The 132,033-nt window shown below is 36.1% G+C and overlaps 4 protein-coding genes and 1 long non-coding RNA gene across 7 annotated transcripts; 3 read left to right on the top strand and 2 right to left on the bottom strand.

Moving 5' to 3' along the window:
* Positions 1-35,727: 35,727 nt before the first annotated feature.
* Positions 35,728-51,267, top strand: LOC149847380 (succinate dehydrogenase subunit 7A, mitochondrial-like). The gene is made up of 4 exons (XM_089998401.1): positions 35,728-35,815; positions 35,925-35,999; positions 49,176-49,278; positions 50,903-51,267. Exons 1-4 carry the CDS (start codon positions 35,759-35,761, stop codon positions 50,977-50,979), a joined length of 312 nt encoding a protein of 103 aa, XP_089854527.1. The 5' UTR covers positions 35,728-35,758; the 3' UTR covers positions 50,980-51,267.
* An 11,851-nt stretch (positions 51,268-63,118) lies between these two features.
* LOC149847379 (uncharacterized) lies at positions 63,119-66,487 on the bottom strand. The gene is made up of 5 exons (XR_016430610.1): positions 66,140-66,487; positions 64,149-64,311; positions 63,984-64,062; positions 63,492-63,642; positions 63,119-63,409 (listed from the first exon to the last, which is right to left on the bottom strand). It is a non-coding gene; the product is annotated as an uncharacterized LOC149847379 (long non-coding RNA).
* A 2,613-nt stretch (positions 66,488-69,100) lies between these two features.
* On the top strand, positions 69,101-103,693 carry LOC149847378 (uncharacterized). Of its 3 annotated transcripts, none has more exons than XM_089996974.1 (18): positions 69,101-69,228; positions 69,505-73,165; positions 73,287-73,536; positions 76,532-76,698; positions 76,792-76,871; positions 77,201-77,332; positions 77,423-77,539; positions 77,810-77,902; positions 85,452-85,529; positions 86,910-86,966; positions 94,927-95,536; positions 95,615-95,670; positions 96,231-96,310; positions 96,469-96,551; positions 96,627-96,706; positions 98,717-98,796; positions 100,461-100,506; positions 101,864-103,693. In XM_089996974.1, the coding sequence occupies exons 2-18, from the start codon at positions 69,535-69,537 to the stop codon at positions 103,331-103,333; spliced, it is 7,110 nt and encodes a 2,369-aa protein (XP_089853100.1). In that variant the 5' UTR covers positions 69,101-69,228; positions 69,505-69,534; the 3' UTR covers positions 103,334-103,693. The 3 variants fall into 3 exon arrangements, with proteins under 3 accessions (XP_089853100.1, XP_089853102.1, XP_089853101.1); XM_089996976.1 differs by lacking the exon at positions 101,864-103,693 and adding an exon at positions 101,336-101,386; XM_089996975.1 differs by having other exon boundaries at positions 69,137-69,228; positions 69,553-73,165.
* On the bottom strand, positions 103,385-113,979 carry LOC149847377 (putative pentatricopeptide repeat-containing protein At5g37570). Its single transcript, XM_089994016.1, is given in 3 exon segments — positions 103,385-103,520; positions 112,948-113,633; positions 113,635-113,979. Coding segments are annotated over 3 exon segments (1,167 nt in total).
* Positions 113,980-117,376: 3,397 nt separating this feature from the next.
* Positions 117,377-119,783, top strand: LOC149847376 (agamous-like MADS-box protein MADS9). The gene is made up of 8 exons (XM_089998400.1): positions 117,377-117,736; positions 118,489-118,555; positions 118,655-118,716; positions 118,796-118,895; positions 118,986-119,027; positions 119,159-119,203; positions 119,295-119,451; positions 119,543-119,783. The coding sequence occupies exons 1-7, from the start codon at positions 117,549-117,551 to the stop codon at positions 119,442-119,444; spliced, it is 654 nt and encodes a 217-aa protein (XP_089854526.1). The 5' UTR covers positions 117,377-117,548; the 3' UTR covers positions 119,445-119,451; positions 119,543-119,783.
* The last annotated feature ends 12,250 nt before the right edge of the window (positions 119,784-132,033 follow it).

The following is a 132,033-nucleotide window of genomic DNA, read 5'->3' as shown; positions in this document are numbered from 1 at the left end:
TATCTGTACATCATTCGTATCTCGGGATTTGCTCAAGAATTTTTAGGTGACCCTTAGGGGTTGAAAATAATGCCCACTAGACATATGTAAGATTTAGCATGAACCACAAACATTGGGGTCATGTATAGATCTTTGTGCACCTTGGGGGTAGGTATACCCTCTCGAGCTCTTCAGCTATCTACTGACAAGCATTTTGTGGCTTACATCATGCAACTGCAGAAATTTAGAGTTTATAGTTTGGGCCGGTTTGGACTATATTGTTTTGAGTGGTTTATATGTCTGACTAACATTATAGACTATGACTTGTCTACATGGGTTGCTACACCCAAGGAGGCTATTTCTGAAATAGCCGATTAAAGTAGAATATGAATATCTACTCTGAGAATGACGATAACGAAACAATAAAAATGGTAAATTTCATAAATAACATGTGTACTTAGTTAGTAAACTAAACTAAGATTAAGAGCTTAGAGCTCACTACAGTTGTAATGATTGTGTCTTATTTGTAAATGTAAACTTATTGAGTTGTAGACTCATCCCCTCTCTTTATTACAATTGCAAGTTCAGGGATTGCTGCCAGCCGAAGGTTTTGATCATGGACTTAGACTCAGCTACTACCAGACTTCTTAACATTTGAAGTATTTTTCATCTTGCATTTTTCTTTCATTCTAAACATGTAATTTGAAAACTTTTATTTGAGATAGTAATTATTGTTGTTGACGGATGCATGGACCTTATAATCATTATAAAAAAAATAACATGATTTTGAGGTTATTTTGATAATTTCTCTTTGGAAACTAACGTCCACAAACTCGGGCTCAAGAGACCCCAGATTGAGTAATTACAATTGGTATCAAAGCCAGGCTTTAAAAAATAAATATTGGATTGAGAATTATCAAGATTATACCAATTGAATCAATAGCATTGAGTTGTAAGAAAGTCCACATAGTTGGCTAGATCTCAAGCTTATTAAGTGTTTCATGTTAGTCGGTATGGATGTTAACAACAACAATGAAAACGGTCGTAGGAATAATAGGGATGCAGAAATACGGGGGCATTCAAAAATCATTTACATTGACCAAATGGTTGTCGCCATATCATTCTTCATGACTGTTTTGATGAATGTATCTAGGGAAATCAGGAACATGACACCTCTCACTCATTTTTCGACATCAGTTATCATAATAATCAATGACCAATGTCAAGAATATATAGTTGAAGTGATAGAACCACCCCAACCACCCGTTGGGGGAACGCTAGTATCACGAGAATGTTCTTTTTATAGTCATGTCAGAAAAGGAGGACCAATGAAGAACCATGGATGTAGGATTGTAGAAGCTTATAGTGAAGGTTGTAATAAACCCTGCTATGACCACCACGGGGCAGGGTCAAGCAACGCTACACTTGCCAGTAGTAATAGAAGGAATCAGGAGCAGCAAAAAACATTATCTTGTGAGGATGCTAGGTGGACAATAGTGCAACAATACGAGAGCACTGTCATGTTGGAAGAAGTGCAAGTAAGAAGACCGACATAGCCTTTTTGGGGCATGTCTCTACTTAGGAGAGGTAGATGACACATGAACATGCACTTATACCTTTGTGTCTTTCGTAACACCACAACACCACTACCAATGAGGTTCCTTTAGACTTCGAGGATGAAGAGAAACCCACATACACCCCAACTACCCCTTAGTGGGTTTTATGATGTTCATAAAGTAGTGTTTTGTTATGTTAGTTAAGTAATAAAGGCATGTTGTGGCCTAGTTGTTATTGGGGATTCATGAGTTATATTAGGAAAGAACTCATGATAACTTTATAAAGATGTCATTTAATAAGATAATAATTTATGTGTGATGGATGCATCTGCTTGCATAAATGTTGAATGATTAACATACGCATGTGTATTCTTTTAGTAGCTTATTCTACTCTCAATTGCAGTATGAGGACTCGCCAAGGTACAACGCACCAATCCAGGGTTCCTAAGCAAGCAGGAGACGAGATGTACCTTCTCAAGCAAGTCATGCAGATGAGGATTCTGCAAGAAGGGGTACTGCAAGTCTGAGTGGTCATCTATCTCCACAAGCATTAAGGAGTCTACCTCCTCATAGTATGGGAGCAGAAGGTGGAGGAGCATCACCAACTTCGCTCAGGCAAGAACATGCTACTGTAGGGAGTAGTGTGCCTCTCAGCTATAAAGTAGAAAGAATTTTGTATGAGTTATTACAAAATTTACTATAATAAAGCCAGAATCAAGTGGCATCTTAAAGCAGTTCTTAGGCTGAAAAGCTTAAGAATATGAGAGTACCTACCTTTAATGAAACTTTTGGGAGAGATGCAGTAGAGAAATGGATGAAGCAAGCAAAAAAGGCATTTGATACTACACAGTGCCCCGAGGTCCAGAAGGTTTGGGTTGCAGCATCCAACCTAGTTGGTGATGCAAAGTACTGGTGGAGATCCACCAGAGATGTCCTGAGTAATGGAGAGTTTGTTTCATAAACCACTTTGAAAAACAAGTTCTACAAATAGTTTTTCCTTATGATCGAGAGAATAAAAAAAAAAGAGTTTAGGAAATTGAAGCAAGAAAGCACGAATGTAACGACCTACATTGCCAAGTTTAATTCGTTGTCCAGATTTGCAAAGGCTTTAGTTTCTATCTGAAAGTGAAGTAGGATCGAGGCAACGAGCACTAGAGGGGGGGTGAATAGTGCTTTTAAAAAATTATCTGCAGAATTTTGACAGATTTTGCAATTCGCAAAGCAAATGCACAAAGAACACAATAATTTATCCTGGTTCGGTCTTTCTTTACCTACATCCAATCCCCAAGCAAAACCAGCTTGAGATTTTCACTATCAACCTTGTGTAACTACAAGATCATACACAGACCAAATCTGGTCCCACTTTTAGTAACACACCTACTGAAAGCAAACAACTCCTTTAAACCAAGGAGTCCTTCCTTTTACAGAAAATCGAAATAAGTAACAACTTACAAAAACAACCTATGAGCCCTTCTTATGAATGTAAATGAGATGCAATTGGCTTTTGAGGTTGTTGGAATACTCAACTCACGAATTCACTATCTCTCAAAGGAATTTGAGTGAAAAACTGAAGTGAAAAATATCAAGTAAATGAGAAACTGAATATGAGTGAAAAGCAAAGAGTAATTCAATGTAAATTGATTTGATTTCTATATTTTTGAGTGTGAAATGCACTCATATTTATAGTTGAAAGATTTCATATGTTGAAGGTATGAAAGGGTGTCAAAACAGTTCATTTTGAACGATCAAAATGTTTGAAAAATGAAAAGACACGCCTTTTAAAAGTTTCAGGAAAAATGACAAAATTAGTCGACTAGAACAGTAGTTAGTCGACTGATAATTAACTATTAGTAGATTGACAATTATCGTCGGTCGACTGATGTGTTTATCGAGCCGTTTGAAAATCTGAAGTTTGAAACTTAGTCGACTAGATAAAAAATTAGTCGACTGATAATATCATCAGTAGACTGAAAAACCTTTCAGTCGAAAGAATTAGTCGACTGGTGAGTCTATTGGTCGACTAATAAACAAGAAAATTTAAGAAAAGAGTTTTCTAAAAAGATTTTCATGAAGGGTTCTTTTAGAAAAGTTTTTCAAAAGACTTTTTAGGTGAAATGCAACCGAAATATGCACTCTAAGTAAGGCTCTTACAAGAATCTAAGACTTTTAATGAATTTAGCATTTGCACACTAGTCTTCAAAGATTCTTTATTGAATTCTTCAATGCTTGTCATCTTTCTTCATTGCCTTAGCTGAAATGCAGCTGATTCACTTGTTCATCATCAAAACCTTGTACTTGAAGTATCATGTATGGCTTCATTGTCGTAACAATCTCCCCCTTTTTGATGATGACAAACTAATCAAAGATGGAGCATTTAGATGCATAGATAGAGATTTTACTCCCCCTATCAATATGCTGCAAAACATTAAAAGTTAGTACATTCAAAGCACATATATCACATATTGATTGGTTTGCATTTCCATCATTACTTCATGCATTTCTAAAACTTTTTCAATAATGCAATTTTCAATGCTTTCACATGAAATGCTATTTTCATGTCATGATGCAATTTTTATGCATGTGTCTTTGTCTCTTAACTTCTCATGCAAGTTCTTTCTCATGAAAAGTTCTATCTTATTTTTTTCTCTCCATTTGTCATAATAAAAAAGAGTAAGGGCAGCCATAGCATAAGCAAAATGTAAATTCAAGTTCAAAATATTACAACTCCTTGAGTGCAGTAATATCTTTCTGAATCGAAGAAAGTTGTTGAGTCACATCTTCACGAAAAGTGTGTTGATGCATCTCCAAAGCTTCCAGTCGCTGCAAAACTTCATCATTGTCTTGACTAGTAGAAAAATTCTTTCATTTTGCTTGAGATGAAGGTGTCACAGAAGATGGTGAGGGTTCAGATATTGATGGTTCAATTTGATCAAAGTTTAAAGGAGGCAGATATTTGATTTTCATATGTTTAAAAATAGTTTGATCAAAGAACTCATTTTGCTCAATATATTTTTCATTGGTTAAGGGTACTTTAAAATATCTGAAAATACGAGTAAGAAGACATCCATACGGAAGAAAAGGTTTTTGTTTCCACAAATTAGTAAAATACACGTTGACCCAATTTACAGAAATGTTTCCAAATAAGACATAAAGAGCCATAGAAAGATTTATGAAATAGTAATAAAAAAGATCCAGTTTTAGGTAGAACATTATGAGCAAGAATTCGTCCAGCAATGCGTGCGCGAGTTTGAAGATTGATATTTTTGAAAGGAGCACAATGAGGTGCACCAGGAAGAAGAATTTGTTCAAAAATTCTTTCATCATTAAGTTCAATAGAATTGAAAAGGGTTTCTGAAGGTGAAATATCTACGATTTGTCCAAGTATTTTAGAATCAAACTCAATTTCAACATCGCGAACAAGAGAAAAAAGAATTTCAGTTTCATGATCAATTTGTAAATTTGTGTAAAACAAGTGGATCAGAAAAGGATAATGAAGGGGGTCTGCACTGACGTCAAAAAAGGTGGGGGATTCCTGGAAATAACTCTTTGATTTTGTAACGAGAAAATAGGTGAAAGAGAACATTTCGGCCTGGTAAAATAGAAAGTGCAGAAATCGATCCAAAAGTATCATATAAAAGAGGATTTCTGAGTAGTCTGAGAGAAAATCCATGACGTGCTGGAGGTGTAGTAGGAGGAAAACCTTGTGCAGATGCAGTCTTCTGACGAGGCATGGTTGATAAGGAATGAAACAGATTCACCTGTCAAAGAAGAATCGCAGTTGATGTCGGCTTTCAAATGACGTCTGGTGGGAGTGATTGATCAACAAGTAGAGACGCTGTAGAGGAGTTGGCTGCTATAGAAAATGACGAGTCTCAGAGAAGAGCAGGCTGAGACACAATAGATGTCGTTTGGCTTTTCAACACTGCCATGGATGTCATTAGGCGTTGCAGTAGAAACTCTTTACTTGCAACAAAAGGGTTTCGTTGAAGAGGAGTTTGTCTGCTACAGAAACAGAGGATGACACGGTGGTTGACGACAAGTGTGAGGAGGCTGCCACATGAGGATTCCGGCGAGAACTGAAGAGGCACCGGTTACGGCCAGAGGATTCCGGTGAGGAGGGGTTCGAACGGCACTCCGAGGGTTTTTTGGAAGAGAGAGAGGAGAGAGAGAGAGGGTTTCGTTTAAGAAAAGGGAAAACGAATGGGCATAAAAATGAAACGGTGCCCTTTTTTAAAAAAATCGGGTGTTAGAAAAAAATCCAAGGGGCATCGGGTCCCTTCAGTTGAAATTTAAAAAAAATATCAGTCAACTAAAATTTTATCGGTCGACTAATAAGGTGTGATTCCTTCAGTAAAAAATTTCAAATCCATCAGTCAACTAGAAGTTTATCGGTCGACTAATATGGTGCGATTTTGAGATTTTGTTCAAAAATCAGCATTTTATAAATCCAAAAACGAGAAAATGCCTAGTTCTCTCCTAATTCTCATAAAATCTTTATTTTTAAGTGGTTTAGTGAAGATATCGGCATGTTTTTTATTAGTGGAAATAAAATTTAATGAAATATCTCCTTTTAACACATGATCTCTTAAGAAATGATGTCTAACTTCAATATGCTTAGTTCTTGAGTGCTGAACAAGATTTTTTGAAAGATTTGTAGCACTAGTGTTATCACAATAAATAGTTGTTGTGGAGTAATTCAAGCCAAAATCTTTTAAGGTTTGTTTCATCCATAGTATTTGTGAACACGCTAAACTAGACGCTATATATTCTGCTTCAGTTGTTGAGAGTGACACTGAATTTTGCTTTTTACTAAACCAAGAGACTAAGGAAATTCCTAAGAAATGACAAGTTCCGCTAATACTCTTGCGATCAAATTTACTTCATGCAAAATCAGTATTACTATATGAAACTAAATCAAATTAAGATGATTTTGGGTAAAACAAACCAAAATCTGAAGTATCTTTCAAGTAACGAAGAATTTGTTTTACTGCAGTTAAATGAGATTCCTTTGGATTAGCTTGAAATCTAGCACACATACAAACACTAAACATTATATCAGGTCGACTAGCAGTTTAGTATAATAGAGATCCGATCATACCTCTGTAGAGCTTAGTATCTACATTTTTACCATTTTCATCTTTATCAAGAGAAGTAGTTGTGCTCATAGGATTTCTTATTGATTTTGATGAGTCCATCCCAAATCTCTTGAGAAGTTCTTCTGTATACTTAGCCTGGTTGATGAAGATTCCTTCTTCAGTTTGCTTTATTTGAAGTCCAAGGAAATAGTTTAATTCGCCCATCAAGCTCATTTCAAACTCTTTCTGCATAGCTTTAGCAAATTATTTATAAAGAGAATCATTAGTAGAACCAAATATTATGTCATCAACATAAATTTGCATAATAAGAATATTTGAATTAAGATTTTTAATAAATAAAGTGGAGTCTACCCGACCAATGGAAAAACCAGATTGTTTTAGAAAATTTCATAGTCTTTCATACCACGCTCTTGGTGCTTGTTTAAGTCCGTACAAAGCTCTTTTTTATTTGTAGACATTTTCTAGATATTTCTCATTTTCAAAGCCTGGAGGTTGCTCTACATAAACTTCTTCATTGATGTATTCATTTAAGAATGCACTCTTAACATCAATTTGATATAACTTAAAATTCATGTAATTGGCAAAAGCAAGCATCATTCGAATTGACTCCAATCGAGCCACTGGTGCATAGGTTTCATCAAAATCTATGCCTTCCTCTTGATTATAGCCTTGTGCTACTAGTCTTGCTTTGTTTCGAATGACTTCACCATTTTCGTCCAGCTTATTTCGGAGGACCCATCTTGTTTCAATTACTAGATGATCCTTTGGTCTATCAACTAGATCCCATACATCATTCATAGTAAATTGGTTAAGTTCTTCAAACATAGTCAAAAGCCAAAATTCATCATCACAAGCCTCATTGATATTCTTTGATTCTATTTTAGATATGAAAGCAATATTTGCAATATGTTGCAATTGCCTTCTAGTTTGGACACCACTCTTTATTTCTCCAATAACTTGTTCATGTGGATGATTGAGAACTTCTTTTCAAACCGGTTGAAGAGGAACATTTTCTTGAGAAGTACTCTCTATCAAAGGTTCTTCTTGAAGTATTACTTCTTCTCCTTCGCTTAGAGGAATAACCTGCTCACAATTCTCATCAAATGCAACATGTAAAGATTCTTCAATGCAAGATGTTCTTTTATTAAAAACACGATAAGCTTTACGTCTAGAAGAATATCCAAGAAATATTGATTCATCTGATTTTGAATCAAACTTATCAAGATTATCTTTGGTATTTAATAAGAAGCATTTACTACCAAAAATTTTGAAATATGAGATCTTGGGTATACGATTATAATACAATTTAAAACATGGTTTATGTAAGATTGGTCGAATAAGAACACGGTTTAAAACATAACGTGCTGTATTTATTGCTTTAGCCCAAAAGTATTTTGATAAATTTTTATCTTGAAGCATGGTTCTAGCACATTGTTGCAAAGTTCTATTCTTTCTTTCAACAATTCCATTTTGTGGAGCCGCTCTAGAAAAAACAAAGTTGTGAGATATACCATGTAAATCACAATACTTTAGAAAAGATTCATTTTCAAATTCACCACCATGATCACTACGAATCTTAATAATAGATGTAGATTTTTCATTTGTAATTCTTCTACAACGTTTGGAAAATTCAGAAAAAAACATCATTTTTGCTTTTTAGAAAAATCACCTATGTAAATCGAGAATAATCATCTACTATAACAAAAGCATACTTGCTACCATTCAAACTTTGAATTCTAGATGATCCAAATAGATCTAAATGTACAAGTTCAAGAGGACGTTTTGTTGAAACTGTATCTTTTGCTTTAAAAGAACTCTTGATTTGTTTACCCATTTGGCAAGCATCACATAAGTGATCCTTCTTATATGGTATTCTAGGTAGGCCTCTAACAAGATCATTCTTGGATAGCTTGGAAATAATTTTAAAGTTAACATGTCCAAGTCTCTTGTGCCATAACCATTGAATTTCATTTGAAACAATAAGACATTTTTCATTAAAAGTGGGTAACCATTGAAGTTCATACACATTGTTATTTCTTTTACCTTTAAAAATGATCTTTTTAAATTGAAAACCAGAAACTAAGCATAAATCATATTCAAAAGAAACAAGAAAACCTTTATCACATAATTGACTAATAGATAATAAATTATGCATTAAGCCATCTACTAATAGAACATTTTCTATCAAGGGAAATTTTGGATTACCAATACCTATTACTTTTCTCTTGTTATTGTCACCAAAGGTGACGGTTCCTCCATCCTTACTTTGAAGGGTGGAAAATAACTCTGGCCTTTCAGTCATATGTTTGGAACAACCGCTGTCCAATATCCATTTGCTCCTTATTTTTTGAACCTACAACAAAATTAGAAGACAAAGCATTTGACCCCTTTCTATTTTTGGGTCCATGAGAGTTAGTCTTAGGAACCCATATCCATTTGAATTTTGATTTCCTTTGATAATTAATATTCTTTCTATAAAAAGATTTAGCATTTCTAGAGTAATCATGTCTAGGCTTATAAGCATTATAAGTTCCATGATTAGATGCATTTCTATTATAACTAAAAAATTTAGTTCTTTGAACAAATGGTTGAGAATATTGTCTTTGATTCTTCACCACATAGTTTGGTCTATTTTGAGTATCAAATAAGCTATATCCCAATCCGGTTTTATTAACCGAGCATCTTTGAGAACCAAGAAGTCTTTCTAGATTCTCTTGTCCATTTGTGAATTTGGTCACTATAGAAAGAAGATCATTTGGTTTTTCTTTTAGACTAGATATTTCTTTTTGTAAGAGATTGGTTCTAATTCCAATTTCTTTTATCCTAAATGCTTGACAAGAGTTTTCCGTCTTGAAATCTTCTATCTCTTGAAGTAACACTTTGTTTTGAGAGTCAAAAGTTGAATTTTCAGATTTTAACTCTTTGTTTTTAAAACTTAGACTCTTAAATTTAGTATATAAATCATTGAATGCTTCTAATAAATCATCATACTCAAATTAACTTACCGAGTCTTCTTGTGCTACAAAACACATGTTGGCAACTTCTTCATTTGATTCTTCATTGGAAGATGAGTCACTATCATCCCAACATGCTTGAAATGCCTTTTTCTTCTTGAATTGGTACTTGGGCTTGATTTTGAGAAGACAATCTTTCTTGATGTGTAATGCCTTTTTGCAGTTAAAGCACTTGACTTCATTTGGATTGGAAGAATCCGCTTTCTTTACCTTTCTTTGAAATCTTTCCCTTTTGATGAATCTTTTGAATTGCCTTGTGATGAGGGCAATATCTTCATCTTCATCTTCTTCTGAATTTTCAGAGTCAGAAGTAGCCTTAAAAGCAAGAGATTTTTTCTTGGGTTCTTCTTCTTGTTTGTCTTGAAGTTGGACTTCATATGCCATTAAATTACCAACCAAATCTTCAAGAGTGAGAGTGTTTAAATCATTTGCTTTGTCAATAGCTGTAGTTTTTCTCTCCCATCCAGGAGTTATACACCTTAGAATTTTTCTGACTAAATCCACTTGTGAATATTCTTTTCCAAGGGATTTCAGAGTGTTAGTGATATCGATCATTCTTGTTACCATGTCCGATACAGATTCATTTTGCTTCATTTTAAACAATTCAAATTTATGAACTAAAGAAGCAATTTTAGATCCTTTTACCTTTGACGTACCTTCGTGAGTCACAAGAAGAGTATGTCAGATTTCATTTATTGTAGAACGTCAAGAGATGCGATTGAACTCTACCTTGTCAATGGCACAATACAATGCATTCATAGCCTTGGCATTAAGTGAAGCAGTCTTCTTTTCTTCATCGGTCCATTGGCTGAAATCAGTTGATGGCATTTGATACTTTCTGAAACAACTCTCTAAATTTTGAGATCCATGGATTGTAAGAATATTGTCATTCTCACTTTCCAGTATCCATAGTTTGTTCTGTCAAAGAGAGGAGGACGAACAGAGAAGCAACCTTCTTTGTGCTGAGATGTTGTTGTTGTCATGCTAGATGATGGTCAAATCAAAATAATAGCAAACTTGCTCTTATACCAAATGAAAGTGCAGTAGGATCGAGGCAACAAGCACTAGAGGGGGGTGAATAGTGCTTTTAAAAAATTATCTGCGGAATTTTGACGGATTTTGTAATTCACAAAACAAACACACAAAGAATACAATAATTTATTCTAGTTCGATCTTTCCCAACCTACATCCAGTCCCCAAGCAAAACCAACTTGAGATTTCCACAATCAACCTTGTGTAACTACAAGATCATACACAAACCAAATCCGGTCTCACTTCTAGTAACACACCTACTGAAAGCAAACAACTCCTTTAAACCAAGGAGTCCTTCCTTTTACAGAAAATTGAAATAAGTAACAACTCATAAAAATAACCTATGAGACCTTCTTATGAATGCAAATGAGATGTAATTGGCTTTTGAGGTTGTTGGAATACTGAACTCACGAATTCACTATCTCTCAAAGCAATTTGAGTGAAAAAATGAAGTAAAAAATATCAAGCGAGTGAGAAATTGAATATGAGTGAAAAGCAAAGAGTAATTCAATGTAAATCGATTTGATTTCTATATTTTTTAGTGTGGAATGCACTCATATTTATAGTTGAAAGATTCTATACATTGAAGGTATGAAAGGGTATCAAAACAGTCCATTTTGAACGATCAAAACGTTTGAAAAATGAAAAGACACACCTTTTAAAAGTTTTAAGAAAAACGGCAAAAGTAGTCGACTGGAACAGTAGTTAGTCCACTGATAATTAACTATTAGTAGACTAACAGTTATCATCGGTCGACTGGTGTGTTTATCGAGCCGTTTGAAAATCTGAAGTTCTGAAACTTAGTCGACTAGAGAAAAAATTAGTCGACTGATAATATCATCAGTAGACTGAAAAACCTTTCAGTCGACTGTTGCTAAATTTTTCTGAAAATACATGTTCTATCCGGTTGACTGATAAAATCATTAGTCAACTGCTGCTAATTTTCCAAAAAACAGACATTCTATCCGGTCGACTGATAAAACTTTTAGTCGACTAATTTGACAAAAATGATATTTTGTTTAAAAAATTTGGCGCGAAAGAATTAGTCGACTGGTGAGTCTATTGGTCGACTAATAAACACGAAAATTTAAGAAAAGAGTTTTCTAAAAAGATTTTCATGAAGGGTTCTTTTAGAAAAGTTTTTCAAAAGACTTTTTAGGTGAAATGCAACCGAAATATGCACTCTAAGTAAGGCTCTTAAAAGAATCTAAGACTTTTAATGAATTTAACATTTGCACACTAGTCTTCAAAGATTCTTTATCGAATTGTTTAATGCTTGTCATCTTTCTTCATTGCCTTAGCTGAAATACAGTTGATTCACTTGTTCATCATCAAAACCTTGTACTTGAAGTATCATGTATGGCTTCATTGTCGTAACACTATCGAAACACAAAAGTGCAAGCTCTATGAATGCAGACTAAAGCCCTATATTTTGAGAATGGTGGGACCACTACAAATTTGAAAGTTTGTCAGATTTATGAAAATGACATCTCGTTATGAGTTTTGGTTTGCCCAAACATCAAAGCCAAAGATATAGGAGAAGCCAAAGCAAGTACAACAAGGACAATTTAGTTTGACACCCTGAGGTTTCTTCGAGAAGCAAAAAAAAAAAACAATAGATTTTTGAAGGCACAAGAAGGAAGTAATGGGAGAAGTAACAATAAGTAGCAGAGAAAGAAGTTTTAACAACAAGAAGCAAAGAAGTCGCGATACCGAGGGCCACCTTCTAAGAACAATGATAATTATAGAACTTGCGGCCTCAAGCATGAAGGTTATTGTAATGAGAATAATATCAAGTGCTATAATTATGGACAGACTGGATACATCTTCAAAAAGTGTCCCAACCAGTGCGAGGAGATGGAGAAAAACCCAAAGACAAACCAGTCGCTCCAGACCGAGTATATACAACAACTCTACAAGAAGCTTTGGCTAGTTCAAATATTATGCAAGGTACACTTTTTATTTCTGGTGTTTATGCTCATGTTCTTTTTTACTTGAGAGCAACACATAGCTTTACTAGTCCTACTTTTGCTACATTATTACCTATTGCACCTACACCTCTAGACATAAATTATCAAGTAGAAACACCAATGAATAAGACTGTTTGTGTGGATAATGTTACCAAATGATGCATGGTATAAATCGAAGAACGTCTAATGTCAATAGACCTCCTGATATTGGAATTTAAGAGAGTAGATGCTATCTTGGATATGGATTAGTTATCTAACCATCATGCAACTATCAATTGTCACAGAAAAATGTCAGTTTTCAACACCCTAAGACCCAGATACTCACCTTTCAGGGTATAAGAAAACTAGTGAAACTGATAATTATTTCATGTTTTCAGACCAATCGTTGCCTACAGAAGGGTTGCCTTGGGCATTTGGTTTATATAAAGATAAAAGTTAGTGACAACTCTATGATCACACAAATGAATATTGTATAAAAAATTGTAGATATTTTCTCTAAAGAGCTACTAGGACTTCCATCAGATAGGGAAGTCAAGTTCCAGATCAACCTAGTTTCTGACATGACACATATCTCTATTGCACCATATAGGATGAGACTTGCAGAACTTAAAGAACTCAAAGACCAGTTGCAGGAGTTGTTCGATGTTGGATTTATTCGACCTTCGGTGTCACCATGAGCCGCACCAATTTTGTTTGTGAAAAAGAAGGATGGGTCAATGTGGATGTGCATCGACTACTAAAAATTGAATGCAGTGACAATAAGGAATAAATACCCAGTGTCAATGATAGATAATTTATTCGATCAACTCCAAAAGGCAACATGTTTTTTAAGTTGGATCTAAGCTCTAAATATCACCAATTAAAATTTTGGAAGGAGGACATGACCAAGACAATTTTTTGCTCAAGATATGAGCATTATAAATTCCTGATCATGCCCTTCGGTCTAACAAATGTCCCAGTTGCATTCATGGATTTAATGAATTAGGTGTTTAAATTTTTTTTTGAACAAGTTTGTGGTGGTATTAGTGGATAATATTATCATCTATTCAGTTAATAAATAACAACATGCAAACCACTGGAAAATAGTTTTTCAAACACTTAAGGAACATATGTTATACACTAAGTTTTCTATATGTGCATTCTGGCTAGATCAAGTCATATTTTTTGGACATATCACAAGTAAAAAAAGGGTGTGATGGTGGACCCAACAAAAGTTGAAACGGTGATCAATTGGTATAGACCCATGAATGCTACAAAGATTCAGAGTTTCTTGGGTTTAGCAAGATATCATTGACACTTTGTTGAAGGATTTTCAATATTGGCAACCCCAATGACCAAGCTTACAAAGAAGGATGCAAAGTTTGAATAAAACAAGAAATGCGAGTAAAGTTTTTAAGAAATAAAGAAGAGATTAACCATTGCAATAGGGTTATTTCTACCTTCTTGCACTGGCAGTTTTACCATTTATAGTGATGCATCAATGTCTCTACACGTTAAAAGTAGTTAGTAGACATATATTGATTATTGTATAATGCATTAATGCCAAGAAATAAAAGCTGAAAGAATAATGTGCATAAAATAATAATACGGGGTATGATAAGGAACTCTACTATGAGAGACATGGTCTAGGACATTGTTTGGGGGGGGGGGTGTATACCTTGTTCGTACATCAGGATTTGCTCAAGAATTCTTAAGTGACCCTAAGGGGTTGAAAACAATGCTCACTAGACACATGTAGGATATAGCATGAACCACCAACCATGAGTGGCATGTATAGCTCTTCAAACACCTTGGGGGTAGGTATAACTTTTCATGTACCTTGAGGGCAGGTATAGCCTCTCGAGCTCTTTGGCTAGCTACCAACGAGCATTTTGTGGCTCCCAGCTTGCAACCGATGAGCAACTATAGCAATTGTGAGTCTATAGTCTTGGCTAGTTTAGACTATATTGTTGTGAGTAGTTCCTGGCTACCATCATAGACTATGAGTTATCTACATGGACTGCTACGCCTAAGGAGGCTATTTTTGGAATATCTATAGAGAAACAATAAAAATAGATAAAATTCATAAATAACATGTGTACTTAGTTAGCAAATTAAACTAAGATTAAGAGCTTAGAGTTCACTACAGTTGTAACGGTTGTGTCTCATTTGTAAATGTAAACTTATTGATTTGTAGACTCCCTCCCTTCGTTACAACTGTAGGTTCAGGGATTGCTGCCAACCGAAAGATTTGACCGTGGACTTAGACTCAGCTAGTACCAGACTTCTCAACATTTGAAGTATTTTTCATCTTGCATTTTTCTTTTATTCTGAATATGTATTTTGGATACTTTTATTTGAAATGGTAGTCATTGTTGTTGACGGATGTATGGACCTTATAATCATTATAAGAAAAAAAAATTGCATGATTTTGAGGTTTTTTTTGGTAATTTTTCTCTGGAAACTAACATCCACAAACCTGAGCTCGAGAGGCCCCAGTTTGAGTTGTTACAAATGTCCTCTTGTTATTTTGCATAAACACAATGGCGTAAATTGCATTTTCACACGCAACCCAATCACACCTGTTTTATGTTGCTTGTGTTGTACAGTCAAAGATGATATTTCTTGGTTAGGATCCTCTTTTTTGGGCTCCTTTTATAAGGTAGTTTGTGTCACTACCATCACTACGTAAATTCTTTGTATCCTTGACGATTTCTCTTAATCATTTCTGAATCTTATTAATAATATTTTTTCAGTTCTCTCTCTAAAAAAAATCAATATCCAATTTCTCCATGTTTTGCTTTCTTATTGAAAAAAACTGTGTGCATGATTGTAGTTGGCAAGTAAATCATGAGATTGCCTTGTTCATGATCACAATATAGTAACTGAAAGATTTTCAAAACCGATGCAATCTTGCAAAAAAAGTGATGATTTAAAAAATATTGCCTATTTTAAAAATATCACATTTTATCGTAATATTATGGTGTTAGCAATGAGACTGCCATATTATAATATGTTTTTCTTATGCTAGTGTTTTATATATTTTTATAGTACTTATATATTTCTGAATTTTAAATATGTCAATGTTTTCCTGGAAATTTCCTAGAAAAAAAACGTGTTTAAATTTTTTCATCAAATTATCTTGTTTTAAGAAACTCCCAATAATGAGATTTGTGACCATGCTTGTGTTGACAACATCATCTTGAGCAATAAAATTGTTCAACAAATAAAATCCTTGTGTTGCTGTAGTAATCCTCAGTGCCTTAAAATTAATATATTTTTAAGATCCATTTGCATGTCATAGAAAATTCTCTCTTTTCGTGGTAAGGAAGCCTTTTCTGTGATACCTACGTCAGAAAGATGTGAAACATGCAAATAGAGGAAGTTTCTTCTATGCAAAAAACTCCTTACTCACCATCATGTTTTCATGCTTCACCCTCATTTTTAGCAGAAACAAAGTCTTTGTGCAATTTGATGCACAGAGTGTGTTGTCTTGGCACACAAACAGTGGGGTTTAGAATTGGGTTGTGCGTAGGGTGGGGGAGAAGAGATAACTAGAGTGAGGAGGGAAAGGAGTTTTGATTGGTGAGGGCCTACTTCAGGGGGGATCACCTCGATATAGATATTGATCTCTCTGTAGAATGCAGAAACTGGATATATTTTGCTTCGCTCTGGTAGCCGGTTCTCGGTCTAGTCTTTTATAACAGTTCTCCCACACGATGTAGGAATCTCATGAATTATGGGCCCACCACTATTTTAGTGACTCAAATATCCCAACCGTATTTTGAATCCAATGAGTTATAGGCCCGCCACTCTTTGAATGGTTCACAATTCAAGGGCCCCACTACTCTTGGGTCATTGGATTCTCTTGTGAGATCCAATGACTAACTCTGGATCCAATACATGGATTCATACTTTGAATCCAATACCTGGATCCAATATACATATAAGTTATAGATTTCATATGTGAGACCCATTTGATCCAATATACATATAAGTTATGGATTTCATAGGTGAGACCCTATGGCTACACTGGATTCAATACCAGGAACCAACACAAATGCCCCTTAAAATGTAGACATTTAAATTATATTGACCCTGAAAAAAAAGTTACTGATACATATTTACATGGGTAATATGGCAAATTTGACTTCATAATCAACAATTAACCCTAGTTTAAACCAAACACGATAGATGGGGGTAAGTTTTGGATACTTAAAGAATGAAAATACTTGAGTGGATATATTCATTGGGAGTAAGGGGTAGCTGCCAACTCTAATATGTACCGCCAGTCCATTGGGCTTCTAAAGTTTTTTTTCATGTTTTTTCAAACTTGACCATACGCATGTATTCTACATGCTTGTTATATGAATGGACTCTTGGATCGTCTAATTTAGGCATGTATGTTTTTTATTAAATTTGAGAATTGACAGTCTTTTCTTTATATTCAGGCTTTAAAAAAACATAATTTTTTATAAAAAACATGATCCAAGTGTTGTTTTCTAGCAAACCGACTATGCCGAATGCATATGCAGAGTCACAGTTGTTACACTCTGAAAATCCCACAGTTGTTACACTCTGAAAATCCCCTTCTACTTAAGGTAGGCTCAACTTTGGTAAGCACCTACTCCCCACTCTATACATTTGGACAAAAAGTTTGTTGGGTATTTGTAAATTACTCTCCATTTTGTTTGTATTTGCATTTGCAGCTTGCCTTATTGTGCCTCCGAGCAAATACTTCTGAAGTGTTAGCATGGAAACCAACCTGATTGAAGGGATTGCTAATGGGGTGCTTGATTACCTCACATCTCATGTGGGCTCCACCTCAAAACTTTCAATAAAATGTAATTATCACAAATCCCCTCAAAACTAAGGAATTGAGATCCACAAAAAGACTTGAGTCCCTAGGTTTTAAGCCCTTCATTGTGTTTAACGTCCAAGGATCTATCATTTTAGAATACAAAATCCTAATATGGAGATCTGAGATCTAAAGTAGTTAAAGAGGAGGATCTTTAACGCCCAAATATTTAACTAAAAAAATTTAGAATAATATTTTTTTTAAATCAAAACAAAATATTTTGTTAACCCTTTGGTTAAATGAGTTGGGCGAGTTACAGGTAATAACAAAGAATTTCATGTCATTTCTATATTAAATAATTATCTGACATTATTAAATAAATAATTAAAAGTCATGTGGCATAAAGTTCATCAGAGATCTGCATGACTAGAAAAGATTTGATATCATGGCTTCGCTCACAACGATGCCCACAATATGCTCAATGCAAGTCATTTGCTTAATAGAAAAATGAGAAAGATAGAAGGGTCAGACTACAACCAGTCTAAGTAAGCAACATCATATTGATATATATGTGTATAGTGTCATGTATACCAATAAACATACAACTATAAAAATCTTAATATACAAAATTGCATAATTCATATGAATCAATTTAAGCGTTCTCAACATTCAATTGAAATAATTGAACCACAATTTCAACTCTAGTAGACATGCATTACTACAAATTAAAAGCAAAGATTTAGGTTTGGATTATTAACTCGCTCTGTGGGTACGCACAGGCTTGACATCATAGCGGATCGAGACTACTCGGAAGCTTGTTATAAATCTCGTTCTTTAGCTTTCCGAAAAGCTAAAACATTTTCCTACAACTTTGTAGTTGAGGCCATTTCGTTAATCCGTCTGAGTCCATGAAAATTGTTGTCAAAGTCTTGGACTGACAGGAATCCACTGTCACTTGTTTGTTTCAGAACACTCCTAGTGGTGTTTGGTATTTTTCAATTATCTGAAAATTCTCTGCATGAAAATTCATTTTTTTTTCTATGGAAATTTAGAACCTAGATATATAATGTTCATGTTTTGAGTTTTAATTGATTCTTTGTTTAAGTTCCTTAAAAATATCAATCTTTTTTGTTGTCGAATAGTGAAAATTTTAGTTGTTTATTCAATAACTCATACATTTTCCCGAATTCAAAAATTCGTAGAGCCTTATAAAAAACTCAGAAAATTCTGAATTTTAGTTTGTTGAAAAGGTCTGGATCTGACCTTCGATTTCTTAGTTGGAAGTTTTTGCAAACTCTACTGTTTGCAGGGGCAAAAACCCCGTCGAATAGACTGTCTGCAGAATTCAGAAGTTTGTCATAACCTTGTTCATTAGTCCCAGTTTCGAGTCCGTAGAACAAACATTGCTGATCCGAATCTAATGATTTTAGATTCGTTGGAAAGATGTGCAAGTAATGCACAACTTTTATTTGGACTTCATCTGTCGAAAGAGAGTGTTTGGGTTCCAAAATTCTGTTTTGTTAGAGTCCTATTCAGACTGATTATCGAATAAGCTTCTGCGCGTGTCAAGATCTGATTGGATCTTGGATCATGGATCGGTGTGTACAGAGTCCACATCGTGTTATTGCATCACAACACCTCTAAGACGAGTGGTTGCATGGCAAGAAAGGAGGAAGAAGAGAAGAGAAGAGAAAGATAAGAGAGAGGAAGATTGAGAACAAAAAATAATCGTGTAATGTATATTTCGACAACCGCAAGAATTTTTTCCTTTTTTTTTCTTTTGATTAATTACCAAAATCAATTCTCTTTGCCCCCCCCCCCCTCCCGCTTTTCTCCATTCATTCATATGAGAGGTTGGCCCTCTCATACCATTCAGTTTCCTTGAATTTTTTTTTTCTCATTCAATACTTAGCTCTTTCTTCCAGCCATGCCTTCAAGGCAGCCGCTTGAATCAACCAACAAAAATCGTGAGATGTGAAAAAGAATGAATAGCTTTCCAAAATGAATTTTCAAAACTTCAATTTCCTTTTAAATTCTATCTTAACCAATAACAAAAGAAACATGTGTTATATGAGGAATTTCTTCATATTTTAAACTAAAATTTGAATTACAATCTAATAGTCGTGCATTCCAATTTGGATGTTTGACTTACCTTTCTTGTTTTTGTTTTTTTTTTAGTTTATCTCTATTAATTAAAAAATTATATTTTTTTTAAATAGTTAAAGTTGGTCAAAAATAAAATATAGCACATCCACTGTATAAATTGCGTGTGTGGTGGGATTTGAACTCACGTCATCTTCCAAATGGGCAACAAATCTCTCCATAACACTTCTTTTTTTTTAAATTAGTGTCTATATTAATTTAATTGTATGCATACAGGAGTTCGAAGTTTTGTCAAGAAGAAAATATAACACATACCTAAAAAAATCGTGTGTGGTGGGACTTGAACTCAAGTCATCTCTTAAAGAGGCAACGAACCTCTCCACAACACGGCTTCTCTTTTCGTTGTAATTTGTGTCTGCATTAATTTATTTGTATGTATATAAGTTTTCTAATGGATCTTGGATTTGGGTTTGATTACATAATGCTTTGGATCGTCTAAAACTCTCAAACTGGATTTTGGATCTTGGTTTGGTCACACAATATTTTGGATCTATTAAAAATCCAATCAAACTTGGATTTTGGGTCCAACTGAGGTTCATATTCACTTGCCATATCTAAATCCAATTACTGAATCCATATATCCTTGTTTGGATCCAAGATCCATTTGGTTCAAATTCATTCGAATAATATCATATTATCATATCTATTATGAATAAAATTCACTTTTATTTATTTAAATAACTCTCAAAATTTTACAGGTTTTACATCCTTGGCCCCTTAAAAGAAATTTTGTCCCCAAAATTCGTTATACATACTACTCAAATAAATGAGGGTACTTATCTCATATTGTTGCCTCAGGTTTTAAAGTAAATTCTTCAAGGTCATGATGTTGCTATCTCACCTTGGCCAATGGAATTGTCTTGTTTCTCATCACTCATTCTCTATGATTCATAATTTCAACTGGTCTCTCTTCCACTGTCAGATGTTCTTGCACATTTATGTCTTCAAACTGAATCACATGAGAGGAGTCATGTGTGTATTTCCTCAACATCGACACATGAAAAACATTATGAATCTTTACAAACTAAGGAGGCAACTCTACTGAGTAAGCCGTTTCACCGATCCGCTACAATATGACAAATGATCTCAATATAGGACTTAATTTTTGTGAGTCCGAACAATATTATTACAAAATTGTAATGTTCGTACCTCGTCTGAAATGCCGACTTTGGACTGTTTTCATCCTTGATTCTCAACTGATGGTAATTGGACCTCAGGTCAATCTTCGAAAGGACCTTGGCCTTCTGCAGCTGATCGAACAAATCTTTTATGCATGGCAAGGGATATTTGATCTTCACTGTTGTTTGGTTAAGCATTTTGTAATTAATGCATAGCCTCATGGACCAATCTTTATTCTTAACGAAAAGAATCGGTGCTCCCTAAGGTGATATACTTGGTCACACGAATCCATGGTCAATTAACTATTATAACTGCTTTTTTAGTTCTTCTAATTCTATTGGTGCCATCTGATAGGCTGCTCTAGAAATCAGCTTTGTTTCTTGCACCAACTTGATTTCCGAATTTCACTTCCCATTATGGAGGTAATGTTGAGAAACTATATTTTGATGACACACAATATGATATACTGTCATATATGATTTAATATGATATGATAATATGCCTTCATGAATAATGTTATATTATGACTGAATATGATTTGTCATGTATCTAACGAGTATTTGATGCAAGGATATTTCACCCAAAAAGGATGGAGACATCCTGATCAAGTACAACCTTTGGTGCAATCATTCTCTCTGAAGAAAAAGCTTGATGGGTCATTCATTCTTAAAGATCATCTAAAAAGATCGGCTACTTCAAGATGAAGATTTTTCTTCTTCTTTAGAGTCATATGTAACAGAACCTTTAGAAGCATGCATATTGCATATTACATGCTTTATCATACAAGCCACTCATTCACAAAAGCTATGTTTCATAAAAGCATACGATATTTCAAAAAGCACCTTTTTGAAAACTAATCATTGTACCTTCTTACAAACTTTTATGAAAAAGGTATTTTGACAAGATATAATAGCTCATGATTTCAAAAGCATTAATTGTACCTTCTAACATGCATTTATGAATAAGACAACTTGAAAAGAAATAAAAAGTAATGATTTCAAGTATGTAAGGAAAAGACAAACATAAAAAATTGTCTAGTTGAACTAACAAAGAAAACTAATATTACTAGAATATGTTTAGAAAAGACTTTAGTTACTTTATACAACTCAAGAATGTCGACCTACTTAAAGTCATCATTCTTTTTGTAAAACATTAAATACCACCTCAAAACTTTTTAGAAATGACTATTTAAACCCCACTTAAGAATGTCGACTTGCTTAAAGTCTCTATTCTTTCTGTAGACATTAAATAACACATCATGAAATATTTTGAGATATGACCATTTACAAATAAAGAACTAAACAAAACATTTATTGTACTTACATACATTTAAGTCAAGAAGTGATAATTTCTAATAAAAATACTAATGTACTACAAATCATTAAATTGAATAAAGACAAAATTGCATGATGATTTACAAACCAACGTTCAATGTACTACAAATCATTTATTATAAAGAATAGACTTTTTACAAAATTTATCACACCTAAAACACTGCAACGAATAGTCTACTCCAAAGTATTACACTTATAGAAAGAAGACCTTTTCGAAAAAGCACTATAGTACACAAAGGTGTTTTTGAAATGACTTGACATCTCAAAAGGACAATCATTCCAAAAAGCAACGACTATTTTTCTAAAGCTATATATACACTAACAAAATTATATTTCACAAGGACATGTGAGCATACAACGAGAAAAATTCCTATTCGATATTTTTGAAAGAGAGCCTAGAAAAAGAAAGAGAAAAAGAAGGAGAAAAAGAAAGAGAAAAAGTCAAGAATAGCTCTTTGACAAAGAGTATCTTCTGAGTGAAAAGAACAGAACATTCTGAGAATCCTTCATTCGTGCATTCATATCATTCTGAAGGTTCTATAGGAAGTATTGTAACTTTTTGTTATTCACGGTATCCCTTCTTTGTTGAAAGAAGAAGACCTCTGTGAAAGAGGGTGTTGTCCTTCTTTGTTGAAAGAAGAAGACTTCTGTGAAAGAGGGTGTTGTCCTTCTTTGTTGAAAGAAGAAGACCTTTGTGAAAGAGGGTGTGTTCTTTCTCTGTTGAGAGAAGAAGACCTTTGAGGAAGAGGGTGTTGTACTATTTATCCGGTAACTCGGATGTTATAGTGGAAGGCTCAAGTGTTTTGCTTGGGGACTAGATGTAGGTCAGTGACTTGACCGAACCAGTATAAATCCTGTGTTTTATGTGTTGTGCCTTATTACATTTAATTTTTAAATTTTCGATCTATTTCATAATTCACTATTCACCCCCCCTCTAGTGGAATTTCAGGTAGTCTTGAAAGTTCTTTCGAAAACACATCAGGATAATCATGAACAACCTCTAGCTCCTCGATCGATATGTGTTTGGCTTCCATTTTTGTTACACTAACTAGGAATATAACATCTCCTCTTCATAAATACTTTTGAGCTTTAAGGGCAGAGATTACCCTTTGTTTTAACACTGGTCTCGAAAGTCAGAATTCGATTTACAGTATACCAAGTCGAGATAGTATGACTTTTTCTTATCTACAAAGGACCCTGGTATAATATTCAAAAAGCCAATTCATACCCAATATGACATTATATTTTGTCATATTGAGTAGGATTAGATTTGAAGGCAAATTTTGTTCTCCTCATATGACTTCTGCATTCTGCATGTAGTTTATATAAATTTCATTAAAGCCTATTGGGTTATACACTACCAACTCTTGATTTAATGACTCTGTGGGTACTCTTAGTTGTTTAGCAAAGTTTACAACTATGAAAAAATACGTCGCACCACAATCAAATAATAAAAAAGGCTGCTTGGCTAGAGATTATCATTGTACTTTATACTAAGTCCCCCTTTTGTAGCTGCTCCACAGAGGTACTTCGCTTCATCAGCTTGCTTCTAGCGACACTCCTTGATGTAGTATCTCATTTGCCCATAATAGAGACAAGCATCAGTCTCTCGGAGACATTGATGTCTGGGGTGAAAGCGATTGCACTTTTGGCACTTTTGGTTCTGCACTTGTTTCAGCATGGTTCCTCCATTATGCTTATGTTTCTTTGTCGACGGAGTAAACTTCTTTCTTCTGAATTTCTGATTGAACTTGGGTTTTTATACTCTGGTTTGATTCTTTTGGGACTTTTGTCCCTCCTTTCAGTCGTCATCCAGTAGGGTAACAACCTGCTCAAAATACCATTAGACTCGAGGGTTAGATTTACAAACTCTCATCGAACAATTTGGAATGAACAAACTAAAATATACGCCTTTATTACCTATATGGCCTCATCCAAAGATTTTGTTCCTCTGATATATAGACAGTTACTCAGACCTGCCTTGAGTCCATAAGCAAATTTTATTGCCCTGTCCTCGTCGGACTTATACACATTCGGACAATATCATTTCAAGCTATGAAACTTAGTGATATAATCCACCAATGACAACTCCTCTTGTTGTAGGTCCATGAATTCCTGCATCTTCTTGGTTCGCTCGTGCTTCAAAAAATATGTGGCATTAAATGGTTTCCCACCACTTCTCTGCATGCTCCTTCAGGCAGTACATTCCAAAATTGACCTGGCGGTCCTCTGGAACTTTAAGCACTTAAAAAATATGTTTAATTTCTCTCAACCAGTTCTCTACCGCTTTTAAATTAGTCTTTCTTAGAAAGGAAAGTGGGCCCATATTCATGAACTTTTTATAGGACATACCCCCTCCTACAATCATATTCTATTGCACCACTTATTGTAGATTGGCGTCCATCAGTTACATGGTTGTAGCCTGCTGCCCAACCACCTAGGCTATGTTGTTTAATGTGTCCATGATATTGTTGCACATGTTTTCCCACACCATCTAATTTTCAACAAAGAGAGAAAACAAAAATTCTAAGTGTGTATTTCATGTTCGTTCATACATAGTGTTTTATTTCTTATAATTTACTTTACACTATGAGTTTGACTATACTTACAGAGCTATTGCAGGTCGCTAGTTGAGCCATGAGTCTAAACTTTGTCCTGCTCTGATACCAAAACTGTAACACCCTAAATATTTAACTTAAAATTTTTGGAATATTTTTTTTTAAATCACAATGCAATATTTTGTTAACCCTTCATTTAAATAAGTTTGGTGAGTTACAAGTAATAACAAAGAATTCCATGTCATTTTATTATCATTCTATATTAAATAATTGTCTGACATTATTACATGAATAATTAAAAGTCATGTGACATAAAGCTCATTAGAGATCTGCAAGACTATAAAAGGTTTGATCTCATGGCTCTGCTCAAAATGATGCCCACAATATGCTTTGTGTAATTCATTCACTTCCTAAAAAATGAGAAAGATAGAAGGGCCGGACTACAACCAGTCTGAGTAAGCAATATTTTATCGATATATATGCCATGTGTACAAGTAAATATACAACTATCAGAATATGGATGTACAAAATTGCAAAATTCATAAGAATCAATTTAAGTGTTCTCAACATTCAATCGAAATAATTGAACCATAGTTTCAATTCTAGTAGACATATATCACTATAAATTAAAAGCAAATATTTAGGTTTATCTTATTAACTCGCTCTGTGGGTATGCACAAGCTTGCATCATAGAGAACCAAGACCACTTGGGGTTTGTTATAGTTATGTTAAGTAACCCGAGTGACTAGCGATACAGATACCCAAAGGGGATGGACCATGACCAAGAGAGTACTCTCTAATGGCAAAAACTAAAAATAAGATGCATCCTAAAACTTCTGCAGAAGACATACATCTACCACCAAGGATATATTGGTAGTATTGACCCCCTAACTCCGAAGACTGGGGACCGAGTGAGATGCCTAGCTCTTACAAACATAAAGAGTGTCCCACAGAGTTTGTACCATCTACCCTCTCCAAGTAGACCACGAGTCCAATAACATACATCATCTTTCAGGTGTACCCAGAACCCAGTAGCATATATTGTCTTTTAGGTATACTCAGAATCCTGAATCTTAATTAAGAGTGCTTATATTAGTTTGTATGTTACTTGATGCATGTCACAACACCCAATAGGAATGTCAAAATTCCAACCAGCACTCAGGTGAAACCAAGTGTAAACATGTTCAATTCAGTGCAATAAGACACTCAAACAATTATCCACAAACCACAGGTTCATGTTCACCCAAATACTCTTTCATTAATTGTCAAGTCATCTTGATAATCCAAATGTACATGAGCATGTTATGTCTATAAATTTTGCCAAAGCTCATGTGGCACCATACGGTTTCGACGAAACCATAATTTCATTTTTTAGCTTTAGAAAGGTTGAATTCCCTTTCAGGATACCATTGATTTTATTATTGACATTTTTTAGCTTCTGTGAACACCTCATGTGCATTCTCACAACTTGAGATGCGATACGAGAGTCTATTCAAATTTTCTCCTTCAACTTACATGTCTCGACATATATAAATTTATACATGTTGTCCTCACACATTATTGGGTGACTTACATGGACTGGGCTATACATACCTCTTTTAGTCTATTCCCGTACCTATCTCAAATGGGAGTTAGGTTGTCCAGCGTAGTAAATTGATCTATTTGTTGTCTTATTTATTATTTTCTAATTATAACTTTACCACAATAAATCCATGATGAACTGCAGCCCAATTAGGTACACCAGTCGATCACTCATTTACCCACGGTGAGTATATGCAATGGCAACGACATTCAAAACCATTGCATATATATATATATATATGTGTGTGTGTGTGTGTGTGTGTGTGTGTGTGTGTGTGTGTGTGTGTTTTCAAAATCAAGTTGGGGCTGCGGCAGACCCCATTGAGACAATATATGGTGTTGTTTGGGTCTGCAACGCTCAACCAACATAATATATATATATATATATATATATATATATATATATATATATATATATATATATATATATATATATTACAACATTTCAAACATGCATGTTGTTTGATAGTCAAGTTGGGGCCACGACAGACCCTATTTAGACATCATGTTGTTTGGGTCAGCAACACCCAACCAACACAATATATATATATATATATATATGTGTGTGTGGGTTGCGACAGAACCCATTGAGAAAACCTATTGCTCAGGTCTGCAACACCCAACATAACACAATGTTTATCTTTGAAAGGCAAGTTGGGTTGTGACAGAATCCATTGAGACAACATGTTGTTCGGGTCTGCAGTGCCCAACACAACACAATATTTATTTTAGGCAAGCTGGGTTGCAAGAGAACCCATTGAGACAACATGTTGTTTGGGTCTACAACGCCCAACCAGCATAATACTTTTTGTTTTGTTTTGATAGTTACAAAAATGTATGAATAGAGATACGTTGGAACATCAAATTCACAATTCACATAAACGAGAAAATACTATACTACGATATCTAACAATAACTAAAATAATCGTCATATTTCTATACACGGTTTCAGATCATGTTATGACAAAAATCAATGTACACAATCATGAACGATACATCCTACACTATCATCACGTATGCATAGTCATAGAGTAACTCGATGTACATGACATGATTGGTTTATTAAACATGAAATCAAAATTCCAAAATTAAGTCAAGAATGGCACTTAGATCTACAACATTTCAATGTTATTGAAACAGATTTATTTTTCTATGTAGCAAACAAAGTCTCTCATCTATAGCTACAACACATGAATATTTCATGACAATATAATGCCAATATGTTATGCATATAATATCTCTTTTTTTTTTTAACATATCAAGCATGTTTGTTCATGGCTATATGTTTTTTATTTTATTCATAACCAATACAACCTACTGCTCAGTAATACATGATGATATATTTAAATCTAAGTATATATATATATATATCCTAAAGAAATCGCAATATATGATTCCCATTCCAAACATAAGATATGCATCTCCGATTATTTTTTTTTCAGCTTAACCATTAATGCTCTATACATGGTTTGAACAAAAGCAATCCTTAATCTATCGTAAGGTACCCGTATATTTGAAAGAATCAAACATATGATTTATTTCATCGATTCCACTGTTTAGAGGATGTCTTCCAACATCATTCATATGATGCACGTCATTTACCTCCTAAGATTGGTTGGATCTTTGATCGGCCATGTTTAACCCACAGTTGAGTATATGTATTTTCATACATATATTTGGATAGTAGGATGAATATAAGCATCACATGTCCCTAAGCACACACATAGGGATAGAATTCCTCTACCTTTTGCCAAAAATTGAGTCACTAAACAACTCTTGGGGTATGGCCGAATCAAGGGTTCATAGTCCTTTCTCCAATCAGTCTGTCGTCCAACACTTCAAGGATGAGTGGTTTCATGGTAAGTAAGGAGGAAGAAGAGAAGAGAGTAAGAAAGTAGAAGAGAGAGATCAAAGAGAGGAGAAGGGTTTGAGTGAGAGGAAGATTGAGAACAAAAAAAAATTGTGTAATGTATATTTTGGCAACCTCAAGAGTTTTTCCCTTTTTAGTTCTTTTGATTAATTGCCAAAATCAATTCTCTTTGAAACCATCCCCCCTCCTTTCTCCATTCACCCATATGTGAGGTTGGTCCTTTCATACCATTCGGTTTCTTTAATTTTTTTTTCTCATTCAATACTTACCTCTTTCTTCCCGCCATGCCTGCAAGGCAGCCATCTTGAACCAACCAACAAAAATCGTGACATGGGAAAGAGAATGAATAGCTTTCTAAAATGATTTTTCAAAACTTTTATTTTCACTTAAATTCTATCTTAACCAATAACAAAATAAACTTGATCTATATGAGAAATTTTCTCATGTTTTAAGCAAAATTTTGAATTACATTCCAATAGTCATGCATTTCAATTTGGATGTTTGACTTACCTTTTTTTTTTTTTACTTTATCTCTATTATTGAAAAACATAGTTTTTTAATAGTTAAAGTTCGTCAAAAATGAAATGTAGCACATCCACTGAATAAATCATGTGTGTGGTGAGATTTGAACTCACTTTCTCTCCCAAAGGAGCAACGAACCTCTCCACAACACTACTTTTCTTTTCGTTATAATTAGTGTCTACAATGATTTATTTGTATGCATATAGGAGTGCAAAGTTTTGTCAAAAAGAAAATGTAGCACATACATATAAAAAACATGTGTGGTGGGATTTGAACTCACGTTATCTCCTAAAGAGGCAATGAACCTTTCCAAAACACTACCTATCTTTTCATTATAATTTATGTGTACATTAATTTATTTGTATGCATATAGGTTTTCTAACGAATCTCATATTTGGGTTGGATCACGTAATACTTTGGATCTTCTAAATCTCTCAAACTGGATTTTAGGTCTTGGTTGGGTTATACAATATTTTAGATCTATTAAAAATTCAATCAAATCCCCAATTGAATTTCGGATCCAACCGAAGTCCAAATCTACTTGCCATATCCAAATATAATTATTGGATCCATATGTCATTGTTCGGATCCAATATCCATTTGGACCATATTCATTTGAATAATATCATATTATCATATCTATTCTGAAGAAAATTCACTTTTATTTATTTTAATAACTGATTTCTATGAACTACATGATGCTCATTGATTGACTTAGATTTTTGTGAACCTTCATTATTGAGGACTCTTTTTCCTTACCAATTTCCTTAATTTACAAATGCACCTTGAATTCTTGATCTTAAACATCAAATAGATGTTTTAGGTTCTACAAAGTTTAAAATTTCAAGCTCTAAACTATTTGTTCTAGAGTTTGAAGCCAAGAGCTTGGCCATTTCTATATAGCAAATTCTAGATATAAAGGCTCTCTCATATGGTAAGTGTAATAATCATAATTTTTTATAGTTATTAAATAAATAAATGAAACAAATAAAACTTTAAAAACTTTCTTAATAAATAACCTTAGTTAAATTTTGAGGGCAAAATTTCTTTAAGGAGGGAAGGATGTAAAACCTATAAATTTTTTATATTTTACGTGAAATAACATTGAATTAAGGGTAAAATATTATATGAGATTAAGATAATAATTAACTTATAATTCAAACATTTATTAGAATTCAGAATAAATTTTTAGTGAAAATTTTATTCTGAATCAGGGTTTTGATTTTTAATCAGATTTGAATTTAAATTTGGATTTAATAAATATGTCTTGAATATTATAACTAGATTTGAGTTTGATTCGAATCTAAATTATGACTTAAGTGAACTTAATTTAAGTTTGAAATATATAATAATTTACATTGAAATTGAAACTTTTGATTGAATCTAGAAATAATACCTATAATTTTTAGGGTATTTTTATAAAATAAAATAATAATAATGATAAATTTTACAAGAAAAAAGTGTACAAATATAAATTACTCTAAAATTAAATATAAAAAACATCCTATAAAGAATTAAATTTGATTCAAGTTGATTTAAGTGAAATTCACATTTAGAACTGAAATTCTGAAAAAGATAAAATTTAATAAAATAACTGATAAATTTCATCAAAATAAAGTCGAACAAGATTTCACACGAATTTAGGACAACTTGATATGTATGTAATGTGAATTCAATAAATTTGAATTTAGTTTGAAATCTAATCTACAAAAAAAAAAAATCAAAAAGACAATGGGTCCTGCCGTCCCTAGGAGAAATCATTTTCGAAATGCATTTTTGGGAAAATGATATTTTTAGAAAAAAGATTAAATAATTTAGATAAATTAATATTATTAATATATATTAAGTAATATACTATATACTACTTAAACTTTAGAAAAAAATGAATGTACGAAATGCACCCACACGCCCCAAGGGTTTCATTAACCTTATTGAATTCCTTTTCTTCAAAAAATATTTATGAAGAATGTGAATTATCCTTAGGAAGAATACGTAAAATAAATAATTTAAATACATGAAAATTTGAATTACAATAGATGAATTTCATTTACATTTAAGCCTAATTTAATTTTACTTAGAGTCATTTCATTAAACCCACATTTTAATCAAATTTGAATTTAAAGTAAATTAATTTAGAATTTTATTTAGTAAAATGGAACTCAAAACTAAGCTAAAATTTAAAATCTTGTAGGAGTTCATAGGTGGGCCATCCCATCCTATGTGGCACTCCATTTTAACTTTTAAAAAATTAGCATAAAAATAGAGCATTAAAATCAAGTTATATTAAAACTTTTTGAAAAACGAGACAAGTTTTGAAAAGTCAAAACTTGCCTTTTTTTTATACGAGAGAGAGAGAGAGAGAGAGAGAGAGAGAGAGAGAGAGAGAGAGAGAGATCTATGTGAGGGGCATCCCCTCTTAGAGGGTTCTAGGAGGGGTTGGGCTGGACTAAGGAAGAAAGAAGGAAGGAAAGGAAAAAAGAAAGAAAAAAATAAAATAAAATGAACAAAAAGGAAAATAGGGTTTGAAAAAAATATATAATGCCCTAGTTCTAGATCAAGGGTTAGGATTTACTCAATTCATTAACCTCCCTTACTCCTTACTTAAGCAAGAGAGGGGCTCACACACCCATATTTGCTCCCCCTTGGATTTTTTTCTAAGTCATTTTCCTCTCTCCCAAATTCCCCTCTTCTCTCTTCATTTCCCTATACCAAATCCTTGGTGTTTTTCCCCTTGACTCAGCAATGAAGGCATTCATGTTTGTGTAAGAAGTGTAAGAAGGTCATGGGTGAGGTCGTTGTTCGAGTGAGATGTCCGGTTTGTGCTAAAAGAGCAATTTATGCATATAGGACCAATTTTTTGCCAATTAGGTAGGGGGTTCTATGCTCTACTTGTAGAATAGAATTCATAGGCATGAATACCATCATTTTTTCAAAAGTATAGACCCTAAACCATGCCTCCCACATGTGGGTTTGGGTTAAGGCTATCAAAGTATGCGATTGAAAGGGGTTTTCAAAGGAAAACCCTTCTAAAAATCATATTTTTCTTAAAAACCAATTTCTTAAAAAATAAAACCATAAAATTTTAAAATACTTAGGTTGTCTAATTATTTTTATAGAAATTTTGATTTGGGTTAGTAGATCATGTTAATATAGATGCTCTATAAAAATTAGAATAATTTCCATGGTCAAATTCCTTAGAAATTACGTATTTGGTGTTATCGGGTTTCTGAGAAAAAAAATAGTAATTTTAATAAAAACCAAGATATGTCTTAAAAAAATTATGCAAAATTTAGTTAAAATTTGTAGTGTTAATGCATTGAATAGTCTGAAATTGTTACATAATTTTATGATTTCTATTTGTATGCCAATTATGTGATTTATTTTGTTTATTGTAAAATTTACCAAAATTATTTCTTAAAAGATAAGCTTTATTTGAGATGGGTTTGTTTTCTGACCAAACAGCTGTGAAAATAAGATTTGTCTAGTGTAGTATGTTTTAGTATAGTGTAATTAAAGATTCATGAATTTTTTTGTTTAGTCTATATAAAAAAATTTGAAAATATAGATTCGGGTGGCTCGTTTTGGCCCCACCCGAATGCATATACCCGATATTTCTGGCCTGACACCCAACTGGTAAATTGCTTATCTCGGAGGAGTTTTGATGAGTATTGCGTTAGAAAGCTAACAAAATTTCATATCTAATGTAAAAGTTTGAGCTTTGTTCATGAACTGAGCACTGCTCTGTGACAGTCAAAATAGAAAAATATAGGTCTGTACCAAAATATTTGTAACTTTCTCATATGGATAAATTTTTATAAAGAGTTTATAGCATTGGAAAGTTGATAAAAATTTTTATAAACTGTGCAAATTTCAACTTTATCCACCGAATGAAAACTTTTATATAGCTTTTATAACAGTTTGATAGAGTTAGACTTTTCGCAAGTTTAAAACTGATTTATAAACCGATTTATGAATACTTGCGTAAATCATCCCTCAATATGCATACCTTTACGAATACATTTCAATCTATGTATGCTCTGTAAAGGTCTGATTTTTTGCAGGGAATGATGTGCCCAACTATTGAGGCATGATTGAATGCTTAATGAATATGGCCATGCGCTAAGTAAGGGACAGTAAGGTCTGAGATGCATTATTAATGACAACATTATGATGTTATCCCTGATGTATGACTGTGCATATTTTTTATGATGATGATGATGATGATAATGTGAATATATGGATATATGCAAAACTATGATAATTTGTCATATTGCTTATCTATATGTGTGCATGTTTGCAAAGCAAGAAATATAACATGTATTAAATGCAATGCTCTAATATACACATCCATTGCTCGAAGTGGTTGAATCCTATTTGAGGGATTCAATCATGGTGTTGCATATAAGACATTTAATTTAAAAGCAAAACATGTGACACTAAAGAAAATGGCTTGCAAAGAGAGGGCAAGTGATACATTTGGTTTCATGGAAATATGTTTTCAATACAAAAGGTTGCTCTTCCTTACCTACGAAGTTAGGAGAAACACTCTGCAATAGATTATAGTGTAGGGAGAAGAAACTCACGAGTGAAAGTCTGATGCATTGGGTTGGTGGTATTAAGAGTCTCTCTTGCTTTTGTTGTCCCTCACCCGGACTTGTAAAAGATGCTCGACCAGGCTAAAGATACATCTGTATGAAAACATTGCCTGCATCATATCCTTGATCCAGGTATCTATCTGTATTTGTACCCACAGGGCTATGAAGTAAAACCTAAATGTAAGTGCATTAGATATGCATCATATAAGAAAGAAAAGATAATTAAAGATAAGAATCGATTCATGCATAGAAAGGGCTTCTGTATTGGTAAGTACATGTATTTTTAATTATTCATGCATTTTACTTGTTTAAGTTTGAATTAATAATGAATATTTGTCATTCTTGTAATAGTATGCCTACTTGAGATGATTGAAATGCATATTGAATTCTTCTATATTTAATTTGATTAATTGCATGAAAAGTTGATAAAATTTCTATTTATGTATTATGTTCTACTTATTTAATATAGTTCTACCCTACTAAGACATTGTATGTCTGACCCTTTGATTTTAATATTTTTCAAGAAGTGAGTAGGATCACATGCAATGGCAGGAGGTTGCGATGAAGACTGAGCCATACATTTTCCAAATCTCCGATGTTTTGGATTGCGAGCAATTCAAATTGCTCTAGACTCTGATATTTTAATTTACTTGATAATTTTATATTTATAATTAATTTTGGATAATTATAGACTTTTAAATTCAATTTATGAATGCTTTATTTTTTATTTGAATGTTGTATGGTTATGAATATATACGAGAAGTAGCACACCAAGTTTTAGTCCCGATAAATTTTTTTCGTTGTTATTTTGCTAAAGTGATTTAAAAATATTTTTCAAAAAATCTATAATTTTCAAGATTTAAAAATTACGGTGTTACAGTAAGAGTGACTTGTGAACATCACCGAGTTGACAAATTATGAGTTTGAATACAAGGTGTGTCTCTTGCTTCAAGGTTGAAGCTGAGTGCGCTCATCGGTAGGTATGGAGGGATTGATGTGTGGTCAGTGATTGGGGGAGAGGAGTTTTGGATCAAACTCATCATTGATGGTGATTTTCAATTGATTCACACGAGATACTAAATCTCACAAAATTCTTTTGAATAGGGATTTGGCATCTAGCCCTTAATCCACCAAGATCGGTGGTTATGGTGATTTTAAATATCACCTCATCACATCTTGAGAGGGGGGAAATTTCCCTTGGCCTAACCCTAAGAGAGAAAGTAACAACGTTATAATTCATGCTAGACTTCAAGCTCTATAATCTAAAATGTGGATAATTCAAAACATTTTCCCTAAATGCAGTCCCGATTTATAAGTTGAGCATTCTTAATTGCCACCATTCGAGTTCGTTTTTTTCTCCCTATTCAAGTATTACACTTGAAGATTACTTTGACATTTTCTGGAATATCACTTGCTTTGGATTTTTTATGACAATATAATTACTTTGACATTTTCTGGTGTAACTTGCTAGCACATGTTAGTTGGATTTGGTACAACTCGGGCTCACTCAAATTGGACATTCAAGGCTTTATTTTGTCTCCCACCGAGTGTGCAGGTGCTTTTTGACCCATGTCACAAAGACACGTTAACAAGAGGAGATGTGACACGGACTTGACAAGAGAGTTTTTTTTTTTTTGAAAATAGGACATGATTACATGTTTATTTTATTTTTAATCAATAATTTATTTTGGTATTTTAACAATAATAATGAACTTTTATTGAAATAAAATTAAAAACCATTAAAAATATTTAAACAATAGTAGAATATTCACCGTGAGTGTCAGTGTCCGAGCATCTCGTGTCACTAAAATGGTGTGTCCCTGTTACATAGCTTTTGAAGAGCTTGGGTATTAGTGACCCCAGCGGGGTTCACCTTGCAGAGAGGCAGGCTTAAGTGACACGGTTCTTGGAGGGTTGCTCACCCAAGTGTGTCAGCATAAAGCTGCAGGTCCCCTTTGCTCACCAAGTAGGGCCGGTAAACGATCGGAGCTTGAAGTGTTCAAGCTTGGCTCATTCCGGTGGCAAGCTAAGCTGAGTTCGAGCTAACAATGAGCCCGAGTTAAACAAGGTGAGTTAGAACCGTCTTGTTTATAAAAAAAATAGTTGAAAGAAAATAAGATTAGAAAAAATAATGTAAATTATATTTAAAACACATTTTTTACTACTTAACAAGCTTACACAAGTACCAAGTATTCATATTGAGTTTGCCGAGCCTATTTTAGGTGTTTAAACGAGCTCTTTACAAGCCGAACATGAGTAGAGTCACGGGCCATTTAACTTGTTTTCCAGTCCAATCACAAGGAGTACACTCAGCTTTAGCCTCGAGGCAAAAGCATACCCACGGCTTTCGAGCTCATGATGTTCAATCAACTTGGTAACATTCATCAGCTACCCTACCAGATGATCGAAACCTTCCTGTGCCAAGGCCTGTCCTTGGTCATACTTAAAATGTAGTTTGGTTCTGGTCCATTCACTTGAAGATCCAGATCCAACTACGTGCAGTCTGACTCAGACCTTCTACTACAAATAGGCCAGACTCACAGGAGTCAGGACACATGCCAACACACACACTCTCTCTCTGTCTCTGCAGGAATGGCAATGATGTCCTTTTTCTCAAGGAGCAAGCTGCTCACCCACTTTCATCCACAGGTCTCTCTCTCTCTCTCTCTCTCTCTATATATATATATATATATATATATATATATATATATCTTTCTGTGGATTTTACTCAAATGGGTCTCTTTTCATGGTGGATCAGGGGAATACGGGGAGCCCATCACCATCTTTCCAATCGCGTGGCCTTCACATCGAGGCCGGCGCTCGAGAGAAAGCCGTAAGTCACATCCCCAACAAACCCATCTCTCTCTCTCGTCGGATCCTTATTTGATTTATCATCCTCTATAATTCCTTGCCCAAATGATGGATTCTTGAGGCTACCCATTTTCTGTTTACATCGATTTTTATTCGCGTTGGTTATCTCAGTTGATGACATATTTTCTTTCATTGACTATTAGATGTTTATCTATTACATATGATTTTTGTTTTTTAAGTTGGTGTTATTTGATGATCCGATATCGGCTTCTTCTTTGCTTTTTAATATGGAAAGAATCTTGTGATATGTGGTTTATCAAGAAAGGAATTGTTGGAGGGCAGGGAAGAGTTGTCTAGCTATACTGTTGGCCGGGGATGAATGTCTGCTTGTTTATTTTATAAATTGACTGGCTATTCGAAATGGGTGATGGTTAGGTTCTTCGATCTGTGGTTCAGGATCACTACAATTAGTGATGGAAAGCGACTATGTTTCTATCACTTTCTGAATACATCTCGATAAAACTGTGATTTTCAAAATGTCGCTGATATTTGTGACTATGGGCTGTGCAAAGAAATGTGGGAATTCTTGAAGGAAAATAGTCAAATACTCCCTTATTAACCTTCATCGAATGCACTTGTGAAGTATTGGAGGCTGGGTTGCAAACTTTATTAATTATTTGAAAGGAATTCTGGGGTGATCCTTTTGCATTCAGGTTATTCTTGCTAGGTGTGCAGGATAGAGTGACCATAGTCATCAAGTTGTGGGTTACGTGTTGCAGGTCAACAGCTACATAGATATTGCATAACATTGGTCTGTTTGAGTTATGCACCCCTTATGCTGTGGTATGTTGACTCATTGGTTGCAGCAGGTGGCATCGCAAAATAGAAAAATTGATGGTAGCTATGGGAGTGGTTGGCTTAATAGGAAAGAATCAGAAGTTTTCTTCTTCTTGAAACAAGTGAGGCTTGAAGCCTGGGCAGTTTATCTATTGCCTTCTTTCAGGAACTCTGAGATGCGCTATAAGATCTAGTGGGAGTGTTTTGTGTGTGCTATCCTATTAAAATGTCTAGTGTGAACGCAATAAATCAGTAAATAAAGCAACACAATTAGGAGATGCTATGTTTGATAATTTTAGACAATCAATGACTGGTTAGTAGGTTGTACCAATGTTTTAAAACCCGGTGACTCGTCACTCAGCTCGTCCTTGAGTGACTCGTGACTCGGCCGGGTCAACTCGGTGACTAGGCCGGGTAATGTTAACTTTTATTTTATATAAAATATATAAATATATGTATATATTATCTATATTTTATAGTATTTTACCAATAAATTATATATAATATACATTGTATGATATTTTTTATAATACATTTAATGTAGAATTGTATTAATACATGTATATTCATATTTTTATATATAATATACATAATATTTATATTATATTTCATATAATATATGTAATTATATATAAAATATATTATATACTTATATATATGCATGACTCGCCCATGACTTAGCTGACTCGCCCATGACTTGGCCGAGTTTTGTTAAAGCCGAGTCACACTTGGTTTTTGACCCGGTGATTGGGTGATCCGGGCTGAGTCAACCGAGTCACCGGGTCAGCCCGACGAGTTTTTAAACCATGGGTTGTACTTGGTCCTTGTTTGTGTTAATGTATATCTCTCTCTCTCTCTCTCTCTCTCTCTATATATATATATATATATATATATATATATATATATATATATATATATATATATATATATACAACAACAACTACGCCTTCATCCCAAAACAATTGGGGTCGGCGATACGAACCAAAAAAGAAAATCATTCTGGGTCTTCCACATGAATCCTTCTCCTCCAATCATTTCTATCCAATGCCATGTCCTCGGTGAGGTTCAAAGCATTCATATCCTTTCCTATCACCTCCATCCATGTCTTCCTAGGCCTACCCCGACCTCTTTTAACTAATATATTTTCCCATTTCTCCATCCTTCTAACTGGAGCATCATTAGGCCTTCGCCGAATATGTCCAAACCACCGTAAACGATTCTCTCTCATCTTATTTTCAATGGGTGCAACGCCTACTTTCTTACGTATCTCCTCGTTCTGAATCTTATCTTTTATTGTATTTCCACACATCCATCTCAGCATACGCATCTCAGCTACACTCATTTTTTGAATATGATGTCTCTTGGCAGCCCAACATTCCTTACCATATAGTAAAGCGAGCCTAATAGTCGTCCTATAAAACTTTCCCTTCAACCGCAATGGCATTCTACGATCGCACAACACTCCAGTTGCACTTTTCCATTTCATCCACCCAACCTTTATCCTATGATTTACATCTCCATCAATTTCTCCATACTTTTGAATGATAGATCCCAAATATTTGAAACAATCATCCACCGGTATTTCTTGCTCACCAAGCTTCACTACACTCCCATCACTACTTCGTTGCTTACTAAACCGACATTCCATGTATTCTGTCTTACTCTTACTCAACTTAAAACCTCTTGCTTCTAATGTCTGTCTCTATAATTCTAACTTAGCATTAACCCCAGCTCTAGACTCATCAATCAAAACAATATCATCAGCAAACAACATACACCACAGCACATTTTCTTGAATTGATCTCGTAAGTTCATCCATCACTATAGCAAATAGGAAAGGGCTTAAAGCAGATCCTTGATGTAACCCAACCGTTATAGGAAAATTGGTTGTCACCCCTCCACAAGTGCGGACATTGGTTACTACTACTTCATACATATCCTTAATTATACTAATGTACTTGAGAGACACGCCTTTCTTCATCATTGTCCACCAGAGAACATCCCTAGGTACTCTATCGTATGCCTTCTCCAAATCAATAAAAACCATATGCAAATCTTTGTTCCTCTCTCTATTTCTCTCAATAAGTTGTCTAAGAAGATGTATAGCTTCCATAGTTGATCTTCCAGACATAAAACCAAATTGATTCTCCGATATCATGACAACCTTCCTCAACCTAGACTCAATCACCCTCTCCCAAAGTTTCATAGTATGACTCATGAGTTTTATACCACGATAATTTGTGTAATCTTGTATATCACCCTTATTCTTAAATAGAGGCACCAAAGTACTCTTCCTCCACTCATTAGGCATCTTATTTGTCCGCCAAATCTTGTTAAAAAGATTTGTCAACCATTCTAAACCTTTCTCTCCCAAGCATTTCCAAGCCTCGATAGGTATACCATCTGGGCCAACTGCCCTTCTTGATTTCATTTTCTTCAAAGCCTCTGCAATTTCTTTCTTTTGAATCTTGCACATGAAGTCACGATTCATCTCATGAAAAGGAATGAAGAAGTCCCCAAGATCTTGAGCATGACTTTCATTAAATAGCTTATCAAAATAATCTTTCCATCTCTCCTTAATTTCCTCATCTTTGACTAAAACCCTTTGCATTTCATCTTGGATACATCTAACCATACCCAGATCCCTCGATTTCCTATCTCTCATCTTTGCAAGCCTATAAATATCCTTCTCGCCCTCTTTGGTATCCAACTTGTCATAAACCTCCTTATATACCTTATCCCTCGCGTTCCGAACTACTTTTTTAGCTTCCTTCTTTGCTATCATATACTTCTCCAAATTCTCATTATCACGACTCTTACTTAGATTTCTATAACACTCTTTTAACCTTAATAGCTAATTTGACATCCTCGTTCCACCACGATGTATCCTTACCTAGCGGTGCACCGCCTTTAGACTCACCCAATACCTCCTTAGCTACCTTTCTCATGCCACCCGTTATCTTATTCCACATTGATTCTGAATCCTCCTCGAGACACCAATCAGCTTCCTTAACTACATGCTCTACAAACATTCCTTGTTTAGCTCCTTTCAGTGCCCACCACTTAATTCTAGGATTTATCCTATGTTTATCCCTTTTGCGGCATTGTCTAATTCTAAGATCTAAAATTAAGACTATGTTGTGTAGCTACACTTTCTCCCGGTATAACCTTACAATCGATGCAACAACCCCTATCTCTCTTTCTAAGTAGGAAAAAATCTATCTGACTCGTATTAACCCCATTTTTAAATGTTACTCGGTGAGAATCCCTCTTCCTAAACCAAGTGTTTGCTAAGATCATATCATAGGACAAACCAAAATCTAAAATCCTTTCTCCACTTTCGTTTCTTTCTCCTATGCCATAGCCTCCATGGATACTCTCAAATTCATCCCTACTAATGCCTACATGCCCATTAAGGTCACCGCCGATGAAAAGCCTTTCTCCATAAGATATCCCTTGTACTACTCCATCTAAATCTTCCCAAAATTGACGCTTAATGGAATCATCTAAACCTACTTGAGGTGCATAAACACTAATAATATTAATAATATCCGAACCTAATACTAATTTAATAAGTAAAATCCTATCACCCTTCCTACGGACCTCAACTACATTATCTATAAACTCACGACTCATAACAATCTCTACTCCATTCCTATTCCTATTTATTCATGTATACCAAATCTTATATCCCCAAGGTTCTATCACTTTTGCTTTCTCACCTACCCATTTGGTCTCTTGCAGACATAAAATATCAATCTTTCTCCTACACATCACATCTACTAACTCTACCAACTTACCAGTTAAAGATCCTATGTTCCAAGTGGCTAACCTAATTTTATGGTCTTGGACTAACTTCTTTACCCCCATCCGTCCAACAAAGTGAGGGAACCCTTGCCTATTTGACACCACACCCGGGCGCCGGTGTGACGCGTCGCTTCCGGGCGACGACTTAGCAACCCTTGCCCATTTATCACTGCCTCCGGGCCTATAGAGTACAACGCGTCGCTCAGTAGGGAACGCCCCAGCGAAATTCTCATATTGGTTCATAATCATAGGGTATGACTAAGTTTTTGTGTTGGCTGTCAGAGGCCTACCGCAACCCTCCTCCTTTATCCGGGCTTGGGACCGGCAGTGTATAACTAAACAGTTATATATATATAAACTGGAATACCCAGCAGGGATATTCCGGTCATTTCACTTGTAATAGGCATCAGCCTATTAGGGTTTTATTTTATTTTATTTTTTACCTTTTTACTTTTTTGATAAAGGTGATTGGTCAACTCCAACTAGCTGTAGTAGCTGCTCCCTTTTAACTCCTTGTATTATAAATAGGCCTTTAAGGCCCATGTATTTCCAATGCTTCTTAAGAGCATTTCTATGCAATACAAGAATATTTTTTACCCTTGTGTGGGTGGTGTGGCTTGATCAATCAAGTATTCTTCTTGATTGACGGTGTTATTGCAAGTCCATAAATGACGTCTCTTTATATTTGTTCCATTTCATTATATGGTATCATAGCTTTGGTGCTCTTGAGGTATTATTCATTCAGATAAGACCAAGAAGAGGATCGTGAGTTTGGTGAAGCATTGGGAAGCACACTATCAAAGAGCTCCTCAACAAATCTTGTGTCATCTTTCTTTCTTTCTTTCTTTCTTTCTCTCTCTTTCTCTATGGAGAATGAAAGAGAAGTGATCGTCTCCATTCTCGTGTTACTCAATGATACAAATTATGTGATGTGGGCATCCATAGTGAAGCACAAAATATGGGAAAAGGGTCTATGGGATTTGGTTGATGATATCGAAAGAAGGAACTCTTTAAGGAGAAAAGATGTTTAAGGCCATCTCCGATTATGAAAAGAAATGGAAAGAGTGGAGGATGGGTCATTCCAAGATAATTGGATGGCTTATCAATAGTGTGGATATTCGCAAGTGCTCTAGCGTAGCGAAATTTGATTTCGCTAATGATGCATGAAAATATCTTAAAGATATGTATAGTCTCAAAGATATTACTCACATATGCAATGTGCAAAACAAAGTGAAAACTATGATCTAAGGAGAGATGAACATTAGGGAATATTACGATGAGTTATAAACCTCCTCACTTTGTAAAAAATGAGAATGAAAGAAATTCTAATGACCATGGAAGAAATAAAAGTAATAAAAGAAGTGATCATAAAAACAAGAAGGTTGGCAAAATCATATGTTACCATTGCTATGAACCGGGACACATCAAGCCATTTTGCCCCAAAAGGAAAGAAGACTAAAGAGATGATAAAAAGGTTGCTTCGGTGGGACCTCTCTTTGAAAAAAATGTCGTACATGAGTCTAAATGCATCGGCTCATTATCTTTGGCTCAACTGATGGAGGCACTACAACCAATGTTAAGAAAACAAGCTTCTTCCTTTTTGGGGGTGGCCGTATCTACAAGTGGTGACCCCGGTAAGATTTCTTGGATCTTTGACTCTGGTGCCTCTTTCTTTATGAGTCTGAATGAGTTTATATTATCCGGATGTCATACTAACTCAAATAACTCTTATGTTTCAATCGCCAATGAAGCTTCTTTAAAAATTAAAAGTTTTGGGGGTTTTAAAAAACAATAAACCTTTTTATATCAAATATTAGAGTAGTACCAAAATTGAATTTAAATCTTTTATTTGTTTTTCAAATTGCAGGTTATGGATGTAAAGTTTTGTTTTCATCTAATGATTGTTTAATACAGGATCTCCAGTCCGGGAAGTCGATTGGGCGAGGCCATAGAAGAGGAGATCTCTATGTTATGGACAATCTTGAGTTATCAAAACATACATTTTGTAATTTTGTGAAAAAGAAAGATATAGAAAATTGACACAAAAGACTAGGATATCCTTATGTGTCCAAATTACACTTATTTTCATTTCTTACAAGTTATAAAGAAAGAGATTTGTTTGTAAAGATTGCATCCTTGGTAAAATGATTTATTTACCCTTTGGGCCAAGATATTTTATTTCTAAAAATCCATTTAAGTTAGTACATTCGGATGTATGGGAACTGGTTCTGGTTGTATCCAAAGGAAGAGTATCTTATTATGTTGTGTTTGTGAATGATTATAGTAGACACTCTTGGATATTTTTTTTCAAACAAAAATTCAAAGTATTTGATTGTTTTAAAAAATTTTGTTACTATAAAAAGACTCAATTTAAAACCAATATTCAAATCTTTAGAACCGATTCTGGGGGAAATTTTATGTAAAAAAAAATCAAAAATTATTTTGACCTACATGCTATGTCACATGGGTGAGGGTGCGACACGGGTGCGGCGCAATTTTAAAATTTTTGGACACGGGGACTCGACTATATATATATATATAATATTATTTTTTAAAAAAGTGCACATACACACAGTCTGTGTCTGTGACTGCAGCACTGTGCACAGCACAGACTGTGCACAACACAACACTGTGCTAGACTGTGCACTGATTCTTCTTATTTATTTTTTTAAATAAAAAATATAAAAAAAAATCGTTTTTAGGGACAAATGAACATTTTTGGACTCGGTCAAAGTTGACCGAGTCCAAAATGTGGACGGACTCGGCCTCAACTCGTTGATCGAGTCTAACTCGGCATTGACCGAGTCCGACTCGGCATTGACCGAGTCCAGGCCGAGTCCGAAGCCGCACCCGTGTCGGGGCGTGTCGACTCGGGTGCGGCACCTCCCTAGCCGAGTTCGTGTGACATAGCCTACATGGGATTGTCCATAAAAAATCTTGTCCTTATACTCCTCAACAAAATGGATTATCCAAAAGGAAACATAGACATATTGTTGAGACCATTAGAACACTTCTTATATCAAGAAATATTTCAAAAATGTTTTGGGCCGAAGCCGCCCTTATGGTTGTTTATTTGATAAATAAAATGCCTTCAAAAAACATTAAAAACATCTTTCCTATTGAAAAATTATTTAAAACATCTCCCCGATTATAAATGGTTGAGAGTCTTTGGTTGTAAATGTTTTGTCCTTACCAATAAAAATGACAAACTTTCCTCAAAAGCAATTCCTTGTGTTTTTTTAGTGTATGCCGAAAATAAAAAAAGATATAGATGCTATGACACTAAAAGTAACAAATTATATGTTTCAAGAAATGTTACTTTTCTTGAAAACGAAAATGGGTTTGGCAAAGAGAAAATCTAAGAGAATTGCGATTATTTATTTCTTTTTGACCTTGTTAATGAACATGAAAGATGTGAAAACATTTATGATGTACATGAAAGTGACAACGAGGATACTCATGATGCACATGAGAATGTGAATGGGTCTTGATGGTATGAACCTATCTCATAATGAAATACAAACCTATACTCGACGTACCGAAGACCATCCACCATATGCTTTAGAAAAATATTCCCAAAATCAAGATATAAATTCTTCTAGTATTAGAAAATCCATAAGAATTTCAAAAGCTCCTAGTAGATTTGTATCCTATGATTCTTTTGAACCTAGGTATAAATCGTGTCTAATAGCTATACACTAATATATATAACCAACATCCTACCATGATGCTAAAAATCATTAAGAATGGATTATGACAATAAATGATGAATTAGAAGCTTTAGAAAAGACAAAAACTTAGACAATTCAAATATTACTTAAAGAAAAAAAACTACAGGATGTAGATGAGTTTCAAGATAAAAACTAAATGGGATGGGATATTAGAAATATATAAAGCTAGGCTAGTAGCCAAGGGATAAACTCAAGAATATGAGATAGACTATGAAGAGACATTTGCTCTAGTCGTTCGAATGACCACTGTTAGAACCTTTATTTCTATAACATCAATTAAAAAATTGTCAATCTTTCAAATTGACGTAAAGAATGTCTTTTTGAATGATAATCTTAATGAGGAAGTTTACATGAATTCTCCATCAAGTTTGAGTTTAGCACATGAAAAAATCCTTCGGTTACGAAAAACTTTGTATGGTTTAAAACAAATTCCCAAAGCTTGGTATGATAAGTTCAGTAGTATGATGACACAACTTCATTTTAAATCTTGTTATGCTGATACTGCATTATTTGTTAAGTCTTCTAATGTAGAAATAGTAATATTGTTTTTTTACGTTAATGATATGATTATCACAAGAGGTGATAAGCAAGGATTTAATCATATCAAAGATGTGCTCAAAGACAACTTTGATATGACAGATCTTAGTTTTTTATGATATTTTTTTTAATAGAAGTGCTTTACTCACCTCGTGGTTGTTTTTTGTCATAGACTAAGTATGCAACAGAGATCATAGAACGGTCAGGACTTTCAGATGAAAAACGAGTTGATACTCCAGAGGTAATAAATGCAAAAATAAAGAAAGATGATAGAGAACTTCTGAAGGATCCAACTCCATATAGACAAATGATTAGAGTTTTGTCTTAGCTCTCTATTACTCATCCTGATATTTCTCATGCTATTCATTTTGTTAGTCAATTTCATCATGCTCCCACTATAAGACATATGAGTGTTGTAATGTGAATTATTAGATATATTAAAAATTCTGTTAATTTATAGATTATTTTTGTCATCCTCTTTTACGTTAGAAGTCATTGCATATTCTGATTCTGACTTGAGGGGAGAATTTGAACGATAGACGCTCAACAATTGGTTCCTGTGTTTTTGTAGGTGACTCTAATTTCATGGCGATGAAAGAAGCAGCAAAATGTGTTCTTCTCTTCCACTGAAGCAGAGTACCGTGCCATGACAACAATTACGTCTGAGTTAGTATGGTTGAGATAATTATTAGAGGATTTGAGAGTTCACATTGCAGACTCTCAAGATTATGTTGTGACAATAAGAGCGTTGTATACATTGCAAGCAATCATACATTCCATGAGAGAATAAAACACATTGAAATGGATTATCACTACGTTCATGAAGAATTCCTGAAAAAGACCATCACGTTGCCTTACGTTCCATCTGAGTATCAACTATCAGATTTCTTCATTAAAGCACTCCCGTCACCTAGATTTCACTTCCTACTTGGCAAACTATCGGTTGTTATACAATGACTTTGAGGGGGGGTGTTAAGATATATAAACTGGAATACCCAGCAGGGGTATTCTGGTCATTCCACTTATAATAGGCATCAGCCCATTAAGGGCTGACTGTTTTTTTGTTTTATTTTATTTTTTACCTTTTTACTTTTTTGATAAAAGTGATTGGGCAACTCCAACTAGCTCTTGGAGCGCCCAACAGCTAGTTGGGCTGCTCCCTTTTAGCTCCTTGTATTATAAATAGGCCTTTAAGGCCCATGTATTTCCAATGCTTTTTTAGAGCATTTCTATGCAATACAAGAATATTTTTGACCCTTGTGTGAGTAGTGTGGTTTGATCAATCAAGTGTTCTTCTTGATTGATTGTGTTCTTGCAAGTCCATTAAGTGACATCTTTTTATATTTGTTCCATTTCATTATAGTTTGAAGGAGAAAGGTGTTTGAAATGTTTTTAGATTCCAATTGATCTATTTAAGGTCCTGTCTTGAATGCATCAGCTTAATTAAAAGCTATGTCACATACCTGCAGGTGCAAAAGGTGTGGCATGCAATTTCAAAAACTTGTTTTTTTTTTTTTTTGGGGGGGTGGGGGGGTGGGGGGGGGGGGGGTGGGGGGGGTGCGGGGTGCCTAGTTCTCATACTTTGAAAACGAGCATTTCTTGCCAATGTGAAACAAACACCCTCAGGGTGGGGCCCATAGTCAATGAGAAGAGAGTTTCCCGTTGACCGTGGGCTTATGAAAACTGTTTTGTATCAGCCCCCCTCTTGAATAATGCTCTTGTTGAAGTCATCATGTGAGAACCACCATGTTGCTGATCCAGTCTGCCACCACCTTACATTGGTTAGAGAGGGAGATGAGGGCGGCCATGGTGGAGGGGAGATGGGGACTCAAATATGTGGGTAGGTATACCAGTGTGAGTTCCATTGGTTGAACAGGGAAATGGAACAGCCATGATGGAGAGACTTCAACGGGTTCTTAGAAGCACAGTGGAAGGACTCAGAGATGAGGGTGGGTTAGGCATCCCTATGAATTGGCCAAGGGTGTATATCTGGTGAGGGTGATGACAATGGTGGTGCAAGAGGGTGGAGTACAGACTAACAATCGACCTTGATGTTGAATGCAGTGTTGGCAGCCTAGATCAGTGATTCATAGTCAGAGAGGGAGATGTGGAGGGCCATGGTGGGGTGATACCTTGATGGCCTTCTTGGCGGCGCATTGGAAGCACTCATACATGAGGATAGGGTGGACACTCTTGTCAATGAGGGAGCACATACTTGTGGAGGAGCCAGTGAGTGTGATGTTGGTGGTGTTGTTGTCTCCGGCAGCAGAGTTTTCCAAACAGTAGGGATCAATGAGAATATTTGTTGATGCAGGCTGAAGCACTTCCGATGGAGGACACTTCCCATGTGAAACAAACACATCCATGACTTTCTAGAAACGTTCTTTCATGTGAAAAATATTTCATAGAACTTGATTTTTGCATTGGAAGTTAGTTTCACATGAACTTGTTTTGTCTTTCTCATACATGAAACAAACGCCCCCTAAGTCTTTCTTAAGCTTGGATAAATTTGGACCTATGTCCACATAGATGCGGGTGCAGATGTGGGTGCACTTTGGCAGTGCAAAATCACCCGCGCCGTGTTGCATATATTAAAAGCAGCTTTGTCAAGTGGTCAGGTAAAAGTACTTATGAAGAGGGTTTTGTGTTTGCTAAATAAGGTTGCCTAATGTGGTCCATCAAGAGAAGGGGATTCTGGTTTTAAGTGGTATTAGATCTTTGTGTTGCATTTGCATGATTTGATACTCAGTTCTAGTTAGTTGCAGTTTCATAACTCTATGAGGCTTACCAGATTATGAGATAGGTCATCACACATTTTTCCTTAACCCCCAATTTCTTAGCCTTTTGAGACAGAAATCTGCAGCTTTTGCCTTCTTGCATTTGATGCACATTGTGGACCAAAGTTAGCATTTTTCTGATTGAATTTATGGATAACTCTTTTTAGTGGAGTAGGGATTGGAGTTGTGATTCTAGAAGCAAGCCATGTGAAATTGTGGACATTTGAAATTTTATTCTTAAATACTTGAAAAGATCTTATGATGTACTGGTGTATATCAGGCTTTATTGTGTTTCAAGGGGATCCCAATCTGCAAAGGTGCTGGGGAATATTAGCAGATATTGGCAATATTTAATATATTATTTTTTCCATGTTGTTGTGGTTTTCTTGAATCGTTTAATAGGAATCTTTTTTGTGCTTTCATTAAAAGGTTGATATTGGTAAAAGTGCTTTCATTAAGATCTATTATCATCTCTACACTGGATTTTTGAAGTGGTTGAATGGAATCTTGAAAGGAACATAAGGAAATGTTATAGCATGGACTGGATAGTTATCTCACAGTTCATATATATTGCTGGCTAAATTGCTGCACATGCCATTGGAAGGGGAATATTTGGTTTCATCTAAAGAATCCTTATATTTTTCATGTGACTATATACATTCTTTGCCCATCTCTTTTTTCAAAAATAAAATCTTTTAACTTAATATGTGGAAGATAGACAATAATATTTAAATCATGAGTGTCTCTGCCAGTCGGTTTTGTAGGTCTAGTCATTAGCTGTTCATCAGGTCTTAGTACCTGCATGGGGGTGAACCTTCAATTATTTGGTCCAAACAGGATGGAACTGTTTCCTGATTTAGTCTTCACCTGTTCTTTCAAATTATGTTAATTAATTTCATTGTCAGAGCATCTGATTCCAACTTGCTTCTCAATTTATGTGACTTTTAATTTATTTTATGTTTGAAAAGGGGAAAAACGTTTTATTTTTATAGTGTTGTCAGTTTAGTTAATTGGTCATTATTTGGTTGCCTATAGCAGCATCTTGTTTTCGGTCTTTTTTTTGTTTGCTTGCACCATTTTTTTTCTAATCTTCATGAAGTAATCAAAGTTTTAGTACTTCCGATTGACAGAACTGGATAACTTTTTCTGTAAGCATATGAGTGTATGTATTTGCATATATAGCTTCCATAATAACTCTAATATGAAGATTAGTCATATTATTTTGTGATCTGCATTCTGGTAGCTTGCTTATTTCAGGTAATGGTTATTATTTTTTTAAATATATCATACTGTATTTCTGTGTTTAAGTGTGGTAGGATAATTTCAAACCTATCTGATTTCACAAAATCATTGTCTTTTTCACATTTCACTTCTCCTTATAAATATTGTGTGCAAACATTACAATTTGGACTTTGATATTTTGGATAGTATCTATTATACCTACTCTCAGAAAAATGAACAAAGATGTGTTAACCATTATGACCCTTTGTAATTTTTGCTTGTTCATAGCTCTTGGAAGAAGATCCTGCATTGAAGAGGTTCAAGTCACACAAGAGAAATGTATGGCGATTGAAAAGGCTTGGTGATGCGCTCACAATTGTTGTAGTTGCAGGTAAGCTTTCCCATATAGGTTGTATACTGAAAGTTTGAGAAACTATTAATCACAATGAATTTAATCGTGTATTGGGAAATGCTAACTTATTATGCTGCCATTCTAATGTTTGCAATTCCAGAATTGGGTAAATACTACAGAAAAAGAACATTTTGGTTGTAGGGCTGGATGAGATCTTTAAGAAATTACTGGTTTTATGTTATTGCCTTTGGAAGTTGGCCTGGAATGCTGGACCAGAAACAGCGACTTGGGGTCATTAAACTCATTTGGTGAAGACTTTGTCCTTAACGATGAATTTTCTGGTGGCTCTTTATGTGCATATCTTCCAGTTAATAAGTGTAGGTGAGGTTGCACATTTTGGTTTGTACTGTCCTAGATTTATGACTTGTAGACTGATATTGGCTGACATTGCAGCTTCCATTAGTCTGTTCTGGGTTAGACATGCATGAGTCACAAATACATCAATCTGAGCAATCCATCCTAGATGGCTACTCTTATGCAGTACACACACTCAATTGCTGAAATATCCAACTAATTAATTTGAGGGATCTTCAATGTGCGAGAATATTGGCTATTTTTCAGGAATGCATGGAATGATCTTTTACATGATTTTGTTGATAATCTGCTCCCTTTCTCTCTTATATTTTATTCTTTTTCATGTTTTGTATGATTATGGATCAAAATGATGGGGAAAAAATCTTGTGTGGGATGGTTCTGTTGAATCTATAGATCTAGAGTCAGCAGGCATCGGTTACCATTTTACTTGTCATTTGTGCTGGCTTTCTGGTCTCACTTTAAGGTTGAATCGAGAAATTAAGGTTATATATAATGATAACTTTACATTATCTCTAGAACTCCCTTTATTGCTTATTGGATGTGGGTGTGGTCCCCAACTTCCCATTTATAGGATCCTCGGAAACCTTTTTCGTTTGAAATTGTAAAATATCTAGCCCGTGTTTATAAGGTTTTGTTAAACTAGTCAGCAAGTGGATCACAACTGTTGGTTATCAGACACTGAACAATTTTTAGAAGGAAATTTGTGTTGCAATTTTTTTGTCATTTGCTGACAAATTGTGGCTACATTTTTCTCAACTTGGTAATAAATTTTCGATAATCACCTTAAAGACTTTCTGAACAATGAAGAGAAAAATGGCAAATCCTTTGACAAGGTGGATCTGGGCTTGAGGTCAAAATTTTTATTTTCCTTGTCTTGGTATGCTGTAGAAGATGCTTATAGGACTGCTTCTGCTGGGAAAGTCCATGGCCTTTCTCACATGCATCACTATGTTGAAGTCAATTTGATATTAAACTATCTGTAGAGTGTTGAATAATTGGCACTGGAGCAGTGCTGCTTGACGTTCATATGGGTGGATGTTATATGCTAGAAGTTTCTTCCTAGTTTTCACATTGTAACCTTCTGTCTTTTGAGTGATGTGCTTGCACGATAATGGTAAAATGTTTGGAATTTCTACTGCAAGGATTATTCTACTTGTTAGAGCTTATATTGTCATGTTTTTCATAAATTTACACCACGTAAGCAGGCTGAGGTTGGAATTAGAATAAAGCAATGGTAGTGCTGTTTTTTTTTAAGCTTTTTTTCATGTGATTTATGTATGTATCTCAGGTTGTTGCTGGGAGATATACGTCAGGGCTGAGATGAAGAAGTCAGCTCGTGAGCAAGAGCAGACTCATAGTGGTTGATCATGCTGTTCCTGTCAAGCTTCTCAAGTTGATTTGCTGTTGGTGTCTGCCTGTCTGCTGCTAATAAAAGTGATATACTGTTTAGAATAGATTTTAATGGTTCATATAGGCAGACAAAGACTTATTTGTAGCGGATATGTTTGAGAGGATCTTCAATGGACGGTAGTTTTTATCTTTACTGCTGCTTTTTCTCTTTGCTGCTTCAATAAAGTCTGAAACTGAGAAGGTCCTTTCCAGGATTATTATTGTAGCAGTCATTGAACTCAAAGGCTTGCTTTATTTTTTTTCATTTACTTAAGAGCAATCAAACATATGATGCAGTTCCTCTCAATTCCTACCATAACTATTTCTCTGCCCACCACCACGGGCGTGTGGCCAGCGGAGTGGTTGTGAGGGTGCTGAGATGAAGGTGCCAGATCAAGCCCCGCTGGCACACTGGTGTGTCCGTAGCATTCAGAGGTAGACCACATAAGGCAGGGTGGTCGTGGGGCTCCACCTGGGGTTTTCCTCGCTTTGGCGAGGGTTCCTGGTCATCATTAAAAAAACTATTTCTTTGCCCACAGGGCCTCTGCACAACTGGCTAGGTGGGTTGGCTTAAGGTTTTCAAGTTGAAGGAGGTTGAGAGTTCGGCACTTGGCTGCCTGTGTCTTTTGCTGCAAGGTCATAGCCAAATGTGATATCGTCTCCGCTGGGGACACCGACTTGTAACCAAGTTCAACGGCTGTAACACGATGTTCAAACCATAGTGGTGGTTTCTCCACATTAAATAAAAAATCAAACACACACAGGGTGTAATATCATTGTATTGGGGAAGAAGGTGAAATTTCTGGTGCAGAAGCATGGGCTTCCAATAACCAAGTATGCATGATCGTGAATTTCTCACGCTAGGTGATCTTTTGTTCATGTTACCTAAAGAGAAACGAAACGCAAACATAAAGAAGATTTGGGATTTGAGAAATCCTACGTCCACAGTTGCTTACTTGATGATATTACAGGGTAAAACTTACAAATAAATACACTGTAAAGGTTGTCCAAAACAGATGACGCTAATACATTTGGAAATCAAAGAGAGAGATGTTTTTTCCGTAACTTCCTTGATCATTTCCTTGATTTTAGGAATCTGATATCATGAATTATGGTAAAGTCTATCTTTCACCATTTTAGGAGTCTCAGACCGTCAACCTTCCACCATTTTATGAGTCCCATACCGTGTAACATGATAAGGACGATCAGTTTCCATTTAATTCGACCCTACTGCGATCTTATGCTTTACCTGATCTATCTTTTTCATCTCACATTTACTAACCATCTCCTTCATTTTAGGGAGCTCACCTTGATCTTCTTCCATTTGACATTTTCTGAGCACATATACTATTTCATCCCTTTACTTTGATTTTATCTTTATCTTCTCCGTTGGCCTGTAGTTTGTTACCTGCGTTTTTATCCAAAACGCTTTGTCTCCCTTAAACTAAGTTGACTGCATATGTCAAGTTTGCCCCTCAAAACTCCAAATTGAGATTTTCCCAATGCCTTGTTAAAAATGTCTTCAAGTTGTCTGTCAGATTTAACAAACTTTGTGACCAGACTTTCGTGAGCTACAATCTCTGTCACATAGTGAAAGTTTATCTGAATGTGCTGATTGATCGACATGTGAAGAGCACTGATGTTGTCACAATAAAAGGTGGATGGCTTCATAACAAAAATTCCAATGTCACACAACAACGAAAATAACCAAGTGTGTTCTATTGCAGTTGAAGCAATAGCTCGATATTCAGGCTCAGAACTGGACCTTGCAGCAATACTCTGTTTTTTTGCACTCTATGATATGCAATTACCTTTGAGAAAAATACAAAATCTAGTAGTGGATCTTCAAGTGATTGGACAACTTGCCCAATCAATGTCACATAACGCATATAACTCAAGGGTGCTTTGAGAGAGAGTTTTCATTCTAAAATCAATGGTTTCTTTAACATATCGAAGAATTTGCTTGATTTCTTGAAACTACACAATTTTTGGTGTGTGCATGAACTAACTGACATAGTTCACTCCAAAAGATAGATTTGGTCTTGTGATGGTGAGGTATTGTAGAGAACCTACAATACTTCTATATAACGTAGGGCCTTCAAAGTCTTGATCATTCTCCCTATTTACCTAACCCTTGTAATCATTAGAGTATTCATAGGATTTCATTCGAGCATTTTTGCCCGTTCTAAAATTTCTTTAGTATATTTAGTTTGACATAAGAACATTTCATCTTTGTTATAAACAACTTCAATGCCTAGGAAGTAATGGAGCTTTCCTATGTCTTTGACAAATTTCTTTTTGAAATTCTTCAAAAAAATCATCTATAAGAGTATTGTTGTTTTCGATCAAAACCATGTCATCTACATAGACCAACAAATTCAGGATATTTTGTTTGGAATGAAAAGTAAACATGGAGGGGTCTCACACACATCTTGGAAAACCATAGGAGAATAAAAAAAAATCTCAATTGTTCAAACCAGGTATGGGAAGCTTGGTGCAACCCATATAAGGCTTACTTGAGTTCGCAAACATGCTTATGATATTTTTCATCTTCAAAACCTGGGGATTGTTTCATGTAAATTACTTCACTCAGGGATCCATGAAGAAAAGCATTCTCTACGTCTAACTGTTTGATAACCCAGTTCTTCATAGTGGTCACAATGAGAACAACTCTAATACTTGCAGGGCATATGATTAGTGAAAAAGTTTCTTGAAAATCAATCCCTTCGATTTGATTGAAACTTTGCACAACCAAATTCACCTTAAGTCTATCCAATCTCCCATATACTTTTAGTTTAGTTTTAAATACCCATTTTGAACCCACTATGTTCATGGACAATTTCCATTGAACTAAATCTCAAGTGTGATTAGCAGCCAAAGCTGCCATTTCTTCATCCATGGCAAGTTCCTATCCTGACTGAGCCAAGGTCTCTTTGATGGACTTCGGTTCTCTTGGAATCAAATAATATAAACTATGAAGATTAAGATATTTGGGATTTAGTTTAAAGATACCTGTCATATTTTGAGTCACCATAGAGTGTGAGTTCCTTGTTTGTTCCTGAGTAGCCTCATCATTTCGTGTTGGAAGAACCTGATGTTCTTCTAGATGCTCCTAATGATGATGATTCAACTTGTATTGGTTGTTCAACAACATTCAGATTGTCTCCGTTCAAACTTTGATTATTGTTAGTTTGATAATCATGCTACTGATGATCATCGAAGACCTGCACGCTATTAATAAGTTGTTGGTCATCATAACAAGTAACATTTCGATTGTCTATAGGACATATATGAAGGCGGGTCTTGGTAGGGCATATTATGCTCATAAAAAACAACATGTCTTGACATGTATATACGCCCAGTAGTAGGGTGAAGGCACTTGTAACATTTATATTGCACACTATATCCTAAAAAAATATAAGGAAGAGATTTATGATCAAATTTATTTTTCCCATAGTCTCTCAAATAGGGAAAACATTAGAAACCAAAAACATGTAGGTTCAAATAATCCGGTTGTAGGCCAAATAGACTGAAATATGGAGAATCCATGTTTAAACTCGAAGAGGGGAGACAATTTATTAAAAAAACCACTGTCGAGAACGCTACCACCCAATACTTTTTTGAAATGGCACTATGAAAAAATCATAGTAAGACCCAACTCAATTATATTTCGATGTTTTCTCTCCATAAGACTATTTTGATGTGATGTCATGGGACATGATGTTTGGCATCTTATGCCAATATCATTAAGATATTTGATAAATCTTTGACTTATGAACTCACCACCGCCATATGATTGAAACACCTTAATCTTTTTATCAAATAGACATTCAACATATTTATGAAAGTGAACAAAGCTTTTAAAAAAATGGATTTTTGCTTCAAAGGGTATATCCATGTGCACCTTGTATTGTCATCGATAAAAATCACATAATAGTGATAGTTTTCACTAGACAAGGTGGAAGTTGGTCTCCAAATATTAGAATGCACCTTTTCAAAAAGTTCTTGAGCTATATTATCAGAATCCAAAAATAGTAGGCGGCAAGCCTTGCCAAGATGACAACTAGCACATATGGTGCTTTTATTGCTGAGAATAACATCGATGAGTTTTTTTATTCAAATATCTCATCGTACTCATTTGTGAATGTCCAAGTCGCTCGTGCCACTTTTCTTTTAAAACCTATCAGATCTGTGTGGGGAATAATGCCTCAAGACTTCGGCCAAATGCACAAAGACCTCATTTTCTACTCCCCTTGGCCACTATTCTATCCATTTTCCTGTTTATAACACATTTAGATAATTAAAATTAAAAAATACATGGCAAGTCCCTTGTTAGTTGGCTAATTGACATAAGGTCTTTCTTGAGAGAAGGAACATACAAAACATCTTGTAAATGAATAACAACTAAATTTGCCTCAATACTAGCATTTCTAGTGTGAGTAATAAGCATTTTTTCATCATTCCCTACCATCATAAGGTCATTACAAGCATCTTATTTCTTCATTCTCGACTTTGTAAGAGAAAAATAATTTTCTTGTAGGAAGGAACTGGAGTCTTCAACATGGGTCATTACAAAGGACTCATATTCAGGATCGAGTCCTTGTAACAACCAAAAAACTTTCTTATCGTCTCCAACGAGTTTGCCAATAGTGGTAAGATTATCGCAAATAGACTTAAATTTTTGAATATAGGTGTTAATGAAATTTGTACCTTTCCTGATAATAGTCATCATGTGTATGAGGTGAAATTATCTTTCATGCGACTCTTGAGCAAAGGTGTCAACTAGAGTCATTCATATTTTCTTTGATGTCTCAAATCCAACAACAAGCCCGAGAACACTTTTGGACAAGGTTTTAGTGATCCAGCCTTTTAGACAACGATCTTATTTTTTCTAAGCTAAATACTGAGGATTGATAGCATCCTTTAATTCTGAATTAGCATCAGTACTAATGTGAATCATAGGTGGTGGCATAGGTATCTCAGCGTTAAGTAACCCTTGCATATCTTGACTTTCGATTAATGCCATGATTTGAATTCTTCATAAGAGGAAGTTAGAATGAGGCAGCTTTAAAGAGACAAAATTCGACACATTAAGTATCACAGGGTATGAATAGATCAAAGGCCGAGACACGAAGGAAACCATGGAAACAAGATGAACAAAATCACTTTGATGGCTCTGATACCATACAACAACAACAACAACTACGCCTTCATCCCAAAACAATTGGGGTCAGCGATATAAACCAACAAAGAAAATCATTCTGGGTCTTCCACATGAATCCTTCTCCTCCAATCATTTTTATCCAATGCCATGTCCTCGGTGAGGTTCAAAGCATTCATATCCTTTCCTATCATCTCCATCCAAGTCTTCCTAGGCCTACCCCGACCTCTTTTAACTAATATATTTTCTCATTTCTCCATCCTTCTAACTGGAGCATCATTAGTCCTTCACCGAATATGTCCAAACCACCGTAAACGATTCTCTCTCATCTTATTTTCAATGTGTGCAACGCCTACCTTCTTACGTATCTCCTTGTTCTGAATCTTATCTTTTATTGTATTTCCACACATCCATCTAAGCATACGCATCTCAGCTACACTCATTTTTTGAATATGTTATCTCTTGGCAGCCCAACATTCTGTACCATATAGCAAAGCAGGCCTAATATTCGTCCTATAAAACTTTTCCTTCAATCTCAATAGCATTCTATGATCGCACAACACTCCAGTTGCACTTTTTCATTTCATCCACCCAACCTTTATCCTATGATTTACATCTCCATCAATTTCTTCGTACTTTTGAATGATACATTCCAAATATTTAAAACAATTATCCACCGATATTTCTTGCTCACCAAGCTTCACTACACTCCCATCACTACTTCGTTGCTTACTAAACCGACATTTCATATATTATGTCTTACTCTTACTCAACTTAAAATCTCTTGCTTCCAATGTTTATCTCCATAATTCTAACTTAGCATTAACCCCAACTCTAGACTGATCAATCAAAACAATATCATCAGCAAACAACATACACCACGACACATTTTCTTGAATTGATCTCGTAAGCTCATCCATCACTATAGCAAATAGAAAAGGGCTTAAAGCAGATCCTTGATGTAACCCAACCGTTATAGAAAAATTGATTGTCACCCCTCCACAAGTGCGGACATTGGTTACTACTCCTTCATACATATCCTCAATTATACTAATGTACCTGAGAGAAACACTTTTCTTCATCATTGTCCACCAGAGAACGTCCCTAGGTACTCTATCGTATGCCTTCTCCAAGTCAATAAAAACCACATGCAAATCTTTGTTCCTCTCTCTATTTCTCTCAATAAGTTGTCTAAGAAGATGCATAGCTTTCATAGTTGATCTTTGAGGCATAAAACCAAATTGATTCTCTGATATCATGCCAACCTTCCTCAACCTAGACTCAATCACCCTCTCTCAAAGTTTCATAGTATGACTCATGAGTTTTATACCATGATAGTTTGTGCAATCTTGTATATCACCCTTATTCTTATATAGAGGCACCAAAGTACTCTTCCTCCACTCATTAGGCATCTTATTTGTCCGCCAAATCTTGTTAAAAAGATTTGTCAATCATTCTAAACCTTTCTCTCTCAAGCATTTTCAAGCCTCGATAGGTATACCATCTGGGCCAACTTCCCTTCTTGATTTCATTTTCTTCAAAGCCTCTACAATTTCTTTATTTTGAATCTTATGCATAAAGTCACAATTCATCTCATGAAAAGGAATGGATAAGTCATCATATTGGTTCATATTCATAGGGTATGACTAAATTTTTACGTGGCTGTCATTGGCCTACCGCAACCCTCCTCTTTTATCCGAGCTTGGCTCCGATACCATAAAGAGAAAAAAAAACACAAAGAAAAAGAAGATGACACAAGATATACGTGGTTTGGATTTGAGAATCCTTACTTCCACAACTAACAATTGTTTACTTAATGATATTAGAGGGTAAAACTCACAAATGAATGCACTTTAAAGGCTGTCAAAAATATATGATGCCAACACATTTGGAAGTCAAAGAGAGTGAGACTATTTTTTCCTTAACTTCCTTGATCATTTCCTTAATTTTAAGAATCTAATATCGTGAATCATGGTAAAGTCATCTTCCACCATTTGAGGAGTGGCATTCCGTCGATCCTTCACCATTTTAGGAGTCTCATACCGTGTAATATGATAAGGTCGATCAGTTTTCAACTGATTCGCGACCTTACTGCCATCTGCTTTACCTGATCTATCTTTTCCATCTCATATTTACTAGCCGTCTCCTTCATTTTAGGGGAATCTTCTTCCATTTGACATTTTTTGAGCACAGATATTGTTTCATGTTCACTTTGATTTTATCTTTAACACTTTTATTACCATGCATGGATGCATGCCCTTTATTGGTTAAATATTCTGTCAGAGGGGCACTCCATTTTGTCTGTGTCCCTGGTGACACAATCAGACTTTGGACACCAACGTGTACAACATTATTTAATATTTTAATAATATTTTATTACATTATAGTTTTATTTTAATGTTAATAAATAAAACTATAATAAATAAATCTTATATATCTTTCCTCCAACAAACAAATATTTCAAATTTTATTACACGATTGTCCCTTGCCAAGAAAGCTCGAATATGGAGATCTGTCACTGATCGAAATAGTGCGTTGTGGTTTTAAATGATTTCGTTGTGTAAAGGGAGTATAAAACCTATACTACCTTAAACTTGCTAGCTTCTATGCCTGTCAATAGGCATGTAAACGGTTTGGATTCGGGTCAGATCTGGGCATTATCAAGTCCCACCTAAATGGGTTTAGCCTAATCAGAATAGAATTTGAATTCAGATGGAAAAGGATAAAACCAAACTCGGATCCGACTAGCTTAAACCTGGTATCTACACATAATTGGGTTGGGGTTTTAGTCAGATTAGAGTTCGGGTTTGAATGCAAAACTTAATACCAAACCTGCCTAATGGACTCGGATTCCGTCGGGTATCAGGTTGCATCTTAACCATTTACATCCTTACCTGTCACAGACAAACTTGCCAATACTGGGCCCCAAGGTGGGTTGGCGTAGTGGGGTGGGGCCTTGGCTACTAGACAGGCATCAAGATTAGATTCTCATGGGCGTTACCCCTCTACGCAAGCCAATGCGTAGCATAGGCCCCCGGGGCAGGGGTCCTAGCCTCGAAGTTTTATGCTGCCGGCATGATGACCGTAGGTATGAGAGGCTGAGCCAGCACGATTGTCGGGTGCGGTTTCTTTGGATTATAAATCCAAAAGAAAAGCCATCATCTGTCCCGGGTACGCAACCCTAATCGGGACAGACCCAACCCACTGAACCTGCAGTTCTTAAATATTTGAACCCAACTTGAGGTACATGTGGGTTACGTTTGGGCTATATATTTTTTTAATGGATATCTGTTCTAAGTATTTTTGCTAGATATCTGATCTAAGCCTTTGATCTGGCTGGTCAAAGAAATGTTGGTGTCTAGGGCTGTCAATGGGTAGGGTTTGTAATGGATTTCTAACCTGAATTCTTAGGCATGGGCATAAAACTGATGGCCCAATTATTATTCGGGTCAACCTAAACCTAAACTGAGTAATACATGGGTCAGGTATGAATTATGATTTTTAGGATATTTGATCCCATCTGGCTTAACCCCGTATGCTTTATATGTATTTTTAATATAAGTAAGCTCCTTAAATTATATTAAAATATGAGTTTTGTATTTCCTAGCCCCACAAGACTCGAACCTGAACCCGAGCTACTTATTTGGGTGGGTTTGGTCACATGTCTGAACCATAGTTACCAGAACCTAGTATAGTTTAGGTACTGGTATGGGTATGTGAGGGCTTAAAAAGTTTCAAATATGTTCTTATTTCAAATGCGTGTTGAAACTATTTTGAAAAACATTGATATGAGTTTCTAATAGACTTTGATATGGTTTCTAAAAGAATTGGTACAAGTTTCTCAAAAGTTGATATGAAATATATATTTTTATAATGATACTTATAAATTAAAATGGTTAAACATAATATGTAAATCAATCATTTGTATAATTGTAGTATTGATTACTCTTAACAAAAATAGTAACCTTTTTTTTTTTTGTATGCATACTCATTTATAATGTAATAAAAAAAGGTGTTTATAAGTAAGATGGTATTACATTTTTCAAGTATTTGAGACTAGTTTCTTAAACAATTAATACTTTTGTTTACCTTATACCCATGCAACTATGGACTGAACCTTTGACAGCCCTATGACCGAAGCAAAAGACTCGGGTGCATAAAGATTCATTAGGATCTAACTTTATTATGATTTTTTATTTGAATTTCTTATGTAGAACTGGATCTTTCTCTATCTCATATCTAAAGTAGACTTAGGATTTGAATTTTTATTTTGGGTTTACTTCTGTATTCAGATCTTATTCAAGATCAGTTGTAGGGTTAGGGTTTTATTTTTCTGTAAGAGGGATTACAGTAGAGATTGATATTGAGAATTTATGAGATAATTTAAACTGTCATTTTCGTTTTCTTTGAATTTCGTGCATAAGATTCACCGTAGACTTAACCCAATGGCCTTTTCTTGCTGAAGTAACTTGTTCAGATAGTGGCAAAGTGTTTAAAATATGATAAAATGTCGATATTTTGGCCTCAATTTTAAACAACCAAAATAAAAAGGCGATATTTTCAAATAGTTCCCGTATTATACTTTACACCAAAACATAACAACTTTATCACTGTATTTACCGTTATATCACTGTCAGATATTTAATGGGAAAATAAGAACTTTTATCTTTTATTTGTTATTTGTCGATATTTTGTGAATAAATGCACAAAGAAAAATGATTTTTTTATGAGAATTTGGCTGCTGCTATTTTGTCTTTGTAAACTTTCGTCACTGACCAGCCCATTGAAAAGCCATGGAGCCTGCCTCACATGAGTTCCAACCACAGTTGGAATTGGGTCTAGGCAAGGTCCACTGTCCATCTGGCCAACGCGATGTGGATATGGATATGAATCTAAACCAAATGAATATATCTACAAATCCACCTGAATCGAAATCCATGTCTGACTGGACCGGCTCAAATCCAAATGATTTATATTACCATTATTTATCTGCCTTTTAAACCACTATTTGTTTCTTAATGAGTTGAAAATGTATAAAATCCAAATCCATTTTATATATAACCTATGTTTAAATAGTCTATGTTTCATTGAATATTGTATTGCTTCGTGCATGTGGACCTATCTTTATATGTAGGGGTGGGCAATGTGCCAGGCAGCTCGGTGGACCAAGCCGACCCGGCCCACCATGGGCTGTGTTTGAGACAAGGCTTTAGGCCCTGTCCTATTAGCCACCGGGATGAAACCCGGACGGTATATAGACATGGGTTGCCCCTGAACTACCGGGTTGACCGGCGCGATAGGGCTGAGCTACCTAATTAATTTTTTAGTAGCAGGTTCCATAGTAACTTGTTTACTGTTACTATTTACCTAATTATTTGTACTGATTATATAAGAAATAGAAAGATAATTAGTTTGGTACTTTAATCTTTCATTTAATTTATTGTTCTTAGTATTATAGGAATTAATTTATAAGCTTAATTAAAAATGACCTACAAATTGGTGTGGGCCAGGCTGGACTGACCGGCTAACATTGTCCCATTGGGCCAATGAGCTGGGTCATGGGCTGCTCTTCAAATCTGAACCCATTAAGAACCGGGGCATGACCACACTTAAAACCCGAGTTGCGAGCTCTAAATGGGCCCGGCCCGATGCTCACTCCTACTTATATGGTATTGATGCGAGGACACTATCTTTGAGAATGGATAAACGTAGCTGATATCCACATCTAACCCGATCCATAAGAAAGTCATGATTGGTCCCTCACTAATGATCATATATGATACGGCTCATGCTCTCACAATCATTGAGTATAAAAACAAAACAAGAAATAAAAGAAAAGTCGATTTTAAGAAAACTTGACTTGGTCTGTAATCTATGACTGGAAGGGTATTAATTAATCGAAAAACATCATTGTCATTTATTACTTGGCCTCACATAGCAAAATAATAAGGAATTCAATGTTGGTTAATTTATAGAGCAGTGTTCCTATAGGGTATCTTTGATGGTTCTTTCCACTACCTGCGGATAATGGGTCCAATAACTTCATTTTGGATTGCAGGACTAGATCAATCCAACCACATGAGTGTTTTGATATGTTTATTATGGATTTTAGCCTCAGCTATTAATCTAGGATTGGATCTAAAAAATGTTTACAATTTGAGTCATTTGAGAAAAAATAAGAAATGATATTTTTTATATACAAATAATTTAAACAATGTCCTATCACATCTAATTATGAAAAATTATCATAAAAATATCAAACCCTAAAAGCACATTAACTATGAAAATTTAAATTATCAAATCTTATTAAATCATAAATGTTAAAAATGAAATAATATAAAAAACTCTTAATTCAAACCCTAACCAAAGAAAATAAAAAAAATCCCTAATCAAATTATAAAACCTAAAAAATATAATAAATAAATCATAAATAAACCAAAAAACCCTAAACTATAAAAAAAAACATAATAAAAACCCTTAACCAAAGAAAATAAAAATATCCCTAATCAAATTAATTAATTTTAAAATATAATAAAATAAATCATAAATAAACCAAAAAAATCCTAAACGATAAGAAAAAACCATAAAATTAAATAAAACCCCCTAATTCAAACCCTAACTAAAAAAAATAAAAAAATCCCCAATCAAATACAAGAAAAACCCTAAATAAAATAACTATAAAAAGATTTTTAAAAAAATTGATTCAAAGCCCTAATCATAAAAAATCAAAGAAAAACACTAATCAAATCAAAGAAATTCCTAATCAAATTAACTATAAAAAAGCCCTAATTTAAAAATTTTGATTTAAAAACCTAATCAATGAAAAAACCATAAATAATAGAAATCAATAGAAAGATGAAGAAGAAGAAGAAAAATGAAGAAGAAGAAGAAGAACGATGAAGAAGAAAAACGAAGAAGGAAGAAGAGACAAACATATTAAGGTGCTAACAGGCGTTATCAGGAATGAACTTCAAAATTTCAAACAACTTTTGCTTCTACACCATTTCATCATCAGCAATCCTATCAATCCCCCTAAAATCATTCTTGCACACCCAAATACATGAAAAAAAAACACAAAAACATAATCTTCACAATCCCTCACATGGAAAGATGTTTCCAACTAATAAACTGCTCTATCTTCTATCTTCTTGAACAAAGAAAGAAAAATTCACAATCCCTCACATGGTATGTCTCATAAGGGCCTTCTTTGGAAGCAAGCTTGGATGGATTAGAATCCGACAACTCCTGCATCATGAAATATTTTCAAAAAAGCCAGAAACTGTAAGAATATAATGTATGACCAGAATATTTTAGAGCATGAACACACCTTTTCTTTCACATATCAAGGCAGAGCAATTGATGCCAGGTTACAGACAGCAGTTTCTGTTGGGCTTGAATATTTAAAAAAAATCAGCACACAGATTAGAAGATTTTATTTTACCCAGGTTTTGTTGATTGCTTTTTCTATTGCACATGTCCTGCAAAAGATAGCAAGCTATATTATAAGAACAGTAACAGAAAAAAAAATCTAGCTAAAAATCCAATCAATTAACAACCTTGTAATGCATATAGGGTGTTCCAGTCTCTATTTGTGATTCTAGAATAGCAAACCAGAGCTTTGCCTTGCCCTATATTGAAAATCAAAGTTGCATAGACCAATGCAAACAGGCTACAATCAGATTTTTTATATTGGTTTTTCAAAAACTGGTGGTTTACCCCATCATAAAAAAATAATAATAAACCTTAAGCATCTTAAAAATACTTGAACAAAAATTTCCAGGATGAAGTCCATTGAACAACACAGAAGATGGAAGGATACCTCAAAGTTGACAGAGCTTTTGCATGTTGCCAAAACTCATCAGATCATCAAATAACATGTAGTAATGTATTGTGAGCATCTATTTAAGTGTATCAGACCGAAGGTTAGCTACAATGGTATCACTGGAATGAATAAGGAAGAACATCAAAGGATAAAGGAGCTCACATCTGCTAAATCCCTCAACCTCTGTGTGGGGTCAAAAATGCTTCGAGTATATGCTGCTAGGTCTACCTTTGAGCTCTCATATTTCCTAATAAATGGATGTGACAGGAACTGCACCAGATTTCAGGCAATCAATCTATCATCCATCATTGCATTCGATCACTAACTGCAAAATAATCAGCAGAAGAGATAATTTGGTTATTATAAGAAAAAAACATTATGGTTAACAGTAGTGGTCAAGGTTTGAATCATTAATCGATATTAACCAGTTGTTTGTTTCACTAGTCTATAAAAGATATGGCACTAGTGTACTTGACTGTGCTCTTTTTTTCTTGTTCTTTTTTTTTTGCCATTCAGCAAGTGCAAGATAGTGTACAGTCTTCGATAGTTATTTAATATTCCAAAGGCATTACTGTCATTTTCGATTATCTTTTTATACTTGTAATTGGAATATATTTGGAATAAAAATCCTCACCTTACAAACTGCACATTCATCATTATATTCAAGTAGCTCAGCAGTTAAAGCATCAGGAAATGCTCCTTGAAGAGCACTCATAGCCAATCTCAACTTAATGAACCCTTTCACATGCTTTATAAGGGCAGTCAATAGAGCCTGTCAATTTGCAACACCATACCAAAAGGTAGAGATGAGAAAAAGATAGCTGACTAATGTTATGATGAAAAATCATCTAAATCTGTATCTGACTAAGAGTGTCACGATTCATTACATGTAAATTTAAGAAAAGCATAGCATCAACTAGATGGAAAGAAAGTCCATGGAGCCACCAAATATGCATGTAATGACCATAGTGACAAATATCGCGAGATTTATGAAAATTTGGCGATAATATCACGAGAAATTGCCTGAAAGTTTAAAACGGCAATTTCTCACGAGATTTTCAAAATATTGTGAGATTTATGAAAAAAGATAAATACCGCGATTTAAACATGATATTTACATTTGAAACGGCTATTTATCATGAAAAACTGTCTTTTTATTTTTAAATAAATTTTATTAATATTTTCTTATAAAATTTTTTACTTTTTTTATTGCCTAAAAAAGTGAGATTTATGTATTTTTTTCAATTTCTCACAAGTTTTTGAAAGACGAGATTTTGCCGATAAAAACGTTTGTCAGTAATGACCCAGCGCCATCAATAAAGTCATCATGTCCATCACAAAACCAAAGTTCCGGATCAGCATACCCTTCCAGCCCGACAAATCTTTAGTCTAACACGTGAAACATAATCTTTCAAAGATAAAGAGTCACATTACATTGCAAGAAAAGGAATAACATATAAATAACAAAAACTAGAATATTAATAAATTCAACAAATATACCAACTCTTAAATCCATAAGATAGGTATATTAAAAAAAATTATAATTGCAAGCGAATCTTTTCAGTGCTTCAATTATGTTCAAAACATTTCAAACTCCACATTTCCAAGTAATCAGCCAGAGGTAGCATGCAGGGAATAAAAAAACACTTGATTCTTACCCAAAAAATGAAGAAAGATACAACTTCAGCAAATTCCACAAATCCACTCGATCTTCTATCAATAAAATCAATATAAACCAACCCATCCATTAAGCTTTCAGGTACATAATTCGTCAATTCTAAAAAAAGTTGGTCTTAAACATTGGAAGATATAGCATCCCAAGAAATAAAGTCTAGATCGCAGGCAATAAAACCGAAGAACTCATGAAACACGTTAGAAAACCATCCAATCAAAGGGAACAAAAAAAAATCGAAGAATAAACTCCAGAGAATACGACAAAATCAACGAAAACAACAATTAATTCACCTCATTACAACTCAGAGGCAAAAAAACAAAAATATCAAAAAAAATCTCCAGAAAATTCAAAGAAAATAACAAAAGACAGAGAAACAAGAAATTCGAAAATTCCACAAAAACTTCCACCTCTCCACCTCACTATCAGCTGATCTGACAGAAAAAGAACAATACGAAGAAGCAAAGATCAGAAACCTCACCTTCAAATAGTACGCCTTCTGAATCTCGATCTCCGACGCCGACGGACTCACTCCGAGAACACCATAATACTCAGAATCCTTCACCATCTCCATTCCACCTCAAAATTCACCCTAACCTTCGTAATCCTCCTCCGAATTCACCCTAATTTCCGTATCCTCCACCGATTGCCCTTAATTCTGGCTGCCGCCACAGGATTTCTCTCCGTCCCCAACACCTACGCCGAACGTGCCCTAGTTTCCGTCGCTGTCTCCAAAGCTCCGGACGCCGGATGGAGGTTAGGGCATGCAGCGTCCGGTGTTGCGAGGAAAACGGGGAAAAGAGGCCGAAACGTCCCTCTTCTCCATGTGGTGCTGCTGCTTCCGGTTATCTCTTATATAAGTTGGTAGATTTTCAGGAGACAGAGAAAGGGAGAAAGAACTATACAAGGGAAAGAGAGGAAAAATCAAAACGTTTTTGGCTGGCAATTTAAAAGCGTTTTTGTGTTTTTTTTGCTATAAAAAACCTTGTTTTTTAGAGTTATGTTGCTATAAAAAACTTTGTTTGACCAAACACTACCTAGTTTTTTTCATAAAAGATGAAGACATCACTCTCAAAATCAGAGACGTAATCACGTTGGCTATTATTGCCGTACTGACTGTAATTGTTTCTACTGTGTAACCCATGGTGCACCCTTTACCCTTAGAAAATCACCAAACTGAGCAAGAGCTTATTATTCGTCGTCTTAGTCAATACAAGGGGATGACGCTCATGAGAATAGAACCCTAACCATCTGCCTAATGGCCAAGGCACCTTCCAAACGTCAAATAGGTTCTTATAAATAGATGATAAGCTTGTCATTTGTTATAAAATTCTCACAAAAACCAAAAAAAAAAAAAAGAGGAAAAATTACATCATAAGACAAACTCAACCATACTTCATACAAACGTGGATTTGGGGTTTGCATTTAGGAAAGAAAAAGGAAAAACTAAAAAAGGCAAAAAAAAAAAAACAAGAGAATAACATCATTAAGTTATAGATTTTGAAGTGGGGGCATGCACCATGGATAGGATAGCCTGCTCCTTACCAGAGCATCACCTTCTATCCCCTTTTTAATAGATCTCATATGATAAAAATATAAGATGAAATATGATATATATATACCTAGAAAGAGAACATTTATCATTCAACATTACTAAAATACATCCAACCGAATATTGGATGAGAGTGGAACATAAGAGTAAGACAACCACCATCTAGATGATGATTGTGCACAGTTCAGAGTACAAGTAGATCCAAACCCCCGTCTCTACTATGTAATTTAAGAGTCAAATACACATCAAACATAACCCGTGAGGTAGCCTTTCAAAATTGAATTTGATGCCCCTGAAAAATATATCGTTTCTTTCAGTCCATATCACCCACCATGCTGAAAACAACCATACCTGCCACAATTCCTTTTTTTTTTGTTTCGTAAACTCATGGGACCAAACAAGAGGTCCCGAATAACAGAACTCGAACGCGTTTGAAGCGGCGGTGCACCCCAAGTTTAAAACAATAGGTCTAAAACTACTGGGCAAAACCAAAATAGGTGAGTCGTGTCCTCTACCGCCTTCTCGCAAAGAACACACATGCTTGGAAACTGAAGCCCCCGTTTCCTGACATTAATCTGGGTTTGAACACGATCCAGAGCCACTAACCACGCGAACGCCTTTGCCCTTGGAGCGAGCCCCTTACCCCATATACAATCAATGGAAAACCAATTCATCCCGGATGGCACCAAGGAATAGTAAACTTGCTTAATAGAGAACCTATCTCCGCTCGCCATGACCCAGTGAAGCCACGGGCGGCCATGGCAAGACCTAAGATCCCTGTCACTGAAGGAGCGAAGTGTTTTCCGCCACTCTAACCAAAGGGACGAATGACACACTGAACTGGGCGTCAAAAGAAGGGAGTCAGGTAAACTACCATATTTTTCCCTAACAAACGTAGCCCAAGAAGATGGAGATGTAGAAGCGACCCAAGACCACTTTAAGACTAAAACGATGCTCCTCTTTCTCAGAATCGGAATCTCCAAGCCGCCTCGCTGTTTCGGGAGAACGATCTGCTGCCAAGAAACAAACGAGTACTTTTTGTGAGACGCATTCCCAGACCAAAGAAAGTGCGAAAACAAACAATTAATCTTTCGTTCTACTGTCGTCGGTATAATGGACACGCTCATACGAAAATCTGGTAATTTGGCCAAAGCATGGCGAACGAGTGTCAATCGTCCGGCAAAAGATAATTATCGGGCCTTCCAAGACTGCAATCTCCCTTGCACCCGCTCTATAGTAGACGTCCAAGACGAAGTTCTCGACGGCTGCAATGAGTGCAATGATAGACCCAAGAAATTAACAGGAATGTCAGATATCGGGCAGTTGAAGATCCTTGCAACAGCCGATTGGAGGAGAGGGTCAACATTGAGTAAGACCAGAGCGCACTTACTCTCGTTCAGGCGAAGGCCAGACATTGCAGCGAATATTTTAATAATGAAGCACAACCTAGACATTTGATTAGCATTCGCATGACCAAATATTAAAGTATCATCTGCATATTGAATTGTGTGACCAACAAAACCAAGAATGCCCAACAAATTCAAGAAGCCTGTTTGTTCTGCCCTTTTCATGAGAATAGGTAAACCCTCTGTCGCGATATTAAAGAAGATGAGCTAGGGGACAACCCTGTCGCACGTCTCTAGCCAACTTGAATTTTTCCCTCTTATTCCGTTGATGCACATCGACGACACTAATTTTGTGACCAGGTTCTTAACTCATGCAATAAACCGGTTGCCGAACCCATATTTGTTTATATTCCTATAGAGAAATTATCTGGACTCTAGAGAGAGAAAGAAAGAAAGTCGAAAAAACGGAAGAAGGGGACGGAAAAGGAAAGTACCTTTCTCTCCCTCTTCTTTCAACCGCTGCAGGGCGCTCTTATTACACGCACGACGCGCACAAGGACAGGGCTTAAACACCGAAACCAAAGCGAGCGCGGAGGAAGACGAGGATAGCCGTCCATCATCGCTCTCTCCCCTCTCCATGGCCGTCGATGATCTGCTGCTCATTCTCTCCAGGTACCCATCTCTCTCTCCGCTTCCGCATCCCCTTTCTTTCTCTCGCCCTCAATCCTGAAAACTAGGGTTTCCAGAGTTCCCTCCTCTGAGACCATCGCCCTTCTTGCCCTAATTCTCGTTTTTTCGAAGATGCTTAGTTTTGGAAGTTTTTACGATTTCGAACGGGAGGTTTTCGATATTCTTTCTATTTTTTTTTTTGGGTTTTTCTGTTGGAATTTGGATGGTGATCGTTCTGATTCTAGTTATTTTCGTCTTCTTGGGGTCTTTTGGGTGTAGTTATAGGGAGTTCTGATCGATGAATTGGGTATGATTTCGTTTCTTCAGCCGATGGGGCGATCCGGCTGCGAAGGTTTGAGTTCCGGGACCAATGCTGCTGGGGGATCTGATTTTCTGCGGATTTCGGGTGGTGATTCTGCCGGGATTTTTAGTGAGTTTGGAGGGAAATCGATTGTTGAAGAGATGGGGACGAGGTTGGTGAATGGGGTTTCTTCGGGTGAGTTGTTTCCTGAGGCAGGTAGCAATCTTGGGGTAGTCGTTGGTGGGGTTAGTGTTTGCGTCGATGTGCCTAATGCGGGTCGACAAGATGATCATCTGGGGAAATCCGAATCCGTGCCGGAAAATGAGTGCTATGATTCCGGCTCTTGTAGGGAAGATAGTATTGCGGTAAAACACGAAAGCTTAGGGGATTGTAGTGAAATGCCAGCCGTGGACAAAGAATATGGGGTTTCTATGGTTTTGCCTAATGAGAACAATGTGGATGAATCATGCTCTAGTTTGGAAACCATTTACAAGCCTTGTGAAGGGAAACCTGAACTGTTTCATGAAAATGTCTCATATGACGATGCTCAGGTTCAAAATATTGGTGCCTCTGTCGAATGTGATGTGCCTGAGGATTGTTGTAATGTGTCGGCTGTGCAGCCCAACTGTCAGGTTTCTATGGATAAGCCGCATGCAGAAAACGAATCAGAATGTGTGGGAATAATTGATGAAACTAATCAAGAGCAAACTGAGCCACTTCATGAGGTTGTTTCTTCTGAAGTTAGTGTTTGCAATAAAATTATCGTGACAGTTGAAAGTGCGAATCAGTGCGGTGGGCAAACAACAATGCAGAAAGAATGTGAAAATTCTGTTGTTACTTCTAGATATAATCTGCCAGACGTCCAATTTGGCACCTTTGAAATCACAGAAGAATGCTACTTAGACGAAGCTGAAACATCACATGTGAATGCTTCTAGCAATACTGGTTGCTGTGGAGAAAATGGTGATGTTGTTGACCTTGAAGGGGTCAAGGATGCTGGTTACGTATTGGCAGCAGATGAAGCATGTGGTGCGTCTATAGTTGTGTCTGCAGAGAGCCATGTGGAGAACCAATTATATATTTCAGAAATCACTATGAATCCTTCTAAAGAGAAAATTGAATCTTTAAGGACAGACGTTTTTTTTGACATCTCTTATTGCCAAGAAAATAGTGTTGTTCTAGAGACAGGAGCTGAGCAAAGTAGAAATGCATTGGCGTCAGAAAAAGAGTGTGGGTCTTCTGTTCCTGTTTCTGATGACAGTGGTGTAGTGAACTCATTATGTAGTTCCACATTCATGAAAGATCAGGTGAAATCTGAACATGTTCCTTGTGAGAAAGTTTTTTCTGATCTTAGTCACTCTGGAGAAGATATCATTGTTTCTCAAGGGGTTGAGTCTTTGGCAAAAGAGACTGAATCTGTTATTGCTGCACTTGTGCCCAATGAGGGCAACCGCAGGAAAACATTATGTAATTCAGCAATTACTCAGGAAATTTATAAAGAGACGACTGAATTATTACAGGAGAATGTTTCTTATGATGCCACCTGCTGCAGAGAAAGTGGTATTTTGGATCAAATTGAAGAGGCAGTTAATAGCAATAAATTGCCATATGAAGAGAAGACAATTTCCACGTTACCTGTGGGATATTCCCCTGAAACAGCTTCTTATTATCCTGCAGAGGAAACAGGTTCACCACCATCACGGTTATCGGTGCCAAATCAGATTGAAGCAGACAGTGTAATCACATCAACTTGTTGCAGCAGTATAATGGCTTCTTTGGTACCTGTGACTTGTGATGATGCCAACCATGTCCAAGGTAATAAATCCTTTGAATCAAAAAATGCTGAATTAGCACAATCTTCGACTTCAAAAACTGTCTCAGGCAGGAAATCAACTAGGCTAACTAGAACTAGAAATATCGCAAGGCAGCGTAGGCAGATAGGTAGTTCCAAATTGGTTTCAGATGTAATGCATGTGCTGTTTTTGAAAATGATAAGAGGTAAAAGAAGTGGACTTTATAAACCACGAAGGTTGTCTAGTTGGGGAGCACTAGAAAGTCTATTGCAGTTATTCAAACAAAATGACAGATCTCTAGGTTCTGAGTCTGGGAATCATCATATAGAGTTAAGGGTACTTGGTAGTGAATCCGCCCTAGCTAATGAAAAAGGAGCAGACAATGAAATATCAAAAGTGTCTAGGCGTTCTACTTCAAGTATTCTCAGACGCACAAAGGCTCGAGTGGCCGTGAAGGGAAGGCAGAGAAAACAGAAGGGTACATTGACCAAGATTGGTAAGAAATGTCCTGCAACTGGAAATGACACTCATAAAAGTGGATTTTTACAAAATGAAATAATAAGTACTTCATTAAAAGAATTTGGAGGTTTTGGGACCACTGATCTTGAAGTTGAGCCATCCGAACATGCTGCCACTTCTAAAGTTGATGATGGGAGTGCAGTCTCAACAGCCACTAAGTTGGATCTTTCCATTCACCATGCTCAAAATGGAGATGAAGATAACAAGAGTGTTGTTGCTCAATCAATTTCTGCTGGGAACACTTCCTGGGTTCATCAAGAAGGTTCATCTGAAACTTGCACAGGGACACTGGATGAAGAAGTTAGAACTAAGCATTCTGGAACTTTGCTTTGTATTGATGAGACTGATCCTCTCCACACCAAAGAAGTATGCAAAAGCCAGTCTTGTTTCCTTGGTTCTTGCAATGTGACAACTGATAAAAGTTCTGCGATCCAATTTGCATCTTCTGACATAACAACTGTTTCTACAGTATGCCAAGGGGCCACAGGTGAATATTTATGCTCAAGAGATCTAGAAAACTCTGGTTCAACTGTGAAAGAGTCTAGTATTTGTGCAGATGTACTGGATGTAGTTTATACTTCTTCCAAAGTTGGCGTTGCTGCAGATACTATTTTACAATTGGACACCTACTCGAGGAAAAGGAAAAGACAAGCTAAGGCTGTAGGAAGACCAGACAATTCAGGAGATGCTTCTGTGACAGAAGTAACTTTGAATGGTCAATTGGGGCAAAAGGCATCTAAGAATCCTATCCAAAAAAAGGCTTCTAAGAAACTACCGAAATGCCGATCTAAAAGGGCAGATAACCAGGACTGTCTAAAGAACATTTCTGTGCCAAGAAGAAGAGTAAGAAAAAATTGTCAAGCTGAGAATTCAAGCACTGCAGGACTTGTTGGAAACCCATCAATTTCATGTCATGTTGATGAAAGGGCTGGCAAAGTGACTGAACATGAAGGGATATTGAAGTATTCAGCTGCACCTTGTGGAGTGTTCAGTACCACTACTCTTACTAAAGAATGTGATATGGGGTCATTGAAGGCACCAGGGAAACATAAGCCAAATAAGCTTTTGAAAAGCAAAAAAGCTGGATCGAGAAAATGCAGACCAAATTGCTCTGCCTCAACAAGGCATAAGAAAGGAAAAAGCCATGAGAAGGTGAAGGATACATTGAAAAGATTGAGCAAATCCGACAACAGTGAGCTAAGAGAGAATGGCGTGCTGATGAAAACCTTTGACAAGGAGAAAGCTACTACGAATTCAGTCATCATGGAATCTGGAAGCAAGATGTCTTCATCTGAAGTGGCAAGAAGTGATTCACCCCAAGAATGGGGTAAGTAAAAATTTTAATTATGTGTTTCATACATTCCTGATAAATAATTGTGTTAGTCTTGATTTGATTTTTTTATGCAGTACTTAATGCCAATTATATAATTACTATATTTGATATCCAGAGAATTTGTCCCATGGTAAAGATAACCCGAATGGATGTCATCCCCATGCTGGTGATGTTGCTGGCAACCATACACTAAGTTCTGTTGCAACATTAAGTGACAAAGTTCAGTTAAATAATTTTAACCATGATCTTGAAGGGTCTTCAGTGCCACCACCACGTCTAGCATGGGTATTATGTGATGATTGTCATAAGTGGCGTAGCATTCCAGCGGAGCTTGCAGATAGTATAGGGGACACGGACTGCAGATGGTATGAACTGGCTCTTAGTCACTTGTACTTCTGATTGTTCATGCTAGTATACTTGTCACTTGGGATCTTTTATCAGTGTAATTTATTTATATACTGGATGATATTATGCATTCTTTTGTTGAGTGGATGCATTTAGAAGAATGCCATATCCATTGAGAGATCCTATGAAGGTTTTGTCTTCAGGTTCTCTAGGAGCAGGAACATGACAAGTGGTTAGGGTACAAAGGACCAATGACCTTTTCCTGTAGGAAAAGGATTTAATGGACCTACATGTGAGACTATCTTGTACGAAAAAAAGCCATCTGGATATGGTGATAATGAAACTCTATCTTTACAATGAATTTTCCATTTATTAAAAAACGAGATAGATCATAACAAAAACAATGCAGAATTTTGAGGATGGTTCTCAATTTTTTTTCCAGTAACACATCTAAGTTTGCAGAATTGCCCAAAAAAACAACTTTTAATGTATTTAGCACCCTTAGGTTTTGCTGCTGTCAAGTTTGTCATTCTGTGCTGGGTAATGTCAGTTTTCTTTTATGTAAAACTAACTGTGATAGTACAATCAATAAACATTTTGAGTGCACAAAAGTACATTTCCCCAACAGACCGTGCTTGGGTTCGAAGAGTCTAAGTACTGGGCTGTTTTTAGTTGCTGGACATAGCTGACTGAGTATGTGTTCATTTTTTCCATAACAAACATACTCATAAAGCAACCAAATGCTCAGCTGAATGTTGAAAATGCTTTATCATTACTTAGAAATAGCACCATACCAATAACCTTCTCATCTGCTTCAGCATTAGATTTTATCAATACATTGTTTTGCTGTTGTCCCAAAAAAAAAATCTTATGCATACATGTGTGAATACAGTTGTTGCTATATAATCTATATACTTCGTTGTTATTCTCTCAATATTGTTTTGCTTTATATATGATTTTATACTCGAGATATTTTGCTTTATCTTAGGTTAAGTTACAGTTTGTCACCAATGTTAGTTTTGGCAGTTTCATTGGTGACACATTCTCTTATTAGAATTTACAGATAACTGTTTTGTTGGAAAAATCTTCGAAAGATATTATGGATTTGGAAAATAAAAAAAGAAAGATAAGGAAAAATGTTCATTTTTAATACAAAAATATGGAACATGTAAATGATTGGAAAAATTCTGTTAGGAACTTGAGTGTTTTGAAAATAAAAAAGAAAACAAAGAAAAACGTAGTACTTTTTTATAATATGATAGGTAGAAATTGCCAAGCAACTTGGAAGCGTAAATTCGGAAAATAATTTAAACTAGTTGGGACTTCTATAGTAAAATGTGTAAAAGTCTCTATAAAAAGAGACTTTGTGTATAAACACAAAGCTTGAAACACAAAGAGTGCACGAAGGCACAAAGGAGAACACTCACAAGTGCACAAAAGCACAGATACACATGCACAAAGGCATGAAAAAATATAATTTTCAATATATGAAATCCCAAAAGGACAAAAGCATAAGAAAAGCTCAAGGGGGTCACCCCTATTTATACTACAATGGAGCAATGGGGGGGCTCCAATACATATGTTGGAGCCCCTCCAACGGTTAGAAAAGTAACCGTTGGAGGGTGCTCCAACCTATGTGTTGGAGGCCCCCCATGTGACATCTCATTAAATGAGAAGAAAAGCACAAAAAATAAAAAAAGGAGAAATACAAAAAGTAAATAAAAAAACAAATACAACATATTCTCAAATGAGAATATGCGTAAAACATGTGAATTTAGATAAATACCCTTATCGGGTTTGAGGTATATATTTATATATATATATATATGTATATGTATCTTTCTATATATATATATAAAAGAGACAATATTTTAACAAAATGTTGAAAATTTCCAATATTTTCAAATGTTGAGATTAATTTGTTCTTGAATATGTGAATTTGTTATACGTTGTTGAGAAAATTTCTATGGATATTATGTTATTTTTTAAAGTAGTACTAGTTCTTGTCGTCATTGTTGTTTTATTGTTATTATTGTTTTCTCTCAAGCGTGTGAAGCATACTTTTCATTGATAAAGCAAGAAAGAGTATATCAACAATCATTTACAAGGTTGCTATCCAGCATGAATGACATAAATAAGATACTGATCAGGGTTATTGGAAACCAATTCATGAAGCCTGCTTTTGTGGATTATTGAACCATGTTGATTTCTAACTTGTGTCGGGAAGTGTGCTTTTGGTGGCATGGCCTTAACCTTCACGTGTAGTAGTTTTGCACCTAAAATATTCATCTACATTGGCAGTCTAACCAAAACAACTAAACACATTGCTGTCATGTGTTAAAAAGTCATGGAAGTGGGCTAGAAGCTTATGCCACAATTTTGAATTCATGTTTCATTCTCTAACTCATGCTGATGAGATGGAAAACCGTTGTGACTATATTGTGATTTAACATGTTGGAGTAGGATTTTTCATCCTCATCAAAAAATCCTCATAACCATTTGAACTCAAGGCTATTTTCAATTCTTTTTCATTTCGTACCATGACCACCCTCTTTGGTGGAACATTTATCTTGTCTCTACTAGCCAGTGAAAAATTGTTTCCTCTTGGTTCCTTTGGACAACAAAGAGTTAACTATAGATTTAGCCCTTCTACAAGATAACTGGTTTTATATATGAGTACTTGCATTACCTTTAGTAGCGAGGAATCATAAAACAAGTGCCCTCTGGCTGCAAAGAGGATGTAACTCATTTTCAAGAATCTAGTGGCTGACCTATGCTAGTATTTGATTGCAAGTGGGTTAAACCTTTAGTTGGTTATTAAGCTGTTGTTTGAATAATTAATCTACGTCAGCTCTGGAAAGGTGGATATACAATTTGAGATACATGGTTGATTTTGAGTTTCTTTTTCTGACTTGTTTTGAAGTTAATGAAGTCACTAGTCAAGCAGGCTATGCCATGGTTGCTTAACGTCATTAAAATATCTTGTGAGTTATTTAACATTTTCTTTCCTCAAAGGACTTGCAAGGATAACACAGACAAGAGATTTGCTGATTGTTCAATTCCTCAAGAGAAATCTAATGCTGAAATTAATGCTGAGTTGAATATATCAGAAGCTTCATGTGATGAAGATTTTCCTGGTACACAGCCATACGCTAACAGCTATGAAAGCCCCCAAGTGGCAGGTGTGCTAGTTATGTTCACAATTTTGATCTTTTTGTATTCTAAGTGCTAAATGATTAGTCCCTTTTATTGTCCTTTGGCCTGTTTGTTGGCAGTCCCCCAGCAGGATACTTGGACGCTTATTAAACATAATGTCTTTCTGCACCGAAGCCAGAAAACCCAAACAATTGATGAGGTAATGCCAAAAGGGATTGTTACTTTGGGTAAATGTCAAACATAATTTTAGCATATTTTATTTTCTGAGTTTGCTATTCTGCTAAGTCCTGTGATTGTTTGCACTCTTGACATAATGCTGTTCCCAACTACAAGTTGGTGGTAGGACTATCATAAAAATTTTATAAATGAAAATTTCATGATCTACTATAATGTCTACTGTACTTTTTCCTGTTTTAGAACTGGATAATGGTATTTTGATACTGTTGATGCTGAATTGCCGATGCTGCTCCTTGTTAAAGGATATTAATTGATTAACCTGTTTGGCTGGCTTCCAATTTCCAAAACCAGGTTATGGTGTGCCACTGCAAGCCTCCACAAAATGGGGGAGGAGGCTGTCGAGATGAATGCTTGAATCGGATGCTCAATATTGAATGTGTTCAAGGGACATGCCCTTGTGGGGAACTGTGTTCAAACCAGCAGGTTCTTATTCTGCATTATGTTATGCTTTTTTTCTTTTGTCTTCCATAGCTGTGGCTATAGCTCCTTGCAAGCATAAATGGTATGTTGCAGTTTCAGAAGCGCAAATACGTTAAGTTTAAGTGGTTACGCTGTGGAAAGAAAGGATATGGACTGCAGTTGCAGGAAGATGTTTCACAGGGGCAGTTTCTTATTGAATATGTTGGAGAGGTATCTGCTTAGACCTCAAAATCGTCTAAGTTTATATTATGCGAGTTTTGTTCATCTTTTGAAGCATGTTCTTTCTGCTTTCTAGTTGGAAATGGTCTGTAATTCTTGGCAATTTTAGAATTTCTATAAGGAGTTCCACTTGGCACTACTATCTTCTTATTTATGTCTCCTACCTTTATTTCTACAATTCCTTTTTAAATTTTGCAAGTCATATGTGTACATATGATTATGTGTGAGTGAACTTTGTTTCTGAATTTTTGGTATAACCAGGTGCTTGACTCACAAATGTATGAAGCTCGACAAAGAGATTCTGCAGCCAGGGGTCAAAGGCATTTTTACTTCATGACTTTGAACAACAGTGAGGTTTGCCATTTACCTGCTAATACATAGTTTTAGCAAGCTCTCATATAGCCTCGATGGAGCTTATTACTAAATGCCTTTTCCAGGATTATCCACTTTTAATGTTCTTCTAGTCGCTTTAAAGTTTCAAGTGATGAATACCATTGTGGCTGTTTCCTTAGTGGAAATATGTGAGGGCAGGTTTTATTGTTTATGCCTAACTGACAGTTTTCCCAATCAAGAGTGTAGCATCATTTGTTTATTGGCAATTTGGATAAAGCATTTTGCATGGCTTAGTTGTTGCTACAGTAGATCAACACCTTTGCTGCTGTCAGCCATATTTTTTTTTTACTTTTGAAAAGTATATGACACTTATGTTTCTTCCTAAAATTTTATTGGTCTATGGTTAAGGATTTCCTGGTTTGTTTAAACATTTTTTTTCTTGCTCAGTATAGTGCAGTTCTAGTTAATTACTAGTTCTAATTTAACATCATTTTGTCCTTCCTCATCTAACTTTTACTATAGTATCAGCTTGAGTCCATCAGTTGGGTCAGATGGAACAAGCATCCATTAGTTATCCAGTCCTCGAATGGAGCCTAGTTCGAACTAGTTCGCCTTGCTTTGCTCCTTCACAACTAAGAAAATGTAGTGCAGATGTACAAAGCACTGAATTGCTTTCCTCCACTAAAACTAAATGTTTGCAATTCTATTTGTAGTCAAACTGCATGTAGCTTCACTTCAAGTGAGATTTCATAGTTGCATTTGTGGTGGTAGTGGAATGGTAGTAACTCTGGGGCCTTCAACCTAAAAACTGTTGCTAATGACAATGATTTCAAAAGACATTGTTTCTGCCTTGGGATTGATCAGATTCTGTTCAGTCAGAGGCTTATTGATCATTTATCAAATGATGACTGGTTGTCAGATGACTGAAAAACCATAATCCATTTACTTTGATCATTGACATTCATAATAAGAACCTAGTGTGGCATGTATTTAATGCATATTGTTTAGTAAAAGATGGATATTCCTTATTCATCGTCAGGCAATAGCTTATACTTAGACTTGTTTGGTGCTAATATTTTTTAGTCCCTCTCATGTTGAAACCTCTTTGCTTCATGGAGCCCATCCCTTCTAGGTGCATTTCATTGATAGATTCTAGATGTATTAGATGTTCATATTTGGCCAAACACCTAGCACTGAATTCTTTTATTTTGTTTATGATACTCACAAAAAACTTCTGGATGATAATAGAGATATCTTATTGGCGATGTGGATATTGATGATAGTGACTATATAATTGACAGCCTTGAATGGTTCTGCTAAGCATGCCGAATGTAAGCATGTAAAAAATGGATTGGATTTAGTTCAGTCTTCCATTAGAAGCAAATCAATGGCTTCTTGTATTTGTGGATCCCAGGCATTCACAAACTGTACATCTGTACATGAATGAGTCAAGTTACTCATGGCGTATTTGTGAACCATCTCTCCAAGGTTCGTGATTCGTCAAAGATATATTATTGAAGTTCTCTTGTTATTGCCTTTGACATATTACCCCAAAAATGGATCCCATTCTAATGCATCTAATAAATTTATTGTATGAAGTGGGATTTCAAAAGCTTCTTATTCCACAATGGTTCAATCATTTTTTCGTTCTTTCATATTCTAGGGGATCTTGATCAGGAAAGAAAATGCCTCATACTAATGGATTCCAGTCTATGACCTTAGGTTCCAATTCCCAGGGTCTTTTAGAACTTTCAGATGTGGTTTCATCAAGTGGTATTATACAAAATAGAACTGTCAAGTGCTTGTGCTTGCGTGGGGCCTGTTTTTTGTTTCATGAATCCTGCATGGCTGATCTTACTTAAGTTGGATCCAATGCTGGGATTGTTCAGCAAATAGCTAGAAAAAAATACTGTAGTGCAATGCATGTGGGTTTTTTTTGAGGCATATGAATAAAGCTCCATGTATTTGTAGATTTTGTGAGGAATAAGAAGTAAATGACAGCTGACTGTTTTTTCTCTCTCTTTTTTCCCCTCTATTTTTTCTCATCATTGTCTTTGGGGTGATCTCTCACCACCTGTTTCTGAAATAAAATTTTATCCTTTTCCTCTAAAAAAGTAGTGAATGGTAACTTTACTGCATATTGTAGTTTAGAAAATTGATGTTGTAACTTGAAATTTTGCTGCTACAAAACCTACTAGCTTCCGACAAGTGATTGATGTTGAACCACCAATTGACGGGTCTCTTTCATACCCTCATCTTTACTAATTGACTAGTATTTTAAATGTTGGAATGGGATCCTAAAGAACAATTGTTTCCTTATGGATTTTTTTCCTCAACTTTTTGCAAAGGAAGTTGGTGAAAGTAGGTTGAACTTCTCATTTTTTGTCGACTAAGCTAAGCACCAAACATCTATGTTTGACTGGTATTGCACACCAATGATAGCTATTCCTAATATTTTCCTCATAGCTGGTAGTGTATATACGACATCTGGACTTCCATAAAATGAAAAAGACCAACTTGTCATTAGTCATGGTTTTAAAGATTAAAGATGAAGATTTTCTTTGAAAAGGGTCAAATGGTGGTATGAGATGTACTTTGGTAAATTGAGGTATGTCTCTCTTCCTATGGGATTTGGTGGGTTTGATATCGAAATACTAGATTTATTGAACAAGGGCCTCTGTGCCAAATGGTCATTGGCTTTGTATATGGATAACAACCCGTGGACTAGAATGGTCAGTGCTAGATATGGAATCAACAATTGGCCATGGAACAAAGTTATTATTGTAGGTGGAAAAGAGGTTTGGGCATATTGAATGGTTGGCTAACAATTTTAGATGATTTTATGTCTATGGTAGCAGCTAAATTGGGAAAGGAGCATACCAATATTATCGCTCTATTTTCAGTGAACAATATTAAAGGTAAAATATCACGACATTTTAAAAATATTGCCAATTTAATTATACCCAGAGTTGCTATACTTGAGGAAGCGGGAACATGAAGTGATTCGTGAAGCGGGAAGCAAGGAACTTCTAAAATTTTAGGTAGCGAGAAGCGCATGACGACTTAGAAGCGAACTGAGAATTGTCTCGAAAGCGAGAAGGGAAGCAAACCGGAAGCGACCTAGGAATTGAACCGGAAGCGAACTAGGATTCAAAGGGAGAACAAATAAGGAAGCGACCTAGGTTTCGAGTGGGAAGCCAAAGAGAATCAAATAAGAATCAAAAGGGAAGCAAAAATGTAATTATAACATGAGCACAAGAAGATGGTAAATGTCTTTGTGTGCATCGACCATGGCAATTCCACACAAAAGAAAAATCAACACAAGCAAAGTAGGAAAAAGAAAGCAGCATGTGGTGCTGGGTATGGACAAAGGGCATCATACAAGGAGCAGAAAAATGTGCAGAACCTGATCAAGAATGGTCCAAATACATTACAATGTTCAGGATAGGATGCATGTAGAATTTCATAAAGGAGCACAAAGCTTGTTGCAGCAGACAGTGAGTGAAAACCTTGAGCAACAGATATGCAGAAATCATCATAAAAAGGCTTTGGTAGTGCTAAAAACAAACCATCATAGAGAGATAAATAGAGCACACCATAGTAAACAAATAAGATTTATGAAGAGTGGGAATGCTTGGTGAAGGATACAGGCTGCATTCAGTCACTCAAATACAATAATATCTAAGAGCTTCCTAATGAAAAACAAAAGAGAAAATTACATTTACATAACCATTTTTCTTAAAAACAAAAAGAAAAATACCCTAAAATCCACATCTAAGAGCAAGAGACAGAAAGAGTGAGAAGAGAGAGAGGGAGAGCAGTGGGAGAGAGAGTGAGACAGACACAGGGCGCGCACGAGAGAGAGAGAGAGAGAGAGAGAGAGAGAGAGAGAGAGAGAGAGAGAGAGAGAGAGAGAGAGAGAGAGAGAGAGTTATTCGTATCTTTCTTTTATTGATCATTGATAGAGCCAGGAGTAGAGTATCTTTTGGATAACTCTATGTGGAGTTTTGGCCCTTCCTGAGAGTAACTGTTTTCATGGCTGGTATCCCAGGATAAAATCGATATTCTTGAAGTCAGAAAAAGAAATGATATATTCTAACTTTTCTGCTTGTTGTGATGACAAGATGATGGACCTGGTGGGACCTTAAGTGTTTTGTCCATTCTTAAGTAAGTTGTTCAAACCATAGTCAATATTGCTGATGTTTTGAAACTATCATGAAGTTATTAGCAATTTAAGGTAAGCCGATAGTATCGGCAATATATCATGATTTTTTTTTCAAAATATTGCTAGAAATCAAAATATGGCAATATTATCATGATATTTTTGCAATAATTTTGAAAATTTATTATTTTGATATAATTTAAGCCAAGTTTTTATATTCTTTTATTTCTTTTGTATTTAAATTTTTTTTCAAACTTACGAAAAATGGTACAAAATCTATTATTTTAATTTTTAATTTTAATACTCCTGAGGTTTTTCTGAGAAAAAACATCTATTGAAAATCTCTCCGAGAAAAACAATCGGCGAGAAATTGCCTTGAACGATACAAGTGATTATGGTTCAAACTTGCATTACTGTAACTCTTTCTTATTACAACCTATGTCATAGGGATTCGGCTAACCAGGTGCCGCACCCACGTCGACACGACGCGGGTGCGCGTGCGGTCAACCAGACCCTGGGTGCGGTCAATGCACCCAGGGTCATTTATGTAAAAAAAAAGACAGTGAGGGAGGCTCGCCTGAAGAAGAAGAAGAAGAAGAAGAAGAAGAAGAAGAAGAAGAAGAAGAAGTGAAGAAGTGAAGAAGAAGAAGACAACGAGGAAAGAGAGAGGCTAGAGGGAACTCACCTGAAAGGGGGGCTCGCCGGACGTGGAGCTTGCCGGCGTTAGGTGGCCGGAAAACGAACAGAAGAGATGGAGCCTACGATGGGGGGAGAAGGCAAGCAAGGAGAGAGAGTGAGCAGCGTGGGGAGGGTTTCACGAATGAAACCCTACCCTGCGTGCTTATTTAAAGCATGTTTTATCGGGTTTGGATCTGGGTCAGATCCAAACCCGATTTTTTTGCTGCACCCCCACACCCATGTTTTTTTAAAGTGCTGCATCCCTGCACCCGCACCCATGTGACATAGATTACAACATTGATCAACAAGAATAAACATTGGCGTCATGTGGTGGTTACTTGCAGCCTGGTGGTTTACCTAGTTAGAGAGGAAGCATGGAATTTCTGTGGAGTGGCCCTGTAGGTTGATTTCTATTCATTGTCATATTCAGTCATGTATTAGTTTGTGCTACTGGAAGATGACCCTACCTGGACCTCTCTTGAATTAGTCCTAGAATATGATTTATGATTTAGTTCCATTTTGGTGAATGTTAATTGGTGACCAGTGTTATTAAAAACGTGCCTCAAGGCCCAAAAAGCGCGTCTCGCCTCAAGGCGAGGGGCTTTATGCCTTGAGGCGCAAGGATAAGGCGTAAAAGCCCTGAGGTGTGCGCCTCATAGGCCTTGAGGTACGCCTCAAGATGAGGCACACACGCCTTGAAATTTTGGTCAAATGAGGGGTCAAAGCCCTCATTTGACAAAAAATTAGGGTTTAAAAAAGGGCCCCCGACCCTATATTTTTTTTCACGCAGTCTCTCTCTCTCGTCTCTCACACACAGTCTCTCTCTCAGCCACGCAAGCTTCTTCATTTAGGTAATGCTCCTTCCCCTCTTCATTTACAAAATTTCTTTTTTGTTATTTTTCTGTCATTTAGATATGAAAGAAATTTGTATATATTTTTCTTTTCTGTTACTTTTCTGTGTGAAATAACAGTCTGCAGTTCGATTGAGTTCTACTCTCCTTTGGCGTTAAATTTTGGGCTGGTATACAACATGAAATAGGTAGAATTTATGTTGTACGACATGCATTGTATATACATTTATATGTATGTGTATGTGTGTGCATGCGTGCATGTTTGTATTGGCAGCTACTACAACAACAACAACAACTACTACGCCTTCATCCCAAAACAATTGGGGTCAGCGATATGAACAAAAAAAGAAATTCATTTTGGGTCTTCCACATGAATCCTTTTCCTCCAATCATTTCTATCCAATGCCATGTCCTCGGTGAGGTTCAAAGCATTCATATCCTTTCCTATCATCTCCATCCAAGTCTTCCTAGGCCTACCCCGACCTCTTTTAACTAATATATTTTCCCATTTCTCCAACCTTCTAACTGGAGCATCATTAGGCCTTCGCCAAATATGTCCAAACCACCGTAAACGATTCTCTCGCATCTTATTTTCAATGGGTGCAACACCTACCTTCTTACGTATCTCCTCGTTCCGAATCTTATCTTTTATTGTATTTCCACACATCCATCTAAGCATCCGCATCTCAGCTACACTCATTTTTTGAATATGATGTCTCTTGGCAGCCCAACATTCCGTACCATATAGTAAAGCGGGTCTAATAGTCGTCCTATAAAACTTTCCCTTCAACCGCAATGGCATTCTACGATCGCACAACACTCCAGTTGCACTCGGTATAACATAATGATTATTTGTGAATGTCTGAGTTGCTAGTTTGGCCTTGTTGTTGGTCATAATGTTTATTCTTAAAACCGGTAAAGAACAACATTAGTGGTTGATTTTTACTATATGTTGTTTCTAAATTATTTTTGTTGTTTTCTTATCTTGCTAAGTATGCTTGACACCTTATTTTCTTATAATTTTAATTGTGGCTTTAATGTTACTCATCTTCAAGCCATTGTATTGATGCCTCTTTACTCAAAGACCACTGCTTGTATTTTGCATGTCACATAGTAGAAAACAGAATTAGATTGAATTTCAAATCTGTGTATTGCAGGCCACATAGTAGAAAATAGAATTGTTGCATTAATGTTACTTTTACATGTTAATCTCATATTTTTCAGTATTTATTTGAGATTTTTTATTTCTTGTTGGTTGTTGCTTCATCAATAAAGCATTTTTTATTTATTTGTAATTTTAGATATTTTTTATAGTTTTTTTTAAGTTTTCAAATTTTTTTTTGAGGCTTACGCTTTACGCCTCGAGGCTTACGCCTTGCCTCAGATTTTGGTGGAGCGCCTCGCTACGCCTCAACGCTTTTCACAACACTGTTGGTGACTTTTTCTCACCTTGTCTTAATAAATATGCAATCTTAATCCTTTCTTACGGGAAAAGTAAAAAGACAAAGGAACTGCATCAATTTTTTGTTTATTTGTTTCTGAGAGCATTTTCATGGTGTAACTTTAATCGTTCAGTCTTGTTACTTTTGGTTCTTAATTTGGTCGTTCTTACTGATTTTATTTTGTGCTCTTGTAAGAATGATGTTCTTATGTTATTAGCTGCCTTTGTGGCACCAGATCATTAATCATATGCTTGCATTCCTTCACTGTGATTCTTGAAAGAATTGTCTCTGCAAGGTCCTGGATGGCTATGCTTGCCTACTGCTTTTTACTACATTCTTTGAACTACTTCTTTCAAGTTTATTGTTCATCTCAATTCTGGTGCTACTGGGTATTGGCAGTTTTCTTTACACATTTTTATGTTCTGCACTGATAATAGGTAATTGACGCTTGTGCCAAAGGCAATCTGGGACGGTTTATCAATCATAGTTGTGATCCTAACTGTCGTACGGAGAAGGTACAATTCCCTTGTTATGTTACTGCCAACTCTCTTCTGTTCATACTTCTTGATGTGTATATGTTCTTTTTTTTATAGTTATGAACTTTGATAATCTGTTTGGGAGGTTTCTTTCTCTTCTCTTTGTACTAATTTCTGTTGTCTTAAAAGGTATTTATTCTGTTACAACTTAGTGAGGTTTATGCCAACTGTTTTTTATATATCATTTCAGTGTCTTGGAAGAAGAGATCAATTTTAGACCATAGTCACAAATATTGGTGGTATTTTGAAAATATCTAAATGTTATTGCAATGTTGTCAAATGCTGAACCACTTTGAAAAAAACTATTGTTTTTGAAATATCATCTATTTATAAATAACACATTTATTTTGATATGATCATATCATCTATATTAATACTTTTTATTTTAATGTTTTTACATTTTTATTTTTATATATATTTTTTTCATATATTATAAAACAAATAAGTGCACTCAACTCCAATTTTTTGAGGTTGATGAGTATATTATCATCATACTCATTAACCAGTTTGGTTAAATGTGCTTGTAGTCATAGTGACAGAAGTTTAAAAGATATTGGCAATATTTTTAAAATATCACGATATTATCGCTGTATTTTCAGCAAATGATATTATAGGCAAAATATTGCAATATTATTACGTGAATATCACGATATTGTCATGATAATATCACAATATTATCAATTATTGTTTTTTTTTCTAATCTCAAGTGTGCTTTCTTCTTTATTTTGCATATTTTTATTTTGTTATATATGTATTTCATTATCTAAACATGATATTTTCTTACTTATTTTTATTATTTTTATATTTTTTAAGCCTCAAGATTTATCATCAAACTTATAATATCACGATAAATAGCCGATACCAATATTTGTGACTATGCATAAAAATAAAATAACCCGTTTTTTCTGATAAATAGCCATTAAAAATGTAAATATCATGTAAAATTGTGATATTTTTGTTGAAATTGCAGTATTTTCTAAATATCATGATATTTTGGCCATCTAAAATATTGACCAAAATTTCAAATTTTTTAGTGTTTCTGAATATTGCTGATTTTTTTGTTATGCTTGTAGTCATTGATGTTGGGTTTAAAATCAAAATATTCTTATAGGAGCAACTGGCCTAACCATATGTTTCCAAGCAAGAGGGTGGGAGGAGATGCCAAAGCCAAGATTTTTCTTTTTAATTTTCAGACATTTGAGACTTGTAGTACTACTGAAAAGTTATATTTATTCCATTTTAATAATTATGTTTCCATGATGGAGTGCGTGTTATGATTTACTTAATCTCTAGTTAGGGCATCTCTTATTCAATGGCTTTTGTGTTGTCCCTAACGTTGACTCCAATTTCTGTTTCTAGTGGATGGTGAATGGTGAAGTTTGCATTGGATTGTTTGCATTACGTGACATCAAGAAGGTAATCTTCTTTTTTACTATGTTATCTTATTCGTTCTAGCTTTTAGGGCATCTGAAAATTTCAATACTTCAAACTGTTCTTCAGTGATTAAGGTGCACGTGGGAATAGTTAAGAATTTAATCTGTAGTTTAGTTGAAGGATGATGACTCATTGCCAATTTGATAATGCCAATGCCTCATTGAATGATCTTGTTATGTCATTTTTGCCAATAGTTGCCAAACTCATGATTAGGAATTAGGTCGCCCAAACCATGCACTACAAGGATGAGGGTCACTATCGACGACTTTTCTCACCGCTATTGCCCTATTTACTGCCGTTATTGCCCTATTTACCGCCGCTATAGGTCTATGACAGTGACAAAAAACGGCCACCAATTTTTGGCCTCATTTGAGCAATAATGGCGACATTTATAGGTTGTCTTTAATGTGTGACCCAACACTGGCGAAAAATCTTGCTTGAACTGGGAACACCAATAGCGGCGACCAACCTATAACGACGACATTTTTGTGTCGCCTTTATAGCTTGTAACAAGAAGCATTAATTTGTCGTTATAGTCGATAACAACGAGAAGTAAGTCACCGTTATAGGCTATGAAGGCGACAATTAAGTCACTCTTATAGGTTGTAACAACGACATAGAGTTAAGGCCGATAACGACGACACAAGAATGTCACCGTTATAGGCCTTAAACTTGCAAAAATAAATTTTTTATATTAGCTTTAATTTTTTTACATTATATTAAACAAAACGATAAATACAATTCAAATATACGCTCAAACATCCTTACATCCATTCAAATATAAACATACACTTTAAACATCAATTCAAATATATATTTGAAGTGTATGTGTATTTAAATGTATGTTTTAGGATGTATAAACTCTAGTGTATGTTTATATATAAACATACATTGTGTAAACATACACTAGTGGTTATACATCCTGAAATATACATTCAAATATAAACATACACTTCTCCAACCTCCTCAAACATTCAACTTCAAACATACATTCAAATATAAACATGCACTTCAAAAAACAAAAACAATTCAAAAAACATACTTACATCTTCTCCCACCCCTCCCCTACATCCTATCCAAACTTACAACAAACACATTTCAAAAAACATACATTTTCTCCAACTCCCTCCCCTACATCATCTCCAAACCTGCAACAAGCACACTTCAAAAAAATAAACATACATCCTCTCCAACCCCCTCCATTCCTCTTCAAACTTGCAACAAACACACTTCAAGAATGAGTACAATCTGATAATTAAAAAAAAATTGTAAAAAGCAACAATTATGACAATATTAATGATGATGATAGCAGTATGAGAATTCAGTTTGATAACTTACATATATTTTAATCACATTACGATTGAAGGCTTGATAATGCTTTTGCCTTTTCCTGCACTTTCATGAGAATATGAAAAAACATAACGATAACATTAATAAAACATCTTTTCACATCCAAGATGATATCAACTTCAATTCAATAAATATATATATATATATATATAATCAATTTGACATTAACTAAAACATCTCATTATGGTAAAAATTAATACAGGCCAAACAAAAAGAAGATATAAACACACACGTATCCTTAGAACATAACATGACTTCAAAAACAGTGACATGTTCATCCAACAAATAGACATCTGACAGTTTTATCTACAAGAAAATAAGAGAGATCTAGGATGGAGGGTTTTGTCTGAGACAATCTATGAAGGTTTGCATCTACTCTCTAAGCCTCCTAGTTTCTTCTCTCTCTCTCTCTCTCTCTCTCTCTCTCTCGCTCCCAGTCTTCTCTCTCTCGCTCTCATTCTTCTCTCTTGCTCCCGTTCTTCTCTTTCTCTTGCTCATGTTGCACTCGGTCTATCTTTTGTTCTCTTAATTGTTGGAGCTTCGACTGCGTGGCCTCTAGCTGAGAATATAATTTTGAAATATGGATTTTGCCTTTGGATGAAATGGCAAATACACCCATCCCTCTCACATGTCCAGACCGCTCCCCGAGGATTTTGTCAAATACGTCTTGCTACGACATCGACATGCCTCCTTGTGAAGAACATGTTTCATTTCTTTCAATCTCCACAGAGTGCAACTTGTTCTGCACGACGTTAATATTTGGTTATCAGTAACTAATGATAATGTACAAAATAGAATGAATGAATGCGGCTTTTGCTTCGCTGATACAAAGTATGAGTTACTTACAAAGGTGTCTTCTGCTTCACTGCAAATGAATGTCGTGCGATCTGAATCAACTGTAGAACATACTCGCTGTTGGTTCGTGCTACTCGCTCTTGGTTCGTGCCCTTTCATTTCAGAATATAAATATTAGGGAATAATTTGGAATTTATTAAATCAAACATATTTAACACTATACTACGATATAAAAAAAATAAACTTAGGGAATAAGAAACTTACTCTCATATGAAACCTCTTGATGTATGAAGACGATCCACTGGTATGTTGGACCATCTGTTTTGTTTTATTCGCGAATTTTTTCTCCAACATCCGTTGTTAACCAAAGGAAGATCAATTAGTTTACGAAAATCTAAAAATTTGAACATTTATTTGCTATGAATATATATCCAATATTTATCGTCAAATAGTCTCCAGTGAAAAAGTTGCAAATTCCTTTCCACACTTCAGAGTCGACTCCATCGAGAGGATGTTATGCTGCTTTGTCGTGGATTTCAAACCTCTTGTAATGCTTGTAAAAACCTTCTCGCACCTTTGAGTATGATAACTGAAGCTGCTTATCCACAGTAGCACGATATTCAACCATATCCTTGTCTAAATCAAACTCAGCCTACACTAAATTATCAAAATGCTGTTAGTAACATTTTTTTATAGATTAATCTGTTTATCAAAATATAGTTAGGCAATAGTCTTTTTATCTTCTCGGACCTTTATCTATGACTTGTGAGTGATGTTGGCTCGTTCCTTGATGATGCAAAAAAGCCTTCTAGAGAATACAGAGGCGCTCTCGCCCACAATTCCTTGCATCTCAGGGTTGATAGTTACTGAAACCTTTCATTGTTTAATTTGCTTCTGGTGGGCTATACATTTGTTCTTCCCACGTTTGCGCTGAAAACTTTCTGTAGTTGATAATTTGTTGCAAGAAACAAATATTAATAGGAATGACAATAATAAAATTTTAATTATATTAGAAAATTATTGGATTTATATTTACATGAGGCCGCCGTGGACGATACTGGAGCTGCAGTGGCCTGTGGTCTGTGGGGGGTCTCCTCTTCCTCTCTTGATATATCACCCACCTATGATCTGAAGTCGATCCCGTCTAGGTGTTCACCTTCACTGGCGGGTGGTGAACTGATCCATGGGGAGGAAGAATGCCCACCTCATCGTGAACTGTTAATTTCATGTAAACAATATTAACTCAGACTATACTTTACAAAATTGAATCATATAAGAATATTCACTATTATACAAGAACATTAAATCAAATGAACGACAACAACATGATCATGGAGTTAAGATAGCACAAAATTATGAAATATAAACAAGGTCCATATAAATTTTTGAACTCATTTTTAAGAGGGAAAAAGAACACAGGCACTTGCATTACACTTCCTTTGTGATCCTAGATGCTTTGTCAATTCTTCAATCGACAAATGTTTAATTGCACTTATATCAATTTCTGGGTCTAACTATGAGTCCAACCACTTAGGACTTTTTGACAATATATGTACGGCTATGTCACATGGGTGCGGGGGTGCTGCAAAAAAAAAATATAAATATAAATATAAATATAAATATATAAAGTCCAAAAGTTGAACATAAATGACCCTGGGTGTGTTGACCGCATTGGGTGCCGCACCTACACGCACACCCGCATCGCGTCGACGCGGGTGCGGCACCCAATTGGCCGAGTCCTTGTGATATAGATGTACGGTAATAATTTAAAAAAAAAACACAAACAAATTATGATGATTGACATGCCATCAACTACATCTTTATTGAACACATTCTAAAGTCTTATCTTATATATATAGGTCAACTCAGTGACTCGTCGAGGTTTTGTTAACTTTTGATTTTGTATAAAAATAATGTATTATTAGTCAACTAAATACAAAAAAAGCTAGAAAATGACATGATTTCTTCTAAACTCACTAAATAAATCAAATAACATCATGCTAAGTTACAACTAAGCTGCATCTAGCCATTTACTAACAAGAAATCAGTGTAACAAACTAAACTAGTGTTTCTAACTATAGATCCTATAACATAATTCATCTAACCAATCTAACAATATCAATGAATTAAAACAAAAACAAAAACAAGCATTGAACTTCAGGATCTTCAATAAATTGAAATTGACTAGTAAAGTTGAAAAAAATTAGGCAAAATGAAAGCCTAAAATAAGCAATGAAAAACAATCCAAAAGACTTGCAAATTTTGAACAATTTTTTCAATAAAAAAGAGTTTGCACGTGCAAAGATCAAATTCCCTTTCGCTTCATGTTCGGTGTATTGGTTATGGTTTAAAGATACCATTTACAGTAAAAGAGCAACAAGCTTCTCAACTACTATGGGAACTTCCTATAATCAAATCACCAAGTATCTCTAATCCATCACTAGATGGGCTTATTGTCTTCATAATAAATTCAAAGGAAAAACAAAAGGCAACACCCATTGAAGGAAAAAAAGAATGATTTAAACACATGATTTTGTGATTTTTTTATATTTTTATCTGAGTTCTACAGTGTAAATAACTAGGGTAAATGCTCACCATGATTCACAATATCATTGGCCTCAAATAATCTGCAACATATTACATAATATACCATGTTGGCATTGCAATTGAATGAGTGCAACTCAAAAGAATCATCAATCACCCAAGATATAACAAAAAATTCAAATGATCTTCCTCCGCAATAGATAAAAATTCACAACTATTTTGAAATTCACATTGTGGAACGCTTGAACAGTTAGTCCCATCAAATTGTTCCACTCTCAAACATCAAGAAGGTCGCATACGACATCCTCAAGCAACTGAACCAAGCAATAAGCAATGCTAGATCGCAAATTCAGCCTGCCTACACCCTCTATAACTTTTGCCTTTTTCGTACCGATCGATTTCAGAAGCCACAATCTCTGTAATTTCGGAGTTGCTAAATTCGACTGTCGCGCTATCAACAAGCTTCCTGCGACCAGCACCAACACCTTCCATTGATCCTCCACCATTGATCTGTGGTAAAACTTCTCTGAGTACTTCCGCGACAAAGCAAAACTCCAGCCCGAACCAGGGTTTTCGAAGAGGATAAAACCATCTATTCCGCTCCCTCTCCTTGAATTGAATTTGGAATTATGTCTAGTGTTGAAACCACTGAAACCATCTCTCACTCTTTTCAAATTAAAATTAAGGTTAGTGTTAGGGTTAAAATCAAAACACCTCATATGCTTTTGCTTCTCAAACTAAAACTAGGGTTAGGGTTAGGGTTAGGGAGTATCTCTGCTCTGTACACTTTCATATTTACCAGCCTAGTAGGGTGTGACACACAAACCATTCCTTGCGATGTTAGGTGCATAACTAATACACCAAAAAGGTCTAGAGCAGAGTTACCAGTCGAGGAAGCGGGAGTTGAAAGCGATACGGGAAGCGGGAGCGGGAAGCGAGGCACTTTCAAAAATTTAGGAAGTGGGGAAGCGTGGGACTACTTAGAAGAAAATTCCGAACCGTCTCGAAAGCGACCTAGGAAGCGAACCGGAAGCGACCTAGGAAGCGAACCAGAAGCGAGGGGGAAGCAAAAAAAAAAATGGAAAAATGGGGAAGCGAGGGGGAAGCGCGCTTCCCATAAATGGGAAATGTGCTTCCCATAAATGGGAAGCGCGTTCCCCATAAAAGGGAAACATGCTTCCCATAAAAGGGAAGCACATTTCCCAAAAAAGGGGGACGCTTCCTCTCACGCTTCGGAAGCACGACGTTTCGCGCTTCCCCTTTTACCTAGGTGCTTCCGGTAACTCTGGTCTAGAGTGATTAAGATCAATATATCCTCTTTCAGTTAACGTTTCAAAGAGAGGTTTTTCTTCCTCTCCTCCTCCATGACCCCATCAGAGTCAGACAAAGGTCACACCATCATTGTCACAACCCCCGCACTTCAGAGAGAGAGAGGCTGTCCTTCCCCTTTCCCTCCATAACCAAGGGAGGTCACAACCTTCTTTTGGTTCACGTTTGAGAGAGAGAGAGGAAGAGAGAACTCACCGGTCACTGTTGTGTCGCCGGTGGGAGTTGTTGAGTGTTGCCGCTTTCTCTGTGAGGATGGAGGAAATCAAGATTATGGAGAAAAAGCAAAAACGTGTTGAGACATTGCACAAAGAGAAGAGGAAAAAAGAAAAAGAGTCTGTTGGGCCCTTTTAAAATACTAGGCTATGACAACAACAAAAATGTCATTGTTATAGAGAAAAAGAAAGGTTATAAAAGCGACTGACATGTCGCCGTTATAGAGAAAGGCTATAACGGCGAGCTTTTTATCTCGTCGTTATATATCAATAGCAGCAATATTATATGCTTGTTAAATATTGCCGTAAAAGTTTTTTAATGGCAATAATTAACAGGCATATAATGTTGTTATAAACATGCCTATAAAGATGATATCTAAAGTCGTCATTATAAGTTTGTTTATAATGGCGACATATTTATTGGTGATATATGAAGGCGCCGTTATAGACATGTCTTTAAGTGTGACATTTGTGTGGGGCTAAGTCATTCATGGGGATATCTAATGTCGCCGTTATTTCTAAGTCAATAGCGGCGACTTTTTTGTCGCGATTAAAGAGTTGCCGCTATTGACTTTGTGCCTTGTAGTGATGACTCATGGGTCAGTGGGTTGGCCTTGATTTTTTAGGACTTTGTATTTTTTTCATAAATATAATTAATAATAAGTGTCAAAAAATAAAAGAAAGCTTATATTATTGTCATACTTAATTTTCAAAAGAATTTAAAAAAAGAAAAAGAAAATAGAACACACATGAAGGATGAATTATCAAATCCAATTCTAGAATGGTCTGCTTTCTCCATGCTTAATTCACATTTGGATATCAAGGTAGATAGTAAATCTCTAAATCCAACAAATTGACTTTATAATGAACAAATACATGACTCAAGAACTATGTCATATTGTTACTTCACTTGGCATGTGTTTTCTGTGTTGATGCAACACAGGGTATGCTACGGAAGTTCACGGACACAGGCAAACCTATGCTGAATATTGTTAAACTGTATACTGTACTTTATTTATTTCTTTTTCTGATCTTGATTGTTTAATTTGTGTTTGCCCATGTGTTTTTCTTTTAGAATATGTCATTGAATACATTATATTTAATTTTTGACTTGTATTTATTATTAATCATAATGATTTAAAATTGTTGATCGAGAATTTGCATTTAACATGGTATTGATGCTTTATTTCTTTATAAGAATTTTAAATGCATACAAGCAAAAAATTATTTTTATATGAATGATGTATTGCTGTGTCCCCATATCTTAGTTTTTGCAAAACTCTCATATTGTACCAAGTGTGTTCGAGTTGTGTCTTGTACTCGTGGTCTGTCTGTGTCAATATTGTGAAAAACGTTGAGGCGTAGTGAGGCGCTCCACCAAAAACCAAAGCAAGGCGTAAGCCTCAATTTTTTTTATTTTTTTTAAACTTAAGAAACTTTAAAAAAATATCTAAAAATACAAATAAATAGAAGAAATGCTTTATTGATGAAGCAACAACCAATAAGAAATAGAAAATCTCAAATAAATATCGAAAAATGTGAAATTAACATGTAAAAGTAACATTAATGCAACAAATTGATCTATGTTTATAGTCAATGTTGTGGTTGGTCTTCAGTTATAGTCAATGTTTCACTTGTACTTACTAGTGGATGTCGTTTGTTTTCAACTTGATTAAGTGTTGCTTCATTTCTCTCCTTTAACTGTATCCCAGGATGAGGAAGTAACCTTTGATTACAACTATGTGCGAGTGTTCGGGGCTGCTGCAAAAAAATGTTTCTGTGGTTCTTCTGGATGCAGAGGATATATTGGTGGTGATCCCCTGAATGCCGAAGCCGTTATTGAAAGTGATTCAGAAGAAGATTTTCCTGAACCAGTAATGCTTCAAGAAGTTGACAGAAATGAGCATCTTGAAGTTGAAATGATCATTGAAAATAAATTGCCAGATGTTACTGCTCCACCTACTGATATTTCTTTAGAAATCACCAGTATTAAGGATGTTCTTCCTGTTCCAACTAGTGCTACCTCTTTAGAAAGCAGGAACACCAAGAATGTTGCTTCTGTTCCTGTGACCTTTTCAGAAACTGCGGACATCAAGGATGCTGTTCCTGTTCCACCTAAAGCTACTAATTTGGAAACTGCTGACATTAAAAGCAAACCTTTGTCACTGCCTACAGAAGGCAACACTAAGGTTCCAAAATCTTGTGTTGTGCTGTTGAAATCTTCTAAAACAGTAAAAAAGACAAAGAATGACACTTACCAGGGAAGGGCTTGCAGGCCCAAAAAGATTTTAATAGTTGCTGACAGAAATCGGTTTGAAGGAGGTAAACTTTTTATATCTGTGATTGTGCTCCTTTTGTTAACTCATATAAGCAAATTCACTTCCATGTTTCTCTTTTCAGTTGAAGAAAAACTAAATGAACTGCTGGATGTGGAAGGCGGGATCAGCAGACGAAAAGTAACATTTCTTTACTGTGTTACCTTTAATATCTTATTTTGAACCTTGAATTAGACCTGCCGTACTGTTTGAAAGTTGAATATAATAGATTTTTGCTTTGAGGATCTGGAATTTATTTTCCAATCTATAATATCTGAAGATCATGTCGTCAATGTTATGAGTGTGTCAAGAAACTGTTTGGTATTTTTTGGCATACCATCCTCCGTGCTGCTTTTATTTGTTTTATTTTGTTTTAAGTTCTTCATTTTCTGCTTTATTGCCTCTGTGAAATGATTATATGATCTGAGAAAATGCATGCTGGTCAGCTTTTGATTATATCTTTCTTGGAGTGAAAAGTATACTTCAGTGGCAATTTAAAATTTTTAATTGGCAGATTTTATCCACTATATTGCTTGATTGAAATCACAAATGGACTCCGTCCCCTTATATCAGTTGCCTTGTGTCTTGTTTGGTCCTGAAAATATTTGCCAAAAATGATAACGTTTCATGCATCAATTATATTAATCTTTGTCCTTAGTCTACACAGTTGTCTTTTCTCTTAAGTGTCTTTTTGTGGACAGGATGCTGCAAAAGGTTATTTGAAGCTATTGTTCATCACAGCATCTTCTGGTGATAATGTTAATGGAGGGTGTCATCAAAGGTCTTAAATTCATATCATTTCCCTAGAACATCTTTTGTGCCAAATTTAATTAAACCTGGCTATCAATTTCCTAATTCCCTTTTCAGAAGATAGTAGTTCTGGAATTTTTGTGAGATTTTCATGTTCCTGGCTGATCTTTTTTTTTTTCTTATTTTCAGCACACGAGATTTGTCAATAATTCTTGATGCACTGTTAAAAACCAAGTCCCGAACAGTTTTAGTTGATATAATCAATAAAAATGGTAATAATGGCTTCCTCGTCATTTATCTTGACTTTCATGGAGTACAAAACTATGATACATTTTATTTGTTTGCAGGTCTGCAAATGCTGCACAACATAATGAAGCAAAACCAGAAGAAATTTAAAAAAATTCCCATTATTCGAAAGCTTTTGAAGGTGTGTGTGGTGCATGAATGTATAGTCTAGTGTTTGTGTATGTCTTCTATATGTGTATATGTAGGAAGATTTGTATGCATGCAAGCACGCATATGTCCATAAATTTGTATGAGTATATTTATGCTTTAGTCCAATTATGATATGATCGGAGGCAGACATGTTTTCATGCATGTATGCATGCACATGTGCATGTGTCTGCATCTATGCATTCATGTATATGTCTGTGTGTTCATGTACATATCTGCACATAAGCATGTGCAGCTATGATGGTGGATGATGCAAATCGGTTGGATTTAGTCTCTCTCTATCTTGCTTTCTGCGTTCTTTCGTATTTTTTGTTGTCTTTAATATTATGACTTTGTTTATTTGTTAATCTGGCTGTTTTATAAATGTTTTATACCTGTCATTGTTAGTTAATGGTTTTATAATTTTTTGTCTGCATAATGAGTTGAGTGAGCAAGAGAGTGAGGTGAGATGTGGATTCTTATTAATGATTGTTGAGGCTGCTTTGTACTTTTGGGTGACCTGTTATTATTGCTATCCTTCGAACAAATTTTGTCACTCAGATGTATATATATGTAGTATGCATATTTATGTATCAAATAAAATAAATGAGAGGAAAAAGGAATATAAAAATGGTATAACAAGGGGGCAGAAGATAGAATGTTCCTGTTGCACTACCAAAAATTAACAGATAGTCTATAAGAAGTTGAAATCATTTTAGAGATTTCAACTAACATTAAATCTGTTCTTGGCCACTTGGTAGAAACTTTCTGTCCAATAATAAATAGATGACATTTTATTGCTATGAAACAGAGATGGTAAAACACAAATATTACCAAAAGTTGTCTCGGTCACAATACGTGTGACAGTTAGCCAAAGTCAGCACTCAGGGTTAGTCAAGGGGAGACTTGTTTATGCTTCTCACGATGCTATAATGTCTGTTACTAGGAATAACATAGCAGACTGTCGCAGTGTCGCCTCTGTTATATGCCTCTAAGTATAGTTCTGCTCAAGCAAGGACAACAAGAGTTAGGAAAGCCATTTTGTTGTGTGCTTAGTTTATTCCCTAATTTAAACAACTATTTCCATATGAAATGAAGTATGAGATGATCTATTGTGTAAATATTAAATACTCCACACGAGATGGACAAGTGACAAGGTTGTTGAGATTGTTTTTGAGTCTAGAAAGGTCTTACAAAATTCTGAAAAATCAACTGCATAAATCTGGTTTGGTTTCCTAAAGTTCAAATAACTTTATGTTTTCCACATGAAAATCATACAGGTGCATTTTTTTGGTAGGTGACAAGGTTGATGAGTTTTTTTTGAGGCTAGAAAGGTCTTACAAAATTTTGAAAAATCAACTACATAAACCTGGTTTGATTTGCTAAAGTTCAAATAACCTAATGTTTTCCCTTAGTCATTTTGTTAATATGTCAATAAATTTGCAATTAACCTTAAATACAATTCTATTCATGTTTGTTATTACAATTCTTTCTGTCGACTACTGTTGGAGTATTAAGAATAGTAATCCCCATTTATTTGGGACTTATCTTATTTGCTCTAAATATATGCACAATATGTATTATAATTGCAAGTTAAGCTCATGACAAATATCTCTTGGAGTCCATATTTCATTGTTGTCCATCCTTTTATTATGGCTATTTGGTGGTCTATTTTAGGCTTCATCTGGATTTAATTTTATCTGACCTCTTTGCTCTATTTATTTACTCAAACAATTTGCAATTTGAGTGAATGTATAATCATGCTTTTTTTTTTTCTTTTTTCCCCTTTCACCCTAACTAAATCATAGAGAGATATGATGCTTTTAGATACTTTAATATTGTCAAACATATTGTTTGCAATAATCTTTAAGATGAATTTTCCCATAATCAAATTCTTGGAGGTAAAACTATGTGCAGTTTGCTTATATAAGTTCGGTTTATAGGTTTCAGATATTATTCAGTTTTTTAAGTATGTGAGTAGGGCTAATATCAGCCTCTGTTGCAGGTGTTGGACTTCCTTGCTGCAAAAGAAATTCTTACTTTGGAACACATAAATGCTGGGCCTCCTTGTACTGGAATGGAAAGGTTAGACTTTGCTTCCGTGAATTTTTTATGTCAGCCTCTGTTGTACTTGATCGTTGGGCCCTTTCTCTTTTTCCTGTAGATAACTTGTATGCTTTTTCCTTTTGTCATTACTCATTAGTGGTGAATGTAGTTCATCTTTAATCATGGTTCACACGTTCTAAATTTTTTGGCAATGGGTGTAGAGGTCCAATTATGCTTTGCATATTAAGGTTGAATAAGCTGTTCATTGAGAACGATCTGTGGAGGGTACAATCAACTTTGAGTGAATTGGTCTATTATGTTTTATGATTTGTTTTTTGGGGCACAAACACAATAATATTTATGAAAGATTTCATATGAAGTTGGTGAAACTTTTTTTTAGTCTCTTTTCCATTCAGAAGTTTTGAAGTTGCTATTGTTAACTTTTTATATTTATTTCAAATTTCCTATCTTGGAAAAGATCTCTTTTCAAATATTATTATCTAGTTGTACCTTTTAAAAATGGGTTGTTCATTTTCAAGAAAACCTACTATATACATCTTTTTGATGGAATTAGCGAATGGATCCTAAACATTTGTCACACTTGAATGGGATTACTATGAGTTTATGAAAGTTTTGTGTCTATTCCTTGATTGTAGATACATTTCCATTGACAGAGACAGTATCTCATACCAAGTGCTATTGGTTGCTTCATCATTGATCCAACTAGAAATAAACTTTCACCAGAGTATCAGTCCATGATGCAACATCTTCTCTGAAATATTCTTATACATAATAATCTTGAAGCACAACTAGTCTCTTCGGGCCTCCCCGACTATGATAAGAGTGTTCGATATCATTTGTTTCATCATTGATCCAACTAGAAATAAACTTGCACCAGAGTATCAGTCCATGATGCAACATCTTCTCTGAAATATGCTTATACATAATAATCTTGAAGCACAACTAGTCTCTTCGGGCCTCCCAGGCTATGATAAGAGGGTTTGACATCATTTGTTTCTATTTGAAAGAAATGTATCCTAGTCTTACGATAGTGGCATCATCAAACCTTTTTGGATGGATTATTATTATGGTTTCTTGCTTCTCTTTGTTTTTCCTGACAATATTTTCACTTTGAAGTGGTATACACCTTCGAACCGTTAACAAGTTGGTTCCTGCATTCCAACATTGTAGACTTGAAACTTCATCTGGAAGTCATGTTTTTCTTTAATTTATCATTAAACCACATGCATCTAGGGTTTCAAGCATGATGGCCCCATTTTAACAAACTGATGATTGATTACTGGGTGACAATTGAGAAATGATCCCATAAAATATTCTTTTAGTTTGTAGATGTGGTATCAAATACTGTAATGAACTGTTTAGACATGCTTGGTTTTGTGATTCTTGTGAGCTTCTTTTTTGTTGCATATCACCAACTATTGACAAAATTATATATTAGTTCTCTATTTGCTGGGGTTGCGATAATGGAACTCCACTTTTAGTAAGAACTTTTAACAAATTATCTTTTAAGTCAGCTTTGAAAGGAATATAGGCGTTTAACTAATTTACAACTTTCCAGTTGCCTGCTGTTTTTGTATATTACAGTATCTTGTTTTCAACCTTTTAATTGGTCACATGCTTGAGAGAAGTTATTGCCATATGGTATCCTGACATTACTTTTTTATGATATTTCTTATTTGCAGTTTCAGGGAGTCCATAATGGCTTTGACCAGGCATAATGATGTTCAGGTTTCATACATAGTTCTTAGTTTTCTTACTATCTTTTCTTAATTTTTACACATCTTAATTCTTTTGTTTGCGTGTCAAATCCTGCATAGGCATGTCTTTAGAGAGCTGCCTGTCTTACAAATTCCTATGTTTTATCTTAGCTTTCTTTGTTTGATTCCAAAGGTTTGAGGAAGTTGACTGAATATTATTGTACTTTTTTGTGATATCATGTTTTGAAGTGGTTATTTGATTATTGTTGTGGTTGTGACAAGTGGATGAGGGGCTTCTTGACTGGTTTTCTCGGGTTTCCTTTTGTATTCAGGCATATGTCTAACTTTTTCAGGTTTTGGTCATGACACATTGAAGCTCAGGATTACTATATTCTAAATGTTTTTCTCCAATAGTTATACACTACGTGGTTAGGATGTCCCTTGGGTGGGGTTAGTAGATATTCTTTCATCTGTGTATATCATGGTCTGTTTATTGGTTTTCTATTTAGGTCAACTGATCGTGAGCTGTGTCTGCCTCCCATGTTATGGGTCTGGTATACTGGTATTCCATTGCAGATGACCTGTGCCTCATATGTTGATGTGTATGTGTGCATATTTATGTTTGTTTATGGGTTGATGATTTAATGGGAGTTTGTGCATACTGTGTGTGTACCAGGGTGTTGGGGTGTTTGGTGACTCATGAACTGTAAATGTTCATGAAGAGTGTGTGAAGAAGACATACTATCCAATGAAGAAAAGTACATAGAAAGCCTTAAATGTATATAGGACATATATAAATATATACAAATGTAAAAACCCTATGTATATGTATTCACTCTTTTTTTTTATTGATTCTCAAGATCAAGGAAACAAAAGAATGATCAATTATTCTCAGAGAACATTAAGATGGTGAGTCCCTCTCTGTGCTTATTTCACTGCATAATGTTTTAGGTGGCAGGAACAATTAGTTGCCTTGCATTTAATATTTCTGGGCTGCTTCTGTCACAATATTGTTCTATTATGTTGTATTTTAAGGTTTGCTATCAACTTTTTATCTCTAGAAAATGCCATTTAGTTTTATGTACATGAAAATTAAGTTTTGAGTTGATATGATAGTTGAGTTTTTTATTTAGGTGATAGTTAGGTCATGCGCGAATCATCACAAATGTTGGTATTTTGTCAAGCTACAACATAAGGTTGTTAGTTAACACAAACACACAACGACGTGCACAGGCATGCACAAGTGCACAAAATGGTTCTTTTGGAAGCTGAAGTAATGTCGATTATTGCCTGTAATAGGAATTTGTTGGCTTTTGACCTGTATTTTTCATATGACCAGGAAGATGTCTATACTGTGCGACTTTTAATTTTATAGGTTATCATTGCAGGTCCATCAAATGGCACGTAGCTTCAGGGATAAATACATTCCCCTCACAATCCGAAAGATTAGGTGCACTGACCGTGATGATGCAAGCAGCCACTGGATTCGGTTTAACCACAAGAATTGGCAGAGACAGATAGCAAGACAAACGGATGCAATCAACTGTACCAGTAGTCATGCAACTGAATTGCCTCCAGATTCTCATAAATCTGTCCACACATCCTCTGTCACAATCCAACCTGGCATTACTGAGAACAGTAAATATTGGGGGGACCAACTGTCTGGACAAATGAATAATGTCAAGCCTACAAGTCAATCAGTCAATTCACCTCCTAGTCATAACCCTGTCCAGACCTCCACAGTCATGACCCTGTGTAGCGCCACCACATGGCATAAGAATGGCTGGCAGGGTCAGAATGCAAAACAAACTGATGCGAGCGACTGTGCCAATCAAGTAGTTGGTGTCAATCCTGATTCCAATACTAGTCAGCAAATTGAACTGCCTCCTGGATTTCATAATCCTGTCCATACACATACAGCCACTGCTCAAAATTGCATCAAATGCTGTGAAGTTTCTACTGATAAAAGTGGATGCATATCCATCTGCACTGAACAAAACCAGTCTGACATTGCAGTAACTGTTGAATCAAAGCAGCGCAAACGCAAGAGTAGGTGGGAACCTTTGGATGAGACTCGTGCTCGACTGTATTATGTCAAGCAAAATAAAGTTCAGATAGTAGAAGAAAATTTGAATGATCAAGCAGGAAGTGTCACCATGCAAGCTAAGGGGCTTGAACAGCCAATTATGGTTGAATGCAGGGAAAGCAAGCAGGTTCATGAGTTTGATTCTGCGAGTGCTGAAGCAACTCAGTCATTTGGGAACCAAATCCGAGAAGTTCGACCTACTGATGAAAGCCAAGGCTGTGAATTTCCTTCTAATACTTCCACATCAGATGTGAATGTTCTGCATCAGTGTTCTGATCCACTGACTACTGTGTGTGGCAAGGTTCCATCTTACACACCTCCATCATACAAGTCTGAGATATCGCAGGTGCAGCAGCCAAGGGTGCACCAGTCCCAACCGAGTACTAGTTATACAAGTTGGTCGACTCCCAGTCTGCCTGTTCAGTCAACTCCACCTCTTCCTCCTGAACCTTCACCTTCACCTTCTATGCAGCAACCAGAGAATGATTTGGTGCCCCCTGGATTTGAAGGACTCGGACAGCCTTATCTGGTGGCACCTGTAGTGCAAGGCTTGGCACCGGCAAGGCCTCCAGATGCAGCTGATACATGTGCAACATTGCCGCTTGGTGGGAGTGCCAACTGTGGAACGGATGGTATGGGAAGGAGGCCTTTCTTGCATCAGAGGAGGAGTTCTCGTGACCAGAAATTGGGATCACCTTGGATCCGGATAAGGAATGGCTGGGGATTCAAAGCCAACCAAAGGAATGTGGTTAAAGATGGTTTTGGTGTATAGGGGGTGCATGTGGGGCAGATGGGTGGTGGAGGAGGTGGTGAAGTGCATTCTTCAGAGGCTGTAAGCAAAAGCTTTGGTTCTGTTCACTCCCACCCCCACCACCAGTATCATCAAGAACATCATCACAACAATATCCGTGTCATCACTACCAACATCCACACCAACAGCAACAGCAACTGCAACAACACTGAAAATGTTATAATTTCCTGAGCATTAAATTCCTGTATCATTCTTTTCTGGGTCTAAACGAACGAGGGTCCAGTTTGAAATGGATCGTTCTATTTATAAATCTTCCAAATTTTTTCTCACATTGTAATATATTCTGTTTTTTATCTATATAATACCAAATTCTTGAGCGAACCAAGTGTTGCAACAGATCGGATGTAGCAGCTGCCTTTTGTTTCCATATTGTGCTTTTGTCCAAGACTGGAAATTCTTCCAACTTAAGAGCATTACCATTACAGAATGCATTGCTAACGGGCTTGTTAAGCTTCAAAAATAAAGTCTGGTGATTATCTGCTGCCAGAATGCATTACTGACGGGCATGCTAAGTTTGGAAAATGAGGCCTGGTGATTATCTGCTGCCATATTTAAAAGTGTCACCTTTTTATGTTTCAGTTTTCTTGAGAAATTTTCATATATCTGTAAATGCTAAAATTGCCCATGTATCTATGCAAGTGGCAGCACAATAATGTAGGTGAATCATTATGCTTCACGAAATGACAGCATTTTACCAGATGGAATTCTAATCAATTATGAATGCCAACATAGTTTTCTGTCGAAGCTGTTATGTCAAAATATACTTTTGTGTCCGATCTGTTTAGTATGAAAAATAAGCCCACTTGATTCTGTTGTTGCCATTTAGGCCCCGCTAATGGCATTCAAGTGCTTGACACAAAAAGTGGACACTTAAAATCTCAAGTAGAATCTTAAGAAAGATGTTCTTTTATTCCCAATGTGAATGTGATTTAAAGCGACAGCAGACTCTTATGCAGCAAGGCTTAATAAAAATACAAAAAGCTGCCAAAAATAAAGTTTTTTTCTTAAATAACTGGCTTGTTGTATGGATGCTTTCCCAAAAAAAAGGAAAAACTTGTTTTTGGTGCCACCTGAAACATAGAGTTTCCTGAAAATTTGTTGTTACAATTTCGGCTGTAGGTAGGAACATCCAAGTAGATGGATTTTCTTAAGATTGTAGCCTCAAGGGTTCTTTGTTTGTCGTCCATTATCCTTAAGAGAGGATAATCTGGTTCATTGTTGGTTTGAATGCACCTGCTAGCACCTGAACAAGTGGGATAAGTTAGGATGCATCGTCAGGCAATTTTCCAACTTAATGCTGTTTTCTAGGCATGTGGGTGCATGAAAAACGCCACCTCAAGGACTTCACTGCTTAATCCTCCAGTGCTGGGCACTTGACCGCATAAAGAACCATGAAAAGTACTTCAGCATGTGGTCCACATACACTTGAGTCTCTGCAGTGCAACTGTGATGATCAGGACTTGGTGGGTCAGAATGAACCTGCCAAGAGCTGATTCGGTGCAGCCAGCCCACCAAACACAAACTCATGTTTTCATTTTTTCCCATGTATAATCTATCAGAAATATGGTGCAAGACTGTTATTCCTGCATGTCTCTGTTAAACACAAGTCTCTCCTAAACTCCCTTGTCAAAATAATCTTTTCTGAAACAGGTACAACATTATATATGTAACAACCCCAACTAATCCTCATAAAAAATAATGATTTTTTTTAAAGCAATTGCAAAAACAAACACAAGGATGCGGGGTCTCACAGATTTAATATACTAACCACAAACAAACTGTCCATTGAATCAACGAAAAATGAATCAAATTTATTAATCAATAAATAAATGCCAAATAGACTCAAAACAAAAATTGTCTATCACAAAGAGTCCCTCTGTCAGAGAACCCAGAACTAATCACATAAGGCTCGTCAGTCAGTCAATCGAGACATCACTGAGTATCTGGACATGTAAAGCAGTTTATGAAACGGGTAAGAACTAAAGTCCTTTGTATGAATTTCTCTAAAAATTCAAATAGTGAGAAAATAACATAAACTAATTAATGCATAAATTTCAAAAGAATATCACAATAATAATTTACAACAATCAACTTATCATTCGAGCATTTAAACAAATATCATGCAATAATAATTAGCATGTGATTCAAAATAAACATAAATGCATGAACTAATGTTGAAAAACAAAGATGTATGAATGCATGAACTAATGTTGAAAAACAAAGATGCATGAATAACTTATTAAGTTATTTATTAGAGTTGCTTTTGCATGCATGTCCATATTAAACGCACACAATTTTAGTTTCTATTTTTTCTTAAACACATGGATACTTAAAACAGGTACAAATTCTCGAAGTTCAAGTTAGGTTCTCAATTTCACAATTTGTATTTTATTACTAGGTTTCACACTTGTTCCTCGACTGATATCAGGAATCAATATCATCCATCAAAATATTAGAAATCAACATCTAATGCAGGAACATCAAAAAAATCAACATCCACTGACACTACTTTCTTAGTATACCAATAACTCCACTTGAGTCAACAATACCATTCCCAGACAAAGCGACTTAATCTTCTTAAAACAGTGGCCGGGAGGTGAACCACCATATTGGATTGAGAGACACAATTACATACAAAGTTTTAATATCCTCACGGTCTCTCAAAACCGTCATCCAAGATTCTCAATTTGTGGAAGGGACATCAAGAAAAAATTTATTTATATCATTTGATATCTTTTACCTTTTCAAATAATTTCATATTTTTTACACAAGAATCACTTTGCAAATCAATATGCAAAACCACACTTAGTGTTTGGCCCAACATATTTTAACAAAGCAATTAATTTTAGAAAACCAATAATTTTTAGAAAGAAAATTTGCAATGCATAAACAAAACCAACAACAAGTAGAGCCACACCTGCACTTGTCTTACACTGCCTACAGTAGTTCACATTTGACCACTAAAGCATCTCAAAAGTGATTTATGCATATTTTACAAAATTTCAGTGAACATGCAACAAAACTTGTTTCAAAACATTTTCGTAATACACATTCAATACGCAATGAATGCACATAAAGCCAAACATATACACATGCGAACAGATGTTTGCAACACACACTAACATGATCAATTTTATGCATAAACACTCAAACATGTATATGATCATATTCATGCAAACATCAAGATAAACTTCAGATTTCATGCGTATGATATGTATATTTGCAACATGGTATTCAAATACATAAGCATACATACCCAAATCAAATCATACAATCATATATATAATTCCTGTAGTCAATATGAATGTGAGCCTGAACATGGCAAAACTGCTCAGATTTAACATACACCGTATAATAGAAAATCTGATCAGATTGCACAAAAACACACATTGACAAATCTGATCAGATTACTCATACACACATCCATTGACAGCCTGATCAGATTACACATACATGTAAGCTGCCAAATCTGATCAGAATGTACAAGCACAAGACCTTGGAAAATCTGATCAAAATGCACAAGCACACATAGGCAGTCTGATTAGATTGCACATATGCAAACCGTGGCAAAATCTGATCAGTTTGCACGTGCATAACCAGTGACAAACCTGATCAGATTGCACATGCATAAAGAGTGGCAAATCTGATCAGATTTAATACATTCAACCTAGTGCAAATCTGATCAGATTGCACCTACACGCACTGGCATATCCAATCACGACACCAAAACTAATATGTAGGCAAATCATATAACAATTATAAAAAAAAAACATATAATCAAGACTGATAAACGTCATAAAAAAATAGTCAAATTTAATAATAGACTGATCAACATCAATAACAACATATAGGCAGATCTTCAACATCGATAATAACATATAGGAAAGTCAGATAACAACATAAAAAAGAACTTATTGCAAGTCTGATAACAAAATAAAAAATCAGGTTTGATCCGACTACATACACACGACATGTAGGCAAGTCTGACTTAGTTATAAAAAAAATAACATATAGTCGGGTTTGATAACAGTCAATAAAAATAACATATGGTTAAATCTAATAACAATCATCAAATTAACATATAGTCAAATCCGATAATAGTCATCAAATTACATATAAGCAAATCGGCATGTCCGATCAGATTGCCCACAAAAACATATAGGCAGATCTGATCAAACTGCCCATGGAGACATATCGACAGACCTAATCAGACTCCTAAAACACTATATAATAGCAGATCTGATCCGGTTTGCTCATATATTAAAATCGACAAACCTAAATCAGCTAAAAACTAATCTCAAACAATATATATTTTCTTTTTTTTTCAGAACATAAAAGGAACCATCAAATATCAAGGTCGATCAATGTATAACATATATATTCAGCATGCTTGGCAAAAAAGGAAATCTACAACATGTATCTATGCATATCAAAATTCAACAAAGGTAAACACATGCTTAACCAGGAAAAAATCGATGGTCTACTCATATTAAATCAAGAAAATCAATATCTATGAACACCAAAAACTATGATATTTCAACACTTAATATTCTAGGAAAATCGATACCTCAAGAAATAACTACATACATGTATATATGCATGAAAATGTCACCCTATATATATATATATTAATCAGATTTTCCTTTTCCATCAAAACTTACACATAAAAGTGGTTTATATGTATTTCTTTTTATACAAACTTAGAGATAAACCCTTACCTTAATCGGAGCATATAAAATATATCAGAAATCGATAGATGTATGATGAGAAAATAATTTTTTTCCTCTTTTTCTTCTTTTTTTCTTTTTCTCTCTCTTCTCTTTTTTTTTTCCTTTTTCCTTATCTCTCTCTACAACGAGTTTGGGGTTCTCTCTCTCTAACTTTCTCCCTCTCTAGAATTTATATTCTAGAGAAAGAGAAGAGAAACTAACCCCCTTTTAATAAGTCTTATCTCCTTAATTTTATTATTGTTTTTTTTTTATTATTTTGTTAGATCTTATCTAAAGGGTGACATCTCCTCTAAAGCTCTCTATTAGAGAGTAGAGTTCTATCAAAGGTAGAACTCTACCTCTTCTAGATAACACTCCTTATTGATTAATTATTTTAATTAATTATGTATAATTATATTATTAAATATAATATTCTATGAAATATTTTAGAGGGTGTTGCCCCTCTCTGGAAGTCTTTCTGAAGTAGAGTTCTACTCTAGGTAGAACTCTACCTGCCCAAATTAAATTTTAAATTGATTTTAAAGTTTTAAATTAGTCATATATAGATTTCGAATCCATATCCAGATCAAAGATCTAAATTTATATCCAAAATCTATATGGATCTTACTTGAACCAGATCCTAGTTAATATGAATTTTGGACTAGGTCTAGATCCATATTAACTAAGATAAAATAGAACAGATCCAGTACGATCCAATCTAGAAAAAGACAAAAATAAAAGCAAGTTATTTTTGAAAAATGTGATTTTCGGACCAATCGTAACCCAATCTTAGAAAAACAGGGCATCAACATGATCAAAATTATAAGACGCATCTAACGATATACATACCCGATTTTTGCTTTTGAATTTTACTTGAATTTAACCTGAATTTTGCTCAAATATAAAGCTTAAAAACAAAAAATTTCTCAAACTTTAATTGGCTCATCTAGGTCTTGTCAGTGAGCTTGGGGCCATGCCCAGACCCAGCTCACGTCACCTATATTTAAATATAATTTTCACAATTTTTATTAATTTAATTAAATATTAAATCAAAAATTCATATTTTTCAAAATTAAAAATCATGACAAAAATAAGTGGTATTAAAATATACTTCTGATGAATGCGGGTGCAAATGCAGCAGAAATCATGATAGTGCAACGCACGGATGGTTGTGCAGAAATGAGTCGGGGGCGGAAAAGATAAAATTTTAGTCCATTTCATGGGTTATACTACCAAGGAGGAAGGACTACACAGATGCCTGCCACCACCAACTCATCATCGTATCACCAGCCACATAAATGCCGAGACACGTGTGCATGCACCCGCGGGAAGTATTGGTCTCGGTGTATGTTCGCCCCCGATGATTCACTGAATCCCACGTCTGTGTTCGGGGCTTTGAATGAGCACCACGTATACAAGCACATGGGGCTCGTATTCCCGTGTATGTTGACATAACTTTGCATCGGACTCTGGTGTTGTTGCAAAGACTTAAGTACCCTTTATTGCCATTCTTCTCATAAAGTGATGGTTTGAGAAAATGACAAAAATGCCCTTCATTCAAAAAAGAAAAAACAAACAGTTCAAAAAAAGGACAAACATATCCTCCATCCAGAAAGTCGAGGATGATGTTGACTCTTCAAAGTCTTCTTCTTTTTCTGTTCAAAAAAAGGACAAACATGTCTTCTTCTTCTTTCTTCGTAAAACACTGTAAAACCCTCTCTCTCTCTAGAGAAGAAATCAAGGGAAACAAAGAGTTCTTCCTGGAGAAGGCCATAAACATCAACCCTCTCACTCTCTCTCTCTTCTCTCTCTACTTCTGTGCACATCCAACAGACGATCCTACATTGCTCCATCGTCATCTTCTTCTTCTTCCTTCTTCGTAAAACACTGTAAAACCCTCTCTCTCTCTAGAGAAGAAATCAAGGGAGGTAAAGGGTTCCTCCTGGAGAAGGCCATGAACACCAACCCTCTCACTCTCTCTCCCTTCTCTCTCTACTTATGTGCCTGATTTAGAGTTTTTGCCCTTACAGGAGGGGGGTCCGGGGGTTTATCCCAGCGTGGGTAGCATCATTCAACTAAATGAGTTGTAGATCCTGATTCAGAGTTTTTACCCTTATAGGAGAGGGGTCTGGGGGCTCCTCCCAACGTGGGTAGCATCATTCAACTTCAAGAGTTGTGGAGTCTTATTCAAAGTTTTTACCCATTCATATTTTAAGACATTAGATCTCATGTTTGAACATCCACGCATGTGCAGTTTGCTTTCATAATGTTCAGTTGCTTTCTAGATTATACTTTGAATTCTTGTGCATTTTAGATCTATCGATTTATATGTAACCAGAGCTCATTTTAATCTGAAATTTTTACTGCAACTTTATGCATATGTCTTCATGCTCTCCACCAAAAATCAGATCATTCTGAGTTTGTTTGACCCACTTTAAAAATCGAGATTCAAAACCTATTATTTTGCATCGTCAGGATTTTAGCAGAATCAGGACCAACTTGCGGAAGTGATTTCTCCCTAACCAGAGATGATCTTTCCGATCCGTAAAAAGGGTTGTTTTTTAAATTGAATCTAGTTTGTTTATACCAAATGTCAGCGATTTCTATGGTGTTTTAGTACCAGTTTCGGGTCAAAAACCATAACCCTGTCACCCTGTGTCATTTTAACGACTCAGATTTTGATCTATTTTGTTTGAATTTTTTTTTCCTAATGGAAGATCATTTTTCAATTCTGTAAAACGGGTTCTCTTTATTTATGTGTCTAGTTTATCCCTGTAAATTTTCAGAATTTTTCATGGTCAATTACTATTTTATTTTTATTAAATATCAGAACCTTGTATCCAGATTTTACAAATGTTCTGATTTTGGCCCCCATATCATGACTGTTGTAGCACTTCTTCAACAAATCGTTATTTGATTGACAATATTCTTCAGCAAATTATTGTTATGATTTTTTTGAGTCTCTAATGAGTCTCTACTATGATTTGTAGTATTTATGGGTCTCCAACGAGCCTCACAATGATTTATAGTGTTGTTTGATCTTTTAACTTTTATTTATAGTGCTTTGGGGTCTCCAACGAGCCCCACAACGATTTGTAGTATTTTTTGGTCTTTTAACTATGATTTATAGTGTTTTCGGGACCCACAGCGATTTATAGTGTTGTTGGACCTCGCTATAGCGATTTGTAGTGTTTCTCGCTAAACATTACAGCGATTTGTGCTACAAATTGATGTAGGAAAGCCCGATAATACTACAAATCATTGTTGGAAGGCCCAAAAAATTTTTGGTCCGGAGGGCGCTGCCCCCCGAGCCCCCCGCCAAGGGCGGCCCCCCTGGACCCCTGCCCGCTGACCGCGCAGCGGGATCCGCGCCGGGGGGGAGCCCCCGGACCCCCCTCCTGTAAGGGCAAAAACTCTAAATCAGGCACACAAGTAGAGAGAGAAGGGAGAGAGAGTGAGAGGGTTGGTGTTCATGGCCTTCTTCAGAAGGAACCCTTTACCTCTCTTGATTTCTTTTCTACAGAGAGAGAGGGTTTTACAGTGTTTTACGAAGAAGGAAGAAGAAGAAGATGACGATGCAGCAATGTAGGATCGTCTGTTGGATGTGCACAGAAGTAGAGAGAGAAGGGAGAGAGAGTGAGAGGGTTGATGTTCATGGCCTTCTCCAGGAAGAACTCTTTGTTTCCCTTGATTTCTTCTCTAGAGAGAGAAAGGGTTTTACAGTGTTTTACGGAGAAAGAAGAAGAAAACATGTTTGTCCTTTTTTTGAACAGAAAAAGAAGAAGACTTTGAAGAGTCAACATCATCCTCGACTTTCTGGATGGAGGACATGTTTGTCCTTTTTTTGAACTATTTGTTTTTTCTTTTTTGAATGAAAGGCATTTTTGTCATTTTCTCAAACCATCACTTTATGAGAAGAATAGCAATAAAGGGTACTTAAGTCTTTGCAACAACACCAGAGTCCGATGCAAAGTTATGTCAACATACACGGGAATACGAGCCCCATGTGCTTGTATACGTGGTGCTCATTCAAAGCCCCGAACACAGACGTGGGATTCAGTGAATCATCGGGGGGGGGAACATATAACCTGCTTTGAGAAGATCTCTTATCAACTTCCAAAAGAATTTACTATTTTATTCATCGTTTAGTCATCGTATGCTTGAAGACATTAATATTTACTTAAATTCTTAAGCCCTTGTGTTATTACAGCTTCTCAAATTATATAGGTCCAACTTCTAAGCCTTCTTTTAACATGCAAAATCCCAGATTTTCATCTCAGAAAACAAGGATATGACAGTTTATCAACTGAAATAAGCCTGCCGCAATGCAGTACTTCAACCTCAATGCAGCTTTAGATCTTCCGGAATGCGGATTACCCTTCCAGCCTCAGTTAAGTTTTTCAATCTATGAGCCCACCAACAATGGTTAGTCACAAAGCAAGGTGGGCATTACAATGGCAACAGCTCTACTTGAGCCCAGGAGACTTGAGCTTCCACAAACGGACTCCCTTCTCACTTCCAAAACACTTCATTTCACAGTGATAAGCTGATCAAAAGCATCAAAACGATCTTTAATCGCGGGTAACTTGTTGAAATTTGTTTAAGTCCCAAGCATTTAGCATGTGATTCACATGCAACAGAATACTTGCCAATTGCACAAACTTGATGGATGGTCTTCCTCTTTGTATGAACCGTGCAATCAAGGAAGTGGACTAGAGCAAGCCAGAAAAGCACATGCCTCAAAAAATTGGTTCAATTCACACCTTGAACATGCCCTTGAAGAAATATTAGCGACTCTAGCAATCTACCAATTCAGTCATCTAGGCACTGGCAATCCAACAGCCTTGTTTACTTCGATCCAACTACAGTCGGGGAGCTTCTTGTTCCCCCTCTTCGCTCATTGCCAACCGCACACAAGCAGCATCTGCCCACCGGTTCCTCGAGGCATAGATACTAGCTAAGAGTACATAATTCCCAGTATTTTCAGGTTCCAACTCAAACAGCTTCTCTGCAACACTCTCTGCTATTTCAATGTTGTTGTGGGTTCTACAAGCAGCAAGTAATGCACCGAGAGCACCGGTATGAAGTCCCATTGGCATACTTTTCACTAGCTCATGTGCTTCCTCAAGGCGACCAGCTCGACCAAGAAGATCCACCACACAAGCATAGTGATCTGCCCAAGGCACCATTCCATGATCTTTAACCATGCTTTCCCAAAAGTGCAAGCCATCGTCAACTAGCCCACTGTGGCTACAAGCAGTTAGAACACCGACATACTTAATTTCATGTGGCTCGAGTTCTTCCATCTGCATGCGTTGGAACACTTCAAGGGCTTTGTCACCATAACCATGGGAAGCTAGGCCACTGATCAGTGCACTATAAGAGAATGCATCTCTTTGAGGAATCATATCGAAACGATGGCATGCTTTCTCCACGTTTCCGCATTTTAAGTGCATGTCAACAAGAGCTGTAAGCACATGATTGTTCAATTCAATATTATGGAGATCCACAAAGGAATCAGCCCAAATCGCCAATTCTGCACCACCCAATTAATTGGGCACATGCAGAGATGACACTGGTCATGGTGACAGCATCAGGCTTCACATTAGAATCCCGCATTCTATCAAAAAAATTTAGGGCTTCCATCAGCTGCCCATTCTGCGCATACCCAGTGATCATAGCAGTCCAAGAAATCAAATTCCGGTTAGGCATCCGCTCGAAGAGACGACATCCCTTCTCTACCTGCCCGAAATTAGTGTAGCACACAGTCATGGTGGTCCAAGACACAACATTTCTCTCAGGCATTTCCTCAAACACTTTGGCCGCCTCAGACATATCCTCACCTCTCACATACCCCACGATCATGGCATTCCAAGAAATCACGTTTCTGACCGGCATTCTATCGAACAACTCTCAGGCTTGATGTTGGTCCTCGTCATCTGGCGGTAGAGGAGGATGGAGTCCAACCAAAAAGAGGCCTTAGTCAAGGACCTCACCATCTGGTTGTAGACGGCGAGGTTGGGTTGGCACAGGGAGTTGAGCACCATCTTGGCATATGGAGGATGGAGTCCAACCAATTCGTCGTTGTATCCTCCAGAACAACTCAATTTCTCACGAGTTTTTTGGCAAACGAGATTTTACCAAAAAAATATTTGTCACTATGGCCCGGAGTAGTTTAGTCTATGATTAAATCATTGGCTTATCAAATTATCTATGGAGCCGTGAAAAAGATTCAACAAAAGACAAACAAATCCACTAGTGAATTGGCTGAAACCGATTATGAAGTGAATCTTTCTGAATCGGCTAAAAAATAATTAAAAAATATTTCATGTTGATCAAAATGCGACACGTGTTAAAACTATTAAAATAGTATTAGAAAATTAATTTTAAACATTTTTTACATTTATTAAAAAATAACCAATTCAGGTTAGTATCGTATCTATTTTCTGCCGATACACAGACCAAAAAAAGTTTTTTGCTTTGTTTTTTTTGTTTTTTTTTTTAGGCTCAAACAATTCAATGTTAAGTTTAATGAGTATGATATGGACCTCAAAGTAACCTCTTTTTGTCCTATGAACTTGGAGGTTGATTTAGGCCTCAGACCGAACTATGTGCTCATGAGCAAATGACATGAGAGTCTTGAAAGGCTCGAGCAAACATGCCTTTAGAGTGTGTTTGTCTTCTTGTCCAAGCTGGGACAGAATACATATCCTGTCCTGGACATAACACACAGTCCTTTTCCAACGTTTGCTTCGTCTTGACAAGAACAATGTGTTCCTTGTGTCAGGCGTTTGATTTGCATGAATTGGCATATTAAAAAAAAACCTTGTTCCAATATATTGTCAGTTTGGTTGCGCATCGGCCTAAATCAGCTTGACCAAAAATCGATACGAAACTGACTTGAACAGGCCTTTTCAATAAATCTGAAAATAGCTTAAATTAGTTTTTTTTAGGAGAGAGAGAGAGAGAGAGAGAGAGAGAGAGAGAGAGAGAGAGAGAGAGAGAGAGAGAGAGAGAGAGAGAGAGAGTACTTCAAATTCCATGTTCTCTTTGACAGGAATAGATTTTTCAATATTAGGGTTAGGGATCTGAACTGTTTGAATTTGGGTCCGATGTGGCCAATAACCGATTCGATTAATTAGATGTTGGATAAATAGATCTAGATCCTGATGCTGAAAAGCTCACATATAATCCAATTTGGATGGATCTATCAAATCAGGTTATGTTGGATTCAATAACAAAAAATTAAAACCATATCTGCGTCCTATTATAAAAAGTTGAACCACAATCAAATCAAAATGTGTGGTTGACTAGATATAGGATCTCTAATAAGCTTTGCTAAATGGGGACATCAAAAGATTACCTCAAAGCAACATAGGGCCAACAAAATCCTAATAACTGAGGTTCTATACTCCGTACACACATGCATGTGCATTCAGATCGATATTACATTGAAATAAATAAATTTTCTATTCATGTATTGATCAGTAATGCTAATAATGCTAACCCTTAAGCTACATCATACATGTGAGTGATAGCAAAATGTTACCAGAAAAGGAAATTAACAGTAATAGGTTAGAAAGTGTATAGTCTTGTAGCCATGATTGGCAGAAGCAACAGTTGTCTCCACCCACATATAGATGCAGACACATGCAAGACTTAACTGCACAAATGGACCACATTTTTTAAGAGTTGAAATTACTCTTCCCGGGCTTGTAGTCAAAACCTAAACTAACCTTCTCTAATCAGATGCACCAATTGCATATTTATGATCAGGGAAAGATGCTCGTACATTGAAATAGAGGTATGTTATTGCAAACATGTGACAAAATAAGGATTTAAGAAAATGAAGATTTCAAGCCTAGAGGTACCTTTTTAAGATCATTATCTTTAGAACTTTAATCGCCCCACTCTGAGAATTTCGAAGATACAAAAAGGGGTTTGATACGACTGAGTTCTCAAGATACAACTAGGCTTAAACTTTAAGAGAGTCACTCATTCGCAAGAACAAATGACCTCTCTCATAATTAAACTCTGCAAGTCAAATCGAGAAGAAAGAAAGAAGAAAAACTGAAGGTAAAAAAAACAAAGACATTTATAGTCTTTTAGAAAGGCCAAAACGTTTTGCAATAAATGAGATTAATGACCATAAACCTGATGGTTTGAAATTAGGACAAAAAGGTTCCTAAACGGTCACTCATCTTTGATCGTTGATTAAAGGTCTTCAAAACCGTCCAACAGCCACAATGCACCATAATCTCTATATAAATGCATTTTAAAGCTTTTCAAGCGGTTAGACAACTCAAAAACTGAAAAGTCAAAATGGACCTTTGCACCTCATATACACCTCGCACCGCTGCGAGCGTGCGAAATGTGCCATCAAAACGTCACATTATGCCTCAAGCACACACACGCATGTGCATGAACGACACGTTCATTGCTACACGATGCGCAACAACGTCCGCAAGCCACCGAAAGACTCAAGGATTACCAAAGTAAAGAATAGATAACAAACCCTCTATTTAAACCACCAGAAAAACTTCTCTCTCTTAGATATGAGACTAAACATTTTTAAAATATTTTTGGTGGGAAACAATAAATCATCAAGACTTTACAGTTAAGTTATATTTTAAAACTTTTCTAACAAGGTCTTCATCCACCAAGTTAACAGACTTTCAAAATTCCACTTATTCTACTCGTTTAGCTTAAATGAGTCAAGCCCAAATACATTCGGCTCAAGAGAGATCATATATATATATATATATATAAAAGGATGCATAAAAAACATATACATAAAATGTATATATAAATTGTAATATATATATTTTATTTATAAGTAACATAAAATGTTTTACATGAGCCAGCTCGTGTTAGGCTCATCTCATTCAGACACGAGCTGAGCTAGAGTCAGCTCAATCTATTAGTAAACTAGCTGAGCCCCAACATGGTCTGTTCCCTTCATCAAGGTCGTTTACCAGCCCTAGGTTTAATGATTGATTATGGTAATAATGATATCATACTGACAAGATCCTACAATGATCCAAAACTTTCTGAACCAAATCTGCTTCCACAATCTAAAATACCTGGACCAGGATCAGCCATGATCAAGCCCAGATCCAATTCCTTTTTTAAACCACCCTTCGATAACCCATGTTTTTTTAACGTGCCAACTGTAGCAGATTAGCTTCTCTTTAACGTAACCAGCATGGTGGTAGTTGCAAATAACGTATCTGAGAGAGAGAGAGAGAGAGAGAGAGGTTTCCTTTTTGTCAAAGGTTTGAAAAATTCCATATTTGGGTGTGCATTTTTAATGGAGCTCGAAAGCTATCAGCTCTCAACTCCCAAAATGGAGAACTCCAACCCTATGCCTAACCCTCCACATTTCTAGATGCCGCTTCTTCCATTTGCAGATACCCATCTCTCTCTATCTCTGCAAATAGTGTTGGGGTTGAACTGGGTTGGTTAGAATGGGGAGAGGAAAGATTGAGATCAAGAGGATAGAGAATGCTTCCAACAGGCAGGTCACCTTCTCCAAGAGGAAACAGGGTATCTTGAAGAAGGCCAAGGAGATCAGTGTTCTCTGTGACGCTCAGGTCTCTCTCATCTTGTTCTCTAGTGCTGGCAAGCTCTACAATTATTGCTCCCCTTCTAGCAGGTATGTTTTAGGTTCCTCTCTCTCTCTCCCCCCTTTTTGTTCCTTTCGAAGTACTTCATTTTTCAATATTATGTGCAGCCATTTAAAATTTTCTTGTGGGTCTTCATCATTTCAATATGAAACTTAGATTTTTATATATTTTTTTCATTTCTTTAGTTTATGGTTTTTCATGTTTGTTGTTATTGTTGACAGATATTCATTTGATCTTGTTGTTGGTGTTATTTATTTTGGCTTATTCTTCAATTTTACTTTGCATAAATTTAAGATTTTTTGGTTTCAGCAGTTAAGAGATGGGCTTTATTCCTTGTATGGATATGGTCGTTTGTTTAGGTGTAGCATTTGGCTCTTGGCTTTGTTTCTTTTTTGTTTTTGTTGTCTCTCTCCTTTTCTGTTTTTTCTTTATTCAAGATGCTTTAGTTGCGGCATTACCATGTGAAGCGTTCAAAAGACTGTGGGGGTTGGTTTATCTTTGTTCGATTTGCCTGTTTGAATTGCTTGTTGAGTAGAATAATTAGAGAAGCGTTTGAGTTTTCTTTAAATTTTAGTACGAGTGTTCCTTTCTCATATGTATGCATTTCCATCTGGTGTTCTGGGTATCAGCTATTTAAGCTTTAGATTTATGAGCTGATCTCTGTGTGTGTGTGTGTGTGGGGGGGGGGGGGCGAGTTGGAAGGGGTGCGGGTGGTGGTAGTGTTTGCTACTGTGCTAGATTGCTTTGTGTGTTGCTTATTTTTCTTTATTTGCTCTTGAAGTTTGAAGGACATTCTGACTAGATACCAGAAGTCTTCTGGGAAGAAGTTGTGGGATGCTAGACATGAGGTAAACTTTCACCATTCAACCTTTCTGATTAAGGAGAATTTTTGCTTTTTCTTTTTTGATTTGAATGTCTGTTGAATGCTTTCTCTGAGGAATACACAGTATCTGAGCACAGAGTTAGACAGGATTAGGAAGGAGAATGAAAATATGCAAATTGAACTCAGGTATCACTTTTCTTTTGGATTATCTGGTGTTTTTTGGCTTTGTCAAAATAAATGTTTTGTTTCTTCTGCGTTATTTTAGGCATTTTATGGGTGAAGATCTGAGTTCACTGACCGTTCAAGAGCTTCGAGCTCTTGAAGACTCTCTTCAGATTGGCTTTGATAATGTTCACGTCAAGCAGGTGGGCATCATGTTATAGAAATTTAACAACTTTAATTGTTTGTCGTTCCATTTCTATCCTTAATTTGTAATTGATAATTATCTCCTGCAGACCGAATGCCTGAACAATGATATTCAAATTCTGAAGAAGAATGTAATGATTCTTGTAATCTTTCTTATGTTTTGAATTTCATTTTTGTAAGATTAATCCTTCTTGCACCCTTTGACAGAGTTCAAATTAAGTCTTCTGAAAAACTTTTTGTTTTCTTTTTGTTCTGAATGCAGGAGAGGATCCTTGAGGAGGAGAATAGGCAGATGAAATATATACTGGTATGCATGAGAGTTGAGTCATATAATTGTTTCTCTCTTTTCTTTTTCTTGGAAATTTAGATACCTTCAACGATTTCATAATGTATTGCAGCATCAACAAGAGCAAATGGCACTGCGTGAGTTGAGAGACATCGACCTTGGAAGTAATAATAAAGGGAAGGGCTACCCTTCACAATCAGGGGTGCAACCATTTGGATGTCGTGTGCAGCCTATCCAGCCTAATTTGCAGCACAACAAATAGAATACTAGTTATGAATTTCTTTTATTTTGGTTTTCTTTATTATTTTCAAAATTTTCAATTGTTTTTTATCATGCTTTATATTTTCATTCATGTTACAGGTGGATCATGCTAATTGCTATGGAAACAAGGAAAATGTTTGGACTTTTCACAGCAACATGGAGATTTTCTGCTTGAAGACCATCCTTTTCATAGCATAAGTACTTTTATGCACTATCTTGAACAAAGATGAACTTGATGACAATGTTAAAAGATAATACTTAGTACTATGTTTATGTTTTTGGACATAAAGTTTCTTTTCTTCTAGTCAAATATATCAGATGAAACTCTTATTAGTATTTAGATTCATGGTTTGTCGGTTGACATTTTGAGGTAATGGTTTATCTCTAATGGATACTATATATAAGCTCTCGAATGTGTGTTTCATTGTCTTAAACAGAATATTTTAACCTATGTTAGTTCATGAGATCCACCTTAGAAGTTAGAATCCATTATTATTGAAATAATTAAACTGTGATTCAATAATTACTAATTCATTTGAAAAATAAAGTATTTCATAAGTGTAGTTCTTTTACGGTATTGATAATATGGATAAGCATCATCTTTGATGTGTAGAACTTTTCTTGTTTATTCTTTTCTTTGCCTCCCTCTCATCCCATCAGCACTCCAGAAAAAATGGGAGCCCTCTCATGATGCTATATGGGACCCTTCAATGAATCAAGGGCTGTTAATTAATAATTCTATAACTTAAAGCAGAGCCACAAGAACAGTGATATAGCATTCATTTGTAGTTTAGAGGCCTCAAATAAAGAAAAACTATTGTAAGTAAAACAATTATAATCCAAAATGTTGGCATGAAAATTTTTATTCTAGATATAAAGAAATAGATTGGTCACTGCTTGCTGCTTAGTTATTTCATGTATTTTAGAGACTATTTTTTATGAATTATGGAAAGAATAGTCAGCTTAGCTCTCCGGCTGATCTTCAATAAAAACTTTACACTAAAGCAGGATGATAGCTGTAAAGGAGAAGCATGGTTTTCAAATAAAATCTGCCTTATTTCCACATGGCTTTAAGTTCTTCACTCATTTTCTCTTTGCTTCTGCTTCTGCTAATTCCTTTATTGCTACCTTTTCTTTTTTCTTTATTCTTGAGAGCATTCTTGGAGGAATGCACCTTTTGTCATTGTTAAACCACTTAAAGTATTCAACTAAAGCTGTCATATATTTGCTATATATAATGATGCTGCTCCATTATATGTGTTTCTGATTGAACTAGCTATTGAAGTCCATATTCATGGAGTTAGGGTTATATACCTCTTAACAGGGTTTCCACTCATGTATATGTTCAACCATCAGTCTTTCAAGTTCTTAAAATCTACATGAATGAGATCCAAACCATGATATCATCCTTGTTGGCATACTAGCTCCTTCTCTGCCAACCACTGACTTTGATGGGTTGGAGACCTAGAAGAAAAACATTGTTTAGGCCTCATATTCAACTGAAGTTGAGATGAGATAGTAGACCTGGCATGATTGATATACTTGACCTATCCTTTTTGGGGTGCATAAGAGAATGAACTAGCTGGGTAACAACTCAGATAACAGTGTCTGCCCTTGTTGGGTTTTATTTTTCTGGCCAAAAGGAAGCCTGGAAGAAACGTGTGGGATCAATTCCTACATTTGGAAACTCTGAAAATGCTAGATGCTGATGCATTTTGAGGATCATTTACATTGAGAATTTTTGGGGTCATGGGATTTTCCTCAGGCATGTGAGATTGGTTCAGTGTTTATGGTTGCTTTCTGTTGTTTTTTCTTTTAAGTTCACCTTATGATGGAAACTTAGAATGCTGGCTGCAGTCTATTGCACTGTGAAATATGAATCACTGACCAAGACCTTCATAATAGTCCCCATGGATTTGAACTCGCGAACCTTTGATTAAATACCTGGTCCATGAGGGCCAAACGCAGCCCAATGTCCACTTATACTGTTATACATCATCAGCTCATCTCTATGTAATTAGGAACTATAAAAAATGCATACATGCTAATAAGCTTTTTTTTTTTTTGGAAGGCAAGCTGGGGTTAGGCAGACCCTTACCAGTTATACAACTATACCATTGGGTTTTGAACCTGCAACGTCCCAACACAAGGTGACGTGCACTAGCTGCTCCTCCCAGACAAGCGGAGCACCCTATGGTGCATGCTAACAAGCTTAGTTGTACACAATATCCCAATAAACTAGTATCCAGCTGATTGAGTTTTGTCATATCCTTTTAAATTGTTAAAAATAACTGAACGATGAATCTAGTGTAATTCTTTCAAAAAATGAATCTAGTGCAATTCCAATTCAGTCCGGACACTTCCTGATGGGCACATTAAGACGGCAATAACAGTGCCCATCTGTGTGCCTTGGTTAACTCTGCCAACTCAAGTGAACTTGAATTATTGCGAGTGATAGTGGATAGGTAAAGCTTCACCATAAGCTACTAAGCTTGAAGATCTCTCTTAGAGAGGGGAGGAGTTGTACAGAGAAGTGACTCATCATAGAAGCTTCCTAAAGCACTGGCTTCTCTATGCAAGCTAAGCCCTCTTGCTTTATATCACCCAGGCTTGCCATCCAGCGTGGCTATGAGAAAGAAAAAAAGGCCACCACCTTGGGGTCGCCCATGTGGCCAGTGTGAGGGTTGTGAAGGTGTTGAGTTGAAGATCCCGGATCAAACCCCGCTGGTGCACGGGTGTGTCCATAGCTTTCAGAGGTGGGACAGGTAAGGCGGCGGTCGTGGGGCCCGCTCAGGGTTTTACCTTGCTTCAGTGAGGGTTCCTCGCCATAAAAAAAAAAAAGACAAGAAAAAGGAAAATGTTGCTGAACATAAGATTGGTATACCTTAATCAATTTAATCTCCTAACCATCCTAGGGGTCCGCTTGGATGACGGTTTAGCCTCCAAAACTTGGTTATGGACCACAAACTGGGTATGGTGGTTCATTTGGATGACACCAAACCTAGTTTAGTAGAAACCTAATCTGGTTGCAGACCAGATTTTGGGAAAACTGGGAAGTCCCGGTTCTTTCACCTGGTAATCAAGTCTATCGAGGGTCTCTCCTCAACGCCCACTGTCTCCCCTTCCCTCCCATCACCACCATATCCCTCTCTTAACTCTAGCCATTTTAGGCCCGGCACTGGACGGAAATGTTTTTATTTATTTTTCTGTTTGTTATTGTCCGGTCAGCCACCAGCTGGGAAATGGCTGGGCTGGTGCCACCCGGCAAGGATGGTGCCAGCCCAGACCGGCCATTTCCCCACCAGCCCTTTTTTGTTTTATTTTTTCATTTTTTTGGTTTTTCTGGCTAGCCACTAGCTGGGAACTGCCTGGTATGATGCTGCTCTTGCCAGGCTAGCCAGGGAATTTTCTGGTCGATGGCTGACTAGAAAACGGCCGGCCACTATATATATATATATATATATATATATATATATATATATATATATATATATATATATATATCTTTTATTGTTCATTTTTTGGCCAGCCACCAGCAGGGAACTGGTAACGCACCAGCCCCAGCCATTTTCTGGCTGGTGGCTGGCCGAAAAAGCAAAAAAAAAAAAATGAAAACCTGGTTTGCCGACTTGGTTTGCCAAAAATCAGGTTTTAAAGCAAAACTAGGTTTCTAAGAAACATGGTTTTGCCTGCTGACATATAAACAGCGCCTAACTGTTTACAAAAAAATGGTTGTAGGTGTTTGCTTACTTTGGATTTACGAAGTATTCTTTATAACTTGGTGAATTTTTTTTATTAAATTGATAAATAATTCAAGTTTTCCTTTAAATTAATTTTGATCGAAATCATGCTTTTAAGTCTGCATTGATACATATTCATAAGTTCAGATTATGCAAGAAAACACTTTGTACCTATGATTCAAGTGATTATGACGATTAGGAGGATAAACTAGTTAGGACCTACCAATTACTATATACAAGTAGTAAGTAGTATTTAGGTCATAAATGGTTTTATCTCCTAAACTATCCCAAACGGATTGAAATAGCATATCTATAGGTGTTTGTTTAATCTTAACCTAATAAAATTTATTTAGTAGAAAATGGCTTTATGTGAAGTACTTTTTATGTTTATTGTAGAGAATAAGAAATGAGTAGCTAATATCACGTACGTTTGGTTGCATTCTAATGTGATTTGGAATCTCATGCAGATGAGAGAATCGATCTCATTTGCATAGCTAACCAAACATGTGATTTGAAATCTCGTGCAAATGAGAGAATGAATCTCATGTAAATAAGAAACTGAATGTGATTTGAAATCACATTTGAAGTCTCTCATGTGATTCCAAATCACATGGTGGAATATGTGATTTGAATTCATATGACTTAAAATCACATTTGATTCTATTTCATGTGATTCCAAATCACATGAGATGCAACCAAACATAATCACTTGATGACAAAGAGTCAAAGCTTCTGGTTAATTGATTCAATCTAAAATACAATTTTTAGTAAATAAATAATGATATATCTTGTTAGAAAGTTGTACAACGGAATAAAAGAGTAAGAAAGAGAGAGATTCGAGAAGAAAACAAGCATGATAAAAGAGAGAGAAAGAGAGAGATTCGAGAAGAAAACAAACATGCACAGAGAAACACACAATTTACGTGGTTCGGCCAAAGACCTACGATTTTTTTTTTACGTGGTTCGGCCAAAGGTCTACATCCATGGGCATCGGACGAGCATAGATTTTCACTATATCAAAAAAGAGATTACAAAAGTAGATGAGACTCTCTTCTCACAGAAAAAACCTTAAAACCCCACAGGACACTCAAACTCGCAAAAAAGTTACATCAACAAGAAAACCTTAAAAGAATATTTATATGACCTTTTTATTTTCTTCAACGCTATAACATGGAATTCAATGCACATTTCAACATATCTATATTTAGATTAAGCAAAAAGTATGTACAACTTAAACTTTTTTAAGTGTTTAGGACGTTAAGGAGTTATTTTTAGGGTTGTCAATGGCTCGGGTTTGGTTTGAACCTAGGTGGAACCATACTTGGACGAAATTTTTGGGTATGGTAATGAGTCTGGATCCGAGTCTAATTGGGTCCACCATAAAAAAACCATACCTGGCAAAACCATATTTTTTATCGTTTTTACATTGAAAATTTGTGGGTCTTAATCGGAACTTGGGTTAGGTTCGGGTCTGGTATAAAATTTCACATATTATACCCAAGTCCATGTATTAATCGGACCTTCAGGTCTGGACCCAGGTCTTAGTCGGGTCTTCTTATTTATCACCATACCTGGACCCTACAGGTTTTGGTTAGGGGTCCGGGTAAATCAGGCCCGTTGATACCCCTAGTTATTTTTTGAGAATACAAAAGAAAGGTGTCAGAGACAAGAATAGTATATGAGGCTATTCTGATACAAAATCAGGAAAAAAGTTAAGACTAATTTTGTGCCTATCATTTCTTTCCTTTTTTGGTTGATCCTTTCCTTTATACACTGCAACGCCATAGTTGCTGGTGATCACCATTGAGATGGGGAAGAAATTGTTCCTTACCAACCCCTTTCTTTTCATCTTTTTGCTAACATGCTTGTGCTTTCTGATACAAGTGGATTGTAGGACTTCAAACCCTGCTCAATCATCAGGTAACAATCACTAGCAACGCAAAACTATGCCTCATTTTCTTTTCTTTCACATGGCTTATGCTTTGTGTGTTGAATCGGATGAGTCCATCAAACTATATCAGCAGACATGAAAGAGATCTGGAGGTCACATATTTGAGCCAGTCACAAATCTCATTGTAGGGGTTTTCCTTTTTTCTTCTTTTAAATTGGCAAAAAGCAAGCCCCAAAGGGGTTTGGCATAGTGGGATGGGACCTAGGCCGATAGGCAGGTGGTCTAGGTTCAAATCTCATGGGCATCACTCCTTGCACAAGCCGAAGCATATATGGTGACTCTCTGGTGGGGGCAAGGGGTATGCCCAGAGAGTTTTATACCCCAGCAGGTTGTATGTTACCCCCTGAACACCGGGCCGCGTGTTCAGGGGTCCGAATGAGTGCCATGTGGCACTCATTCGTTCCTCCGTACACAACCAGCCGAATGAGTGCCACGTGGCACTCATTCGGACCCCTGAACACGCGGCCCCGTGTTTCAGGGGGAACATACACCACCCTCTCGTTTTATACTGTCAGGACAGCGACTGTAAGTACGGCAGGCAAAGCTAGCATGGCTAGGTATTTGATCCCGGGGATGGTTTCTCCATGTAAATATAAAAAAATGGCAAAAACCACCTCAAAAGGCCCATAAGGACTCGATCTTTTTGTCTAGAGGCGACCATGGTTTGTCACCTGACATAGGACGACCCCTGTTCAAAACCAACAGGGAGCATCCCTTGCTGCAAGGTCGAAGCTGGGTGTATTCCCCTATTAAGTGCTTAAAAAATAGGAGCCTGCTAATATATGGTAGATGATGTTTTTTTTTTTTTGCTAGCCAAAGGAAAAAATACCTCCTCAGATTCTAGAATAAACCTTTTTTGGCATATATTGGTAAATTACGAAAAAAAACTAAAGCTCAAGTTATGCTTGCCATAAATCATGACATATTGGAAAATAGATGATAAATTGTACTTATGATAATTTATCAAAATTTTCAGATTCTGTGAAATAATATTGCTATAAATTGACTTTCTTGTTGATATTTGTGACTATGATTTGAATCGCAAACATAACTGGGGGAAGGGTGATGAACCCCAACAATCATATTTAAAAGACCCAAAGCTACACATGATCAGCTGATCATGCAACGATAATTTAATTGTGACTGATTATGTAATGTAATTTGACATAGTCACCCATTTTATTTTTTTTGCCTTCCCAAGCAACATGGCTTTATGATCCACATAGACCGGACTGAGGGCGTCGCTATCATCTGCACAGAATAGGTCCTGAAACTCCGCCGCCTCCTCGAGTAAATCAGCCCGGTGATCCACCCAAAGCAGCAAGAATGAGCCCCAAAGCTCCACCATCTCCACAAGCAAATCGGCCCCGTGATCCACCAATGTCAGGTTAATCATATGTTAAGAGTGCCTTGGATCCATAATGGAGATGGATCTCCCATGTTTCAATGGAGTAGATTGAAAAGATGGTCTTAGATGAAAATAAACACCTTGAGTTTAAAGATTGTATTGCAAAGTTGATTAATTAAGAGAGATAAAAAAAGGTTCTATTTCCATTGTCAAGATTTCCTGTGAAGCTGTGTAGGGATGTCAATGGTTTAGATTTGTATTGGGTACCTGGCCCAATTGGATCCAAATTCCCAAGTATGGACATAAAAAGTGGTGACCTGAATGTTACCTGGGTCGACCTGAGCCCAACCCGAGTAATATGCAAGTCAGGTTTGGGTCATGAATTTTGTCAAATATCCAATATAATCCAACCTGGTATGACCCAAGTTTTATATGCATTTTTTAGTAAAAGTATGGATCCAAGTTTCTACCTTTGCTCCTATGAATAATGTTCACCACTTTCTTTCCGTGAAGCTTACTGCTGAGAATTATTTACTTTGGGAGTCTTAATTCACTCCCATTCTTTTCACCCATGATCTGATGGGGTTTGTGAATGGTAGAAATTCCGCTCCACTGAAGTATTTGGATGGATCATCTAATACTAATCATGAGTATCTAAAGTGGTTGAAACAAGATCAACTTTTGTTAAGTTGGTTGATCTCAACCCATTCATGCTCAACTGGTAGGCTTGAATTCATCTTATCAAGAGGATTTCACTCAACAAGTCATATGCAACCCATCCAAGAACTCGAATTTTGCAGTTAAAATCCCAACTTCATGGTCTTAAGAAAGGTGCCTTATCGGTTTGATTCACAAATTCAAAAGACCAAGACTTTGGCTCACCAGTTGGTGGTGGCCTCCAAACCAGTAAAAGAAGACTTGATTTTGCAAATCTTGAAAGGTTTGCCACTTGAGTACCTTGCATTTAAGACTACTATTGAGAACCTGAAAAGATCAGGTGCAATCACATGGCACAAAAATGTGTGCATTAAGCACCTGATCACCCTCCATCCAGGGCTTGCCGGATGTGGGGCCCAAGACCTAATAGAAGGCGATCAGGTGCTTAATGCACAAAAATTGTGCCACGTGATTGCACAAGGTCTATCCCTTTTTTTTTTTGAAAGAAGGAGGTTTATCCCTATTAACTTAGATGAGTGGCATGGTTTGTTGCTTACTCATGAAGCTCATCTCTCGGATATGAATAAGGGATCTACTGATGTCAACACCCCATCTAAGAACGTCTCTACCTGTCTTCAATACCAGAACAATGACTTTTAGAGGAAGAGGTGTTGAAAAAAACATGCGTTTTCTCCCAAGTGTAAATCAATGGAAGCAATGTAAATATAACAATACAAATAAAAAACACACACAAGATTTACGTGGTTTCCTCAAACTGAGGTACGTCCACGGCGACCAATAGGTCAGCACCTTCCACTATCTTCAAACATAGTTTACAAAGTGGCCAAAAGGCATAAGTCATACAAACACACAAAGGTGTATAGAAAAACAAGAGAAAAGACCTCACCGAAAATCATCCATATAAGAGAAAGTGGAGAGGAACTCCTTGCCTGCAGAACAGAAGAAAAATACTCCCACACATTGCTCTACAACAGAAAAGACACGCATAGACCTCTCTATTCACAACCCACTCTCTCCTCTTTAAAAGAGATGACAGAATAGCAATTAATGAGAGGAGGGGGGGAACGAATAGCCATTGAGACCTCCAAGGTCGTGCTATGTAATCCCTCCAGAATAATGATTGTTGGCAGTACCAATGAGCACGCCATAAATGTCAATTAACAAAGGTTCTTATTCAGTAAATAGATGGGTCCCACAAAGGAGGGAAACCCAACAATTCTCCCTGTCCGAACTTATATGGAGGCATCAACCATTCCTGCCAAGAGTCGACACTTCTCATACTTGTCCTTAGGCAATGCCTTAGTCAACATATCTGAAGTATTATCATCAGTGTGAACTTTCTCAAGATGTAACAGTTTATCATGCAAGACATCACGAATCCAATAGTATCTAACATCAATATGTTTTGATCTTTAATGAAATTAAGAATTCTTGCTCAAGTGGATTGCACTCTGACTATCACAATGAAGAACATACATTTCTTGTTTTAATCTCAACTCTTGTAAGAATCTCTTCATCCATAGTAATTCCTTGCTTGCTTCTGTGATGACGATGAACTCAACTTCTGTGGTGAAGAGAGTTACACATTTATGTAATCTTGATTGCCATGCAATTGCTCCCCCTGCAAAAGTAATCAAATAACCAAAAGTAGATTTCCTACGGTCGACATCACCAGCCATAACAGAATCTATGAACCTATCAAGAATAAGTCACCTTTTCCAAAACACAAACTCATCTTTGAAGTGCCCTGAAGATACCTTAAAATCCATTTCACTGCTGCCTAGTGTTCTTTCCTCGGATTTGATAGAAATCGACTAACAACCCCAACTGCATGAGCAATATCATGTCAAGTACAAACCATGGCATATATCAAAGAACCAACTGCTAAAGCATAGAGAATTTTCTGCATCTCATTTTCTTCTTATCACTTATAGGACATTGACTTGAGCTAAGTTTGAAATGGCCTGCAAGTAGACAATTAACAGGTTTTGCTTTGTCCATATTAAACATCTCAAGAACCTTTTTAATATAATTCTCTTGTGATAACCAGATTAGCCCATGTGATTTGTCATGAACAATTCTTATCCCAAGAATTTGTCTTGCGGGACCTAAATCCTTCTTGGCAAAAGACTTACTCAGTTCTAACTTCAACTTGTTAATCTTGCTTATGTTTTGGCTCACAATTAGCATATCATCAACATAAAGCAAAAGAATAGTAAAATTACTATCTGGAAATTTCTTCACAAACACACAATGATCTGTGGTGGTTCTTGAATACACAAGCTCAGTCATGAAAGAATCAAATTTTCTATACCACTGTCTCAGTGTTTGCTTCAATCCATACAATCTCTTCTTCAGTTTGCAAACCAACTGATCCTTACCCTTGTCAATGAAACTCTCAGGTTGCTCTATATAAATTTCTTCTTCCAAGTCACCATAAAAAAATGCAGTCATCACATCAAGCTACTCAACTTTTAAATTCATACTTGCAGCTATACCAAGTACAGTTCGGATGAAGGACATCTTCACAACTGGTGAGAAGATCTCATCAAAATCAATTCAATTCTTCTAACCAAAACCTTTCACAACAAGTCATGCCTTGAATCTAGGTTGAGAGTTGTTCCCATCATTCTTTTGCCTGAAGACCTATTTGTTTTTCAAAATCTTCTTCCCTTTAGGTGGTTTCACCAAACACTACAAGAAAAACTTTAATTAACGACAAACGTTTGTGACAGAAATAATTCTTTGCCAATTTGCAATGGATTAGCTAGAGAAAATTATTCGTCGCTAACATTTGCATAATTAGCGCAGAAAACTTCTATCACTACTTGGCGACAGAGTAGCGACAAAAAAATTCTGTCTCATGTTCCGTCGTACTTTAGTGACGGATCATTGGCATAAATTTTCTGTCGCTACTCAGTCGCCAAGTAGCGATGAAATTGTTTCGTCGCTAATTCATCGCTAATTTCTCCCACAAATCCCTAATGTGAACCCCTTTTCCCTTTCTGTTTCATCTATCGCTCGCCCACCACTCGTTGACCTTCCGTCGCCCGTCGACCCCCCGTTGCCCGCCCGCCCGCCCACCGACCGACGACCTCCTCTCTCGTTGCTCCCCCTCTATTTTTTCTGGCGAGCCCCATCCGGCGACCTCCGCTTTCATTCCCCTCTCTTTCCATCTCCTATTCTCTCTCTCTCGTTGCTTCCCCTCTGGTTGCCAGAGGGCCGACGACCCCAGCCCACGATGACCTCAGCTCACCCGCAGGTAACCCTCCCTCTTTCTCCTATGTTGGAGCCTCCCCCTTCCCCCTATGGTTGCCGGAGGGCCAGCAAAGGCTCGACAGCCTCTGTCGGGCCCTCCCCACCCCTCTGTAGTCAGTGGGGGCTGGCAGAGGCCCCGATCGCCTCTGCCAGACCCTCCTCTTGCCCCGATCTCCAACAGGACAGGGGGCTTCACCCCTCTCCTTTCGAATGCAGATAAGGGCTCCCCTGTCCTCTTGACTTCTCTTGCAGTGGGGCTCCGCCCCGCTACCAGAGAATGATCGACAGGGGAAGAAACCCTCTGCCCTTTTGTTTTCCCTGGCACGGGGTGACTTTGCCCCCCCTGTCCTCGATAATTTTGATAGAGGGTGAAGCCCCCATGCCCCTTGTTTGTTTTCCCGACAGGGGGCGGATGCCCCTGTCGAGAAATTTTGCCTCGACAGGGGGCGAGACCCCCTGCCTCATTTTTTATTCTTGGCAGGGAGCTCAGCCCCTGCCTCCCAATGCTTCCCTTGGGAGGGGTCCCACCCTTTGCCTCCTGTGAATGTTCCGGCAAAGGGTTTCGCTTCCTGCCTTGATCTTACTGCCAGCAGAGGTAGCGCCTCTGCCTGTCTCGCTTTCAGCAGAGGGTTGTGTCTCTCTGTTCGGGCTTGTCTCTGACAGGGGGCGTCACCATCTTTGTCATCGAGTAATAAACTTTATTTTAACATAGTGTCTTCTGCAGATTCTGCAATGGATCTCGCTTGTACCCTGCGACCCGTGGTAAGTGACAAAAGTAATGCAAATCAGGTAAATACCCGTGGTGAGTAAGTGATGCATGTGCATCACAGGTTATTTAATTTCTTGAATGCAACACTTTTTTGTTCACACACTCACTTAGTTGTAGATATCTAGGACTACTTTGATGAAGTATAGAGATCATGGTGAGCATGATTTTAATGTATGAAAATAGAAGTGTTCTTATTTTTGAAGTTCGGATTTCATGCTAATCATGGTAGTAGTTAGCGGGATATTGAAGTATGTTTGTTGTAGGTACATGTTTGACATTGTTTTGATATGAATGATTTGAATATATTGCAATGTTTGATGTGATTGTATCCATGCTTGCATAAAGTTACGTTCAATTTGATTATGACTTCCATGTGAAATTGTATCATGAAAATATGCTTCAAATGAATGTATCGTGTTATGAATGAGTTTGCACATGAAAATGAATGGTAAGTTATCAATGCTTCAAACATGCTTCAAATGAATGATTTTGCATATGAAAATATTAAGTTATCAATGCTTCAAACATGCTTCAAATGAATGATTTTGCACATGAAAATATTAAGTTATCAATGCATGCATCATTGTTCTTGTGATTGAATGACATTATGTGTGTGTGTGTGTGCGATATATCAATTCATTACATTTACCACAAATGCATGATAAATTTGATATTTTCTTCATTATAGCATTCTGATGATTCTCTTTTAACTGGTTAGAATAATATCCGTAATATCATAGGACAAAATGATTGCAAACCGTGAATGAATGTACCATAGGATAGTTGACAATGTGGTATCGCTTAAATATATGGATGGTGTTGACAATTTTATTGAATTTGCAACGA

The sequence above is a fragment of the Nuphar pumila genome, chromosome 2 (assembly GCF_984573655.1).
Source record: "Nuphar pumila chromosome 2, dmNupPumi1.hap1.1, whole genome shotgun sequence".
Taxonomy (NCBI): Eukaryota; Viridiplantae; Streptophyta; class Magnoliopsida; order Nymphaeales; family Nymphaeaceae; genus Nuphar; species Nuphar pumila.
The sequence above is the reverse complement of the archived record's forward strand: the minus strand, read 5'-3'. Positions and strand labels throughout refer to the sequence as shown.

What these genes read in the sequence shown, in the direction of transcription:
- LOC149847376 (XM_089998400.1), top strand. Translation starts at nt 117,549, where the DNA reads ATGGGGAGAGGAAAGATTGAGATCAAGAGGATAGAGAATGCTTCCAAC. An exon ending in AATATGCAAATTGAACTCAG is followed by an intron (nt 118,717 to 118,795) that starts GTATCACTTTTC and finishes GCGTTATTTTAG; the next exon opens with GCATTTTATGGGTGAAGATC. An exon ending in GGCAGATGAAATATATACTG is followed by an intron (nt 119,204 to 119,294) that starts GTATGCATGAGA and finishes AATGTATTGCAG; the next exon opens with CATCAACAAGAGCAAATGGC.
- LOC149847380 (XM_089998401.1), top strand. Translation starts at nt 35,759, where the DNA reads ATGGCAATGATGTCCTTTTTCTCAAGGAGCAAGCTGCTCACCCACTTT. An exon ending in TCACCCACTTTCATCCACAG is followed by an intron (nt 35,816 to 35,924) that starts GTCTCTCTCTCT and finishes ATGGTGGATCAG; the next exon opens with GGGAATACGGGGAGCCCATC. An exon ending in CCGGCGCTCGAGAGAAAGCC is followed by an intron (nt 36,000 to 49,175) that starts GTAAGTCACATC and finishes GCTTGTTCATAG; the next exon opens with CTCTTGGAAGAAGATCCTGC.
- LOC149847378 (XM_089996974.1), top strand. Translation starts at nt 69,535, where the DNA reads ATGATTTCGTTTCTTCAGCCGATGGGGCGATCCGGCTGCGAAGGTTTG. An exon ending in TGATTCACCCCAAGAATGGG is followed by an intron (nt 73,166 to 73,286) that starts GTAAGTAAAAAT and finishes TTTGATATCCAG; the next exon opens with AGAATTTGTCCCATGGTAAA. An exon ending in AACTGTGTTCAAACCAGCAG is followed by an intron (nt 77,333 to 77,422) that starts GTTCTTATTCTG and finishes GGTATGTTGCAG; the next exon opens with TTTCAGAAGCGCAAATACGT.